This window comes from Zootoca vivipara, chromosome 3 (assembly GCF_963506605.1).
Source record: "Zootoca vivipara chromosome 3, rZooViv1.1, whole genome shotgun sequence".
Classification (NCBI taxonomy): Eukaryota; Metazoa; Chordata; class Lepidosauria; order Squamata; family Lacertidae; genus Zootoca; species Zootoca vivipara.
The window spans coordinates 27,058,560-27,198,420 of NC_083278.1; the positions used below are offsets into that span (position 1 = coordinate 27,058,560).

At 44.5% G+C, this 139,861-nt stretch overlaps 4 protein-coding genes across 6 annotated transcripts; 3 read left to right on the forward strand and 1 right to left on the reverse strand.

Annotated features, from left to right (window-relative positions):
• The first annotated feature begins 9,451 nt into the window (after positions 1–9,451).
• Positions 9,452–67,202, forward strand: GRHL1 (grainyhead like transcription factor 1). Of its 3 annotated transcripts, none has more exons than XM_035109865.2 (16): positions 9,452–9,630; positions 23,666–23,852; positions 28,954–29,024; positions 33,011–33,401; positions 34,933–35,009; positions 35,884–36,040; positions 37,598–37,709; positions 39,217–39,311; positions 52,858–53,016; positions 54,880–54,967; positions 56,628–56,767; positions 57,288–57,325; positions 58,703–58,791; positions 60,272–60,357; positions 65,302–65,366; positions 66,783–67,202. In XM_035109865.2, the coding sequence occupies exons 1-16, from the start codon at positions 9,611–9,613 to the stop codon at positions 66,895–66,897; spliced, it is 1,890 nt and encodes a 629-aa protein (XP_034965756.2). In that variant the 5' UTR covers positions 9,452–9,610; the 3' UTR covers positions 66,898–67,202. The 3 variants fall into 3 exon arrangements, with proteins under 3 accessions (XP_034965756.2, XP_060128461.1, XP_060128462.1); XM_060272478.1 differs by having other exon boundaries at positions 54,880–54,931; XM_060272479.1 differs by having other exon boundaries at positions 9,624–9,673.
• Positions 67,203–78,763: 11,561 nt separating this feature from the next.
• Positions 78,764–89,434, forward strand: KLF11 (KLF transcription factor 11). Its single transcript, XM_035109863.2, has 4 exons — positions 78,764–78,990; positions 82,141–82,401; positions 83,798–84,791; positions 85,623–89,434. Exons 1-4 carry the CDS (start codon positions 78,946–78,948, stop codon positions 85,916–85,918), a joined length of 1,596 nt encoding a protein of 531 aa, XP_034965754.1. The 5' UTR covers positions 78,764–78,945; the 3' UTR covers positions 85,919–89,434.
• A 61-nt stretch (positions 89,435–89,495) lies between these two features.
• On the reverse strand, positions 89,496–97,242 carry CYS1 (cystin 1). The gene is made up of 4 exons (XM_035110607.2): positions 97,207–97,242; positions 94,671–95,081; positions 92,478–92,530; positions 89,496–91,087 (listed from the first exon to the last, which is right to left on the reverse strand). Exons 1-4 carry the CDS (start codon positions 97,240–97,242, stop codon positions 90,991–90,993), a joined length of 597 nt encoding a protein of 198 aa, XP_034966498.1. The 3' UTR covers positions 89,496–90,990.
• Positions 97,243–106,924: 9,682 nt separating this feature from the next.
• Positions 106,925–117,005, forward strand: RRM2 (ribonucleotide reductase regulatory subunit M2). Its single transcript, XM_035109861.2, has 10 exons — positions 106,925–107,213; positions 107,706–107,783; positions 109,459–109,617; positions 109,759–109,875; positions 113,140–113,273; positions 113,712–113,806; positions 113,907–114,040; positions 114,751–114,855; positions 114,993–115,106; positions 116,196–117,005. Exons 1-10 carry the CDS (start codon positions 107,103–107,105, stop codon positions 116,346–116,348), a joined length of 1,200 nt encoding a protein of 399 aa, XP_034965752.1. The 5' UTR covers positions 106,925–107,102; the 3' UTR covers positions 116,349–117,005.
• The last annotated feature ends 22,856 nt before the right edge of the window (positions 117,006–139,861 follow it).

The window sequence follows — 139,861 nt, forward strand, 5'->3', positions numbered from 1 at the left end:
TGATTGGGCTTGCCCCTTTGTGGAATTCCTTTAGTTCTTTGGAGATTTGTAATGGCATAGGAATGTAGCCTAATAGTAGTGAATAAAACAAATTATTGCGTAAATCTCCAATCCTATTACAGTGAGCATCTTACTTTAATCCAGCCCAATCTTAAGGCCAGCGAAGTATAGTTACAGCTTTGAAAGCCAATGTTCTTTGCCTGTCTGCATCAACAGTGTTTTGTCTCTAATGCTTCAAATAAGTAAGGTTCAGCGCACCATTCCTGTTGACATTTTGGCTTCAGTGGATGGTTGAAACAGAATGCTTTGGGTTGTTTTTTTTGTCTTTTTCACAGTAAAAAAAAATGTGATTGACTTGAATGAATTAATAATACAAGTAAATGAGTTTTTGTGTAGCGATACTACCTCTGCATAGATTAGGAACCTACTACTAATCTAAGACGCAATTCACCCCTTGGATCTCTTGCCCCTTGCCGTTGCTTGACTTTCATAATATGTGCGAAGATTGACAGTTGGCAATCAGGTTCCACCTTCCAGAATGTTTAAGTTGGGCAGAGAGAAGAAACGCTGTGGCACACTGGACACCTTCATCTGCCCCACCTGCAATAAAACATGTGTCTCCCATATCGGCCTCTACAGCCGCAGCAGGCACTGTAAGTCTCCAATGGTTTGACTTTACCCCGGAAGACGCACTTTTCCATTGTCTCCCGAGAAAGACGGATGCCAACACTCCTCTATGCCTACTTCATTTAGGTGCTATACCTTTAAAGGTGCTATACCTTTAAAACAGCATTACGCCTAGATGGATCAGTCGGCACTTAGTCACTGTAATCATAGCTAACAGGCTTGTGAAGCATGGCAGCACCTGATCTTTACTGAAATGAAGTTGTGCTGAGCCTGGGACACAAATGCTTTGGGTCCACTCACCATTATGGCAAGGTGCAATTGCATTTCTCAAGCAGACAAATGGGGTTGGATAGCCCAAGGGTAGGGTGTGTGTCTCTAAAACAACAGCTTTAACTACCTCGTCTGCTTGTATTTAAGTTGCATCTCCTCTTCTCTTCAGCAAAAATAAATAAATCAGCATTTTATCTGTAGTCCTTTTTTTATAAAAGAAGGGATGTTTTTTCTTTTATTATGCTCCTTTGCCTAAGGACTTCTCAGCTCTACAAAAAATACTAGATCTTCTTTTGAAAGGGATGATATTCTCCTTTATTATGCTCCCAAGCCCAAGGATTTCTAAGCTCTACAGAAAATACTGGACCGCCTTTTGTTTCATCTGAGTTTCACACAGGGCTAAATAACCAGTGATATGTGATCGCATTACCGTAGTAGGAATAGACAAATAGAGAACAATTTTGGTTGCCTTAATTTTTAGTTTTTGGGTATTTCTGATTCTATTTTATTCTTGATTTGCACTCCTGTGGTACATATCTAAAGCAACAGCCGTCAAGGATAATATTAATAACTACTTTTTTCTACCAAATGTAACATTGATGCTCAACAAAGTATTAATCTTAAACATTACACACCACCGTTCCATTGCAGTTACAATGCTGTGAGTGGCGTGCTACCACTTAGAAGAATCCACCAAAAAGTGTTAAGCATTCATACAGCACCACAAAAAGAAATGCTACCATAAAACCTTAAAAGACAAAAACAAGAGCATGGATAAAAACCTAAAAAGCAGGACGTCAGTCTACTAAAACAATCCAACAGGGCAACCTCCAGCAATAAATCCACCATTAAAAACAACATGCAGTATCCATCGTAACTTGTTGCATCGATGCAAAGATTTCTGCTTGTGCAACTGAACTCCCTCCACCCCCAGAGAACAGATAATATGACATCAGATGCGGAATAGGAGCCAAGGAATAAATAGGAACTAAAAGTTTTGCCGAAGTTGTTCTTATCCCAAGAGTTTTTGCCCAACCGTGTTTGAATGACAGCATCCTGAACAGGAGGGAGCTACAGGGAGAGGGAGGTCATGTAGATTGGGTGAAGACCCCCCCTCTATGATGTGTACAACACCATGCAAATGTGACTTGAAGCACGGGGGTTGTGAGGAGTAGGGAGGACCACCTTGCTGCGTATTAAGCCACAAACCTGAACATACCCATAGTCTGGCAATATCTGAAAGGCCACACATTCCCCATTCTTGCCTAGGTGCGGCAGGCAAAGGGGCCTATGCAAAGAGGAATAAAATAATCAGTGGGCTGAGAAAACAGCAATTTGAAGGAAAGGAGGGGGTGGGATAGGAAAGAATGACTGCGGTATGTTGGTCCAGAGAAGTGAGTGGAAACTTTGAAAAAGGAGAAGGCTAGAGGGAGGAAGCTGAATTAAGAAAGGAAAACAGTAGAAGAATGTACTTCAGCTGTATTGGTAAAAGGTTGCGTTCAGTGTGCCCGAGATCAAAGGATCTGAAACTGTCACCCAGTTTGATTAGTTGGAATAAAGTCATAAATTAACTACCCAATCTTTAAGAAAAAGAAACCTTGATTGCTGCTTCTCTAAACTTTGCATGAACCATTGCCCATTTCAAATGATTTGGACCAGCCAGCCAAATCTATCACTGCAGGTCCCACTCTAGACATTTATATGTCTAAAACAGGCGTGTAGGTCTTCAGTTCCAGGAGTGTAATGGTGTGAACTGATTTTCTCAAGTGCAGTACAGCCAGAGCAGTTTTGAACTGGCTCCTTAGTCAGTAGTGTCAAAATCACACTCTAGATCAGGGGTCCCCCAAACTAAGGCCCGGGGGCCGGATGCGGCCCAATCACCTTCTAAATCCGGCCTGCGGACGGTCCGGGAATCAGTATGTTTTTACATGAGTATAATGTGTCCTTTTATTTAAAATGCATCTCTGGGTTATTTGTGGGGCATAGGAATTCGTTCATATTTTTTTTTTCAAAATATAGTCCAGCTCCCCAAAAGGTCTGAGGGACAGTAGACCGGCCCTCTGCTGAAAAAGTTTGCTGACCCCTGATCTAGATGCAATGCCAGAGTGTTTCTTCCGTGGAAGCAACTGTGTGAACTCTGTCATTGATGGTCAGAACGCTAGTAATAGGAGCAGCAACTTACTCGGCAATTTAAAAAAAACCACTTAAGAAGAATACTTATGAAATTATAGGGTTTTAATTTTTGAAGGCCAGTCTAAAATTTGCACCCAAGTAGAAACAGCCTCTCTGCCTTGTTCTTGCTTCATTCAATCTTCCTTTCGCCCCAGGAAAAGGTTCTCTCCAACTCTGCACAGCCTTTAAATTACCTGAAAAATACCTCTGCGTAGATAAGCTCCTGTTGATTTCGTTTCTGCATTTGAAATGTGAAAAAGTCTTGCATCCCTTTTAATGGAGAGGCATGGAAATAGGCCTGTGTCGAATAGGTATCAAAGTTGGTAATTAGCTGAAATGGGAAGCAGATATGGATATAGATAATAGTATCAAAGGAGAGCTTCAGGGAGATTTCTTTAGGAACCTCCCATATGTAATGACCCGAATCTTTAGAAAAGGGCTAGCTAAACCTTTGAGTGCCCCAATGATCCATGTAAAAAGTGACCATAGGCAAAGTATAAAAGTGAGTGTGAATATTTTCTAAATGGACAAGACATGAAGGGATGGATTGAGGGTCACAAAAAACGCTTTTGGCATCTATTTTGTCCTAAATTTAACCCCTTGAATTTAATAATGAATCATAAATGATAATGGGCTGTACATAATCCTAGTCCTACTCATAACAGAATGATTACCATTAATGAACCCAGTTAGTCATCTCTTAATTTCAACGGTTGTACTAGTCGGACTAGCACTGGATACAACCCAATGATTTTAAAATTGCATAGAATAGTTGATGGGAAAGTCTTTTGGAAGGGTGCCCTAAGGACTGTAGTTCTTGCCACTCTCATTTTTAAATGTTGGCCTGCAACCCCGGAAGACTGACCATGTGTGAATGCAGCCCTCAGCCCCAAAAAGGTTAGCCACTCCTGGTATCTATCTATCTACTGTATCGATCTACTGTATCTATCGATCTACTGTATCTATCGATCTATCGATCTATCGATCTATCTATCATCTCTCTCTCTCTCTCTCTCTCTCTCTCTCTCTCTCTCTCTCTCTCTCTCTCTCTCTCTCTCTCTAGCTATCTATCTAGTGACGGTCTGTTATACATGAAAGTCTCACCTGTCCATACACATTTTTTACTACTGTATCATCATTTCATTTCCATGCTGCTTTATATTTTTAAGGGGAAAGAATCCCAAAGCAGTTTACAGCCTACATCAGAACATTAAATGAAGCGATCGAGAGTAAAACATTAATGAGCCTTTGCTCATTAATGAGTCAAGTATACATTCAAAGCAACATAATGAACAGGAAACTGAAATATTAACTTAAAAGTTTTCAAAATAAAACATCAGCAAAGGAATATAAATGCACATATGAAACAGCATAATTAGGAAGAGAATAAAACATTGTAAGTATAGAATGTATCTGTTGCTGCCAATCCTGCCAATCGTGGTTCATGGCAGGCGGCAGCTATGGAAGCTCAGGCTCAATGGCCTGGGTTCTGTACTAAGAGACAGCCATTTCTTGTACAGATGTGCTTTTGGTGTGGAGATTTCCAGGGGGGCTGGTTTGCGCATCACAATAATACCTAATTTTAAGCAGCGAACAAAACCACAGCCACCCCAACAATGAAAACCATGTAGAAAAATGATTTATGAGGTAGCAAGACAAATGTACGTCCATCTGTAATAAAGATATATGCAGAGATACGTGGTAGCCAATGCAGTGCTGTAACTACCGGGTATAATAATTTCTCCAGACATTTAAATTGGTTAGACATGCCAGAAACAATCCAGACTTCAGCTTATTTCTCCTTACCACTTACAGTTTGTTTGAAACAAACTACAATCTGGGTTCTGATTCTGCCATCTGTATCCCACAGGGGGGTGAAGTATATTTGCAGCTAAGCCATAGTTTAAAGCAAAAAACCACGCTTTAGCTTGCCATGCAAACAGGACCAAAGCTCTTAAGTGGAGAGCTTAGGTTCTTCATGATCTTCCACAGCAATATTTTTGGTGACTGTTACCTGAACGTTCCCCAAACTGCTGTCGAAAGAGATGATATACCAGCTGTGGATGACCCTGAAGTGACCCTGAAGACACAGCTGCAGGAAATCACATCATTGCCAGGAGTGACTATCTTTGAGACAGATTCTGCCAGCCTGGCCAACACAACCAACCTAGTGTCCACATTCTTGAAGAGTTCACCTGTTGACTTTGAGCTCTCCTTGCCAGTGGTGTAGCGTGGGTTGCCAGTGCCTGGGGAAAGACAAGTATTGCGCCACCCAATCTGTGACAGCATCGGCATGGCAATTGTAGCCTGCCCACCTTCTCAATCGGCCTCTGCCACCCATTTCTCCCTTTCCACATTCAATTCAATGTGCCAAATAAGAAAAATAATAATAACATTTTTAAAAAAACCAAAATAATATAAAGAGCGCAACAAAATATGTGCCTTTCACCTGATGGAAGAAGCAGAGGCTTTGGGAGTGGAAAGAGCATGGGAACGCAATCATGGAACCAGGATGGGTGGGATTTGATGTGCTCCCTACCTCTTGAGAAAGGCGGGGGGGGGAGTGTGTGCTATTTTTTCTTTCAGAATTTTGTGCCCCTGATAATTTTGCCCCTGTGGCCCCCTCACGCTATGCCACTGCCCCTTGCACCCCTGCAAGCAGGCGGAGCTGTTGTCTCATCCATTATAAGCCAATAAACAAAATGCAAAAAATAAAATGCAAAAAAACAATAAACAATCCATTATAAGCCAATAAACAAAATGCTTTTTACTGCCTCCTCCAAAATATAAGAAGTGTGTTTGATGTGTCAGCTGCTCCAAGCTGCTCCTGGGGAAGATTGTGAAGCAAGGCATTCTGTGTATGGCAATTGCCAAAGAGCAGCCTATTAGCTTAACTTCTTCTCCTTCCAAATTATGAAACTTGTAACTGGATCTTATCCATGTTTATTTGAAAGAAAGTCCCACTGATCTCAACGGGGCCTATTCCCATGCCAGCATGCGGAGGACGGAGCACATCCCACATTCACCAGTTTATTGGTATAATCATCTGGAAGCAAATAGAGCTGTTGTTAGCAATCATTGTGAATTTCCCAAGAGCAAATCCATGTCTGACTCGGTAATGTGTTCCGTACATTCCCTATCCCCTCCCACCGACATCTATCTGTCAATTACCTTTTGTCAGAGGGGGTCTTAATGAAAAAGCTCTGATGTGTTGGATCCAAGCTAAATTCACCCTTTGGGCGTGTTGAAGTCAGTGGGATGCAGCTCATCATGGAAACTTTTCACATCAATTTCAATGGGATCTACGTGAGATGGCAATCCTGTCTCTGATTTGGGCAAGGTTGAGCTCTGTTGAAGTCAACAGGACTTCTGATTATATATGTGCATAGCATTGCACAGTGAGTCTAGATACAATCCTGCAATTTAAAAGTGATAAAGGATTAGATACCTAGTTGTACTCCATATGTATTCTCGAATCAACTTCCTCCCCCTCTTGGCAGTAGACCAGGCACTTTATTCCAGAAGTGGGACCCTGTGGTCACCCAGAGGTTGTTGGACTCCAATTCCCAGCATGGGCAATGGGCAGGGGATGATGGGAGTTGTAGTCAGCAACCTCCGGAGAGTTGGGATTACAACAATGTCTGAATTGCCACAGGTCACCTAGCCCTGGCATGAGGGCCAGCTCAAGACATTTTGGCACCTGAGGCAAACCACAAAATGGTCTCCCCACCCCACCCACCCCACCCCCACCAAGAAAGGAGTGAGTGAAGATCTACATCAGGAACAAGGCAAGGGGGAATAAAGCTCCACATCAGGATATGCTGCCCCTGTGGATCCTGCCACCTGAGGCAATTGCCTCACCTTGTCTCATGGGTGGGCAGGCCCTGCGTGGCATACTGGTCTTGGCATCCTAGCCTCAAATACAGCGAGACATAAAACCAAGGGAAGGTGTTTGTTTTTAAAGCCTTGCTAACTTACTCCTAAGGGACGCGGGTGGCGCTGTGGGTTAAACCACAGAGCCTAGGACTTGCCGATCAGAAGGTCGGCGGTTCAAATCCCCACCACGGGTGAGCTCCCATTGCTCGGTCCCAGCTCCTGCCAACCTAGCAGTTCGAAAGTATGTGAAAGCGAAAGTAGATAAATAGCTATCGCTCCGGTGGGAAGGTAAACAGTGTTTCCGTGCGCTGCTCTGGTTCACCAGAAGCAGCTTAGTCATGCTGGCCACATGACCTGGAAGCTGTACGCCAGCTCGTTCAGCCAATAAAGCGAGATGAGCGCCACAACCCCAGAGTCGTCCGCGACTGGACCTAATGGTTAGGGGTCCCTTTACCTTTACCTTTTAACTTACTCCTAGTAATTTTGTTTTCAGCTGCGCTATTGCTTAAGAACCCTGAGAGAGAAATATATTTTAGTTACATAAATAGCTATATATCAATTCCAGGCAGGCTTTTGAGGTGACTCACGCCTCATTATGAGTTGGAAAGATGAGGATTGGTTGGTACTATATCATAAGGAAGATATGTGATAGGTTAGAAAACTGCTGGAATTAATGGATTTGGGTCAGGCCAAGGAGAAGGTAGCAAACGATGTTCCAAAGGGGTCACCCTGTCCAGAATTAACTGCTTTTCCACTTCTTCATGAGATGACTGGCTTCCAAGATCAGGGAATGTGAAAGCTGGGGCAAAAGCTACTTTGCACAAGACTATTTCACCCACAGATATAACTTAAAAAACAAACAAACACAGTAATGCACAATTAATGCACACATACCTGTTTCATCATGTGTGCACGGTAGGAAATTGTGATTAAATAGCATGTCCACTTGGCTCAAGGATTTGTTTGAAGTGAGCATTACAGCAAGTGGTTGATCACACCACACTTTTCTACTCTTACTGTATCCAATACTAAGCACCTTCCAATTTTGCCAATGGTGCCAGTAAGATAGATAATACAAATAGGGAGTGATTGTTCCCCCAATTCATATTCATTGCAAAGCTTGGACCACGAAGTTTACTTTTTATTTTGTTTCACAAAATTTATATACTGCTTGATTGTAGCAAAAGAAACGCTACATCACATTGCATATTTGTTTGTTTTTGAACTCCTGCAATATTCAACCTTTAAAATAAAAAACCTTTAAAAATAAAATAGGTTTGATGTTGTAGAGCAGTGGTTCTCGAAGGGTGTTGCAAGAGGAGATGGCAACTGTGGCAGTAAGATTCAATAAAACATTTAAACGTTTCAGTATAGTGTAGTATAGTATCAAAATATTTTTTCTAATTTGCAGAATATGGATAGATATATTTTCCAAATGAGAGCAAGAACATCAAGTGATACGGAGGACAATCCTAGTTGTATTTTCCAATATATTTCTTATCTATTAAAAATTTGGTGTGGTGCAAGCACATTTTTCTTCTGAAAGCATGACCCAGAGAAAAAAGTTTGAGACCCACTGTTGTAATTATTATTATTATTATTAATTTATTTATACCCTGTCCATCTGGCTGGCTTTCCCTAGCCACTCTGGGAGACTTCCAGTACATATAAAAACATAATAAAATGTCAGACGTTAAAAACTACTCAAAATAATAATTTTGTGGGGTTTGGGTACACTTGTCTGAGAGATGTGAGCTACCTTGGGGAATTTACAAAGTGGAAAGGCCAATATGTTAAACAAAACGTATCAAGGTACACCATGAAGCAAAGAAAAGGGTTCAGTATCGATTCAACAAAATGACGTTTTGGGTTGGGGCAGTGGGTGGAGAAACCCATTATGGAATAAACAACTTCATACCTATACCTGCCCAGAACTGCAAGGGACAAAATTATTATTACCATTTTTTATTAAATTTGTATCCGTAGATCTCAGGGTGGTGGTTCACAACATAAAAATACAATATAAAAACACGAAATATATGATCAAAGCAAGAACAAGAAATATAATCCATTAAACCTCCACCCCCCAAAAATAAAATAAAATTGAAAACTTTATTGTCCCATCCTTTAAGTGGAACTTGGGTGTAGCCTAGGGGGGAAGCTGCCCCCTGAATCAATCAAAATCAATACAACAAAAGCCTGCTCCCCGCTAACAAAAATCCTGGCTACGCCCATGGGGGCCACCCAACCTCTCCGCTTGACACTTCTGGGACTAAAAGCGCAGTGATACTCACGGCTGCCGAGGGTGAAGACACCCAACGTTCCATTTGGAACGCTGCGACACCGCTGGCTCCGCCCCCTCCCCTGCCTCCTCCAATCCGGCGGTCCGCTGGGGCGTTTCTCCGCGGGGTTCCGCCCCGCCCCGCTCCAGCCTGCTCCGGGCAGCCAATGGGAGGCTGGGCAGGTCCGCGATTTCACCTGCGACTCCCGGGAGCCACCTGAGCGAGCGAGAAAAGCCGACAAAACCCGTTTGTGCGGCGGGCTGTGCGCTCCGTGTCCCCTCTCTCTCCCTCGCGCGCGCTTCCCATCCCCAAGTTGCCCGCGTCGCCGCCAGGATCCCGTCCTAACCAGCCGGGCCAGTTCTGCCACCCGCTGCCTGCCAGACATGACGCAAGAGTACGACAAGTAAGTGATCCAGCTGGGCAGACGGGAAGGCGAGGGAAAGGGGGTGAGTCCGGGCAGGTCCGACCGGTGCTTCTGCCCCCAACCCTCCACGCCCCCCGCCCAGACCTCCTCGACGAGATTCCGCCCCCCCCCTCGGCCACGGTTCCTGCTGCTGCTGCTGCTGCTCATGTACAATTGCTAATAATGGGGATCAGGGGCGGAATGGGGGGATCCAAAATCTGGACCCCTGTCGGAGGAGTTGGCGGCACTGCCAGCCCCACACACCCCCACCCCACCCCCAGTGACAGGAGGGAAGAGGTGCAAGAGGTGGGTGGCTGGGCATTGGGGGGTCTCTTTTGGTGCTGGTAAGCTGGGTAGAGAGGAAAGGATGACAGCTTTGCTTCTTTCCCTGTGGTTGTTTTTATTTTTTTTAAGGGGGAAGCAGTCGATTGAATAATAGGATTAAGTTAATTCGGAGTGACTCGCTTTTCTTCAGCTGCAGCAAGTTTACACATACACACAAAAAGGAAAACTTCGCGAGCGCCATGTGTGGGGGGGGGATCGAGACTGGTCAAAAACGGCCCGTGTTAAATGTCCTAGGTGTGCGTTTTGTTTTGCTTTCAAGAGAATACTCTTCGATCAGGTACTCCTTGCTCCAAAACAAAAGCAACAACCTGATCGCTTGTGTCCCCTGAGTGTGTTGGCGAGTTGGATTTCCCCACCGGCTCCCCAAATGCCTCCAGGCTCCAGCCTACTTGCTCTCGCCGGGCGGGGTGCCGCTCCGTAGCCGATACTGATCGTGTGCGGGTTCGTATCTACTGCTGGGGTGGCTTCTTACAGCTCAGTCGGTAGAGCCTGAGACTCTTGACCTCGGGGTCGTGGGTTGGAGCCCCACACTGAGCAAAAGGTTCCTGTATGGCAGGGGGTTGGACTAGATGAAGCCTGGGGGTCCCTTCCGATTCAAGATTCTTGACTGATAAACAGGCAAGAATAAAAAATCGAAGCTTGCTTCACTTTCTCGGGCGCGGGGGAATTGAGATCTTGGTGGGAATCTGCATCGGGAGATCCCTGCGCAGGGATACGCGGCACGGGAAGCGAGTTCTAAAGGGAATCTTCCAAGTAGGATTCCTTCGTGAAGCCTAACTCCCTTTGATTTCAGCTGGAAAGGGATCTCCCGTTGAAAACACAGCAGTGGGGAGTTATAGGCTGAGTCCATCCGGCACAAAAGTTCTCCAACCATTTAGCATGCTACATTTCATTCTGTTGCCCATCATTTCGACAAGCTAGGCGGCAGGTGTATAGGGAGGAAGCCGTGGAAAGTTTTGGATTCCCTGACTCACTCACATCCTTCTGCTTATGTTCTGCATACGACTTGGCAACCAATACCTCACCTGACCCCTGTTCTGTGTGTTGCCAATGTGGTGCCCCACATCCCATGGCATCCCCCAGGGTCTTGTTCTGCTCTGCCCACTGAAACCAGGACTTCAAAGGTGCTCTTCTGGCCAATAGATGGCCTTTTCCAAGCCTACCGGTAATTGTGGCATGGGGGCAATTTATTAGCTGGCTGGCGAGGGAAGAAGAGTTGTGGCATGTGCATGGTGCTTTGCCAGTCAAAAACTTGGCAACTCTTGTCCTAACCAGCCTGGCGCTTTTGTTGGTTTTGTCCTCTTTCCCCTTGAAGCCACAGCTGAGAAGAATTTTGGCTTTGAAACTGGACTCCTCTGCTGGTCACACTCATCTCCTCCATCTCCTTTAGTGCTGTGTGGGGAAGACTCACTTGTCTGTCAGGAGGAGCCTCACGTCCGCACCTCTCAACAACAACAGCAACAAAAACCTAGCCAATAACACAGAGGTGGTTCCAGACCCTCACTTTGCCCAAGGCTCTTGTGTCATGGCAGGAGGTTCGCGATGTGCTCTGCTGCCGCAGCTGCTTTTCTTATGTGTGCTTCTCCCCACCTCTTTTGAAGATGAGGGCTGGGCTCTGAAACTCAGGCATCATTACCTGAGTCACACACCTAAGCTCTTTCTTTTCTTTAATGGCTTGAGCAAGGCTGCTCTTAATTTGAATAAGATTTTGCTGAGCATTCAGAGAGACTGAATGCATTCAGAGAGACTCTGCAATTAGATCCTGATGTGCAGATTTATTCTGCACGCATCACAAGGGCTCCTTTTAATGTCCTCTTGGAAAAGGACAGATGGATTTTTATGAAACTCATCCCCCAGGGAAAGCAGATTTGTCCAGGTAACACAATGTATTATTTTAAAGTGGTGGTGGGTGGTGGGTTTTTGTTTTTTTTAGAGTTGGGTGGGGTTGAAAAAGTGATAGATGACATTTAGCAATGCCTTTGCTCTGGATTGTGTGTTGCGAAAGGGTTCCTACCTTCAATCTGTGATCGCTAGTCAGGTTAGAAAGTTTATGCGAGTTGTTGCATTGTTTTTCTGTAAGTTGTGCTCAAGGCAAATTTGCAGCTGCCTCAGTGGTTCTTTGCTTTGTTTCAAGCTTATGCTGGGTGACATAACCTTTGCCATGTTCCCTCCCAGGACCAATTGTTCATTTTGCATCAGTCCCCTTGCAAACCATACCTGGTGCAGTTTTACATGGAAACGTATCGGGTCTTGGTGGCGGTTATAACTACAATTCTTGCTTATTAAGGGTGCTTCCTTTTGGCGATGGATCACTTGTGCCCTTGGGGAAAGTGTCTTTTTGAATTGGAAGTTCTCAGTCAAATGTGATGCTTCATTTAACTTAATGCTTAATGGAAGGCACTTGAGGGCAGCAATGTTGATCAGTCAACTGCTGAGTATATAAGGACAACTGGCATATTGTCATCTTCCTGTTTGGCAGCGTAGCCACTCGTTGCCAGTGCGGTCTGCAAATAGAATAAACGTGTTCCTTCATAAGGGGGCATTTGGCTGTACTCAGGTGTACAGGAGGCTGTGTCTCGCTGTATATTCTAGCTGGGAACCAGGGAACAGCCATTGTATAGAAGGCTCTTTTCATAATGTGTTGATGTTTGATGGCAGGGCTAAGACTTGCAACGGGAACCGCAAATGTTACTTTTAGAACAGAAGTGTGGTTATCATCGGGAGTCAGGATTTCATACGTTCTGTGGTAGCTATTGACTTTATTCAAAGTTGTTGGACTCTGGCCAGATTTGTGTGCAAGACCAATGGCATGCTAAGCACAAATCTTTTTATGAGAGGAAAAAATGGTAGAGCCATGTGGCTATGTCTGTGACCTTGGCAAATGTTTACTCAGAAAAGTAAGTCCTGTCTGAGATGGATGTGACTTTCGAGCAGTGGGAATAGGATCGGGATGTCAGACTGCAATCTGGAAGATGCTTTCTTCTAAAGAAAGTAGCATTGCTCTTAGCTGAACTTTTTTTTTACGGTGGACACAAATGCTCGATTCCAGTTGCAATTTACAGCGGGGCATTTTATTAAACAAGTTTGTATAATAAGTCGTTATGCATCAGTTTACATTATTCTGAAAGCTCAGTAGTTTAGAGCATGGTGCTGAGAACACCAAGGTTGCAGGTTCGATCCCCTTATGGGACAGCTGCATATTCCTGCACTGTAGGGGGTTGGACTAGATGATCCTCAGGGACCCATGATTCTATGATTAAATTGTGCTCCCATGGGGTACACCATCTTGCTTTTGTTTTTTGCGTACTAAACATTCTGTCCTTGTGCCATTTCCTCCTTTCTTGCAAGTGCACACTAAGACATGGATGAAGAACCTCTAACCTTCTAGATGTTACAAAATAAAAAAATTGCTTCAGTAGCACCTTAAAGACCAACTAAGTTTTTATTTTGGTATGAGCTTTCGTGTGCATGCACACTTCATCAGATACAATGATTGTCAAGCCCTAAAACTGTACGGCATTTTTTTGAATGGCAGTTCAGCATTAAATAAATTGAGATGGTAAGAAATTGAGAAGATCCCTTTCTCCCAACTACTACGGTAGCTCTTTAACATTTTAAAACCATTTGGCGTGGTGGCTAAAAGTTTTATCGCAGTCATTCCTATCCCAGAGATTCATATTACTGAGAGAAAGCTACTTGCAATATTCTGTAGTCCCAAAATGTGATGAATAGCTTAGGAAACAGCTTGACAATCATACAGTTATTCTGCATCAGATAAAAGTCAGTGATTGTTTCTGAAGTTGGTTACACTCCAGTGCTTGTTTACACTCATGTTTGAACACCACCGCCAGTGTCGTGTAGTGGTTAAGAGTGGTAGACGCGTAATCTGGTGAACCGGGTTTGTGTCTCCGTTCCTCCATATGCAGCTGCTGGGTGACCTTGGGCTAGTCACACTTATTTGAAGTCTCTCAGCCCCACTTACCTCACAGAGTGTTTGTTGTTGGGGAGGAAGGGAAAGGAGAATGTTAGCCGCTTTGAGACTCCTTCGGGTAGTGATAAAGCAGGATATCAAATCCAAACTCCTCTTCCTCCTCCTCCTCCTCCTCCTCCTCCTCCTCCTCCTCCTCCTCCTCCTCCTCTTCCTCTTCTCTATGAAGTTCTTCAGCTTGGATTGTAAAATGTAAAATGAAGGTTTGTGCATGAATGGCCATAGATCAGCTACCTAGAGCTAGTTGCTTTATATTATATTTCATTTATTTCATATAATTTATACACCTATTGATTGTCAAAACAAAAAACCTCAAAGAAGTTTACAAAAGGAAAAACAAAAAAGCCACAACCATACAAAAGTTAAAATAATGCTCTCTCCTAGGAGACTTGCCTGGTGTCTTCATTAGCCATCTTTAGGCACCAGGTGGAAACATTCCTCTTCAACCATGCCTTGGGCTGATTAATATTTTAATAACCCTGTTTAATGTGTTTGTGGGAGGGGGGGGTAGGGTTGCCATATTTCAAAAAGTGAAAACCCGGACAGAAAAGGGGTTTTTTGGAGCTAGTTTTGAGGGAAATCAGCAAAAAATGACACTACTGACATTTGTTGCTATACGCCTGGGACATTTAGCCGATTTCCAGCTGGATACTGCTTTCGATGGAGGTATTCCGGGTATGTCTGGGAAATTCCGGACGTATGGCAACCCGGGGGTGGTGGTATTGATTTGTGGGTTTTTTTGGTTACTGTTTTCGTTATGCGTTTTTTATTTTTATGTTGTAAAAACCGCCCTGAGATCTACGGATGAAGGGCGGTATGCAAATTTAATAAATATAAATGAATGGAATGGAATGAAATGAAATACTAAAATGGATTAAAATTAGCTCAACTTTCTAAGCATCTGGGTAGGCTTGCCTAAACAAGAATTGTTTTAGCAGGATGGTGCTGCTCCATCTCCCAGCCCATTCCTTCGCTGCTACCTTAAACTGAAATACCGGTAGATTGGGTGGTCAGAGTTCTGTTCTGTAGCAGGGTAAGGAAACCGGGGAACCAGCAGGTGGATTGGCGGTCTGTGGGTTGGTCCTAATATAGTGGGAGGAAGATAGTGACTGCAGAGAGATGAAAGTTGAAATGAAAGCAATGAATGGGTTGAGCAAGTGAGTCCAAGATTAGTGAATCATCACTTTGTAGGAAAGCCACTGTTGGCTATTTTGCTTTTTCTATCTTAAATTGTTTTGATCATTAATTTGCTGTGTTTATTGTACTTTTATTTTACCTCTTTAAAAAATAATGTGCTGTTCTCCATTTTTGGAGTGTTCGGGTGCGGGTGCTGTGCGTCAAAAGTGGTATATAAACAACCCAGAAAAATAAAGACTTAACAATCTTTGCCATGGAAGACTAACTCTGGACTACAGTATATAACCACATTATCCCAGAAAGGCACAGAGCTCTTACGGCTGTCATGTTTTCCTATCTCTTCTCTCTCTCTCTCTTTTTGCAAATTATTCAAGCAGAAAACAAGGCAGTGGTTATGAAGTAATTACGCACACAATGGAAGACTTATTTTCAGCTCTTGCTAAATGCCTTTTAGCATTGTGTGTGCATAGTTCACTGTGCCAATAGACCCTTCAGATTCTAAAACTTGACACAGGGCAGCTGTCAGAAATATACACATTTCACTGTCTTTTGAGAAAATACGGTCTCGTTTTTCCTCAAAGAACCTGCAGCTCAGGGGAGAGATTGAGTTACTGCCAAATCCTGTGCTTTGTTGATAGCTCTGAAGATAATTCTTTCTACGTTCTTTTTTTTTTAATGGAGCATTTGTGCATTTTATTTGGGGTGGATGGTTGCAACGAGAGAGGATGCTTACAAAAGCTTGGATTTTTTAACAGATTTTAATGTAATCAGCTGTTCCACTTATAATCTGAATGGTGGTGGTATTTGCCTGTGTGTGCATTTTCATTTTAGGTTGAATTCTTCCATGTCTTCTTCCTCACCGCTCCTAACCATTTACAGCAGAGGGAACACCACCCAATATGATTTTTATTTTGCCCTAATACTGCTCCCACTGCATGTATAGTCTGTCATGTGATGAGTATGCACTTGTCACGTGATGTATGCATTGGAGTCTGATTGGCCTGTTGATGGGGCAGGTGTGTGAAGTGTGTGATTGGTGCAAATGACCTGAGAGGACACAAAGCCATTTCCCACATGGGAAGTTTTTCTCTGAACATCAAATGTACAGTCTAGTAGGCCCAGTTTCGTCTCTAGGAATTCAGCATAACTAGTTTGGTCAGGGCTGAGCCTTCAGTGCCAGCCTGAGGGGAGACGAGGTACTGTGCCAATGGAACAGAAACACACCAGAGCAAGGGGGAATTGCTGTCGCTCAGAGAAAGTCTCAGAGGAAGCCTTAGGACGAGACTCCCTGAGCAACAGGCTTATATGCATTACGATGTATTTAAATTTGATTGGTTGGCAACTGAATTCTAGAGAGTTCTCTAGTAGCTCAATTGTGATTAGTAACGTTGGTCACGCGGAAGGTAATCTAGCGAAGGAGAGACTCGATTTTATGTGAAGCAAGATGAATGTGTTTTAGAATCCAGTTCCCAGGATACTTGAGGATGAGGTAATATGTGATTTTAATGTATGGTGTGTACAAAGCCTTTGCGGAGAGGGGTCATGTTGGTTGTCATAGGCCAGGCATCCCCAACCTTCGTCCCTCCAGATGTTTTTGACTACAGTTCCCATCATCCCTGACCACTGGCCCTGTTAGCTAGGGATCATGTGAGTTGTAGGCCAAAACATCTGGAGGGCCGCAGGTTGGGGATGCCTGTCGTAGGCCAACCAAGAATTTTATTTTTTTTTGCAGTTGCTTTGCAAAATATAATGAAGGCTTGCCCTCTAGATGTTGCTGGGCTTACAGCTCCATTGCCATTGATGATGGACCGTGCGGACTGTGGCTGATGCAAGTTGCAAGTCCAACAGCATCCGGTGGGCACCAGGTTGGGGAATGCTAACACAGAACGAGGTGTTGCTGCAGGGCAGGGGAGAGGACAGTGGTTCCCCTTCCATATTACTAAATATGCATTTTGTGAGGGAACAAATAGTACAGCATTGCACCGATCTTGCACAAATTTTGGGAAGCCCTGGTGACTGTGTGGGCAGAGCTGCCAGATTTCAAATTAAGGGTTCTGCCTGTATTCCTCAGCACGGATGCTGCGCCTCTCTTGCTTGCTGGTACAAGGCAGCCTCTAGTTTTGCAACATAGCAGCCTAGGGAGGAGAATGGGTCGGCTAAGTGAGTAGTGATGGCATGGGTCGCGAGGTGGAGCACCCTGATCCCTGGTGATCTTCTGCTTGCAAATCCTATTTCAAGGGGAAATCTCTCTGATCTGGATCCACAGAACCTGATGACAACAGGCTGAGAAAGGACATTTGTATAAGACTGTCTTTCCGTACTAGGTATTTTGCCAGCTTGTGGCTCAGGCATGCTACGGAAGGGGAAACAGCATTTATTTATTTATTATAGATTTATGTCCCACATTTTTTCTCCAAGGAGTTCTAGGTGGTGGACATTGTTCTTCCCTCATCTCATTTAATGTCCCCAACAACCCTGTGAGGTAGGATTAGGCTGAGAAGCAGTGACTGGCCCAAGGTCATTCAGAGAGCTTCATGGCCAAGCCACGGTTTAAACCTGGTCTCTTAGGTCCTACTCTAACCACTACACCACACTGGCTTTCGTTGTCACTCATAGAGTGACAACAGCAGAATGAAATGTGGACGGCACGTAAGCTTTGTCACATGTGATTAAAAACGCTCCTTAAAAGCTTATTTCTTTCTATTCTATTTTTTCCTGGTGCCAGCACAGAAAAGGCTATGGTCTCATTACTAGAAAATATTCATATAGCACTTTCCCAAAAGGTTTTTAACTAGTCCATGTTATAAAGGAACCAAGTGCCTTAACCAACTGCGGCCTGTAATTTGCTGGTCCCAACCAACGTTGCAATGTTTTGGGTGGTTTGCCCTGCGTTTCTTTACCTCTCTCTCCTTTAATGAGGCAGGGAAAGTCCCTTGTTTCATCACTAAAGTGAGCAGATTTTCACAGCATTCCAGGAGGATTAGGGATGGAGCTTTTCCCTCATTCGTCTTGTCACTGGAACCATCATTGTTGCAGGAGGCTGGACTAGGCCCATTTCTGGGTAGCAATAGCCTGTCCTTAGACTGGAAATTGCAAAATGCTGTGGTACAAATCCTGATAGGGGCAACGGGCTGCGAGCATAACACTCCCCTATTGAAGCAACTTCATTGTGTTGCCAAGCTGTGTTCCAGGTCTAATCCCAGGTTCCCGTTTCAATGTTTAATGCTCTAAATGGCCTGAGACCCAAATATCTGCAACAACACCTTTTCCCTTATCAATCTGCCCATGCTTTAGGTTTGCAGATGAAGCCCTCTTGGTGGCCCCTGTGTAGTGTTGGGAGCCTGAGGAATGGCATTTTGAGTGGCAGCTCCTTGTATGTGGAACTCCCCCCCCCCAACTGAGGTGCACCCAGCACCATATCTTCAGGTGTTTGGTTAAGGCTGAGGGGATGCCTCCAGTGCAGACTTTGTATTCAATGGGGCATCTAGTTTGGAATGAACACAAACCATTTTATCTGCCCTTTGCTTGGAATAGTTCTTGGTGGTGTCCAAGGGTGTCCATTTGACTAAGTTTTACTTGGGAGTCGGCCCACTGAAATCTGTGACTGGGTTAGGCCCATTTATTTCAGCATACCTACTTTGAGTGATAGGGACCCAGGTGGCGCTGTGGTTAAACCACTGAGCCTAGGGCTTGCTGATCAGATGGTCGGCGGTTCGAATCCCTGTGACGGGGTGAGCTCCCGTTGCTTGGTCCCAGCTCCTGCCAACCTAGCAGTTTGAAAGCACGTCAAAATGCAAGTAGATAAATAGGAACCGCTACAGCGGGAAGGTAAACGGCGTTTCCATGTGCTGCTCTGGTTCGCCAGAAGTGGCTTTGTCATGCTGGCCACATGACCTGGAAGCTATACGCCGGCTCCCTCGGCCAATAATGCGAGATGAGCGCGCAACCCCAGAGTCGGTCACGACTGGACCTAATGGTCAGGGGTCCCTTTACCTTTACCTACTTTGAGTAAAAAACTTGATCGTGGTTGGAGGATGGATGGCGGCTAACAGACTGAGGTTGAATCCTGACAAGACAGAAGTACTGTTTTTGGGGGACAGGAGGCAGGCAGGTGTGGAGGACTCCCTGGTCCTGAATGGGGTAACTGTGCCTCTGAAGGACCAGGTGTGTAGCCTGGGAGTCACTTTGGAGTAGCAGCTGTCCATGGAGGCGCAGGTCAATTCTGTGTCCAGGGCAGCTGTTTATCAGCTCCATCTGGTACGCAGGCTGAGGCCCTACCTGCCCGCAGACTGTGTCGACAGAGTGGTGCATGCTCTGGTTATCTCCCGCTTGGACTACTGCAATGCGCTCTGTCTGGGGCTACCTTTGAAGGTGACCCGGAAACTACAGCTAATCCAGAATGCGGCAGCTAGACTGGTGACTGGGAGTGGCCGCCGAGACCACATTGGCTCCCAGTATGCTTCCAAGCACAATTCAAAGTGTTGGTGCTGACCTTTAAAGCCCTAAATGGCCTGGGTCCAGTATTCCTGAAGTAGTGTCTCCACTCCCATTGTTCTTCCCGGACACTGAGGTCCAGTGCCGAGGCCCTTCTGGTGGTTCCCTCGCTGCGAGAAGCCAAGTTACAGGGAACCAGGCAGAGGGCCTTTTTGGTAGTGGCACCCACCCTGTGGAATGCCCTCTCATCAGATGTCAAAGAGAGAAACAACTACCAGAGTTTTAGAAGACATCTGAAGGCAGCCCTGTTTAGGGAAGCTTTTAACGTTTAATAGTTGTAGTTACAGGTAGGTAGCTGTGTTGATCTGCCGTAGTTGAAAAAAATATATTAAAAAATCCTTCCAGTAGCACCTTAGAGACCAACTAAGTTTGTCATTGGTATGAGCTTTTGTGTGCATGCACACTTCTTCAGATACACTGAAATAAAAGTCACCAGACCCTTATATATAGTGAAAGGGTGGTGGGAATGGGTGATTGGCTGATAGGTGTGGTAAACCTGTTGATGACTGCAATTGGTCTTACAGGAAAAAGCAAGGGGTGAGATGGCTTTATTACGTATAATGAGATAAGAATCCAATGTCTCTATTCAGACCAGGTCTCTCCATGATTTTAAGTTTGGTGATAAGTTGCAATTCAGCAACTTCTCTTTCCAGTCTACAGTATTTCTGAAATTCTTTTGTAATAAGACAGCTACTTTGAGATCTTGTATAGAATGTCCTGGGAGATTGAAGTGTTCTCCTACTGGTTTCTCTGTCTTGTGATTCCTGATGTCAGATTTATGTCCATTTATCCTTTGGCGTAGGGTTTGCCCTGTTTGTCCAATATAGAGATTAATACATTATTGTATTTTAATATTCTGTTGGAAGCTGCCCAGAGTGGCTGGAGAAACCCAGCCAGATGGGTGGGGTATAAATAATAAATTATTACTATTATAATTATTATCGAATTCCACCCCATATATGTCTTACCGGAGTTGCCGATCAGCAGAAAGTTGCTTTTTGTTTAAGACCTGCTTTTTGGTTTAAATTCCCGTTCTGTGTAAGTGTGTAGGTGTGGAGGAGAGAAATCCGAATTACCTGTGCTTTGTGACCCATCCACAAGGTTCCTTGGGCTCCACAGGCTGGTTTCGATTCCTCAGTGGCAAAATACAAAACAGCATGAGCTGTTACAAGCAACATTGTTCTTTGTCAAATGCATGAAGCGAACTGAGAATGTGGTTTGTGTGTATAGAGTAAAAATACAGATATAGGTTTCCATAAGACTTTTGCTTCAAGGACTGATGGTATCTTGTGTTTCATGCAGGTTTCATTCCTCCCCTACCCGTTTTTCAGCCCCTGGCAATATTTTAAGCAAAACTTAAATTTTGTCCTAAATACTAACTAACCTTTGTGTTTGCTGAAGGAGAAACAGTGTTTTAAATGGGTGAGAACCCAGATCTGGCAGTATTGATTCAACAGCAGACCCTCCAAGTGTCCCTATTTCCCAGGGGCAGCCCTGGATTCACAGAAGCAGTCCCAGTTTCTGATTGGATCCCGGAATGTCCCGCTTTTCTCTAGGACGTCCCTATTTTCACTGGAGAAATGTTGGAAGGTATGGAGTTATGCAACCTCTGAGCCAAGGAGATAAGTAACTACACAACCTTTAGAAGATATCTGAAGGCAGCCCTGTATAGGGGAGTTTTGTAATGTTTTTATGTGATTGGAAGCTGCCCAGGGTGGCTGGGGCAGCCCTGTCATATGGGTGGGGTATAAATAATGAAGTTGTTGTTATGGAATAGGACATTCCTGTTTTCATCGGAGAAATGTTGGAGGGTATGCATCAGCTGTGACAAAGTAGAAAGTGGACATCTTTTTGCAAAAAGTACCCCCAAAGAATTACCTTTTGTCTAAAAATAACTCTTCTTTTTGAATGCTCTGAGATGTCCTCACATCAGACTAAGGCTAGTTTCCAACCAGCTCTAAGCCAAAAGTAAGCTCTTTGGATACTACTTTGCTAGTGGACATAACCCAGCACATGCTTGCTTATGGGCACATTAAGACCTCAGAGTAAGTGGATTTAGGGAACTAAGTAAACAAGCCGCTTTTATGAGTTTATTCAGCAGTGAGTCACAGCTAATGAAAAGCTTCACTTGAAACTGGTGCTTTGCAGTTATTGGCCTGGGTCCTTTCTGGACTGCGAGTAAGTCCAGGAAGGTTATCATTTTGGTACTACTTTTACACAAAAATTGTGCAAAGAATGAATGAATGCGATACTGGAGATCTACATGCCTTGGGGTAGCTCTGGGTCATTCATGTTCCAGAGCCCAAGGATGACCAAAAGCCATTGGTATTGCATTGTCAACCTCTAGCATTCAGAAATCAAGATTATAGTTTTAAACACAGTTTGAAATGTTTCGTTTATGCCATTGGCTTTTCAAATATAGAAGCCTCAAATACAGTAAAGACTTCTTCTGAAGCTTCCCACCCCCACCCCCCTAGAAACATAGGTGATTTATTTTTATTTTTTCTTTAAATATTATAAGCTCGGGACAAAATAACTGGGAGGTCTTCATTCACTGTTGAAGCATGTGTCTTAGACTGCAGTCCTGTATGCATTTACTTGGGAGTAAAGCTCACTCAACTCAGTGGAACTTGGTTCTGAATGCATAAGATGGCATTGTTAGACATACAAAGTCCTCGGTTAGACCTGTTGTCTGGTTCCCAGGAGTTTCAGGCATTCAAATCAGACATCCCTGAGTTAGATAGGCCAATCATCTGACTAGTTACAAGGCAGATAGTTTAATGTATAATTAAGCTCTAAGCACAATGCCTCTTGGAAAAACTATCAAGATAAAAGTTTAATTAAAATTCAGTTCATCCTCTCCCAGATCTCTTTAGAGCTTGGTCAACAAAAAGCTAGTCTAAGTTGGAGGTTGTGCAATTCTTTGTTTCTTCTTTTCTTTCTTTCTTTCTTTCTTTCTTTCTTTCTTTCTTTCTTTCTTTCTTTCTTTCTTTCTTTCTTTCTTTCTGAAAAGGAGAATGGAATGTTTATTAAAATACTGTATATTCCTGCGTATAAGACTACTTTTTAACACAGGAAAATCTTCTAAAAAGTCGGGGGCCGTCTTATATGCCGGGTCGTATTTCTTATATGGCGAGTATATCCCAAACTCTATATTTTAACTGGAAAAGTTGGGGGTTGTCTTATATGGCCAGTCGTCTTATACGCCGGAATATACGGTGTATGTTCTGAAAGCGACGGTAAGTTCCATCATGGCTGGAGGGCAGCCAATGAGAGGGCCTCTCTGTTCCCTTCCTGCATAATGATATGTCCCTAGCAGTAAACAGTGATTGGGCAAGAGGGTGGAAGCAGTTAGTTTGAGTGTGCAAGCCTTTTGCATTGCTTAAAATGTTCCAGATAAAACAATGAAGTATTTCTGAAGAATTCAAAGACTGTGATTCTTCTTCTTGCTTTTAGTTATATGAAGTCGGAACATGATAAGCTAGCAAGCCTTTCCACCAGAGCAAATAACAGCAACAAAACTGCATGTTCAAAACATAGCCTTCAACAAGCACACCAGAGCTTTTGAGAAACTGCTTTTCTGTCTCTGCTGTTGTGTGCAGTGGGGACTAGGAGACCCTCCAGAACATTGTCTCAACGTACCCAGGGCTCGTCCACCCACTCACTTGGCCTGTACTCTGACTGTATCCCGTACTGATTAATCCCCCATGGTTCAAGAGTTTTTCTCTTCATTTTGTGGGTGTGCCTTGCAAAAATCCAATCTTGCCTGCTGAATCAGAATCTTACCAGATGTGCAGAAAATCTGAAGAGGGGTTTGAGCCTCAACTCAGCAGGTAAGGTTGGATTTTTGCAAGGCACAACTGCGGAACAATGAGAAAAGTTCTTGGACTTGCGTGGGGCAATTAATTGGTACATAATGCAAACAAAATTTGGATGAGCCCTTAGTTGGGTTCCTTGCACAACCTCACATGCGTGGTGGAAGTGCTTAGACATGTGCACGGACCTCTTTGGGTCCCAGCCCAAAGTGTGTTTTGTAATTGTGTGTTTTGTTTCATCTCCTTCTTTATGAAGCAAAAGGCCAGTTTTGGTTCTTCAGAATGAAACGCTCTACTCCCAGAGGCGACCCTACACCACCGAGGATGAAGCTTGGAAGTCCTTTCTCGAAAACCCTCTTACAGCAGCTACCAAAGCCATGATGAGCATCAATGGGGATGAGGACAGCGCTGCTGCCTTGGGACTGTTGTATGACTATTACAAGGTAACAACACTGGCCCTTGGCTAGGACTCGTAAAACAGGCCAGCAGAGTGTGCTTTGTTGTTTCAGGTGCCTTCCTTAAAGGGGAGAAAGGCCATGCCTTTTACCACTTAGCTGGGAACATGATACCGCTGCTTTTGTAGTGGCTACAAATAATAAAATAGCAACTTCTGGATATATGACTCAAAAAGGAAAAAACAAGTACTGCATGGGATAAGTAACTTTTCCAGTTATCTAAGCAACCTGTTCTGGAATCTCTCTTTAACAGGGCAAGGCGTTGGTAAAAGTAAAGGTAAAGGTAAAGGGACCCCTGAACATTAGGTCCAGTTGTGACCGACCGGGGTTGTGGCACTCATCTCGCATTATTGGCCGAGGGAGCCGGCGTGCAGCTTCCAGCTCATGTGGACAGCATGACAAAGCCGCTTCTGGCGAACCAGAGCAGCGCACGAAAACGCAGTTGGTAGTAGTTGGCATACTTCGCTTTGGGGTTCTCTCTCTCTCTCTGTCCCTCCCTCTCCCTCTCCCCCTCTCCCCTTTTCAATGAAGTCCAGTGAAACAGATTGACAGGGAAATGCTCCTTCACACAGCATGTGATTGATTTATGGAATTCCCACAGCCACACAATAACATTGAAAGCTGAACTCCCCCCTTTAAAGCTCTTAGACATATTCATAAAGGACATGCCTATCAATGGCTCCATGCATAGCACCATATTTCAGAGGCAGCAGGCCAGTTACTAGGGGGCAGAGGCAGAAGAGGGCTCTTGCCTCCATCCTGCCCTGCTTGTGGGCTCTCAAAGAGGCATCTGATTGGCCAGTGTGGAGAAGCAGGCTGTTGGGGTAGATGGTCTGTTTGACTCATCCATTAAAGCTGATCTTACATTTTGACTTGTCCGTGCCCAAATTGCAGTATATCTCCTGGAAAATGAGCACCTAATTCTTTATCTTTTCAACCAACCTTCCTTAGAAACAACTGCATTGATGTAGCTCTGGAAGGTTCCCTCATTCTGGGTATTCCTTTAGTGGATTAAATGGAAGAGGTGCTAACCTATTAGAAATGTAATATATCACTTGGTTAAAGCTAAGCTGATGTGCAGAGTTCTCTTCTATCAGATGCAGCTGCAGATGTGGTGAAGGCCCTTTTGAATTAAAGTTGCCGTCAGGGACAGCCTTGTGAGGAGCAAAGCAGTACCCTATGTTTGCTCACTTCTTCCTTTTCCTCTTCATTGAGTCAGGAGAGATTCTCCAAGCGTAATCCTTCTTTGCCTTGCTCTGGTAGCTTTGCACTGTCTTGTGCTTTATACTAGAGATGAGTAGGACTCCAATTCCCATCAAACCCACCACCACCAGTCATTGGTCAGGAGTGATATGGGTTGCATTGCCAACAACATCTGGAGGGCTACAGGTTCCCCACACCTGATTTATGTAGAATTGCAGCAGTTATTGATATTGTGCACCCAGTGCCATGTGAGATGTGCCTTTTGACTTGACCAGAGCATGTCCCATTTGGAATGTCCTATTCTGTTCCTCTTTCCAAGCATCTGAATGCTTCCCAGTTCCAAACCTGGGGGTGGGAGAGCGTGGCCCCTCACCCTTGGTTGGCCAGGTGAAAAATAAAAGTTATAATAATATAATAATAATTGATTATTTATGGCCCCGCCCATCTGGTTGGGTTCCCCCAGCCATTCTGGGCGGCTTCCAACAAAATATTAAAAATTCAATAAAACATCAAACATTAAAAAATTTCCCTAAACAGGGCTGCCTTCAGATGTCTTCTAAAAGTCAGATAGTTGTTTATTTCCTTGGCATCTGATGGGAGGGCGTTCCACAGGATGGGTGCCACTGCTGAGAAGGCCCTCTGCCTTCAAAAAGAGCTCCTTCAGCTCTTAATAGCTGTGTAAGCACCCAAATTCATAGAACTGATGGGACATGGAAAGACTGTTAATTATGAGCTCCAGGGCAACAGAGCCTCATGTTAACAGTGGTCCCTAAAACTAGTGTCACCCACTACAACATAGAATAAGAATAGAATTTCAGAGTTGGAAGGGACCCTGAGCACCATCTAGTTCCACCCCCTGCAATGCAGGACTGTGTAGCCATCACATACAGGGATTGAGCCTGCAACCTTGGTGTTATCCAGGCTCAGTTCTATGCTTTAATATACGCTTGCTCTGAATACTCAAAAACCAGTCAGACTGGCTATAGGACTCGAGGGGCTACTGGTCTGATCCATCAGTGCTGTTGTCCAAGCGCCACCAGCTCTTAGCTTGTAAATAATAATACAGTAAAAAAGCTTTCACAAGCCTTTCATAAGAAGAGTTGTATTGGGCAACAAAAGAAACTTAGCTTTGCAGCTGTGGGCCTTGGAAGCCTCCTTAACAAGCACACACTCATCTCTGTGCAAGAAAACGTATCACCCTCAAGATTTTCTACAGACAAATCATTGTGTTAAGGTTGAGCTACTACCTACGGCAGTAACTGGGTGTGTTTGCATTAAGTGTTTTCTTTTTGCGCTTCGTGTGGGTGTAAAGAAAAACAAAGCCAAGCAGACAGATTAAGTTGTAATAAGTTAGTAACCACATTTTAGCTTGGCACATCTTCCATACCTCCTTGCTCCATTTGGGTTGATGGCACGGGGGAGAATCAGTGGGTTAAGGAATCCTGCCCTTTCTCTGCTTGCCCTACTTTCTTGTAAATGCCACCCTGATGCTAATTAGCATTACAAGCCAAACACAGGTTTTGGAAATGTGATCCCCCCTTTTAATGTGCATGCCCACTCCCTAATGTGTGGGCCAATGTGATGTAGTGATTCAAGTGTTCATGAATGAACCTCACTTGGGTGCCCATGATGCAGTCACTGCCTCTCAGCCTAACCTACCTCACAGGGTCATTGTGGGAATTACATGAGACAGTGGAGGACCAGGTACACTGCCTTGAGCACCTTTGGAGAGAGAGAAAAAGGCGGAATATAATTGAAATAAATAAATAAATGCAAATGAGGGTTTAGCTTGGATGCGTAACATGAGAATTTCTGAAATGTGTAAATTAACAATGAAAGATCCGCATTCTGAAAATTGCAGCCCTTACTTAGAATCCTAGAATTGTATAGATCAGGCACGTCCAACAAGTAGATCATGATCTACCGGTAGATCGCTGGACGTCTGTGGTAGATCACTGGCTCCCACCAAAGAAGCTCAACAACTTTGGGTCCCCTAAAAAAAGCCATTAGCCCACCATAATAGGGCCTTCCTTCCTAAAAAAAAACTCAATAATTTTGACCTGAACCCCAAAAAGGGGGTAGATCACTGCCAGTTTTTAACTCTGTGAGTAGATCGCAGTCTCTTGGGAGTTGGCCACCCTTCTTATAGATGATCCTCAGGATCCCTTCCAACGAGTCCAACCCCCTGCAGTGCAGGGATATGCAGCTGTCCCATACGGGGATCGAACCTGCAGCCTTGGCATAGTTGCCAAGTCTCCCGTTTTCACGGGAAACCCCCATATTTTGTTACCGTTCCCCCGCTGTTATCCCGAATTGATTATATCCCGTAAATATCCCATAAAGTTCCTGCCGGTGGCCATGTCCCAGCTGCTGGCTGTCTGCGCAAGTCTAGACATGTGCAGAAGCGATTTCTGGTACCCAGACATGCAGACATGGGCAGAGCGGCACCGGAAGTTGCTTCTACGCGTGTCCGGACATGCGTAGAAGTGATTTCTGGTGCCGCTCTGCCCATGTATGGGCACCGAAAATCGGGCGGCGCTGGCACTGGAAGTTGCTTCTACGCATGTCTGCGCAGAAGCGACTTCAAGTGCCGCGCCGCCACTGATCCCGGATTTTTCAATCCGGGAGTTGGAGGGTATGAGACTTGGTGTTATTAGTTATTAGCTCTAACCAACTGAGCTATCCAGGCTGAGTTCACGGTTGACTTGCAAGGGAACTTACACTTTTGGTTCTGCCCACCACCCTAAACATATGCAGCATTTTAACCTCTGTCTCACTCAGATTTGCTAAGCTTGTGCCAGAAGCCATTTAAGAAGTTGTCATCAGCTACACTGTCATTTACGTGGTGCGCCTTTGCCAGGCAAGGGTGCATTTGTTTAAATGCAGTGGTGCTGCTGACGCAGCATATTTTAGGGCTGGAGGGTGTCGAGCTAATTCCACCTCATGTGAAAATTAGTTTGTGAATCTAGTCTTCAAAGTAGAAACTGGCAACTGTTGAAATCATGGTTTCTGCTTATATACTTCACGCTTTATTTGTTTCAACCAGCCTTTAAGCCAGTGTTTCTTAAGAGGGGGGAAGACATGTTAATGTTTGCATTATTCGGAAGCATTTAAGCAACTTACAGACACAGGAATGAGAACCTCGTGCTTCACGAGCAGGATTTGAAATACGAGCAGTGGTAGAAAATTGATAATATATTAAACAGAAGAATGTCTTAGGTGAAATGTTTATTAGAATACAGTATGTAAATGGGATGGGATTAAGAACAGCGTGGAGAGAAAGATGGGAAGTCAAAGTTTAAAGAGAAATGCATTAAAGATTTGGAATCTGGAATTTATGTGTAAAGATTTAGAAATTTAATTAAACAATGTCTCCCCCATCCAAAAAAAGGGGGGGAGGAATGAGATGAGACCTTGTGCTTGAAAAGAGAAGGGTTGTACCCAGAAATGTTTATCACTAACCCATTGCAGTTAGTGGAGAATTACTTTCAATGGGACTACTTTGATCCTGACTTAATCAAATGCAACCCAGGCTTCAGAATAGAGGCATGGAGGAAATAGTTAGAATTTTGGAAGTTTACATGATGCTTTGCCATGATGATCCCAAACATGTTTGGTAAGCAGTTCTGCGGCTTCAAACTCATCTTTTCTGTTAAGCTTGGGACACAAGGTAGAGGAGATGATGAATCAAATTATTCTCCGCAGACAGTTGCAAAGCCAGAATCAAAAAGCCTGTGCCTTTAAATAATAGCAGTAGGTACCTATCACTTGTCTTTCCCATTGCTGCTTTGTGATAATGCTTTGAATTCAAAGCAAACTTGCTTACATAATGTTCTCTTACTAGGTTTCAGTTCATTATTTTGTGTGTTGTTTTTTGTACTTGAAGGTTCCCCGGGAAAGGAGAACGTCAGCAGTGAAACCAGATGTAGATCATTCTGACCAAGACCATGGCAAAAGGTTCAGTATTCAAACTTGAAATGCTTTTTAAAAAAAAGAAAGTAAGAAAGAAAGATAGTTGGAGGCAAGTCGAAGGCCAGAGGTTTAACCATCCCTGCTCCTCAGGTATCACATGAATGAAGTTTGGCCAACGGTATCCACTTTTGTCCTTGCCTAGTGGCAGGCAGAGCAAAGTGAATAGAGATGAGTAGGTCCATGTTGGCAGGCCTGACCATTCACAAGAGAAGCACTAGAATGCCTAGAGACCTAGGAGTTATCTTTGTGCCCAGGAACCCTGTCAGTCAAGGTAAAAAGATCATAGAGCTGCTGTGAAAGATGCAACATAACTTGGAAAGTTGGAGGTGCATGATTAGTTTCAACTGCCTCTTTTTTTTTAATAGCTCCAGGTTGCCATGAACTTAATAATAATACTCCTATGATGGAAACACATCTATTGGAAAGATGTAACGGTAGTTCTGCCTGTCCTATGTGGAATGTACCTATTGATGGGGATGTCTTCAGCCTAGGCTTCGAAAGCCATGGCTGCACATCAACGGCATGGTTGTTTTTAAGGTAGCTTGTGAATGGATTCAAGGCATTGGAAGACGTTTCCCTTTAATTTCCCTTTACTCTGTCTGGTCCACACCCACTCACCCAAAATGGGTTGGCCCACATCATTCAAATTGTAGTGAGGTAACGGCAGGGAGCAGGCAGGTATGTGCTAGAAACAGAGTTGGTGAAGGATGAGGGGAAAACCCGACACCTTTACAGGTAATGATTTCTCCAGTACTGGGTGTATCAGAATTATTGCATCGTTATGTTGATGCATAAAATGCACTCCATGTGAGTTTTAAAGCTATTTGTGTGAAAGGTATTTGGTTGCACACATTTTATTCTGAAATCAATGGAGACCGAGTACTTGCTTTTTCTGCATGGTCCACACACAATCTACTTTTGTTGCATTGGAAGTTTTTTTGCCCATCCTGAGAAACTGGAAATAAAATTTCATTGCAGATTTATTCTGAGTTACCCTTCAGTGTGTCCATTTGAAAAGAGATGCAGGTGGTCCTGGTAATTGGGGTGGGGGTTGTATCCATGCATGTCCAGCGATGTTGTGGGTCATAACAAGATGGCAATCACCACTTCCTTTGTTCACCTGGGACATGTGCCTGGAGGAAAAGGCACAAATAATTTAATCAACGGGAGGGTTTTCAAATGTGCATCAAGTAATTACACATGGCTTTGTGGATGGCAGGATCTAGACCAGGCATCCCCAAACTGCGGCCCTCCAGATGTTTTGGCCTACAACTCCCATGATCCCTAGCTAACAGGACCAGTGGTCAGGGATGATGGGAATTGTAGTCCAAAACATCTGGAGGGCCGAAGTTTGGGGATGCCTGATCTAGACTAAATCGAGATTGAAAGCAGCATGTTGAAGATGAGCATTAAAGATTGTGGATTGAGAAAAGCTACAGTTTTTGTGCTACAAATGCGTTGGTGTGTATGCAGCTGTTCTCTCACCAGAGTACAATATAACCGGAACAAGAAAGCTGAGTGGAGGAAAACTCAAATGCAGTTGAACACTGGTGAGGGCTCATCATCAAGTCTACCTAGTGGCAGTGAAGGCAGCAAAGAAGGCAGACTTTGCTGCTCCATTGAATCCACATGGTGCTGTCCGGCAGAGCTTTTCCGGGTAGTGCAGGACTATTTATATTCTGGCCGAAAAGAGGTGGCAGAACCAACAGTAGTTTGCTGTGACTTGTTTGCAAAGCATTTTGAGGATAAAATTGCTTGCATCCGCCAGGACTTGGACTCTACTGTTGAATCTCAAGAGGTTATCCAGAGCACTGTCTAGTCCTGTTATGTTGGATGAGCTTCAGTTAGTAAGGCTCAAGGATGTGGATATGGTGCTTGGATCAATCAGGGCACTTGCTCTATGGACCCTTGCCTCTCTTGGCTCATAAAAAAAAACTAGCAGGGATGGGGCAGCTGGCTGGGTCAGGGAGGAGAAGGTGGTCCCTCCTGCCAGCTTGAAGGAGGGAGTAGTAGAATCATTCCTCAAGAAACCCTCATTGGATTTGGAAAATCTAAGTAATTGGCCAGTTGCCAGTATCTCCTTCTTGGGCAAGATTCTTGGGTGGGTGGCTGCAGACCAGATCCAGGCGCTCTCGGAGGAAACTGATTTTCTAGATCCAGTTCCATTGGGGTTTAGGCAAAGAAACTGCTTTGGTCCCCCTGTATGATGACCTCTGTCGGAAGAGAGACAGTGGAAATGTGTGCTTGTTAGTTCTACTTGTCCTCTCAGTGGCTTTTGATACCACTGGCTATAGCCTTCTGGAGTGGCCATCTGAGTTGTGGGTGGGTGGCACTGCTTTACAGTGGTTCCAATCCTACTTGTTTCCAGAGAGTGATGCTTGGGGAGTGCTCTTTGGCCCTGTTAAGCCTCCAACATGGGGTTCTTCAGGCTTTGATTTTATCCCCTATGCTGCTTAATATCTATACGAAACCGCTGAGTGGGGTCAACTGAAGTTCTGGAGTATGTTGCCAGCAATATACTGATGGCACACACCTCTACTTCTTTGTATCTGCAGGTGTGGCAGTAGATGTGCTGGACTGTCGTCTTGCCTTTGTAATGGACTGGATCAAAGCCAGTAAACTGAAACTCAGTCCAGATAAGGCGGAGGCACTGTTAGTAGGTGGTTCCTTAGACCGGATGGGTGGAAGGTGGCTTGCTCTTGATGGGGTTACATTCCCTCTGAAGTAGCAGGTATACAGCTTGGGGGTACTTCTGGATCCCTTGCTGTCTCTTGAGGCTCAGGTGGCCTTGGTGGCATGGAGTGCCTCCCTTCAGCTTCAGTTGGTGGCACAGCTGTGCCCCTATGTGGACAGGTATAGCCTAACCTCTGTCATCTGTGCTCTGGTAGCCTCTAGGTTAGAGTACCGCGATGCGTTATACGTAGGGCTGCCTCTGAAGATGGTTTGGAAACTGGACCTGGCACAGAATTCAGCAGCCAGGTTGCTCAATGAGGCAGGACAATTGAGCATATAACACCAATTCTGACCCGACTGCACTGTCTGCCAATTAGTTTCCGGGCCCAATTCAAAGTGCTGGTTTTGACCTATAAGGCCTTGAGACGGTTTAGGACCGCAAAACCTCTAGGACCGCATCTCACCATACGAACTGACCTGGATCCTGCAACCTGCTAACTGACCTGAGGCTCTTCTTTGTATGCCTCCTCTGCATGAGAACAGGCATTTTCTGCAGTAGCTCCTTACTTGTGAAATGCTCTCCCCAGGGAGGGTCGCCTGGCGCCTTCATTACATATCCTTAGGCGCCAGGCAAGAACATTCCTCTTCTCCCAGACCTTTGACTAAGGCTATAGCCTTTTAAACTGGGGTTTGTGTGTTACTGCTTTTGTTTGTTACTATGGTGTGTCTTTTTGTGTTTTTATATTGTAAACTGCCCTGTGATCTTCGGATGAAGGGCAGTATAGAAAGTTAAATAATAATAATAATAATAATAATAATAATAATAATAATAATAATAATAATACATTGGGGAAACCCCAATGTATGATCTGAAGGCACATGAGGCCGCCATCTTGCTGAAGTTAAGCAAATCCAGTGCTTGGACTGGGTACCTGGCAACCTCATGTATGCTGCCTCGGGTTCTACGATGGAAAATATATGGTGTATAAATGCAGGGCCAGGCCAAGACATTTTGGCACCTGAGGTGGGCCCCAAAATGGCACCTGGCTCCTTGCCAGGGAAGAAGCTGTGAAGGGAGAGCTACACCAGGAACAAGGAAGGAAGGAAGATTAACATTGGGATCTGCTGCCCTGGTGGATTCTGCCGCCTGAGGCAGTCACCTCACCTTGCCTCATGGGACGGCCGGCCCTGTATAAATGTAAGACAGGGGAAAATCCTTCCCAGAGAAGGGAGCATTTTAGAAATTTATCCTGCCTCCCACTCCCAAGTGCTTAATCTGTCACCTCTCGTTTGTTTAGGAACTGTATACCGAACATGGCGGAACAGTCGCTCATTTCTGCTGGGGAAAACCGAGTGCAAGTCTTGAAAAACATGCCTTTGAATATCGTTCTTCCGCACACTTCCCAGATGGGTGTCGACAAGAGGGGCCACCTGACTACTCCGGACACGACTGTCACGGTCTCCATCGCATCCATGCCCACCCATTCGATCAAGACGGAAACTCAGCCGCACAGCTTTACAGTGGGCATCCCTCCAGCTGTCTATCACCCAGAGGCACCTGAGCGGGTGGTGGTTTTAGACAGGAGCCTGAGTGCTGACCAGTTTAGCTCCAGTGCCCAGCCTCAGAATTCCCAGCGCCGTACTCCGGATTCCACCTTCTCAGAGTCTTTCAAAGAAGGCGTGCAAGAGGTACATAAACAACCTGCCTCTTTTGCTGAGCATGCTCTGTCCAGCACTTGGCACACTTGCCACGGGAGTGCAGAAAAGCCACAGGCTGCAGTGTTGGGCTGCAGAAATGTGGTTTCTGGAGCATCTTGAAAGTAAATTGTTAATGCTGTGATCCTGTTGAATTCCATAGAACTTCTAAATAGGCATGCATAGGGTTGCACTGCAATTTTACATATACAGTGGAACCTTGGTTCTCGAACTTAATCCATTCTGGGAGTTCATTCAACTCCTGAAACTGTTTGAAAACCAATGCGCGGCTTCTGATTGGCTGCAGGGGCTTTCTGCACTCAAGCGGAAGCCGCGCCGGACGTTCGGCTTCCGGAAAAATGCTCGCAAACCAGAACACTTCCGGGTTTGTGGCGTTTAGCTTGAGCCAATTTGTTCGTCAACTAAGCCGTTTGAGAACCAAGGTACCACTATATAAATAAGAGATGCCTGAAAGGCTGCATTTGCCCCCTGGGCCAGAGGTTCCCCACCCAGTTTGCAGATAGATGCAGAGCAGTTTGATAGACCTTGGCTGGCAAACCTCCGAAGCCAGAGCAGTTGATGAGTAATATATCCCCCCCCCCCCCGTGACCTGCTCAGTTACTAGCAAAAGCAGAGTAAATTGTGTCAGGTAGTAAAAACTGCGAAACAAATTTATGCTGAATAAGGCACCATGCAGATTTGATTTAGTTTATAAAAACTAAATAAATACAGGCGGCTCACAGAATCTCAGAAAGTTTGGCCTTTTTCTTAAAAGTCCAGAATGCCTGCAAGTCCTGTCGATAAAGAACCATTGCTTCCCTTCTTCCCCTTGCCCCTCTGTTTTAGCACACTGCTCCCTAATCTGTGCATGGTATCAGGTTCTCTTTAATTCTTATGTAAACCTGAAATATCAATCCGGTGGATTAGAAATAGAAGATTTTCTCAAAGGCCTGTGGGTGTAATGTACTAAATTTAAAACAAAAGCAACCACCATAGAATGCAAAACCATTAGCAAAAGCACATGGCTCATTTTACAGGGTAGAGAGAGAGTTCCTTTAGCTTGAATGTATGGTAATAATATCAGCATGGCAGGAATACGTACATGATATCTCTCTCTCTCTCTCTCTCTCTCTGTGTGTGTGTGTGTGTGTGTAAAAAAAGTGTGCTAAACGCAGCATCACAGAAAGAAACCGCTGTGAAACCCTCTAAAACGCAGAATACCTTGTTCAAATGTCAGAACTGGAGCTAAGCTTTTCTTCTTCTTTAGGGCTCTTGAAAGATATTGGAAAGTCCACACTTTGAAAAGTGTGCAAATCAACTTTGTCCACAGTGCCCTGCCTTGTGCTGGCCTAATTTTTTCTTTCCCCCACCCCTGGTGCACATATTAAGTGGACAGCAGTAAACATGTCAAGTTTAGGGGGCATGTTAAGCACTTCATTAATGATAAATTTAGGACTGGACCACTGTTATTATTATTTTTTTAAACTGCCACCTATGCCTGAAACAATTATTAATACACTTCCAGGTTTTCTTTCCTGCCGAACTGAACCTCCGGATGGCCGGCATGAATTCTGAAGACTACGTGTTTGAAAGCATTGCTGGGTAATCTCCTATCCTTTAGATCCAACTATTGTGAAATTCTCTCCCTCCCTCCCTCTCTCTCTCTCTCTGGCGCACAGTAGGGCTTGACTTGGCACGCCCTCAGTAAGCCGCCTTGCTTACGCTCCCTGCTCATGCTTGTGGAATGGAAGATGTGAACCCCGGTGGGTGGCAAGCTGTGCGGATGATCACCTGGACTTGCCTAGGTTTAGTGTTATTCCCTGACATGTTGCACTGACTGCTGGGCTGAATACACAGCCATACGTTTAAAGCACATGACTTCTCTCAGGAGTCTTTGGGAGAAGTCATGTGCTTTAATTGTATGGTGCGTGCAATGGTGCGTGCAGCCTAGGTTTCTGCTGTTTGAAGCTCGAACTCAGGAGAACTAGCATACCCACCACCATTTCCCCAATGAAAAGACAGGCATTCTCTTCCATCATTGTCATTTTATTATGCATACGCCGCTGAGATGAGCTTGGGCAAGTCACCGTCTTGTCCTATCCTACTGCATGGGTGTGTTGTGATTGGTGATGATAACAGGATATTGCCCCATGTACACCAGCTTGAGCTCTTAGAGCATAATGCAAACGTGACTGATAGACAGTCGTATGCCTGCTCAGAAGAGATTTATAGGGTGTAAAAGCATAACTCATAAAGTGTCTATAAAGAGAGAGCTTTCTAACTTACCCTTTGTTCCCCCTGCCCAATATCTTTCTTATCCTAACTTGGTTTGCTAGTCCTAAATAAAGAGATGTCATGACTTAGAACACCATGACACTAAAAAATACCATTTGTGTACACTTTTGTTTCTCTGTTATGTGCCAGATTCTTTCCAGATATTATTGGCTCCTAAGTCTTCCCCCTTCTGGTTTTTCAGGAACAACTTCGAATACACGCTGGAAGCTTCTAAATCACTTCGGCAGAAGCCTGGAGATAATACAATGACGTATTTAAACAAGGGCCAGTTCTATCCCATTACACTGAAGGAGATGAGTGGTGGTGAAGGAATCCATCAGCCCATCAGTAAAGTTCGAGTGAGTTAACACACTAGGAACTATGTGAGAGGAGAAGCTGGCAGCAGTGGTGGGCTTTGGGCTCTCAAATTTCGACACTAAAATTCACCCCCAGGACTCTCACATTCCATTCTGCAGCATTGCTGTGGCACCCCTGCAGTGTGGCGTCTAGTGCAGCCGGAGCAGTCACACTGCCCTAAAACCACCTCTGCTGTAAGTGCGGTGAAAATTTTTAGGAGTCAGGGGAGGGAGTCAGCGATGTTCCCAAGAGGGTGTGCAGTGATTCTGACAGTAAGCTAGGCACAATGTTCTGCATCAGCTGTACTTTCCAGTCATTTTCAAGGGTGAAGAGCATATTGCAGTAACCTAATCTTGATATCACGAATATGCAGAATGGGTTGCAATCAGTTAGGTCAAATATTTGGAGTAGACTTGAAATCAATGGGCTAAAAGTAGGAATGGAGGAGAAATTATATTCAGTTCATACTGAAAGAAGAAAACCTACCTAATTTGCAGTTTCCGAAACAACTTGAGAACTAGCGATCCTTCGAAATTTACTCTTCTTTGGATTTTGCAATATAGTTCTCCAGCCAAGTAATGTGTACATATACCGTACTTGGGGGAAGTTTACATTAAAAATGCACATGTTAGTGAAAATAATGTACCCCAAAAATGCATTTTACTTGAGGACATTTCTTTGGGGAAAAAATTATATTGGACAAAACTGCATACGGATGTGTGCATTAGGAGAAATCTGCGTGAATATGCTGGTGAATTTTCATGAAGACTTAAAAAAAATTTTTTTTTTGCGAAGTGATGTGGAAATGTGAAAAACTTAACTCAAAGATGGGAAAAATGAGAAACCGCAATTGGCTGAAAGTCACGATGAAAGTCCACTGATTTCAAGTGGTTTACATTATGTATGACTTAGCTGAATGCAACCCATTTAATTGAATGGGTTATTGGGATTCTAGTTTGCTTGGTTTTTTGTTTTGTTTTTAAAGAAAAGATACCACACAGGAATGGAGTCACCAAGTCAGCTTACTCCTATAGGCTCCTCCCCCCCGGCTCATTTTTTGTTGTTGCAAATTTTAATTATTTGTTCACTGGCCAAATAAATCAACCAGGTCCCTGGTTTCTCTCCCTATTTTTGTTGTTGCTTTGAATGCCATCGGATCAAGGGGTAGCTCTGGCACTTTTCTGACTCTTGCTCCCACCCTGTTAATGGTCAGGGAAATTCTCTTCACAAGCCCACCCATGTAGGCAGATTTTGTGAAGCTAAATAGCAAGTTGTTGAGCAAGGATGGGGAGCCTGTGGTCCTTGATGTTGGGCTACAGTTCCCATAATCCTTCACCACTTCTGAAAGGCCACTGGTTCCTCACCCCTAGGAATTCAGAGGCATCTACGTATATCTTTAAAATGCCGGCAGAATTGCCTAGATTAAGCTACCAGGGTAATAAACACTTTGCTTCCTTCCCTGTGAAGTGTCTTTGCCAAAAACCCTCTGGCCTTTATGTCAATTAAGCTCTGCTCTCTCTCTCTCTCCTCCTGTCCCTCTTTTTCCTCCACTTTTGAAGAGTGTCATCATGGTTGTATTTGCCGAAGACAAAACCAGAGAGGATCAACTCCGGCACTGGAAGTACTGGCACTCTCGGCAGCACACAGCCAAACAAAGGTGCATTGACATAGGTAAGAAGTCATCCAAGCTGCAGGTGCCAGAACAGCGCTTGGCAGGTTTCAGTTCTCTGCTCACGTGCTTTCTTTCCTTTTTACTGCACATGCCCAAGGCTATCTTTTGGCCACTGTTCAACAGGGCTTCAGTTCTTGTTTGTTACAGTTTTTTGGTTGCGTGAGAAATATTGTAAGCCATCCTAATATTTTGGGTGAGGGGGCGGCTATACATCTCTGAACATATAATGGGGTACTTGGTTTGGTTTGGTGTTGTCTGGGCACTAATCACCCAAATGGGTGGGTCAGGACTTATAAATCAAGATGTTCCTGGACTACAACTCCCATCCTCCTTGACCACTGGCCATGTGAATTAGGGCTGGCTGATGGGAATTGGAGTCCAAGAACACATGGAGGCCCCCACAGGTTAGCCCACTCCTGGTCTATAGCATGTAGTGGGGGTTGTAAGGTTGCATAATCTTCCGTGACTGGTACAAATTGGTTGCTTTTAACCCCGTTTTGGTGTCAGATGATGCTATTTCTGTGTTGAGTTGCCTTTGGGCTGCTGAAATCTATTATGCTTGTTTTCTGTCTTCTGTGGGAACCACAGACTTTCTGAATAGCTATTTTCTGAACTTTGATCATTCCCCCCCCCACCTCCAAAAGAGAAAACAAAACCAACCGTCTGATTATATTCCTCTGTTTCTACCACCACCCTCCCGAGAAAGTACAGTTCAGTTTTTAATTCCTAGATTGTTCGGGCCTAGTAGAGGCTGCTTGTAGGTCATGCCCTGTGCTCCAGTGTCCCTTGGCCCTTAGTCCTGAATGTTGTAGATGAGTTGCGGTGACTCAAGGTAGAAGGGAAAGGCACTCTGCACATGGGCAAATCTCCTGTCGCTTATTACTCAGGTAATTTGGAGGTGAGCTGCTGGTGTTGTTAAACAGGTTCCAGGAATGAGTTGAGTCCCTGGCACAACTCAAGCTCCAGGTAGAGTTGGGGCAGGGAGATGAAAGATGGCATTGCAGATACCTGCTTGCCTACAGCTAAGCTGTGATTGGCCAGATTCCAGGTTTCCTTTGGTTCAAGGTTGGGTTGCACTCCCAGCCCTTTCCTCCTGTGAATAAAAGGAGGGATTAATCACTTGGCACTTAAAGGCAGACGCACACGCAAATCTTCCTTTCTTATTAAAGGGTGTTTTTTTTCCATCAAGAGTATATATCCTTGTTATGCTGGGGTGACATTGCTCGTACAAAACCACAGGGCATGGCAAGGATAGCGGGTGCCACCTCGTTCCTTTTAGAACTTTATGTTTCATTTCCTGGTTTTTTTTCTTTTTAAAAATAAAAATAAAACTTATTGCAGAGATGCCCACAGGCAACAACTCTTGGTTGCTTTTTATTGCTCTCCAATACATCAATATTCTTCCAAGATGGAAGAAAATAAATGACGCTATACTAGGCCTGTATGTAGCATCAATAGATTAACATACTACCGGTATATTGTGTGTGTGTTTTCTCGTATCAACAGCTGACTACAAGGAAAGCTTCAACACAATCAGTAATATTGAAGAGATAGCCTATAATGCCATTTCCTTTACTTGGGACATCAATGACGAAGCAAAGGTAAGCATTCAGGCTTTTTTTTCCTGGCCCCTTTTTTGCGTAAAAGGGAAGAAAAGAGGTGGTTCTTAGGATGGCATATCGTTAGATTTTTATTTGCTTTCTGCTTTTAAGAAATAGTTGCTGGAGCATTGCCAAAGTGTGTTTGAATACAAATAAAGTGTTTGTTTGTTTGTTTGTTTGTTTGTTTTAAGTGGAGGGACAATCAGTGTTGGAGATTGACGTGGCTATTTTTCAAGCTCTTCCCCTCTTCTGCCTTGCTGCTCCCAGGCCCCCCCCCCCCAATCAGTTTAACAGAAGTACAGTGGAACCTCGGTTTATGAACACCTCGGTTTATGAATTTTCGGTTTATGAACACCGTGGACCCATCTGGAATGGATTAATTCACTTTCCATTACTTTCAATGGGAAAGTTCGCTTCAGTTTATGAACGCTTCAGTTTAAGTACTCCGTGGACCGTCTAGAACGGATTAATTCACTTTCCATTACTTTCAATGGGAAAGTTTGCTTCAGTTTATGAACGCTTCAGTTTATGAACAGACTTCCGGAACCAATTGTTTTCATAAACCGAGGTACCACTGTACTGTGAGCAGGTTTAGGAGAGTGGAACAGGCTCCTTCAAAAAGCAGAAATTACTTCAGCATGTTGGTGAATTATTACATAGAGGCCTACAAGCTACCAGGTGCTTTCAGTGCTGGTTCTCACTGAGGAGACTGCCTGGCAAGATCTCAGACTGCTACACCTATTCAAACAGATGTCTTTCAGCCACCTAAGTTTAAACAGAGGTGTGTTTGCAGGCTGCAACTTGCAATCCTCTGCAAACGGCCCATCTCTTCTGTCAAAGTGTCATTTTTTTGTCAGATTTACTAGTCGCCTTCTTAGTCCCCCTTTGCAGAGGTCACTAAACAGCACAATGCAGCCTTCGGCACCCTTGTCATCCTCCGGGTGCCTGGTACTACAACTCCCATCAGCTCCAACCAGCACTGGGGCATGAAGCCTTGTATAATGGACGTACCACACTGGGAAAGTTTTCAGGTTCATACTGTGGTGTGATGCTGTTAAGTCTGGTGGGCAACCTCCTCAATTTCATTGCTAAGCCTTCGAAGAGTAAGCAAAGCCACTGTAGGCTGAGCTGACAAGCTTGCTTTTGCCCTGACACGAGGCAGCTTTCATGCCATGGTCTTAGAATTATTTGAAATAATTTTTGAAGAATTGTCACGTCGTTCTGAAATGATGGTAATTTGAGGCCCATTTCGAATTGAAGCTCCAATGAAGACAATGAACAGATGGACTCCCTTCCCTTTTGCAAACTTAGCCAGTGGTACCAGTTTAAAGTTTAAATATGCTCACAAGACTAATTTTAAAAAGTTTTTTTAAAAATCAGAATAAGCACGGAAAATTGGGAAACACTGGCCTGCGAGCGCTCCAATTGGAAAATAGCCTTTACCAAAGGTGTCTTGAACTTTGAAGAAACACAAACTCAGGATGAAAGGTAGAAACGAGCTAAGAGGAAGGGAAGTTTTGCAAACCCTCACCATGATCAGCTCCTGCCCGGAAACCCATGTCCCCACTGTGGAAGGGCGTGTGGATCCAGAATTTGACTCCACAGTCATAGACACACCATTACAACTGGGTTCATGACCAGGAAAGGGTCAAAGGCGGGGCCTCTGCTAGGTCAGAAACACCCAGAGATGTTGGATAGCATGGACTACATTTTCCGCATTTACTGATGGCTCTGGTGGCAGCATCTAGGGCAGCCTTCCTCAGCTTTGGGCTGACTGCATCCCCTAACCATCTTTGACCACTGGCCATACCGGCCAAACAATATATGGGGATGCAAGGTTGGGGACTGACACATCAAAGCGGTTTACAACGTTAAAAAGACTATACAAAAACATGTATTTAAAGATTTGACAACAATTTAAAAGCAAAAAGGGTCATTCAGAAATAAGCTGTGCTGAGTTCAATGGGAGTTCTTCTCTAGTAAGAGTGTCGGGATGGTTTAGCCATAACCTGGAAGTCCCCGTTTGAAATCTCTGTGTCCCCTTGAATTCCCCAGGGGGATCTGAGCCTCATCTCCCCTCCCTTCCACCTGTAATGTAAGAATAATGATACTGGCCTACTTTACAGGGCTTGTCGTAAGGGTTATTGAGATAATGCAAGCAAAACACTTGGAACATGCAGGGGAAAGTGTCACATCAAGTTATTACATCCTGTTTATCCTCTCTCTTGCCCCTCCCTGCAAGTGTGTGTGGAAACTAGGGCTGTGTTTAACCGTGGCCATTTGCAGTCACGACATCATAACAGCCTCACGTTGACCAAAGAGAACTCCACATGGGACTCTGATAGTAATAGTTTAGATGAATCCATTGTGGGTCATGCTGAAGAATGTGGAGAGTTTTGGTCTTTACTGGCACCTAAGAGCATCTAGGAACCCCTCTTCTCAACCTCTCTATTCCCTGTCCCCCCTCTCCAACCTAGGCTGGCTCTGCCATTAAGCGGCGTGAGGTGATCTCGCCTCAGGCAGTGGAGTTTCGTGTATGTGCAGCGCTGGCAAAATATTGGACAGAGCTGTGGGCTTCATATACACCATAAATTTAAAGCAGATTGGATGTGGCTTCTTCCAAATAATCCTGGGAACTGTAGTTTACCCTCTCACAGAGCTGTAGTTCCCAGCACCTTGTAACGAACTACAGTTCCCAGTATTCTTTTGGGGAAGTCATGTGTTTTAAATGTGTACAACACAGCCTTGTAAGCCAGCCAGCCAGCCTCCTCTTAGGAGAACACTCTTCTGTCCCTAATGTGGGAATAAGATTCAGCTGCCAATCTGGTCTGTTTATGGAATGCGAGCGTGTCATGTTGTCCTTCACATGAGGCTACAACATTGCCTTGGTCCGGCCCAGCTGTCTCGCATTTTGCCCCCCCCCCAAAAAAACACATCAGAGAGATGAAGTCGTTTGTCCTTTCTCTAGCACAGGCATCCCCAAACTCGGCCCTCCAGATGTTTTGGGACTACAACTCCCATCATCCCTAGCTGACAGGACCAGTGGTCAGGGATGATGGGAGTTGTAGTCCCAAAACATCTGGAGGGCCGAGTTTGGGGATGCCTGATCTAGCAAGTCTGGGTGATCTAGGCAACCATTCAGAAAGGAGGAAATGGGACAGGCTTTCACGGTTGAATTGGGCAGTGGACTCTTTAAGGAAGGATTTGTGAGCAAGAGGAGGCAGTGATTAGGGGATGGGCAGTAGAATTTGTTCCAAACCTTTTATTGCAAAATAAATATTCCCCTTTCACCATGTAACCCTGATGTGTTTATCCTTCCAACCCAAGGCACCTGATGCCTAAAACGGCATTACTTTGTGAAGTTGGTATCGGTTACCAACCTGAGAATCTAAAACACTATAATCCTTTGGCGAACTAGCTCTTTGGGGCACTGGCAGCCATAGAAGCACATTTCCACAGGTGACAATAGCTCCATTCAGTATGCTGCTTCATCTCTGCATCTTGCAAAGCAACCCAGTCATTCAAGTGTATCCTCGTGGTCCTCGTGCTAAAGTGGGTGGTATTCTCCACAATCCCCTGCCCCCTAAAAGGACAAGCAAACAGACATCATGGCCAAGTCACTCACCTTGAGATCATCCAAGTCATTTGGCAGATTCTGAAAGCGAAGCTACATTTTGAATCAGCAACATCAAAATTATGCATCACACAACTTCTGAATTCTTGTTTGCATGTTGGTTGCATATGTGCGGATGTTTTACCCGAACCTGCTCAAGTTGCATTGATGTCTTCGGTTTTTTTTGCAAACCACTGGGGAAGTAGGGAGACATCTAGGAGTAAGGACAGGTAGCTGGTAGGTGATGTTTGTCAGCTCCTGAACATGGTCAGTATTTGTAATCAGATTTAGGGTGTGGGAAGTGAGTGACCAAGGACTACTATATCTTATATGTGTTCTGTGTGACTTTCCCCCAAGTAAGCGGATATAGGATGGTTGTATTGGAATGGCTTTACTTTAGTTTTCCCATGCAGCTTGCAGGCTTGACAGGGTAGAATCATTAGTTCCCTGTTTTCTTTTGGGCTTTCTTTTTAAGTGCAGTCGCATATTTCAGAAAATCATTATCCTGTAAGTTTTTTTTTTTAAACCCCCCCCCCACTTTTTATTTATTTATACTGACCTAGTACAGGTAAAACCAACAATGATTGAGATGCAAAAATGACCTATATACATTCTGGATTGCTATGCTTCCTAATTTATTTATTTATTCCCTTTTCTGTGTGAATGTATTTGATGGTGGTTCTTGATCAGATTACTTGTAGACAGAGCAGCAATTCTTTCCCACTGCTCTGATCTTATCGGGAGGAGGCTTAGCCAATTTCAACAATTTTTATTGCATGGTTCATTTGACTTGCTTTTTCTTTTTCTTTCTTGACAAAGGCCTTGTGTGGTGCAGTACTGTATGGAACCCCTACTATATTTATTGCCATGTTGATATCGAGGGTGACCTTTTTTTGCATTAAGTGTTTTTATGAACTAGCAGTACAAATCAGGGTTATATAATTATGATAAACTTCCTTCAGTTTACTCAGAACTGCATGAATGTCTGATGATTCGATTCCCCCCACCAAGAAACAGAAAGTGTGGGGACTAGTTTGGGAACAGAAAGATGGAGTATGATGTGAATCAGTGAGCCACCCCAACCCCAGAAAGTTTGGGGTGGCTCAAGGAAGGATAAGTGAGCTAGGGCGACATGAGAGTGTGTTTTCCTGTGTCCAAAGCTTGTACTGAGGCAAACCAGGTATAAATAGACATGGAAACCAGTCAGCATTGCGACTCTTTCCCCTTCCCATATGACACCCTTTGGGCTCACAGTAGAGGAAACCTAGCAGTGTCAACATCAATGGCAACTGCTAAGTGTCAAGAAGGGGAAGAGCCTGCGCATAATCAGCCACAAACTCAATCCCTTTTTATTTCACCCTTAGCAAGCCAGTGATGTCCCCTTTCTAGGCCACCTCTGCAGTCAACCAAGTTAGAAGTTGAGGGCAAGGAGGAGGGTTCTATGAGTCGGTTTTGCATATTCCTTGTTGGCTGGGCCATGTGTGCAATGAAGCTTCATTTCTTCATTTTCTTCCATTCAGTCTGAGAATGAGCTGTTAGGGCTCTGTTTCCTGTTGGATATTGCCACTCACCGTATAGGGAGGAGAGGCCGTGCTAACTTTGCACAGACTCCCTTTCAGTTGTTTCTGGCGAAAATATAAAGGGCAAGCAGATAAGACAGCAAAAGGCACAATGACACAGCAACTCCACTGTCAGTTACCGATCATACTTTTATTCAAAGTCTGTGGAGGGGCACCAGGCCATTGCAATCTGATAAACTCACAAAGTCAAGCAGCACAGTGAAGTGCTAGAAATGAGGTCTGTTAAACCTTTTGCATATCCCACTTAGTATGCTTGCAAAGTGCTCCTCTCCTTCTACCCTCTTGCAACGAACAGACCACACACACTGTTAAGTAAGTTTAAAATGCTTTACTTACAAAACATTCCAAATGTCAGATTTCATGCATTTATCCAAGCGGCAGCAGGGAGAGCATAAGCTGAATACTCTGAGGTAGAAAATACAGAATGATGGCTTCAAACATGTGCTCTAACCTCGGGTCTTGTTTAGGTACATCTTCCTCGGTCATGGAAGTAGAGGGAACAGGAAGAGAAGGCGTCACTTCCTCCCTCACTGGAGAAGAGGGGGCATGAGCTAGTTGTGTCTAGGAACACAGCTCTATGATCTTAACCCCTTCATGCACTAACTAGCACTCATGGATAATTATGTTTGACTGCAATTTCCCACAAGATGTGAGACAGGATCTTCCCTGGTTTGTGTCTTTCCTGCTTATAAACTTTGTCATGTGGCATTCGGCAAGCCTCTTTTCCCTCTGCTTCAGCCCCACCCCCAAATAAATCTGTATATGGAATAATAATGCTTGCCTACCTTCCAGAGGTGGGAACCTGTTTCCCTCCAGATGTTGTTGGAATTCAACTCCCATCAGATCCCCAGAAAGCATGGTGAATAGTCAGGGATAACGGAAGTTGTATTCCACATCGTTACAAGTTCCTGATTCCTGGTGTAAGCATTACTAGGAGAATTTGTGGTGAAGAATTTTGAAAATCTTAAAATGCCATGTAAATAAAATACTAATGTTGTTATTCTGCTCAGTGTGCAACCAGAAGATGTTTGCGCCTGTTCTTGAAGTAAAAGTCTATTTAAAGGAACCCCTCTCCCCTAAGGACTTCCCAAAGATAAACCAGACAAAAGTAGCTTTATGCTGAAATGAAATCTATGGGCTCCCTTTGTTCTAGTTGTGGGATTTTATGTTTTTGTTTAACTTGTTCCCTCAAGAAGGTGTGTTGCTTCCTGCAATTTGACCCCCAGGTGTTTTTTGTGTTGTGCATGATGTTAGTTTATTAGGTTAATAAGAGTAGTAGGTCATTTCTCATTTTCCTGGGCTGCGAGTGTTGCATGTAGCCACAGCGATGCCTTCTTAATGAAGCTTTTAGTCATGTGGCACTTTAAAGGAAGGTGTTGCCACAGGTTTTGCCTGTCTTGAGATACCAGTTTGGTGAGGATGAAACTAAATGGGAGGCATGTGGATGAGTCAATCAAGCTTTAATGGCATTTGTAATGAGAGGGAGTGTAGCATTGACACCAGCAGTGCAACCCTCTCTGTTTCTGGGGCTCATTCCAGGTAAGAGTGAGTAAGATTGCAGCCTCAGCTTTCCCCCCCTCCTTTGACTGTAGCTTCAAATCCTGCCTTGCATTATTAATTACTTCGACTGCAGCTGCTGTCTTAACCTCACTTACCTGAGAGTAAGCCTCGCTGGATTCAACAGGACTTGCTTCTGATTGGATGTGGTTCGGATTGCGGTGTAACATCTGATTCTTCCTCACAGTGTTTTAGGAACGCCACTTTCGCTGCTTATCCACAGTGCGTTTACTCCATTCTTTAGTCAAATAAGCTTCATAAAATCAAGACATCTCTTGCCACTCAGGCTTACAATCTTAAATTCACGAAAACCAAGGGAGAAATGAACGAGGAGGAAAAAGGAAACATTATTACATGCAGTGTATAATTTTCAGCAGGCATAGGAGCCAGCTCCTAGGGGCTGAGGTCTCCATAAATTTTTTGAGGGGGCTGCCCCCGTTCCAGTTGGTGGGCATTGCCATTCAAATGGTATGCGTGCACCACCTCTTGTGGTCGATTATGGGGGCAGGGCTTACCTGCGCCCCTCCCCCCAAATATTTTAGCCAAGTTGGCACCCCTGCCAGCTGGAATGGAAAGAGTTCAAGGAGGGGAGGAGCTCGATGGAACTGGTCTCCCCAAAGAGCCAATGATGTGGTTGCTGCTGGGTGACACTTGAGGGAAGGAATGGCCTGATGGAGCTGGCCTCTCGGGGGAACCAATGAAGCGGTCCTCTAGCACAGGCATCCCCAAACTTGGGCCCTCCAGATGTTTTGGACTACAATTCCCATCTTCCCTGACCACTGGTCCTGTATTGCAGGGAGTTGGACTAGATTATCCTTGGGATCCCTTCCAACTCTCCAAATCTACGATTCTATGATTTGGGCAGCTGATTGCCAGTCACTGCAACCGCCACTTGTTCTGGACAATTGTGTCTTTGTAAGCCATACTATGGTTGGTTCATTTGCCTTGCCTGGAAACTGCCTGCCTGCCATTTTGTTTTTGCCAGCCTTTCCCACAGGTTGGTTTGCACCACCTGGTTCGGGGTCACCTGATCTTGCATTGTAAAAGATGTGCCCCAGTATGACGTGGTGTGAATTTTACAAATCAAGCCTTTCCTAATGTTATCAATTAATTAATAAATCACCCAGGGTGGGTCATAACAATTTAAAATGCCACGTTAAGAACAATTTTGAACAAATTATATAAATTGTACATGATGAGATGACAAATCTATTCTCGACTTGTCAGTTCATTCAAACTTACAGGCTATTGATCCTTAGCATCAGGGTGTGGGGGAAGAAAATATCTCTAAGGGAATGCACCCATTAATCAGCTGGGATAAGGACTCTTATCCGAGATTAAGGACTCTTAATCTCGGGGTTGTGGGTTTGAGCCCCATGTTGGGCAAAAGGTTCATGCCTTGCAGGGGTTTGTCCCCTTGTTGTCCCTTCCAATTCTATGATTCGGTGATCTATAGCCAAATATGTGGCACACTAATCTAGCGCTATGAATGGTTGAGTGCACTGAAATTTGGTCTGTGTGGCGGTTGCTATTCTCCCCCCGTGATGCGCAGAGAACAACAATCCCCAATTTTTGGTTCCTGTGTCTGCAAGGTCCCTTTTGTACCTATTTTTGCCTTGCTAAAATGTTGTCAGTGTGAGTTACTGGAGTTTTTATTCTTCAGCTTTTTCTCCAGAGTGTTTACATCAGGGAAGGAGAAGCTGTGGCTCTCCAAATGTTTTTGGACTGCAATTCCCATCATCCTTGACCACTGACCATTCTGGCTGGGGTTTAGGTGAACTGGATCCAATAGCCTGTCGAGGGTTGCACATTCCCCGCTCTAGAGATTTAATCTTAGTTGGACATGTATGCTTGAATTTACTGCAAATCTATATTTAGCCCACACTTGTGTTATAAATGCATATGCATAAACATCATGGCAGCAATGCACAATTTGCTGAGGTAATATTTTGAAGTCTTAATACTGGAGGGTGGTGTCTTTGATAGCCAATAATGCTATGAGACCTAAGAATGAGAAGCCTTGCACATGCAGGGACTTCTGTTTCTTCCTTCTGTGGAGGACAATGCTCTATATGCACATAGGAATGCTACATTGTGCACCAAGCATTTCTTTGTTCATGTAAGAGTCACTTTGTGCACAATGAAACAGGTACCCAATACTTCTCTGCTATGCCTGTATTGTAAGGGCTCAAATCATGTAGGTGCACGCTCTAATGGAAGCCCATCTGTAAGTCGCTGCTGCCTCCTTAAAATTTACATAGAGAACCCTGCTCAAAAACAACACGCAAACTAAACTCTAATGTAGCCAAGAATGCAGAAGTGCCCTCCGAAAAAGGAGAACGGCTGTCAGAAGAGGAATCTTGTTCTACAGGCTGAAGATGTCCAACAACTTTTGCGGCTGTATATTTCTTTTTTTCTGGCAGTTCTTGGGTGGGGAAGTACCTGGTGTAGTCACTTGCCCTCCTTTTCCTTTAAGACACAGATTCAGAGAACAATATGTCATTTTGGCAGCTTACGATCCCAGCCAAATATTGTATTTAGTTTTTGCAGAAGCAGAAAAGCAGCAATGTTAAACAATATCTGAGATGATGTGCTTTTAATAAGAAGGTTCTTACTCATTTATCTTCATGCAAGCATAAAAAGGGCTAGCTGTACTTTGAGTTAGACCCATTGAAATGACAAATGTGGGTCCAGTTATTTCAATGAGGCTTGCTTCATAATAATATACCCAGCCCATCTGGCTGAATTTCCCCAGCCACTCTGGGAGGCTTACAGAATATATAAAACATAATAAAGCATCAAACTTCCCGATGCAGGGCTGCCTCCAGATGTCTTCTACAAGTTTTATAGTCCGAATCTCCGTGATGGGTTGAGCTCCTGTTGCTCGGTTCCAGCTCCTGCCCACCTAGCAGTTTGAAAGCACGTCAAAGTGCAAGCAGATAAATACTGTAGGTCTACTTCCTCTGGTGGGAAGGTAAACGACGTTTCCATGCACTGCTCTGGTTCGCCAGAAGTGGCTTAGTCAAGCTGGCCACATGACCCAGAAGCTGTACGCTGGCTCCCTCGGCCAGTAAAGCAAGATGAGTGCCGCAACCCCAGAGTCGTCCGCGACTGGATCTAACGGTCAGGGGTCCCTTTACCTTTACATTTAGCTCCTTGACATCTGAAGGGAGGGCACCACTACCAAGAAGGCCCTCTGCCTGATTCCCTGTAACTTTGCTTCCCCCAGTGAGGGAACCGCCAGAAGACCCTCGGAGGAGGACCTCAGTGTCCAGCCTGAGCGATGGGGGTGATGCTGAGACAATTTAGGGATTTAAAGATCAGGACCAACACTTTGAATTGTGCTCGGAAACGTACTGGGAGCCAGTGAAGATCCTTTAGGTGTTATATGGTCTCGGCGGCCACTCCCAGTCACCAGTCTAGCTGCCGCATTCTGGGTTAGTTGTAGTTTCCGAGTCACCTTCAAAGGTAGCCCCACGTAGAGCGCATTGCAGTAGTCTAAGCAGGAGATAACCAAAGCATGCACCACTCTGGCGAGAGACAGTCTGCGGTCAGGTACGTCTAGGCTGACGTACTGGGTGGAGCTGGTAGACAGCTGCCCTGGACACAGAATTGACCTGCACCTCCATGGACAATTGTGAGTCCAAAATGACTCCCAGGCTGTGCTCCTGGTCCTTCAGGGGCACAGTTACCCCATTCAGGACCAGGGAGTCCCCCACACCTGCCCGCCCCCATCTCCCCAAAACAGTACTTCTGTCTTGTCAGGATTCAACCTCAATCTGTTAGCCGCCATCCATCCTCCAACCGCCTCCAGACACAGGACCTTCACTGCCGTCACTGGTTCCAATTTAAAGGAGAGGTAGAGCTGGGTATCATCCACATACTGGTGAACACCCAGCCCAACACTAATGACCGACATTGGATTGTATAATCCAAACAGATGTTAAAAAAGAGAGAGCTGCTTTTTTCTCTAGGCCCCTTCCTTACCTTCTGCACTTGTCTCCTTAGTTCATGCTTTTAGGGAGAGCCTGGCTGAGCTAAAATTTGGGGAGGTTGGGGATAAGCTTGTGGATTTCATTAATCTGCCTCCATCCCACCTCAGTTCAAGCACTACGTCAGGGAACAGCCATGGCAGCTAGGCTGCTTTCCCATAGCAGTTCTTCCCTGTTCTCACATCAGGAAACAGAATGTAATTGGGTTAAGAGTTCTAATTAAACACACAAAACTTCCTCATCAGAAGGATGGTACTTTTCCAGAGCATGGATGTAAGGTGTCCTGTTATGACACATGCAAGCTGGCTAAGTCCAGAGTTTCAAGTACCGAGAACAACAACTCCCTTTGTGTTGCAAAGATGACAGCTTGTCAAATAAGTCCAGGAAGCCCCTATAAGCAGGGCATCGAAGCATCAGCCTAGTTGTCCTCAGCATCTGGTATTCAAAGGTATACTGCTTTACAAGATGGAGGTTCTCTTTTGCTATTGTAGTTACTAAGTGCTGGTAAGCCAAATTCATGGGAAAGTAGGTCTAAATCAGGCATCCCCAAACTTCGGCCCTCCAGATGTTTTGGACTACAATTCCCATCTTCCCCGACCATTGGTCCTGTTAGCTAGGGATCATGGGAGTTGTAGGCCAAAACATCTGGAGGGCTGCAGTTTGGGGATGTCTGGTCTAAATCCTCTTTGAATTTGACCCACATAAGAGACCCTTAAATTTGACCCACATAAGAGAGACTTCAATTTGTCTCTCCTGAATCTACAGCTGATTCATTTTCTTGGATGTTTGCTGACATCTAACTGCTTCAATTAAAAACAAAACAAAACTGTCAGCACATTGTCACTGCCAGCTGCAAAAATTTCTAAACTATTGTTGAAAGAAATATTACCTAGCTGTACATTTGACTTCCTCTTGAGCGTGAGCATGGTAAAAGCTTTGATTAGCAAAACCAGCTTTTCAAAAAAAAGCTTGCATGAAAGCTAGCGAGCTCATTAGACAGTAAGGTATCATGTTCATTAAAGATGTTAGATAGATAGCAATTGCTAATTAAAATGAAACCTGCATGTAGATCAGGTCTGATTAGAGTTGTCAAAGATAACTGGTTAGAAATCCAGTTGGGGTGGGAACTACCTCTGGAAACAAGGGGGAAACTTCTGGCTCTCTCTCTCTGTTGTTCCCATCCATTGGTCATGCTGGCTGGGACTGATGGGAGGTGGAGTCCCCCATCGTTGATCTAGAAAATTACCTCAAATAATGTACTTAGGCCACAGGCAGGCACATTTGCCTTCTGGAAGCCCTGACGTCAAATCTATCTGGTGCTTTTGTGGGGTGCAAGTTATAAGTGAGTTCTTTCCACTCTAACACAGGGATGAGCTCAGCTGAGGATGTGCCTCAAAACTTAGCTTTTGAAGAAATGACACATGGCTTTTTTCCCCAGCAGGATGCACCATTGTCATTCTAAGAGAACAAGGGGGAATTTCATGGTGAGCTCTGGCACCTCTTTTTCTAGAAAAACAGCACTGCATGTACTGGAGGCCTGCTCCTTTTGGGGTTCCCTAGCATTTTTGTGGGTTAGTACTTAGTAGACCCACTGAAATGGATGGAATTATAATTATCATCACCCATTGTTAGGAAGAGAACGCCTTTTAGAATTGCAGCAGCTATTGTTATTTCCGCTAGGGGTCAGTCATTCACCGCTGATCAGTTTTGATTTTCTCCTTGCTTTGAAGAAAATCAGCCTTTAGGTAAGAGGTGCAGCAAATAAAATTGTTTTATCGCTTATCATTGGAACAGTGTCACTTCTTCGACTCTGTGCTTGGTTGGGCAAGGGCATTCCAGGCGCAGAAGCAGTTGTAATGCTGGGCTATTAAGTTCACGTTATATCAACCCGCAGTTAATGTGTGAAAGTTGTGGGTCTCAAATGGTGGTTCTAAACCCCTCAAGGGTGCAGAGTGAATTAACATTTGGCAACCAGCAGAACAGGTATTTTAGGTTGCCTTTTCTTCTCTCCAACAAATATACATAAATGTGCCTTTTTTTTTTAAAGGAAAGACATACTGAAATTCTGCAGAACGTTTCTTCTGAGCAAAAGAACTGACTGGCGTTTCTTTTTTACACATGTATTCCTTGCTCAGTTGTAGTTGTGTGTAACAGATAATGGTTCCAGATAGAGATACGGATGTCCATCCGCGTTAAGGAACTAATCCTGGCAATGGGTTCACATTTACCACTGTTGAAGTTAAAATGTGTTGACCACATCTGGAACTCAGGAGCGAAATCACTGGCGTAGCGTTCAATCATGCGGCTTCCATCATATATAAAAACATAGTAAAACATTAAATATTAAAAAACTTCCCTATACAGGGCTGCCTTTAGTTGTCTGCTAAAGGTTGTCTAGTTACTCATCTCCTTCACTTTGGGGTCCCATAGCTCCATACACTCTGATGAAAACCACCCTAAGGAAAAGTAGGACATTCCGGGATCAAATCAGACACCCAGACGGCTTCTGTAAATCCAGGACTGTCCCTGGAAAATAGGGACACTTGGAGGTTCTGCAATTTTGGATGCACGTAACTGGCAGTCATGCCAATAGATTTCACATCCCAATAGACATGCATAGGATTACTCTGTTAGACTTTGTTGGACTTCACACTAGTGGGCCATCTGCACGATATATCCTGTGGTTTGTGGCTGAATACAGTACTGTACTGATGAATTTTCTTGCTGCAGCAGAAAAAAAAAAGACGATAAAAGTTCATTGGGGCTGCTTTTGATGAGAATGGGTTTTCCTGGTTTGTTTTCAGGTCTTCATTGCCGTAAACTGCCTCAGCACAGACTTCTCATCTCAGAAAGGTGTCAAAGGGCTTCCTCTGAATCTTCAGATTGACACCTACAGCTACAACAACAGGAGCAACAAGCCAGTCCACAGAGCTTACTGCCAGATTAAAGTCTTCTGTGACAAGGTAAAGCTGATGGAGTCTGTAAAATGAGAGCTTTAGGAATGTTGTGCCTCTTTAGTTTAGTCCGTCAGTCTCATTTCTTACAAGGAAAGCAGAAAAATAAAACAATTCAAATTGTTTATTTTTTTCTGCTTGTCTTGTAAGAAATGAGATTGACTGGCTAAACTAAACTGCAATTCAGAACAACAACACTCTTCACCATTTGGAAGTTCAGATGACCTGTTACTTTTTGAGGCTCGTTTAGTGTTGTGTTACCATATTTACAGATTTGGTGAGGGAGCAATCACTTGGAAAGGATGTCAAGTGAAAAGTCTCTCACACACACTGGTGCTATGAACCTTCCATTTATACAGAAAAATACGAGCACATGCTGGGTTTTCTTATTTATAACTCTGAGGTGTTTAATGAAATTGCTAACCAACCAAAATGAAGAACTCTGCCAGCTATCTCACAGATTACACCAACCACAGTGTCTGAAATAAGGATGGAGCTCTGTAGAGGCATTGGCTGGCTGGCTTCATGGTTTCCCCCTCATTGTGATTTTTGCATAACACACACACACCATGATTTGCAATATATTGCCAGGCCAGAAATTATGAAACCAATATATCGATGTGGACTTCAAACCGGTTTTGGACAATATATCAATATATCACCCAGCCCTAATGCAGAGAGAGTATATCCACTATACAGTAGAACAGAGCTTTCCAAACTGTGTGTCGGCTGCAGTGTGAAGGTGTGTGTTGTGCGAACGCTCCCTTCACTCCTCCCAGGTCTGGAAAGGAGCTAGTTTAACTTCTGGTTTGCTAGGAAAACTGAATTGCTGTGTTGCAAAATGATGCATGTCTAAAAAGTGTGTCACCAACATGAAAAGTTTGGAAAGCTCTGCAGTAGTAGAGCACAGCCTCGATAAAATTTATTTTAAAGGATGACAAACGAAGAACTAGCAACCACAACAAGTCTAACAGAAACCTTAACAAAATTGGCACCTGCTCAGTAATAACAATATTAGCCGCCTCAAGAAAAATCCCCAAGAAGGTCTCTAAAGATTGACTTGGAAACAGTCTCAGGAGGGGATAGATTATATGCTTTCTAACCCCCTGATTAGAACTGCAGTTAAATAACATGTGTTTGACCGCATCCACCTTGGTATTGTTATGGGATCATTTGTCTTTAGAGGAAACTTGAGCAAATGTGACATCTGAAAGCTTTGAAAGCAATATTTTAAAACAATAAAATAAGTCTGCTCTGCTTTAGGTATTGATCAATAAAAATTTAATAGGGCACATAATAAGGTCCACTATTTGACTGCTGATTCAGGACCCTAAACTGTGTTTTATATAATCAAATTTTACTTTGTTCTGTGTATATCGCAATGGCAAGGGACATAAACAATGCTTACAACTATTTTCTGGCTTGAACCCCGCCCGCTGAAGGCAGGTGCAATAATTGATAATTCATACTTGGTTGCAATCTACATTTCTTATGTATTGTCCATAATACTTCAACCCTTGCTCTGACATAAGAAAAATTATCTTTATTGATTGTAAAACAGAGACACCAGTTATACTGGCTGAGAGATGCAGCAACAATTTTCTTGCCTACCACCCTTTAAAACAGTCGTGAAGATTACATGTAATAACTATCACCATAACACTCAATCTTCAAAGAGTTAGACTTACTATCTCTTTGATGATTTGAACTGTGTATGGGTTTGGTTTCAAGGTCAGTGATTTCTAGAAGAGGAAGAAGTTCCAAGCGTGACTGACTTCCACAATGCCTGATTTGGGAGGGACCAGGGATGCTGACCTCAATGGGGAGGAAGCCAAGCCTCTGTAAATATCCTTTCTTCTTTCTATCTGACAGGGGGCAGAGAGGAAGATCAGGGATGAGGAACGAAAACAAAGCAAAAGAAAAGGCAAGTGTACTGACCCCAGCTCCCAGCTGAATGCCTGTAAGTAGAAAACATTAAAGTGCCATTTAATTTAGAGGAAAATTTCAACTAAATCTAAATTTGAAATGCAAGCAATGGTATAAAGCATAGGGGTTTGTATTGTTTTTCTTAAAGGGGAGGTGTGCTGATGTGGGGCAGACAATAATGGTGTTGGTGGAATTGAACCTTTATTTAGCCCTTGCTAAGATAGGCGTGTTCAGCTTAAGAAGAGGCCGTCAAGCAAGAAAATCCAACTTTCATGTAATTACACCAAGGCATGAATGTACCGTAGGGTCACCTCACAAACTATAACTATTATTAACAGCATTTTCTGAGGCGAAAGTAGAGATAGATGCATTTGAATACATTCATTTTTTGAAATGGTATCTTGGTGGAATATCTGATTGTTCCTTGGGGCATCCAAAACTTGATGTTATAAATTTGGGGGTGTTAAACTGGGTGCCAGACCTCTCTAATCCCTGGATCCAGTAAGTGTTAGAGTTTAATCAAGGCTTCAAATTTCTGGAATAGCTAGACAAGCTTCCTGGTGAGGTGATAGCCTGGGTGATGAGGGGGATTAAGCGGCTCAGTGCACGATGGCATATGAGTGCAGGGTCCCCACATCTCAAGAGATAAAGCCAGAGTTTAGAGAAGAGAGTTTGGAGCAGTGACCTAGAAGTAGAGCAGAAAGCTGGAGAGAGAATCGGAGCAATGCAGAGAGCAGTGGTTGATTTCTGTTTGAATCCAATCACTCCACTCTGGATCACAGCCGATTTGTTTTTGTGATGTTTTTGGGCTCAGTCAGCCCTTTCCATGTTCAGCACTTCCTCAGTGCTTTCACACACACACCCCAGCTGTACTAGTAGCTATTTCCAGGGCTCTCCTGAATGGATTTTTTTCCTTTTTGATCCCTTGGATTTGCACAAAACCAGAAAATTGCACAAGCAGATATAAACTGTGTGCTTTTGCATACTACTTGGGCGGGGAATTCTTTTAGAAAAACAAGGTCTGTGCACAGCTATCTGCACCACAGGCCCTGCTGGTACTTAATTGACAGAATCCACGGCGTAGAAGGCAGGGACGAACACAAAAGGGATCACCTCCTGGTATGAATGGGAAAGACCAAAGTTGCTCCTGGATACAGACTGTTCCAGTCTACTTTGAATGGAGACAAAGTGGATTTGCAGCTAACAAACACTCAAATATGGACAAGCCCTAATAAATGGAGTCAAGGGCAGGGCTGCCCAGATAGAGATGGGCGTTCCATGGGGCAGGTTAAGGACGAAAAAAGAGTCTTGCTGGATCAGACCAAAGCCCCATGTAGGTCCAGTATCATGTTCTCACCATGACCAATCAGATGTCTGTGGGGAGCCTGCAAGCAAGACAGGAGTGCAGCAGGGTTCTCCCCACTTGTGGCCCTTTGTCTCTGAGCTCATAATATAACAGGCCTGCCCATTTTTGCAGCAGAATGGTAGTATAGGGAAGAGTCTCAAATCCACTCCCAGGATCTCCATTCTACTTTGTTCTACTTGGCAAGAAGTCGTAAAACAGGCTCTTCTTCAGAAAGAAGATGCTAAAGGAGGTTCTCTCTGTGTGTGTGTGTGTGTGTGTGTGCGCGTGTGTGTGTGTGTGAGAGAGAGAGAGAAATGTATTATTATTATTTTCTTTTTCTTTCCAACAGTTTCTGACGTCAAAGTGCCGCTGCTTCCGTCCCACAAGCGTACAGATATCACTATCTTCAAGCCGTTCATGGACCTTGATACTCAGCCGGTTCTCTTCATACCTGATGTTCACTATTCCAATCTTCAGCGGGGAGCTCATGTACGATTCCTCTTTTGCTTTATATCTGGGAGGGAGGGTGATAGTAAAGAAGTATGAAAGGTTATTTCTCAAAGCATAAAAAGTCTTTGTGGCAGGAGGAGACAAAGGGGGTGGGGAGTGAAAGAGGGTTGAGTAGCAAGTATATGGGGGTGAACAGGAGAGCAAGAGTAGGTGAGAATTCTTGAAAAGCCAAGGTGGTATGCATCCAGCAAGCACTTTGAAAGGACTGGGTTTGGGGGATTTGGAAAACAGAGAAAAGGTGAGGAAGGGAGCAGTGGGCAGGAGCCTCTCCAAGCTTAGGCGAACAGTGAGATGGGAGATATATAGGTTGATGATGGATAAAGGAAGAAAGCAAAGCAGTAGCAGACAATGCCTAGTTCTGAATGGTTTCCAAAGCACTTTTCTACCAGTTGTCAAGGTTGCTGGGTACATGCAATGCAATTGTACTGATTGGCTATTAGGTTTTCTCCAGAACATGTAAAAATAACTGGACTCCCCCCCCCCCCGGTACCCTTTCTAGGTCTTTCCTGTTGCATCTGAAGAACTGGAGGGCGAAGGGTAAGATTTGTTACCACTTCCATACTCCAGAGCTGCTAAATATTTTTGAATGAGGAACACACTGTTTTGTTCTAGTTAACTCAGGGATGGGGAACTCATGGGCCTCTAGGTGTTACTGAGTTACAAACCCATCACCCCTGATCATTGGCCAATGTCTGCTGGGATGGATGGGAATTAAACAACATCTAAAGCAGGGGTGCGGGTGGCACTGCGGGTTAAACCACAGAGCCTAGAGCTTGCCGATCAGAAGGTCAGCAATTCGAATCCCCGTGACGGGGTGAGCTCCCATTGCTCAGTCCCAGCTCCTGCCAACCTAGCAGTTCGAAAGCACATCAAAGTGCAAGTAGATAAATAGGTACCGCTACAGCGGGAAGGTAAACACCATTTCCGTGTGCTGCTCTGGTTTGCCAGAAGCAGCTTAGTCATGCTGGCCACATGACCTGGAAGCTGTACGGCGGCTCCCTCGGCCAATAACGCGAGATGAGCGCTGCAACCCCAGAGTCGGTCACGGCTGAACCTAATGGTCAGGGGTCCCTTTACCTTTAAAGCAGGGGTGGGGAACCTTTTTGCCTCCATGGGCCAAATCCTTATCAGGATCTGCCTCGTGGGCCAAATGTGACAGGTGGGTGGGTCCACCACTTGACAAGATCGCTGGATTGGCAGGGTAGCGGGGACGCCCACCTGTCAAAATCCCTTGCCCTTTGCAAGTCTCTCTACACTTAAGCCTCTGACAGTGGGGACTTAAAGGGGGAAGCCTTGCAAAAGCCTGGGAGCCAGTGTGGTGTAATCGTTAAGAGCGGTGAACCCGTAATCTGGTTAACCAGGTTCGCTTTCCTGCTACTCCACATGCAGCTGCTGGGTGACCTTGGGCTAGTAACACTTCCCTGAAGTCTCTCAGCCTCACTCATCTCACAGAGTGTTTGTTGTGGGGGAGGAAGGGAAAGGAGATTGTTAGCTGTTTTGAGACTCCTTAAGGGGAGTGAAAGGTGGGATATCAAGTCCAAACTCCTCCTCCTCCTCCTCCTCCTCCTCCTCCTCCTCCTCCTCCTCCTCCTCCTCTTCTTCTTTAAGAGAGAGCCCCCATATTCCCTTTCAAGTGGAGGAGATGTCTTTGCAAAAGCTTGCACACGAGCTGCTCCAAAGAGCACTTTTGCAGAGGACTTTTAATACCTGTTTTGCAGATGAACAGGAATTAAAATTCCTCTTTCTTGTTCCCTGCTGGGAACAGGACTGCGCAGACATTGCATGATTAAACACTGTCCTTTTGCCCATCGGCTGATGTCACCAGTGAAGCCAGCTGATAGGTGCAGTTTGGGGCAAGTGGTCTTGCAAGCTTTTGGATTGAGTGATCTGATGGCCTGGCTGGTTTCCTTGTAGCTCTGCCATGAAGAGGGGGCCTTATATCAATGAAGATGATTTTGCTGCCACCCCGGTTAAGCTGTCTCGAATAGAAGAACCAAAGAGAGGTAAATAATGCTACTAACCAGGAGGAAAAGAAAGCACTGTTTGGGTTGTACTTTGTAATAGTCCAGTATGGATTCTAAAAGGCAGGCTTGTGTTAGCTAATTTTGCCAGCGCGTGAGCCAGGTCCCCTTGACGTATTACAGGAGCAGGAAATTGAATCTGGCCCGTGGGCTGGATCCAAAAGGAAGCTGTGCATATTACAGTTTTAATCCACTTCAGCCTTCCATTTTAGCTCTTCAATTCACGGAAGTCATTCAGACTGGCAGTGCTGCCCTAAATTCACCCCTATCAACCGGTATCTTAATATAATATAAACTGAAACTGTAGGTGTGGTACTATTATCGCCTATAGCAAATAGAACTTGGATAGAGTTCATTCAGAGGGGTGAATTAAGGGCAGCCAATATACTGTGCTCAGTTTCCTTGCTTTGTGTGATCTTGAGCCTCAGCACAGCTTTCCTCAGCGGTGACACATCGCAAGCACTTGAGGCTCCCTGTTGCAATGTGAAATGGTCTTCAATATCTTGATTTGAAGGCGCAAGGTCTTCACAGATGGGACAAAAATACCTAGCAAACAGAATTTCATGATTGATCAGTCTCTCATGCCACCAGAACATCACAAATCCAGCTTGCTGAATAACAGAGTCCCTCACCCAGTCTAGGTACACTTGACCCTGGCCCAAGTCATTGTGCTATTCCTAGAATGTTAGGGTGAGGGAGGTTAGTTGCTTGAATTCACATCTTTTCCCAAAAGCAAACTTTACCGTAATCGCTGAAAGCAACTCCTTCAACAAAGGTCCCATATGCACTATATATCTAAAGCAGTATTGTATCACTTTAACAGTCTTGGGTTTTCTCAAGAAATCCTGGGAACCACAGGTATGTTAAGGGTTCTGAGAGTTGTTAGGAGACAGAGCTACAGCTTCCTGAGTGATTTAACAATCAATCCCCTCTTCCCAAAGAATTCCGAGTGCGACTGATTTCTCGTGAATCAGTACATTTTGGGAGACCTGCTGTTAGTGCACTGAGTTGATGGGCCCAGTTTAACTTTGTTCACGTAATTTAGAATATATGTGGACATTCTGTGACATCATAGCAGTCCAGTCAACGTCCAGCCGAATGTCACCCTAGTTTGACTTTTGGAATTCTAAGATTAGAAGAACCACCTCATTCTCAAGGTGCGGGATGGATTGCTCTCAATGAAAGCATTTATTGTGACAAGTCCCTGGAGTGTCCATTATGAGGAGTTATGTAAGTGCAGAATTTTCTCCAGTCCTGTTTCCTCCTAGGCAGGCCCACACTCTCAAGCGTCTACCTGGTTTCAGAGAATGGATTTAAAGTACTGCTTTTGATTGTTCTGGCCTAAAATACTTATGTGCCACATTATAGCATCTCACTTATTGTTTGACTAGTAAATACCTAATGTTTGTTTTCTATCTGATTTTTTTAAAAATCCTCATTGGCTTTGTTGTTGTTGTTCTAGTGTTGCTGTATGTTCGAAAGGAATCGGAAGAAGTCTTTGATGCACTTATGCTCAAGTGTCCATCTCTGAAGGGTCTAATGGAAGCTGTAAGTTTGCAAGCTTCTGTAGCACCAAATTTTAGTAAAAGCTGGATAAACATGATGCCCAGCTTTCTGTACTTCAGGGATATAACCTTGCTAATTGGTGTGGTTGTCCTATTGGTTTCAGCCATAGAAATGCTTAGTGAATTGTTCTCCCTAAGCCTAAAATTGCAGCTGTGCTTGAATCACTGCACCAACTCTGGACCCTGTTGGACCTGTGCAAATATTTTCTTTGATGGAAGAGAGAGGGGGGAATGTTAAAACCAATTTCACTGCCAAAATGACCCTTTGGATGAAAAAGAAAGAACACAGCGTAACATTAACATTAGATTTTCCACTGGTATGTTTTATGAACTGAGAAGGCAAGAGCTTTGGTTACTTGTGTGTCCTCTTTGCATGCATCTCATGTACTTTGCTAATAGGAAGGGGAAGTACCGTAGAGAACAGAAAGGACAGCCACCAATCATAGCACAGAGGGGTGGAGCTAGGCAAAGGGCCAGTAAAGCTATTGCCCAGGATGACAATGGGAGCTCCAGGAACCAGACACCAGTCTAGCTCTCAGGAAACCCATAGATAAGCCCAGTTTGTGCCATCAAATCCTTACTTAAATATGCCAGGATATGCATGATCTTCACGCCCTCACACAAAACTTCTTTGGTCCTTCCAAAGGCTCTCACATCCTGGCTTGTTTTGAAGCCATTCATCATACCGGTAGCTCCAGGTTTGCACGCAACATGAGACCCTTGGTGAACTGTGACTTCCTGGTTTGTTTCCCCACTTGTGTAAATGACTGCATGTGAGTGCATGGCATTGATGCATATCCTGACTTATTAAATCAGGATTAGATCATGCAGTCCACCCCATCATCCTCTGGAGAACAGCATGTGCCTTAGTTTTCTGTTGGCACTGAAAATGATCCTTGTTTTGTGGCTACAGGGCCAGCTCTAGGAGCAGTCTGGGTGATGTGGGGCGCCAGGGCGCTGGCCCGGTAGGGGGGCGCCATGCAGCGGAGCCGTGCAGAAACCGTGCTGCCTGCTGCGCCCGCCCACCAGCCGTGGCAAAAAACGGAGCGGGGCGGGGGTGCCGGAGCGATCTCCGCACCACGGCGTCAGGGCGCCCGACGTGCTTGAGAGGGCCCTGTGTGGCTGACCTCTTTAACTGCAAGTTCCTACAATTTGACTTTTTTTCCTATTGCCAAAATTAGCATGTAATCTCCTGTAATGAGGCAGAGAGTAGTGTTGATCTCATGTGAATGACCTTTCTTGCTCAGGTCTTCCCAGTGTACCAGGTTCTTTAAAAATGCTTTGTCTGTCTCCCTCTCTTTCTCTCTTCCCACCCCATGCTGCATAATGGATGAAGATATTCTTTGTGTATGCTTCTTCACACTCATAGGTATATAAAAAAATCTACTTCATTGCAAAGCTTAACCAAGAAACTATCAAGCCTATAATATATTTTGAGAATGTGGGCTGAAAACAGCCACATCTGAAGTCTTATTTTCACAGGGTAATCCTATTTGTGTTGCAAGTAGAGGTGTAGAGCAGAAAAGCACTAAGACCTGTGCTTTCTAGGTGTGGAACATGTAAAATAACTATTATTATTATTATTATTATTATTATTATTATTATTATTATTATGCCACCCATCCGACTGGGCTGCCCCAGCCACTCTGGGCAGCTCCCAACAAAATATTAAAAATACAATAGTTTTGTGGACGAGTCCTCAGTTCTGTGGTAAGAATTTGGCTTCTACACCAAATTCGTTACCGCAGTGAGGGAACAGCTTTTAAATAAAACACGGAACCAAGAAAATTACAGGAAGCCCCAGCAGATACAGTTAGGGACCCAGTTTATTTACTATTGCAGTCAGACAGTCTTGCCAACCGGAACCAGTTAGAAAAGACTGCCCAGACACACATACTGTACATAGTAGTCATAAATCATCAACGGTTCTTCTACATACATCAAGAAAGGTTACAGGTAAAAGGATATAAAGATACATGACTCCACACTGGTATCAACCTCCTCGGGGGTCTTCCAAAACCTGTGGCCTCAGCTTTTAACTTATCGGGCAGTTGTCTAGGCAACCAGACCTTCAGTAAGGGTTGCTGACATTCCTTTCCCATATCTCTCCCTGCAACCTCTCAAGGAGATGCCAGTGCCAACTCACAGCAGACGCAGGAAAACATCCTGCCATCTGTGCCACTTTCAGGGTCAGATAGGAGTGGTGGAACGCAGCATAGGAGGGAGGCATGAGTCACAAAATGCAGGCACACAGGAATCATTCATGGATTCATTCTAGCCCAAGGCTGAATACAATTAATATTGAAACATTTTGAAAAATCAACACCCTGGGTCTCTTAATTTTTATATCGGTTCCACTGCAGCTCAGTGGAGTGGTGTAGTGGTTAAGAGCGGTAGACTCGTAATCTGGAGAACTGGGTTCGCGTCTCCGCTCCTCCACATGCAGCTGCTGGGTGACCTTGGGCTAGTCACACGTCTCTGAAGTCTCTCAGCCCCACCCACCTCACAGGGTGTCTGTTGTGGGGGAGGAGGGGAAAGGAGATTGTTAGCCGCTTTGAGACTCCTTCGGGTAGTGATAAAGCGGGATATCAAATCCAAACTCTTCTTCTCTTCTTCTTCTTCTTCTTCTTCTTCTTCTTCTTCTTCTTCTTCTTCTTCTTCATTTCACCCCCAGTCAATTTCCCAAAAGGAATCTAGCGCCAAAACAATTGCTAGGGTGTTGCTTCAAAGCTTCAGATTCCATGACATAAATTTGCACAAAACCTGCAGATGCTAATTTGCAAATGTAGGTCTCCTAGTAAAATTACATTGGTGGGAGGCTCTGTGTGTGTGCTTCTCATTGATACTGCATTTTGTGGCCCATCACACACAAAAATGGGCCTTGGTCTCCCTGGGCCCACCCCATAACAACATCTCTGCTATCCAGTAACCCTGATCACCCCCGTTACTACATCCCCTGAATTCAGGTTTGCAACTACGTTTTTCTCAGAGCAGAGAGCTAGACTATATATATAGACTATAACTGGAATATCTCAACACATGCTCAGCCTGGGAATTTATTTTTAACCAGAACTGACCTCACAGCTCATACAGAAAACCCTACTCCTGGTTTTCCTATATTTTTCCTTTTTTAAAAGAAGAAGAAGATGGGAATCAGAAACTCTTGCTGATCCACCCAGAGGCCTACCCTCTGCCCACCCTGACTTAGGCTGTTTGCCTTTGCTTGTCTGCCTTATGTATTCCTCCAGCTAGGATTATGGAGTTGAACCAAGCCTTTGGGAAGGCACAGAAGCTTTTGCCCTTGGGTTTCAGATTCCACCCTCTGATCTGAGATTCCTTCACAGCAGCTTGAAATGTCTTGCATGCAAGAGGTGCCCCTAAACTTGTGCCTTGTGTAAACTTGGCTGTTAAGGAGAAAGTGTGTGGGGTGGGTGGTGGGAAGTGATTGACATAACTCGATGGCTGCAACATAAGCTCCCCTCAATTGGAAACCAAACAAAAGTACGGAGATGCTGCTACAAAATACCCTGCCATCGAATGAACATTAGCATTTGGTGCTGAGGTTAGAACAAACCCAGAAATAATCATCTAACCAGGGCTGTTGATGGCTATTAGCCACAATGGCTATGCTCTGCCTCCACAGTTTGGTGGCAGCAATGCTTCTGGAAACCACAGGAGGGGAAGAGTGGTCTTGTGCTTGAATCTTGCCTGCTGGTTTCCCATGAGCATCTGTTTGGCCACTGAGAACAGAATGCTGGACTAGATGGGCCATTGACATGATCCAGCAGGCTCTTCTTTTGTGAACTGCTGTGTTGTGCCTTTCATGGCCTTGTATATTGGGGGGGGATCCTTTCTCCAGTTCCCAGGGTCTTCAGGTATGTTCTCCTGTTACCGTTGAGCACTCGGTTGGGTGAGACTGTAGAATGATCTTCCACAAGCTGCTCAGTCTTCTTTGTGGCTCTGACTTTCTGAGGGGGTCTGTGGACAGGATGGCTAGAGCATTCTACTCTCCTTTTATGGCATTCCCCCAGAATAACACCAGTGTCTTTCTTGCTTGCTCGATTTTTGGTTTGCTTAGAACACAGCACGTAATTAAAACACGGAGCTCACTGCATTGATGGCCACCAACTTGGATGACTTGGAAAGAGGTTTAGGCAAATTTATGGTGGGTGGGGATATCAATGGCTACCATCAGAAGTTACACACCTCTGAATACCAGTAGCTGTGGAGCAGAAGTGGAGAGAGTCCACTTCTGGCTTCCTATAGGCATCTAGTTGGCCTCTGTGAGAACAGGCTGTTGAGCTGGATGGAAGGTGTACATATGTTTTTACAACTATTTCAGATGTTTGTGGAGAGTCAGGTGGAGTCTCTGACATATACTGACTGAGGTCATACTGTTCTCTCACGAGCCTGCACACAGTAGGAATCTCTTGCTTAAAAACCACTATGAACTCTTGTGCTCTTTTGTAAAGCTTACTATCTTGAATAGAAGGTTTGGATACTATGAAAGCAAAAGGTGTTCATTATTGCCAATAATTAAAATATTTGACCAATTTTTGGTTTTTGTAGGGTAGGAATGCTCAACCTGTGGACCTCCAGATTATTGTTGGACTGCACATCCCATAATCTCTGATCACTGAATGTACAGCAAGTGAGCCAGCCATAGTTGACCAAGCTATAGTTACATATGGCTATGCTCTGCCATAGAATGAACTTATAAATCTGACAGGATAGACTGTGAGAGAAGGCAATCTGCTCTGCATCTTGGTTTCACCGCTGTGTGTTTGGAAGTTCAAACCATGGTTTCAGTCCTGTACAGTTAGAACATAGCTTGAATATTAGTGCAAACTCTAAATGCAATTTCTGAGGACTCTTTCATGTCTTATTACTTCATTTTTGCGATTGTTTTGCTTTTTGCTTTGTTTAGATATCTGACAAATACGATGTCCCTTTGGATAAAATTGGGAAAGTCTTCAAGAAATGTAAAAAAGGGTGAGTATGTTGAAAATAGTATCCCTCTGCAGCTTTGCAGGCAATATATGGCGTCTTACACGTTGCTTTTCAAACTCTCTGTACACAGATCTGCCTTCTCCCCACACTGAACCTGTTTTGAACAGGAGCAATACTGTTTCCCCAAGATACTGAGCTCTGAGAGTACAGCTGCCACACAGAATTAGAATGCAAAACTGAGCTAATCCAAGTGAACCTACCCTCACTGCAAGATTCCTCAGATGCTGGAGAGAGAGAGAGAGAGAGGGAGAGAGAGGGAGAGAGAGAACGAGAACAACCCTGGGTTGTGTGCTAAGTCTTTACTCTTCACTAATAAATAGTTTTGCTAAGGGAAAAGAAATCACCACTTAGTTCTCAAGGCAGCAACAACACATCCCTTTCTTGTACTCGTTGCATGTTCTCAGAATACCCAGAAATAATCTCTCAGCAAGATGAAGTGGTATCTCTGGGACAATGGTTCCCAATTAGATAAGTACTGTGAACCCCCTGTTTTATGTTGTGGTTGTGACACCCTGCGGCGCTCCCTAGGCTCAGCACCCAGTGCGGCGGAACCGGCCGTGCTGCCGTAAACTTGCCTCTGTTCTTATCACATGTTTGGTCCTTAAACTGTTTCTTTTGATAAACAAGTAACTGCAAATTTGAAATTGTAGGTAGCTTTCCTCATTAGGTAGCAAGGACCTAAGGGTATCATGGCAACAAGCACTTTGAGTATGTTAGTGTTTGCCAGATTTTGTCTGGCAGGCTGAACCTTTGTCTGGCAGGCTGAACCTCTAACTGTTTTTAAGTCGCATTTTAATCAATGTTTTATATTTGCTGTTAGCCGCCCTGAGCCCGGTTTTTAAACCGGGAAGGGCAGGGTATAAATAAAAAAAATTATTTTATTTTTTATTATTATAACTCAGGGTTTCCCAAACTCTAGCTCTCTCTCTCTCTCTCTCTCTCTCTCTCTGTGTGTGTGTGTGTGTGTTGGACTACAACTCCCATCATCCCTGACCACTGACCACTTGTTCTGTTGGCTAGGGATGATGGGAGTTGTAGTCCAAAAACAGCTGGAGAGCCAAGTTTGGGAAACCCTGCTCTAACTGGTCTCAATCTGCTCTCTGGTTTGCTAGAAAGCAGCCCCTATTTGAAAAAATAAAATAAAATCCATAAATTTCCCCAATACTCCCTCCATCAGTTGGCAAGAGAACAAAGGGAACCTTGAGACCTAATGTAACTTTCCCCGTGAGACTTGGGTCCTGTTTTGTTCATCACAGAAGTGTTCAGTATTTTGTTAGGTTGACCTAGAAGATGATGATGATGATGCCCGTGGGTTCGTCTAGCTTTGTGCTGCCCCACTGGGTGTGTTTCCACTAGGCTTTAAAGCGTCCCATTTTTAATACTCTCTTATTTCCTTAGCATCTTGGTGAATATGGACGATAACATTGTGAAGCACTATTCCAACGAGGATACTTTCCAGTTACAGATTGAAGAGGCGGCTGGATCTTACAAGCTCACTCTCACCGAGATCTAAAACCAAGCTTGTTGGGGCCTCTTGCAGGGCTTTTAAATGAAGGTGGTGAACGCAAAACCTCTCATTACTTTTGTCCTCAGGATTTAAATGTGTCTCTAGGGAAGAAGCCATTTGTTCTTCCAGGGAAGAGTGCTTCCAACATTTCTGTCCTCTTGGGAGCAACACTGCACTTGGAATAGATAAACAAAAGACAATGAATTGGAATTCCAAGCCCCCCACACCCCAAATAAGAAAAAAAACACCCCCAGAATATTTTTACTAAAGCACTATACAATTGCCTGCATATCCCCCTTTGCTTATTAAATGTGCATCAGCTGGTAGTCTCTTACCAGGCTTCTCCCCCCCCCCACTGAAAACTCCAATTGATGCTTACAGGAGTTCCAGACAGGTGGGGCACTGGACTCGTATGATGTTTACGACCGAATAGGGCATATTGCTATCATTTACTTCTTCAACATCTTTGGGATGTGAAACTGCCTTGCTTTATGAAGAACTTCCTTTAAATTACCGTATGAATCCCCTTGGTGAGCTGTATTTGTATATAAATGCAGTGCATTTTGAAGGGTTGTAAAAATGTACATATAAGTCATATAATATATACATATATATATATATGTAAGACAAGATGCATAAGATATCCGTGTGTGTATAATAAAGATTGATTAAATGTGGTGAAGCCCATTGGGAAGGACTGTATTTATATAAATAATACACTGAGAAAAGCAGCCTCAGTTCTAAATTAAATTTATGCTGCATGTGTTCAGTCCCCTGTAAGGGGGAATTGCCGGGGGGAGGGAATTTTTAGCATAGCATACTTAATATTTATCATCAAGTGATAAGGTGGGTCTGTCTCCATGTAAATTAATAAAGTTCAAGGTTAGAAGTAATGTATCAGTCCGGTAGTAAGCAGTAGTAAGGATGAGTCTATATTTTCTCCAAAGGTGCAAATGTGAAGAGATATAGGCCAAGTGTACCCTCCTTGAAGTTAAGATTTGATGCCTTGAACCTCAGGACCATAAAAACCAGTTTACCTCTCACCAATTTCCCCCTCTTTTTTCACTATAACCACCTTGTGTTTGGCACAGTGTTTATTTGGGGAACTCAGGCCGGACCTACACTGACCTGCTAAGCATTTTTTTAAAACAACAACAACAACAACACATTCTATAACACTGAATAGCAGTTTTCCACTGTCGGTCGCTCACTGCTCTGCAGTGCCATCTGATGTTGCATTTTAATAACGCATTTTTAACGTTGTAAACAACAAGTGTAGATCCATCCTCTAGTCTGCCTAAGGGCAGCATATCTAGGCCTACAAGATACTGTACAAGCAAACCTCGTGGCTACTTCATACCTCCTTTCACATGAGTGAATGAACAAGTTAGGACGTCTTTGGTCAACTACAGTTTCCTATTATGTCTGAATCAGGAAACTGTGGTTAGTGGCTTCAGAACAAGCCATGATACAAAACCATAGTTTAAAGTTTTGTGATGGCTTTTGCCAAGGAAGGAACAAAGTGGTTATGTGCAAGACCCACGAGGCTCATTCACACCATGACTTAAAAGAAAGAAGATAGTCTACATGCATTCGTTGCCTTTTATCATGCAGTTTCATCATTTCAGTGATGTACCATTATGCCTATGTGGCCTCCTGTTAGCTTCACAGTTAGTTAATGGATATATGGTGCTGTTTGTGATTTACAGTGACCATGATTGTGGATGGAAAGTGTTTTACTCATCTTGTTTTTGATGCCAAATGTTATTAAGCCATGTTTTCAAGAGAAGTCTTATTTACTAGTAGAACTGCAGATAACTGTTGAACTTGGATGTAAAGAATCCCAAGTGCCTGACTGAATATAGTAGTAGTAGTAGTAGTAGTAGTAGTAGTAGTAGTAATTAATAATTTTATTATTTGTACCCCGCCCATCTGACTGGGTTGCCCCAGCCACTCTAGGCGGCTTTGATATACAGTGGTACCTCAGGTTAAGAACTTAATTCGTTCTGGAGGTCCGTTCTTAACCTGAAACTGTTCTTAACCTGAGGTACCACTTTAGCTAATGGGGCCTCCTGCTGCCACTACACGATTGCTGTTCTCATCCTGAAGCAAAGTTCTTAATCTGAGGTACTATTTCTGGGTTAGCAGAGTCTGTAACCTGAAGTGTCTGTAACCTGAGGTACCACTGTATTGGCAAGCTTTGATATACTTCAGATATTAAAAAGAAGCAGCATAGATGAGGCCCAAACAGGAAACTTTATGGGGGCCTAAATTGCGTGGTGTATTTTTCATCTGAACAGCTTCCCACATGATTGCATGTCTTAGTTTTGACACCCACGCCACAGACGGCCTATGTAGACCTACCAAGCATGAAATATCAAAATAGCTGCTGCCCATTACAGTATTGGGGTTTTTCAGCAGCAATAGTTAAAGTGCTCTGAAAATTATTGCTCTGTGAGGGGGAATAGGGGTCACTTAACAACTCTCAGCATCCTTAGCAAACTACAGCTCCCATGAGTCTTTGGGGGGAAGTCATGACTGTTTAAGGTGGTATGATCCTGCTTTAAATGTGTAGTGTGGATGGGGCTCGTGATTTCTCAATGCTAGTACAGAGTTTTGCCTGTAATACCGCACATTATGCTCTTTGCGGTATGTTGAGCATCATTCAGGTCAATGAACAGTAGATATCCTTCTCTGTTGTGAGCATTGTTTGTTCTGCATGCGAGTTGCCTAGCAGCGGAACCCTGAAGAAAGAAATGTGCAAAAACCAACTGTATAGTTGGAAATGAACACCCAAAAGCACCTTTCCTACAGGGAAAACTTACACAGGTTTTTGAACAGCCAAACAGCTATTGGTTTTAAAAAAAGAAGAAGCAAATATTGTTATCAAAAACAGCAACCTTTGAATATGCTGCAGTTTACACTTCATAGTTAGAGAAAAGGTACTTTGACAAGGTAATTTTTATACGCACACACACGTTAAGAGCATAATTTTATGTCTTTCGAAAACTGAAGTTTTCCTACAGTAATTGGAATGGACTAAGGAGGGGAGGGAATCAAGTCTTTTTTGTGTTAAAAGGTTGAATTGATGCTTATTTATATACAATGCCTAAACTACTGATTGGTTTTCTGGGACATGGGGCTTAACTATAGCCATATTTGTAATGTTCTATGAAGTTGATTTTGGTCCTGTCTGCTATTTTGTGTCTAATTGAAAAATTCCTGTAAAAGCAAGAACTATTAAATTTTATATGTCAATTTGTAACCATTCTGTTACCTTTACCCAGTGTTTACAATTATTATTTAAATGGTTCCTTGAAGGGTGGGAAGCCGATACAATGCCTGCAGATATCTCAAACTGTGTTACCGTTCACCTTCACAGCTTCAATCAATGTGGAAAATCCTTAACTAGAATGGTGAAAACTAGGGATTGGTGAAGAGCACACAAAAAATGCTCTTTGTAGCTTTGTCCTAATACCCACCAGTTATTTTGCACGTATTGATGTATGAAGAGACCTTTCTAAAACTTGGCAAGCCACTATTTCCATTATTAGGATGATGAGATGGGGCCAATGGACGATTATCAGATGAAGGCAAAAAAAATTTTGGTTGGTTGCCCCCAGGACGCTTTTTTCAGCCGGAACTCAGTTCCGGCACCTCTCAGGTGGGTGCCATTGCCATTACAAGGGAGGTGTTCATGGTGAGTTCCTTCCGGCACCTCTTTTTCCAGAAAAATATCACTGGGATGCACAATTGTCCAGTTGAGGGGTCCAAGAACCCTCCTTCCCCAAGTCTGCTCGGCTTCGGGAAGGAGGCAGGAGGCCTTCAGCATCCTGTAAGCGGCTTGGCGCCTCCTTCCTAAAGCCTGGGAAGCTTATACCCGGCTTAGGGAGGGAAGCACGATGCTTGCATGTATGACATTGGGATGTAGCGACCCATCCACCCACCCCCATATCGCCCTTGCAACCTCTGGCCCTAACTGTTCCCCTACAAAAAAATTCACCACACGCCACTGCTTGAAAACATTTGACTTTACTTATCTTAAGCCCTCCAGAAGCTGCTGGACTCCAACTCCCATCAGTCCCAGCCAGCATGACCAATGGTTGGAGATGTTGGAAGGTGTCATCTGGTGGACTTAGAGGTTCCCTTCCCTGCTCTTAAGTCGTAGGCACCAGAAAGCACTCAGTTGCCAGAGCTCTGTCCCTTTATTATTAAGTGTACCCTTATAGAATATCTGCAGCTGTTCTTGTTCAGCGAAAGGCACAGTGTAATGTCCCTATGTGTTTTCAACAAATGCTTCTTAAGTCCCCTCATCCATAAATGAAAAATCATTGAAAAATCCAATCTTGCTAAGGAGCTAAGGGAGGCATATATCACCTTCCCTTTCCAGGACGATCTTGTTCGCCTTTGCACACAGGCTGCAAATGAGCAGCACACCATGCCATCTGCTTGTTTTGCAATGTATATAATGTATATAATTGCTCTGGGCGCATGTACACATATCCTCTGAGAAAGCGATGAAGAGCAGTGCCAACTAGATTGACCTGGCTGCTCTTATCATTATCATTGGCCTGCTTGGGCAATTGCCTAAATAAATGCACATGCCTTGCTCTGGCCTGTAGGACAGTGCACTTGGCCTTTGGTGGAGTAAACAAATTCTAGAGCAGAGGGCAGCAAATAGAACGGGGGTGGACTTTGGTAATACGGCACCCTGAGCGAGAGCAAAATTTAATGCCCCCTTTTGCTCTGCACTATGTCATAGTTTTGTACCCCCTTGGCTAGGTGCCCTGTGGGGGGTTAACTGCCACAAGGCCCTAAATCCAAGGGTAAGTACCTCCCCATGTACTGTATGATGTAGTGCAGGGACTAGGAAGGGGAGCTTGGCATCTTGGGATCAACTCTTTTCAACCTTTATATATATATATATATTATTTTATTTATTCAGAATATTTATATTCCTCTTTATACTCCCAGTAGCCTTTCAAAGCAGCTTACAAAAGCTTCTCAAAATTCAATCACATAACTGACAGATTCTGCTTGCACAATTCCAGTTGCTTGACAAAAGCAGCTCCCCCAAAATATAGGACTTCCTGTGATAAGGAAAGTGTGGGGTGACTTCTGCCGTAACACAATACCATTTCACTGCTGCACAAACAAATCAAAGGATGAATGTCCATAATGTTTAATAAGTGGTTTGTCTGGAAGCACCCCCTAGTAAAGCCATTTGAAATAAATGAACCTGCTTAAAACTGGAATGCCAGATTCAGCTTAGCTTTACTTCATCAACCTTGAGTACAGCCTTTTTATCCACTATTTCATTCCTTTTAGATAGGGTTTTTATTCTCCTAGGAATCCTTTCAGATTGGATTTCGCCATCACCTTGTCTTTATCGGGAGTTTTCTCTGGGATGAAGCTGCCGTGTATTGCGGAGTTACAAAAACTTATATCCTGCATCCATAACCGTTTACAATTTACAAAGACATGAAAATAATAAAAATTGAAGCCAGCAAAAAAACAGTGCAATTAACCTCCGACTGAAGAGCTTATACTGTGTAAGTCAGAGATGGTTTGGGATAACAGCTGCCTTGTTGAGTGTTTCAAAGCAGGCATCATGAGGTAGACATAACTTGCAGGAAAGGTCTAAAATTTATTCAAGATAATAAGCTACGAAGAACACAACAATGTGGCTTCCCATAGCAAGAGGCGCTGGTATCTTGTCTGGAGCGCAGAACAGCCAAGTCTGTTGCTAGTTTCTCACTACTGCCACCCTGAAAAGTTCCTAGAATAGCCAGACTATAAATAAAATAGTGAATAAACATGTTCTTGGTCCCATATTGCCCAATTCACTTGCTTAAAAAACACACACAACCAAGTTCCAGTTTCCTGGGTTTCCAGGAAAACCCTCTGGCTTGCAACAGGACACAGATTTGTTGACTAAAGTTGAAACACAGCAACATCCTAGAAGTATCCAAACCTGAAGCCTATGGCTGTTTACTTGGAAATCAGTGTCCTGCTTCTAAGTTCAATGGGACTCGGTCCCAAGGAAGTCTCTGTAGGATTGCAGCCTTAGAAAGAAAAGTGAAACACGAGTCCATTAGGGCAAATGCGGCGCTCCCATCTGCCCGCCGCCTTTTAATAATAATTTATTACTTATACCCCACGGGGACATCTGGTAACCCTAGATTAACCCCACCTGAACATAGTGACAGTCTGGAACTGCCCTCAATGGAACCAGGAGTGCCATCCCTAGGGAACCAGAATTTTTGGGGAGGGGGCTGCCCCCTGTGTTCAAAGTCCTGGCTCCTCCTCCTGCTGCTGCTGCTGTGGAGAGGAAGGAGTGGTGGCAGAAGGAAGAGGAACTGCCAGCCATTGAAGCTGGTCTGCCACCCCCTGGCTCCTCCAATGTCCTTCAACACCCCCCCCCAAAAAAAACCTATTTGAAGTTGGTGCCTCTGAGTAAAACAAAAGACCATGTTTGAACATGTTTGGCTAATTTTCCAGCCAGATGTTTTGTTCTATTTCATTAGTAATGATTTTTTAAAGTGACCTGAATTTCCCTTCCACAGGCCTACCAAAATAATGAAGAAGTATCTACTCTATACCACACAGGAAGGAGTCTATTTATTCTTTCCTTTCTTCAAAGCCCAATTCTTCACCAAAGCTTTTCCTGAACCATTGTTAACTGATCTGCATTTTATCAGCCAACTCCACCCTTGCTGGTTTGTGTTTGTTCGTTTGTTTTAAATAATAATCACAAGGCTTCTGCATCAGGCGTAATTGGATAATCCAGTCATTGCCCATGATAAAGCAGAATTCACCATCCTTGCAAAGGAAATGGCCTGCCCTGTTGCAAGACTCCAAGCCCCAGAGCAATGACTCATTACACAGAAATGCAAGGATAGGAATCCTCGGAGAACAGATAATGCTTCGTGATAATTATCAGTATTATTTTACTGAGGGTGGATCATTCTTATTTTTTGAGGGGAGGGAATGGGCATCAGCTATGATAAATTTGGGGCAAATTTTGTGTCAGAATGTTGAATTATTGGGGCTGGGGGAGACCCAGATTCAAATCCTGATTCAACTGTGGCTCTCTACATCACGCTAGGCCCTATAAAGTGTTGGGTTTTTTGTGTGTGGTAAAAATAAAATAAAAATGTGTATGTTTCCATAACATAGAATGTGATAGCTGGCTTAGTCCCAAATCCTAAATAAGATTTCCAGAATGATAAAGAGCAGAATGCATCTCACACATTTATGTATAAAACAAAAATCTTGCTTTTTTTAAAAATAACAATAATCACAAGGCTTCTGCATTAGACATAATTGGATAATCCAGTCATTGCCCATGGGTAAAGCAGAATTCACCATCCCTGCAGGCCACTTCCTCCTCTGGGTGGAGGAAACAGTTCTAAGAAGGTGGGGGATCACTATGTTGCAGGGGTTGGCCGATTTTTTCAGCAGGGAGGCTAGATGTGTAGTTCCCTCAACCTCTATGGACCACTTGGATTAGGTAGGAATGGCTGCATACCTGTTGGTCACCTGACATCACCATAATATCAGTTGAAAGGTTTTCCTTTGCCCTGCCAGAACTAATGAGGTCCATATGATGTAAGAATTGGAGGACCAGGGTGTAGATTTTATTAATTTTAAAAAAGTTCCAACATTAATTGTATTGAACCTTTCTAGTCTCGATTTTGTGTGCCTGCCTATCACGACTCCAACGCTGCATTCCTTTTCTATCTAACCCTGAAAGTGGCACAAATGGTCATTTAAGGATGTTGTTCTAGTTAATATCAGAGTGAAAAATCCAAACCTTGAAGTTTCCTGGGAAATAGGAGAGGCAAGGGAAAGTGAGATAAAGAAAGGAATCTCAACAGCACCACAAAGGCCTGGGTGCCAGGGGAATGGTGATAGAGGTGTGACATTTGAGACCAATTGTTTTGGGGCGGACACCCCAAGGAAGTTGATATCAGTATGTAGAAGGGTGTTTAGAGATGTTTTGATGACTCTTTATGCACTGTGTGTTAGTAGCATATATATATAAGCTTTGTTCTGCAGTTGAGCAGCTGGTTGGCAAGGCTGTCCTATTGCAATAAACCAGGTTCCTACCGAACAGAGAGATTGTTATTATTCTTTTGGTTCCTTGTTTTTTAAAAAAAGGTGCTCCCTCACCTGGGTAAGAACAAGGTGGCACAAAAGTAAATTTTTACCTCACACAGACCTGAGGTTTCCCACCACTGCTATCTTCCAAATGTGTGATGAATACAATGAAATGGGTCTGTCATTGATTGATTGATTGATTGATTGAATTTATATGCCTCCCTATACCCGGAGGTCTCAGGGCGGTTCACAGAAAAGATATCACTGTCAACCTATCTCACAGTATGCTGCTTTAGAAATAAGACATGCTTCTCTTCCTCAGTTAAAACCTAGAATACCCTCTGCCTGTCATACTTTAAAAACATGTCCTCAATCTATTTCTTTGTCTTTTTTTCTTTTTAAAGAAAGAGTGTTTTTGGGGGGGAGTGAAGGGCCAGGCTGTTCTCTTACTCTCAGGTAGTGCTGAATCAGTGCCCTCCCTCTCTCTCTCTCTCTCTCCCCCCTCTCCCCCCCCCCCGCACCGCCCAGGTCTCAGGGGAAGAGTTCCTGCTATGTTTGGATTAGGTGCTGAAATGTAGTACAAGGCACCCTGACACAGATTTGACCCCTTGTTTCAGGACAACGCTGTGTGGAACGTGGCTCATGTCACTGCCAACTCCCAAATGCCAAGCCTGGTGGGGGTTTTCTTTTGCACTTCCACAGCATGCCAGCAACCATTCAAGAATCCTTCTCATTTGTAAAAGGGACAGCTGTCGCCCCATTCCCAAGTTCACTTCTATTTGAGAACTGCTGCGGAGGCAAGCTGTTCCTCTCTGTGCTTTGACCTCTCCCCTAGTTTCGGGCTGCCAGGCTGGCATTGCTGGCGTTTTCAGGACTTGCCTTGGCCTCTGACCCCCTTTTGCTTGGAGCAAAGGTGGGGAGAAGTGGCTGAGGGGCAGGAGGAGTGATTTGGAACAAAAAAAGATAGGCAGGGGGAAAGCTGCATCCCCCCCCCACTCCATCATTCGCAATTGCTCCTTTGCAGAACTGCTTCTTCCCCAGGAAAAATAGCAGCAGCCGTTGGGGGCCTTTGTTGCTTTGCAGAACTGGGTGATGTTGTATATCCTGCATTGTGTCTCTCTGTATCTTGAAAACTGCTCTTCTTCTTCTTCTTCTTCTTCTTCTTCTTCTTCTTCTTCTTCTTCTTCTTCTTCTTCTTCTTCTTCTTCTTCTTCTTCTTCTTCTTCTTCTTCTTCTCCTCCTCCTCCTCCTCCTCCTCCTCCTCCTCCTCCTCCTCCTCCTCCTCCTCCTCCTCCTCCTCCTCCTCCTTCTTCTTCTTCGGAACTGAGCTTTTTCTAATGCAGCTGGATTGGCTAACCACCTTTTGAAGGAAAATGTGGCCCTGATTCAGTTACCCAGCATGCTAGCAGAAGCCAGTGCAAGGGCTCCTGATAGCACAATGGGGCTCTACTCCTCTAAATCTGCTTGGGGTGTATGTGCCAGGAGACCTCCAAGAACAAGGAGGGAGAGGGGGGGGAATTGTTGCACCAGGCAAGCAGAAAAGCATGATCAGAAGAGTATGACATTGAATTCCTCCCCTAGAGTTGAAAGTGACTTAGGCCAGCGTCTGCCAATGCAGATAACACACCTTACCATCTAGAGAGGAGTCCTGAAAAATCATCAAGTCCAGAGTTTAACATTACCTAACTGCACCTGAGCCTCCCTTCTCAAGCATACTCAGAGGATGGGATCCCCATCCTATTTTATCTGCTGTGCCTGCCTTTGTTGTGTTTTTGCCTTATAGTACTGTGATCCTTGTGACTTTTAAGCATGGTAAGCTCGTACCCTTCAACATTTATCCGAGGAAAATAGGGGCATCGTAAGGAAAACTGGGACATTCCAGGGTCAAAACAGAAACCAGGATGGCTTCTGCAAATCTGGGTCTGTTTCTGGAAAATAGGGACACTTGGAGGGTGTGTAAGCAACCCAAATTAATGCACGAAGCATTAGAAAGGCAGGGTGACCACAGATCTCCGCAACTGTGCTCCACACACAGAACTAGGATCTATTCCATCTGCAATCATACTGACCCACTTACAGTATATCCTTTCAGCTAGGCTCTGGTTACTGCGGAAAAGTCAAGCAGGTGCAATTCCCTTCAAATCAGCTCCAATTTCTGCCAACCTTGCATAAATAGCATGTAGTCATAGGAGTTTTTGTCCCAATGTACAACATTTTTCAAACATTTATGCAGTTTAGAGAGACCGTTCTGAGGGTTTTCACTGGGATTTCACTATCCTCATTAATTTGACAGAATTGGGAAACATTTATTCTTGATCAATATGATGAGTTCTGTTTGGCTGCGGTACCTCGAAGTCAGCGTAAGTAGGAGGTATCGTAGCAGATGCAATTGTGAGAATTGACCTCTAGTATCAGAAACAACAGAGGATATAATCTTGGAATTGGGGGCTTTGTGTTACAGTGGTCCTGGCCCTACTTGCAGAACCAAGTCCAGAAAGCAGCACTGGGAAAGTGCTTTTCAGCTCCCTGTCAGTTGTGTGCTATTGGCTACTCACACACTCTTTTCGGCACCTGCTAAAAACATTTCATTCATGCAAGCCTATCCATCTAATATCTGTGGCCTTTTAAACTGTGTGGGGGAAGAAGTATTTTGTCTGTTCGTTACAATGGCCATCTGTCATGGATGCTTTAGTTGAAATTCCTGCATTATAGAACTAGTTGACCTTTAGGATCCCTTCCAATTCTACAATTCTGAGTTATTTTTTGTTTTGTTTTTTTGTATTATAACCTGCCCTGCAGGGCAGTATAGAAATTTAATAAATAAGAATACTCAAGACATGCAGAAGTTGGCATCTCATTTGCTTTTAGCTTCGATTTTAATTATAACTTGAATTAAGAGGGGCGGGGGGAGAAATGTTTCAAAGTGGTCTTTTATTCTAATGTTTTATTTTTATGTAGACAAGCTATATATATCTATACACACACACACACACACACACACACACACTGTATAAGTTTTGTCAAATAAAAGCTTTGTGTATGTGCTTTTTTGTGTGGTTATTAAAAAAAAATCAATAAAACCGGAAAAGACAGGGCCTATTCGAAAAGAAGGTGTAACGGGGCTTTTCCTCAGGGCAAGATGGTTCCGCATAGGAGCCACGCCCTTTAACGGCCACTCTGCGTGGCCAAAACCCAACATCTGGCAATAATAGCGTGTGTGGCGAGAAAGGACACCGCGTCACGCTCGGCTGCACGATCTCGAGCCGCGGGCGGGGCTGCGAGAAGCGCGCGGCGCTGTTGCTGGGGAGGGGGCGGCGACGTCGACACTCTCAGCCCGGTCTCTTCGGCGCGCGCGCCCTGCCTCGCAGACACACCCCCTCGCTCTCCTCCCCGCCCCCGCCCCTTCCCGCTCTCACGTCCGGGCATTCCCTGGCTGGCTTGTCGCCTCCCCGCTTACTGACAGCCAACCGGCCCCGCCCTTCCTCTGGCCCAGTCAGGCTCCTCCCTCCCTCCCTCCTTCTCCTCGCGCCGACCTTTCCCCTAGTTTCCAGAGGGTGGTTCGGCTACTCGGCTCGCCGCCGCGGAACGTGCCCACGAGGGGCCTTTCCTGCTATCAGCATAGCTGCACGAGGCAATCACGCCGCCCGGCGGAGCCCATTGGCCAGCCCGGAGGAAGCTCGTGCTGCGATTGGCGAGCAGCCTCTCCCCCCCTCTTCTCCTTTCGTTCTCTCCTCCTCCCTCCGCCCGCCTCCCAGCTGCTTTTGCTGTATGGAGTGTTTTGGTGTGTTTCCCTCTGTGTTTTGGCTGCTCGCCTCCCTTGGAGGAGGGAGGGAGGAGGTAGGTGGGAGGCAGGCAGGCAAGCAAGCAAGCAAGCAGGAGGAGGAGGAGGCGGTTCTGGCTGCAGCTCTTGCTGGCTTTGTCACATCGCTGCTGCCTGCGGGAGCTTCCACCATGCATACCTCGCCCTGCGCCGAGGCAATGGGAGATGCCCCCGCGGTGAGTACCACTTGCTGCACGGGGCGACGCGCGGGTGGGGGCGCGGATGCAGGGCCACGGCAGCGATCCCACCGCCCGAGGGCAAAAAAAGCCCAGGCTGCTTCGATCTTACTCCCCACTTCTGATCCTCCTCGCTTTCCAAAAGGTGCAAACGACTTGAGGTGCATGCGGGGTGTGAGGGGGAGGCGTGCGGGGAGTAGAAAGGAGAACAACTATCTTTGCTAGCTTGCCTTATTTATTGCTTTATTTAATCTCGTAACCGCAATCCATGGGTTGCCAAGACGCCAAGGTGATGGGAGCGAGAGATGCGCTGCTTGCGCGCGTGGCGCTGGGGGGGGGGGAAGCAGCCTTCCTCTCTTCTTATTTTTATTTTATTTCTATGGACTAAACTTATATACCGCTTTTCGCCCGTAGATCGCCGGGCGATCGTGCCAACAAAGCCCATTAATGCTAGCATTTCCTCCGGGCCAGGTCCTGCTAACTTACTTGGACTTGGTGAGGCTTATGATGGTGCATAATAGGTTAATGCTGCTCTTTTCCTCCCTCCCTCGCTTCTGGTGACTGGGAGCTATGCAAGCATAAGCGTGTGGGATGCCCTGTACGTTTGTCCTTCTTGCGCCACCCCCACCCCACCCCACCCCCGATCCTGCCCCGTGTTTATTGGGAAGGAAGTTCCGCTTAGTTTCCACGGTGTAAGGCAGACTTGCCAGTCAGTCCAGCCTGCACGAAACTGCTGGTTTGCTGGATCTAGGGTGGTGGTGGTGATGTCTTTACACTGACGCACATCGAATAATGTGCATCAGCATGAGTAATCCCAGTGATCCCGCAGTTGCCCGGTTGTTGCATGAGTACACACACCCCAGAGATTACAGTAAATGCAGGGAGGAGTGGTCTCGCGGCTTAGGGGAGGTGAGAGCCTCAACCTTTGGGGAGGGTTTCTTTCTTTGTTAACTTGTGGATCATTGCAGAGAGAGTGCTGGGTCCCGTCCCCCCCGCAGGCAGCCTTTACTTTTGGACCTTGTGGGCAGAGCTACCCCGCCTTACAGGGCTTCCCAGCAGTGGCTCAGCCAGAGACCACCACCCACTTGCTCACATGGCTATTTTGATGCATGACGTCGCTCCACTCCCCCCCCCCCCTGAGCTATATTTGGAGTGGGTGGTTGCTCTGGATCCCATGAGGGGGGAAAGAGAGCCTTCCGCCTTATTCCCTCCCTTTTGGAAGGTGGCGCTTCGCAGCCTTCCATCCAATCCACGTGGACATCGTCATTTTGCTGATCAGCCTGCCGTTCCCTCCCCCCTCCCCAGTTTTTTTTAATTGTTATTAAAGCAAAGGCAGTGCAAGGAAGGGGGAAGGTCGGTTGGGCAATTGGACCTGCCGTTTGGTAGTGCTCCTTGGTACAGTGAATTGGTGAGATATTTCCTGCCGTCTTTGTGATGGCTCTGACTCTGCTTTTGCAGCCCGCTTCTGTTGTGCTGTGTGCCACCTCATCCAGCTAGCCTCTGCAGTGTCTGGGTGAAAGGAGGTGATTTAAGGACAAGCCGCCAGGCTGAGTTATGGAGCCTCACGTGCCTGCTTGGAAAGCAGACCAAGGCGCCTTAAACTTATTTCCTCCTTCCTTCCAAAGCTTATCAAGCGATTGTGGATTAATAATTGTCACGAACTGCAAGCGAACCTAAAATTCTTCTTCTTAGATCTTATTAATTTGACGCAGATATAATTTTAGCACCCAAGGAAAATAATGTTTATCAGTTGCAAGCAAATGGAGAATTCCTGCTGGTTTTTAAGCATTTCTCCTCATATTCTGGAATCTTTTACCTCTTTATCATTAAATGTATCAGTTTCAAGATTTCCCATCTTGCTCCTCTTTATCCCCAGATTCTTTGAGTTCATTTGAGTATCAGATTTGTGATACCATCTGTTAAGTTAGCTTCGCATTTCATATTGGCTTAACAACGTGAATAGGTGCTTTCTGTTGGGTTCATTCATTATTATTATTAATAGTAGTAGTAGTACGGTAGTAGTAGTAGTAAATATATGCACACGGCAGTTTTGCGGCACCTAAGGGAGCATAATAATTATCTTTAGGCACTATGTGGCTTACTGTCCAGCTGGCTGATTCCACTTTCCTTTTTATTCTGGGCTTCTAATTGCCAGTTTTGAGTGTGAATTGAATAGGGAGTAGAATCCTGTGCACGTGGGATTCTAGACTAGTGAAAGGGATTTGCATTGCACTTATCTGCTATAGGGAGATGCTCATGACTAACAAAATATGGTGGCTTTGACCGATATATGAATCAACCATGCTGGGCATTTATTTCAGCGGCCTGTTGTGTTACCTGTATTTATTACTCTTTCTAAGAAACCATCACTGAACAAAACTGGAGATAAAACGATCCCCCCCTCCATGTCTCGTCTTCCCTGCAGTTTTGGAATATTAACATTAAATACTGTGTCATTCTGGGAAGTCACTTTAGAAAGTTGAAGCAATGCTGCATATGTTACATCTTCTTGGACCTTTCCCAACACACGCACACATGCGTGTGTACACCCACCCACCCATACCCACCCTCTCTCTATGTTGTTGCCATGGTGGTGCAGTCTGTGCTAACTGAAGAAAGGAATAGCTTTCCTGTGGAAGAGCGAAGTTGGCAGCCAGACTTTGCTTTTTAAATATATCTGGGGCCCTGATCCAATTTGACCTGGACATAAAAAAAAAGGTATTACTGTGCAACTTAGTTGTACCAGAAGATGAACAGGATATGTATTTGAATATGCATCAGACTCAAAGCAGTGCAGTGCAGGAAAGCAACAGAATTCACCTGTGAATTACCTAGCAATTGATATGCATGCATGCTGAGTCAGCTCATTGGTCAGGCCAGCCTAGTACTGCTTTCACTGACTGGCAGCAGCACTCCCTTGGCTGCCAGCCATTGCTACCTGTTATTATTTTAGCAGGTGATAGATAGAACATGCAGGGGATGTACTGTACTACCGGTAAGTACTAAGCTTTAGCCTTTCTTATGCTCATGTGTGCAGACTTAGATACTGGATTGGGACTCTGGCATGTATGTTGCCTTTTTAAAAAGTGGAAAATAGGGCATATGCTTGTTTTCCGTGTGGCTTACAAACAATGGCTCACTTATCTTTAGGTTGACATTGTGGACATCTATGAATCTATACGTGAACGGCAGCGTCACGACAGTGAAAGGTCTACTTGTAGCACCTTGGAACAGAACGACATAGAAGCAGTAGAGGCACTTGTTTGTATGAGCTCCTGGGGTCAAAGATCACAGAAAGGCGACCTGTTGAAGATAAGGCCTCTTACACCTGTCTCAGATTCAGGCGATTTCTCAATGCACACTGAACCCACGTCTGAGTTGCCTAAGGATTACAACTTTTTATCCACACTGGTAAGGAAAAACGAAACAAACCCTGAAACAAAATGAATTTGCATGGAATCGATATGAATATTTTAAAGAGGAAAGACATGAATATGTCCCCATTTAATCTGTTAGAAGTAATTTCTTGGTTTGGCTTGAGGGCATTTATTATGCAGTAAGCTCTAAAGAGCAGCATGTTCTTTCTGATATTGGCCATACATTTCCACTCACAAGTACAGTTGCTTCAGTTTAGTTAACAATGTGTTTGAGGTTAGTTTGGAATAATGCAGTCTTCCCTATCCTGGGATCCTCCAGATGATGATGATTATAATAATAATTATTTATACATACATACATACCCCGCCCATATGGCTGGGTATCCCCAGCCAACAGAATATGTTTGTGAACCTTTTTCAGACCATGGTCCCCTTCCGACCTTGTTTCCTTCCTGTGCCCCTCCCATGCATGTAGCCGGTGGGGGCGGTTGCCCCCCCCCAATAAGTTACAGTCAATACAAATCTGAGGTTCTGCTCCGCCAACAAAAGCCTGCCCCCTAACAAAAATCTTGGCTATGCCCCTGCCTCCCCCCCCGTCCTACCAGTAGAAAGATAGCTATTTAAACGCTTTGTTTTCAAATAGAACATATTTTGGAATTACACAAAATGATAGTAACATAATGAAATTTTGTGGAAACCAAAAAACAGAATAATGAAGCTGGAAGGGACCCCCAGGGGTCATTTTTCTAGTGCAACCCCCTGCAACGTAGGGAGTCCAGAACCTCCCGAGGGAGATCCATCTTCCATGTATTATTAAAAAGTAAACAACATTTATTTGACCCAAGTTATTTGACACAGAGGAGGAAACCTACAGATGCAGTCCAAAAAGCACATGGAGTATATATGGGAGAATTCTAAAAAGCAAGTGGTCCTCACTGACCTGCTGCAAAAAGATATTGTCATCCAGAGGAGCCCCGGCTGCCTAGATAAAAACACTATAGCCCCCCCCCCTTACCTGGGATTAAGGCCCACTGAACTCATTGCAGCTTTCTTCTGAGTAGACACTTGGTTATTTACTACATGCAAGTCAGCAGCACTAGATGACCACACTCATCAAAGTGCTGGAGTGGATTTCACCCCATGCCTTGCAGAACCAGGCCGACAGCAGAAAAGACTGTAAGATGAGCCCCTCCTAGCTAAGCTAATCCTTAATTATCTCTCTGGGGGAAAAACCAAACCAGGGTCTTTGAATATCATTATGGTTGTCTAAAACGTTTGTGGGGGGGAAAGTAATAATAATAATAATGAATAATAATGTGTCTGACTTACATTTAAATGTTAGAAATATGAAAGATAGGAATGAACATACCTAAAGTAGTATTTTGGTATATGTATACTACCTCTGCTTCTCTCCCCCCCTTTAAATATAGTGTATGACACCACCCTACAGTCCAGATTTTGTTGAGCCTTCCACAACAGCACCGCTTTCGTCCCAAGCCACTTACTCAAAACCGAGGACAATCAAGACAAACATGTCTGCCTGCCTGATCACTCCTCCAGGTTGTGCTCTTCCTGCATCCAAGCCAGCTGTCCTGAATTTGGGGAGGGAGTCCAGCCAGAAGCCAGCGGGAGGAGAGCAAGTTGCTCCTCAGTGTTGCAGAGCAAGGGCAACCAGCGTGATCCGTCACACCGGAGACAGTCCCGGTTACTCCCACCTCCCTCCTGTGCAAACAAAAGCGGAAGCTGCGTTGGGCGCCAGTGCTTCTGCAGACGGGCACGAGGCGCAAGAGGAGAGACACCCCGCAGCCTTGCAGGACTGCGACATTGCGGACAGCATAGCTTGTGACACTTCGCAAGGACGTGAACCGCATTTTCACGGCTCAGGTTGTTCCAGAGGCACCAGCAAAGGACGTGAACCTGTGAGGCTTGCTTCGCAGCAGAGCCCTTTCCCGAACGCTTGCGAAAGTGACCCGCAGCAGAAGTCCCCCTCGCTGCTAACCTCCCCACTATCCAACCCCCAGGTGATCTGCCAAATGATCCCGTTGGACGGACAAAGAGGTATGGTCCCAGGCTTCCTAAAGCCCACTGCTCAGATGGCAGCGACGGTCAAACCCATCCTACCCCACACAGCCCCCGTTTCTCAGCCTGTGCTGATGGGGCCTTCCATGCCTCAGGGGACTGTTATGTTGGTTCTTCCGCAGGCTGCTGTTGCCCAGGCGCCTCCTTGCCAACAAACTGTGATGTCTGTTGGGAATACCAAGTTGTTGCCCCTGGCCCCTGCTCCGGTTTTCATTGCCTCCGGCCAAAGCAGCGCACCTCTAATTGACTTTTCCCGGAGGAGAAATTACGTTTGCAACTTCCCGGGCTGCAGGAAGACGTACTTCAAAAGCTCTCACCTCAAAGCCCACCTGCGTACTCATACCGGTATGTATAGAAGAGATGTGGATGTGATCTGCCTCTTCTAATCCCTCTGTTGCAGATACTCAGGTGGGAATGTTGTTGCTTACGTAGCCAAAAGGACACCACACAAACCCAAGAGGGGAAGAGCTGTAGCTCAGTGGTGGAGGAGAGAGAGAAAAAAGCCTATTGGGGAGGCAGTGAGGGTAGACTAAAAGCCCAGAGAGGGCTTACATGTGCTCAATGTTCCCCTCCTTGTGGTCTGGAGCCCTATATTGGCTCAGGATACAGAAAGTCTGAAAAGAGCCCTAATTGCTTTGAGTAGGTCTGAGCAGGTCTACAGGCTTAACTTCTAAGTAAGAACAATAGCACTGTGCAGTAAGTAGACTTAAGACCTGGTGTAACTTTAGGGAAATTTAAAGAGAAGGGTTATTTCATAACATGGGCTGTCACGGGTGTCATATTCTTTTATCTTGGGGGCGAAAAATACTGACCTTTATTGTTTTAATTGTAAAGACTGTAATGTAATCCCTTGACAAAAGAGTATGTCCTGGGATGTGTTGGGAACAAAGGTCTTCTTTTTCTATAAAACTTCTTGCTCTATTTATTCTTTAGAGGAGAAGCCCCCTGACTTCTGTAGAACTACTCCTTAGTAAGTGCAGATTCAAGAGCCGTTCCTGCAGTTGCATGAATTGCCTCTTGTCTACCTTGGTCCTTTATTCACGCAATCTGCTATAGAAAAAAAGCCATTCCTAAACTTAGAGAGGCAATGTATGACCTCTTTGGTAAAACCAGCTGTCTTGTTCTTGGGTTCCCTTTGATTCCCCCACCTACCTGCCCATGCTTCCTTCTTTCCAGGAGAGAAACCTTTCACCTGTAGCTGGGAAGGTTGTGACAAGAAGTTCGCCCGCTCCGATGAACTCTCTCGCCACCGCAGAACTCACACAGGGGAGAAGAAGTTTGCCTGTCCGGTCTGTGACCGCCGATTCATGCGCAGCGATCACCTGACAAAACACGCTCGCCGCCACATGACGACAAAGAAAGTTCCCAGCTGGCAGACAGAAGTTGGCAAACTGAACAGAATTGCAACCATGGAGAAGCCTAAGAGTGATACTTCTTTGAGCATGCTTCTGCCTATGCTGTCTTCTGGCTAGCAGGCCTGCTTTGGAAGATGAACATTTCAAGAGGAACTTGGGTGGTTTTCAGAAAACCAGCTTTGACTGTTTTTTTTAAGTATCCAAGAGTGGTTGCATTTATATTGTGGAGGAGGAGGAAAATCCTGTAGTCTACTGCCCTCTCTTCTTCCTCCCCACCCCTTTGTATTAAGCCCTATTTAAATGTTAATGTTTTATTTCTGTCATCCTTTTGTTTTCTCCAATGCTTTTAGGGCATTCACCAGCACCTGGGGGGGGGCATTTTTGGTGAAAATGTTGGCAATGGGCTTTTCAAACCTTTTTTCTCTCTATCTTACGGGTTCAGCTTTAGTCTGATCTTGCAAAATCACCCTGTGAGGAGAGTGATAAGCAACATCGGAGGTACCATTTGGAGATTTTATTTTTTCCCCTGAACGGAATCCAAACTAATTTGTAATTTCAGAGTGTCTGAACTCCAGTCTAGCAACTGAATCCACTTTAGGATAACCTGCTGTGCCACGTTTTAAAGCAGTGTCGTTCTTTCCCAAATGTCTGAATATTGAGGCCTAGGTGTTGATGGCTATAACTAGCTCAGGACAAATTTAGGTGCAGCACTGACCATGTGCGCCCCTACTGGGAAGTCCTAACCTGTGCAGTAACTCCACATGGTCAACTGCACGCACAAAAGGTTTTAGCCCTAGACACCATTCCATAATGCACACCCTCTGTTAGTCAGTTGTTGGTGTGTAAACACATATGGATTAGTGGATGTGGTACATCGGCTATCTGAAGCTCCTGTATGTTTATGATTGTGCAGTGGCAGGGCTTCATATATTCACTGCTGCGTTCAAATTTGCTTGTGTGAACAAAATCCCACTTGTTGCTTCCCTGCTTGCAGTCTCCTGGTCTGACTTGAGTTGGGTAAGTGCGGTGGACCTCCTTCATGTGTATTTTGTGGCAAAAGAGTGACCCCTACATTTATTAATTGCAACGTGAGAAGTGCCCTTTTAATTTGAGTGCTGGTAACTTTAGGAAGGCTTGGGGGCAGCTTGTCTGTCCGTTGGGACGGTCCTGCCAAAATGCAAGGACTTCTGTATATCCCATCTTCAGAATGGAAGAACTTTCGGATCCCATTCCCTTCAAAGTGAAAGTTAAGCATGTCCATCAATATATCCCTTATGACTTCGGTGGGAAAAATAAGTGCCTAGCTTTGGATTATGCCCTTGATCTCTTAATAGTAATGAGTATAAGGACCCCTTAAGGGAAATGCCCAAACCACATTGAGCTATTGTTTGATCTAAATAAAGTCGGGGGAGGATTTATGATTTGAAGTAATGGCTGAAAATGCAGCGCCTGCATAACCATTTTTATAATCATCCAAGCAGACATTTGAAAATCTGCTCAATGACACAACCACAACAGACAGCACCTTAAATAATTCTCACTTGAGTAGTTCTTGGTAAAGAGGATAAACAAGGCAACAGAAGCAATTGGACATTCAGGGTTCAGCACTCAAATCAGCTCCTGCCTTGCCATTTTCAAAATGAGCTGGATTTATAATGGGAAATTGCTGACTGGCAACGGATTGTTCCAGATCAACAATTTGTTTCTCACAAAAGTGACCCAAATATTCTTAGCTTTGGAGCAAAAGTGCTTTGTGGATATGGTAACTGCTGTTGTGGTGGTCTCCTTTTCCACAGCACATTGGATGAATGAGTGAAATGAAAGGACGGCTGATGGAAGAGAACTAAAATTAAGAGTGGATCATTCAGCTGCCATTTCACATGATTTGCTCGATTCTGTATACATAATATTTAATCAAGCTGAGATAATTGTTCTAATGATGATGAGAAAGCATGAACAGATGTGTATGTATATATATGTGTGCGTGTGGAATAAGTAATATCTGACACTTAATTGGTATCTGAAACTAGGTAGACCTCTCACAGTTGGAATCTCAACCTGATTTCTTTATTATTCAACCAAGATTGCAGTGCATTTGCCAATTTACGTTGGAGCCATTGGAGAATATTTCCACAAATGGTGGGAGTTTACTTGGCAACACATCTGGAGTAAGTGGCTTGAGAAATGCAGTTCTAAAACACCTGCGCCAATGTACCCTCAGTTTCAGCACAATGCCTAGGGCAGGGATATGGTATATGCGGCCCTCATGATGTTGTTGGACTCTAGCTCCCATCATCCCCAAACAGCATGCCCAATGGCCAGAGATTATAGGAGTTGCAGTCCAACAACATCTGCATGGCTGGCTTGGGCAGTACTGTTGTATAGGGTTGCCAGTATCTGCTTTTGTACCTCAGGCAGCAGCCTGATCTGCAGAAATCGAGAAAGTGACACTCACCCTAGCACTTTGCATGCTACGAAGAGCTTCAGCTGCTAAATTTCTGCAAGTCAGGGGCAGGATCTCTGCCAGGAAAAAAAGAGACTGGCTGGCAGCTCTATCAGCATCACATCATATGTTGGGAGCCTGCAGAGCCACTGCAATCAGTTTGCCCATTTTAACCATTTATCTACCTCCCTGTCCATTATTGTCAACTAACGTTCATGAAGTTGACCATAACAGAAGCATCCCAATTCTTTCTCTTTTTTTAAAAAAATTGTCATGGTCATGAATATGGGAATAAAGCATTGAAAGATTCTCATCTGTTTAAACCAATCTGGCCTATATTCCCAATTCAAGTATATTGGAAGCAGACTTCTTTTGAAATTGATGTTGAACCAATGCTGTCGCATGGTGTGAGCTACCAAGCCTATTGCAGGTTCCAACAGTATATTAGGGCTGGGCAGGTGATTAAGCAGATGGCAAGAATAGGAAGTTTCCTGAAAGTTGTCCTAGGTGAGTAGACTGCATTTTATGGGTCACTAGCTCCGCACGCATGGAATGTTACCCATACTGCACCTTACTGTATTTGTGTGTTTGATTTACTATAAATAAACTTTATTTCATGAGCCAGCAAATCTGTGGCTCCTCTGAAACATGTTAGAAGGTGCAAGATGAGTATAAGTTTCCCCCCCTTCACTTTACGGTCACCCAATTGAACAAAAATGAATACTATGCACGTTCAATGTTAAAAAAGGAGCTGGTGAGAAGGCAAGCTACATGGCAGAAATGCAGTGTATATAAAGCCAAATTGCAACAACTTGATTAGTCTGGAACCACTGTCTCTGCCCCTTTCTGTACAATATGCAGACACAATAGTCCACTTTTCTCTGGTATAATTCCATTGAAGTTCATCAAAAGTTGCCTGAAGTCAAAAGATTTCCCTTGTGCAATTGAGAGGCTTTTCAAAAAGTTTCCTAATCCCCCCCCCAAAAATGCTGATTATTACCTGACAAGATTATGGGGATTTATGTTTGGTGTAGTAAAATATTGTGCCTAATATTTTATAAACCTTGTTTTGTCTTTCTGTTCATTTTATTGTGGGATTCCTGTATTTGTGTGTATATGCAAATATTGTTTGTATTCCTTCAAGGGCTGCATTGTAATCCCTCTTCTAGTAAAGTGAATATTTGCATAGATGGTTTTGCCGTTTTCCTCCCCTCTGACAGCTCTCATCTTACCGCAAAACAGTAGGGAAAGAGGAGAAAGCAACATTTTTCTTGGTTGATGCAAATGCTTTGCATTTGCACCACACTTTGAAACATCTGCAGAATATTGCAGTCAACCCTGATGCAACCAAACAAGGGTTGGGCATAACCAACCGATAGCATCTTGTGCACAAATCATCACAAATGCACAATAGAAAGGGTGTCTGGAAGGGAGCCCTTTGAGAGATTAATGGGACCATTAAGATGATGAAAGGGTGTGTGTTTTGGCAAGGGAAGCTGGCTGCCATCTGGAACAAGTGGCTTTCATTCTAAAGGAAAAGGTTCCTGGGGAAATCCGCCAACCACTTGACTTGAGCGGGCATGTTTTCAAAGCAGTGTACGTGGTTCTATCAGCGTCAGCTGATTTTTGCAGGGGATTTCCTGTTTCAAAAAACAGACTGACAAAAGAATGGCATGTGCATCCCAGAAGGTTTCCATAGTGAGATGGCCCTTGGTTTTAGGTACATCTGTCTCTATTCCCAAGTAATTTCCTGTATAGCGCAGGCCAATTGTTGAATTGCTTTGCAATCCTAAACTGTCCCCAAGAATGACGCATAAACACCAAACACTTAACTTGTAAGAAAATATCGAAGCTGCATGCTGTGCACGTATTTGCAAAATAAATAAATAAAAGAACAGGAAGTACAGGTACCACCCAAAGTTAAAATCTAGCCTCTGGCATTTGCTGTATGAGCCCTGGATTACATTATGAATACACATTGTTTAAGCTTTATGCCAACGTTCCATTAGCATTTGTGTTTTAATCTTGCCTAATCCCACAAGTCTGGAACCAGCAAAAGGCAGAGGCAGGAGAAAATCAGAAGCAGAGAGCATCTTATGGTGTCAGTTAAACTGTTCACAGAAAAGGAGAGGAAATAGTGCCTGCTTTAATATTGTTAAGAGCTTGGACGCATGGCTGATAAATTTCCTTCCGATTCATTCCACTGACCACAGAGAATCTTATAACTACAAGAGGCTGGTACAGTTTCCTGGGAATATATGCTTTAATAATGTACAGGTTAGCGCTTGGGGTCTGACAGGGTCAAAGCTGGCCCACGGGAAAGGCAAAAGTGCAGACGGTCGAAAACAAGCATTCAAGTCCCTTGCTGCATGTCTCCCAAGACTTTGAGGACGAAGGCGACGGTGCCTCCACAAGTCATAATTTGAAGATATCAGGAAAACTTGACAGCCTGCCTGTAGGTGCGCCAGCTTTGGAGATGTATTTTCCCAAATGGACACAACAGAGTCCCTATAAGGCCACGTCCTGACATAATGGCAGAGAGAACTCTGCACAAGCTTCTCCAGCCTGTTTAAGGATTCTTCCAGCCTTCTTGGATGGTGACATGCCGCCTTCTCTGCTCTTGCTTTCCCAACCCCTCCCCACCCCATAGAAAACAACTTTCTGAGAAACACCGCTGCAGCTTCAACTATCTCGCTCCATAGTGAGCTTGTTCACAAGTCACTGTTGGCACAGTCCACAACCACCTTCAGCGACAGTATTCCTGCTCAATCGTTGCCATCAGCTCCTCTTCGGAGTAATCGTAGGATATCTTGGCCTGCCTCTCAAGCTTCTTGAGTGGCAGCCTGCAGAAATAATAATTATAAAAAATAAACCATAGTTAAAATGCAAAACTAAATGAAGGAGAGGCCCATTTTTTCTGCACCCCAATAGCAAAATGTTATTTCCACACGGACCCCATTTTTTACTTTGAATAGCTTTTGCCTCCTATCCACGCAACGCTTTTCAAAATAAATATTCAGAATATTTACGCTCCACCTTGAAATGCTAAATAAAATTGAGCTTGGAACAAAAGGAGAAACTTTTTGAAAGGGAAATGTATCTATGTGTGGAAGAGGTGGAAATATATCCTCTGGGACCTGGGCATATTTACGGTAATTTAACTGAGGGGAGAAGTCATGCAAATTGTAAGGAGAGCAATACAGTACTAGCGAGGGAAGGGAAAGAATTGTTCTGGAATAATAAATTAAATATCAAGCTAAAACAAAATTGTAGTAAAGGAACCTCTTCAATTAAAGGTCAGTAAGCCTATAAATAAAAGACAGGTGCTTTCCTCCTTTAGCAAGAGGTGCAGAACTGTAGTGAGAATGAAAGGCAATTCTAGACCTTTCCCCATCCTGTTCTAGAAGCAAATAGAAGGCTGCATCACACAGCAGAGTGATTTTTTAAAAAAGGCAAAGACATTGAGTGCTATGAATAATTATTTTCAAATTTCCCAACACTTCTTGAGAAAATGGCTGTCCCTACTTAGGGGAACTCACTCAACATCTAAATTAAGGCAACCAAATTCTGATGACGTTTGGTCTCCTCCAGTTTGCCTCAGGGTGAGTGGACAAGGATAAAAATAACAGCATTCCAATCGGGCTTCGTGGCCATTAAAATGCTGAAACTTTCCTATGTGCCTGTAATACGCCGGGTGTGGGTGGGTGAGTGGGTGTTGGTTTCCAGACTGTTAAGCAAGAGATGAACTCTAAAGGTGGAAACGATGCCATTTTCTGCAAAGGAGAATAATGATGCTCTACTGGCAAACGCCAGCAAGGGTACACTCGCCTCTATCATGGGCTGAAAGCCAATTCCTCACAGCAGGACTCCTTTGCCTCAGAGGTCCTCAGTGGGAGCTGCTGCTTGGCAAGGAAAGGCTTGCCTTCATCATGGGATGGAGTGAATTCCAGCTCCTCAGACCCACTCCGTTGCTCCAGAGGACCTCAGTGGGCAGTTCCAGGAAAGACTGAAGGATGAGCACACGGAAATGCCACCTGAGTAATCCTGCTGCCACCAGAGGGACATTTCTGTTCTTGGTACCAGATTTAAATGCCCCCCCCTTTTTAATTGAGAGAATCGTTTGTAAGCTGCTCTGATAGCTTCCTGGGGCTCTGAGGTGGGATAGAAGTTTTCTGTAAAAAGAAAACAATGCCCACGGCGGAAAGGATTGTCATTTGAATTCAGTAGACTTACTGGTTAGCATTGTTGTTGCTCTCTAGGTCTGGAGTGGATCTTCCTGAAAAGACCTGGAAACAAATCAACAGGACATCATGGGTGACACAATGAATTGTGTGCATACAACTGCAGCATCCAGACTCCTCTCTTTTGTCTGTTGACTTAGCAGATATCCTGCTGCAGGATTCTGTTTTAGAGCCCTGCCAGGGAAAGATCCCTGTAACATTACCAAAACCTGGAAAGGAGTTTCAATTACTGTACAACACAATCTCAACAGTGTGTCATTATTTTCCTGTAATACCTGTCCTCCCTTTTTCTGCCACTATGTACTCTTAATGATAGTGAAGAGACCCAACATTACCGGTACATCCGTGACAGCCTCACCCCCACCCCCACCCCCCAAAATGCCAGTCATAGCACAGAGCCTGTTAGGTACACTGATGCTGTTGCATAATTTCTGTTCGTTTCAGCGGGTCTTGTGCAGGAGAGATCCCTGTGGCACCGTGCTTTTAAAAAGTTTTCATATGAAACCACAGAATGGCTGTGTTTGTCACGCACCAAATCAGGGCACAGCCAGAAATGGTTAAGAAGGTAAGCCACAAGATGGCATTGTTTCACTTAACACTATAGCAAACAGAGTATTTTTCATAAAACTAGAATTTAAAGGAGCGCTGAGGCTTTGTGCACAGTACAAACACAAAACAGCTAGGTTCTTCTTTTTCTCAATTTGAATCAAAGCTGGTCAAAATGCACTATTTCGTAAAAATGACATGATAAACGTGCGTACACTGTTGCCACCCTCCAGACGTCCCATGGAGGGGGCACACGGAGAAGGACGATCACAGGTGATGATCACAGGCTCTGGGTCAGTTCATGTGGGTTGAGAGGGTTCTTACTAACTAGCTCATTCTTACGCATTTAGCTCTGTCATATTTTTGAACACAGGGCCCCTGTGGACGCCAATCCTTCTGAGTTCAAGCCATGCAGAACGCCTTTCTGAAAGCGATTCCTAGGTCACCTCCAGACTGAGCCAGACGGCCTGCTTATTGAACATTCAACCCAAAGATTGCGGGAAAGTTCAACAATGTGGGTGCTTCTTCAGCATCTGTCCTTGTTTGTTTGAGGGGACGGTATTATGATGGGGAATAACTTTCTGACAGAGCTGTTTTGACAGTGGTTGGCCTCCCTTGGAAGGCGGTGCACTCTCCTTCCTGGGAGGTTTTAAAGCAGAGATTAGGTCAGGCACCCCCAAACTTCGGCCCTCCAGATGTTTTGGACTACAACTCCCATCTTCCTCGACCACTGGTCCTGTTAGCTAGGGATCATGGGAGTTGTAGGCCAAAACATCTGGAGGGTCGCAGTTTGGGGATGCCTGGATTAGGTGCTTCAGTTGAGATTTCTGCTTCGCAGCAGTGTGCCAACTTGAATAAAATATTGGGGGGGGGGAAGCCCCACCCCGCATAATCAATCACATGACGCAGTGCACATACAATATTTGAATGGCAATGCCCATCAAATTTGAAGGTGTCCGACCCTCGGGCTCCCTCACAATTCTATCATTCCATGCGGCGCCAGGCAATTTGTTATCCCGCTTCCCAGCGCAAGCGGCCCAAACCAACCGGAATTGCGCGTCTCGGCTTTGCGCCCGCGGGACAGACTCCCGCCCCCCCCCAAAAGCAGCTGCCTGGAAGCCCCTTAAAGACAGTGCATATGCCAATAAGGCGCGCGCTTTCTTCCAGGACCTTGCTCCCTCTGCCGGACCTTCCAAGTGTCTCTATTTTCCAGGGTACAGCCCCAGATTTACAGAAGCCATCCCGGTTTCTGATGTGATCCTGGGAATGTCCGGCTTTTGGACGTCCCTATTTCCACTGCAGAAATGCTGGAAGATATGGAGTCCTACGACACCCCCCGCCCCGCCCCGCCCCGCCAAGGAGATGATGAGTAACTAGACAACCTTTAGAAGACATCCGAAGGCAGCTCTGTACACGGAAGTTTTTTTTTAAAAAAAAAACGTTGGGAAGCCGCCCAGAGTGGCTGGGGCAATATAAATATGAATAATAAAACGATCATTATTATTGTGGAATAGGACGTCCCTGTTTGCATCGGAGAAATGTTGCCCGCCCCGTCTACTAGTTGCTCAGCTCCCTTTTTCCAAAAAACGCATGAATGGAAACCCTGGTCTCGCCTCCCCACCGACCAGCACCGCCTTACCTCTTCGCCGCTGCCCTCTGCCGGGCGGGAGCAGCAATCGCCGGCGGCCTCGAGGAGGAGGAGGGGGTGGCGGCGGCGGCGTCCCCCCGTCGGCTGCCCGAACCCTTCGTCGCCGCACTCCTCCAGCACCCGGTCCAGAAGCTCCGAGTCCGAGTCGGACTCCCCAGCCGACGGCGAGGTGGTGGCGCGCGCCGGAGTTTGGCTGTAACACCTGGCCTCCGCCGCCGCGCCCTGCTCCTCCTCTGCTCGGCCCTGCCTGGCGGGGGCGCTGATGCTCCTGCTGCCCCGGCCGGGGCCACGCCAGGGCTTCACCGAGCTGCGCCCTTTCCCCGGCCTGCTGCTGCCCGTGCCCATCGCGGGGTCGCCTCGCCGCCGCCGCAGCCCGGCTGTGTGGCTCGCGGCCGCCCCTGCCTAGCGCTGCTCCTCCGGCAGACCCATCGTTCGGGTTCCAGAGCTCAACTGTTGCTGGGGCTTGGCGGGCGGAGGCAGAGGCAGAGGGCGGGTGGGATCCTGGCTCCTCGCCTCGTCCTTGGAAATATATATACTGTACAGTATACAGTATATCTTTCCCTGGATCACAAAGTTAAGCGTTTTTGTTTCTAACTTAAGGACGAAAAGAAAACGGTAGCAAGCAAAGGAGCTGGGGATCCAGTTCAGGCTTAAAGGGAGAAAAGCGAAGTTGGAATTATTTTCAGCCCTCCCTTCCCTTCCTCTCCCCCGCTTTTTTTTTTAATTCCAAGAATTTGGCCTTGAAAGAAACCAAATGGGTGTAACCTCCTTCCTCAGAATGAGGTTGGTTTCAAAAATAGTCTCTGGGCAAATATTCTTAAACGAGTATTTTTCAACACATGCTTATATGTGTACAGTATAGTCTTCATGATATATAGATATACGGTAAGGCAATCCTCACAAATCGTATATGCGGTGGATTCTTGGTGACTTGAAAACCGCTTCAAAATAAACAGATTCCTGGGATCTGGAGCAAATGCTGTGGAAAGTATTCAGAGGGTCCAAACCGCAGCTCAGCCTCTCTCTCTCTCTCTCTCTCTCTCTCTCTCTCTCTCTCTCTCTCTCTCTCTCTCTCTCTCTCTCTCTCTCTCTCTCTCTCTCTCTCTCTCTCTCTCTCTTGTACCGTATTCCCAAGTCCTCAAAAATACATTTCCTTTTAAAAGCAACATAGCAACTCAGCTGTTTAACATGTTTAAAATACTGCCAACCTATCTGTTAATCATATCTCTACTAGGGTGAATTGCAGAATGATTCAGTTAGACGTGCTGTTCCATTTGGACCACTGGAATGACTGCTCCCATCTCGATAAGACTGCAGCTCTAAGCCAAGATGGGGGACCTTCAAGGGGCAGGGGCCGCACACGGCCCTTCAGACCTCTCTGTGTGGCCCTTGGGACAACAAAATCCCCTCCCCTGCCACACCCTCTCTCCCCAGGCCACATTCCTCAGCAACACTTCATTGCACTTCCCCAAAGTTTTTTCTTGGTTGATAACATCCTTGAACTCTGGCAGGCTAAACCGAGTGAGGGTCGGCAATGGGTCTCAAACCCTCAGTGGGTTAGGGTTTAGGGGCCTCCCCTGCATGTGAAGACGAGTTCCGGCAGATTGAGTGGACGAGACCAATAGTGAGTCCACTGGTCAAGAAGGCGGTTTCTGCATGTGCTGTAGAGAGAAGTGAGGGGCAGGTGGGGCTCGCCAACCTGGGAAGGTAGCCCATCTAGAAGAAGGAAAACTCCGGTCCTAAGCTTCCGCTGCCTTGCAGGATATCTTCAGGAGAATAAATGGTAAGGAGTAAGCCCTACACAAATCCAGAGTGGAGTCCCTAAGGCAGTTAGATGGCGGCTAGTACGCCTCCTTCTGGGAATTCAGGCAGCCAAGTTGGTGCCAAATGTATTGCTTTGATTTCCTTTGGACCACATCAGTGAGGCCAAGAGAGGGGTCTTGCCATCTGGGCAGTTCAGGAGCAAGCAAATAGGAAATGCATCAACCTCTCCCCCCAAAAAACTGGGATTTGCATAAAATTTGCACATGATTTGTATGTACAGCTGCAACTTTAGAAATATAAACAAAAATGTGTTTTGCTATAGCAGGAAAGGCTATGACCGTATGAACTCTGTGCGCTGCTATGATGGGCAACTTCAACCATCCTGCTATGCCAGGGGTGGCCAACTCCCAAGAGACTGCAATCTACTCACAGAGTTAAAAACTGGCAGTGATCTACCCCCTTTTTTGGGGGGTTCGGGTCAAAGTTGTTGAGCTTTTCTTAGGAAGAAGGAAGGCCCATTTTTTTGGGGGGGGGTTTCGGATCAAAGTTGTTGAGTTTTTTTCAGGGAGGAGGTAAAATGTTGAGCTTTTTCCAGGGGATCTACCTGTTGGACATGCCTGCGCTATGCCTCCATTCTCATAATTCTTAATCTTGAAAATGGACCTGGGTAGAGCAGAGCAGCCCTTCAAACAAAGGACTCCTTCAACTAGAAGGCTGTTCTCTATAAAGCAGGGCACATGGCCACTCTAGAAGTAAACCTCACTTGCTCCTTAGTAACCCTGCTTCGGGTTCCAGCCATGTCTAATTGTGTGTTAGATGATGGCCATGTCTGTTCATAACCCCCATGCATTGTTGCTTAGCGTTGTTGCTAAGATTGGTTTTAGATGATGAGAGCTTTCCTTTTCTGAGTGATTTGAAGTATGTTAAGATGTTCATAGAAAGAGGATTTGCTGTGCTCTGGAAGTCTTGCTGCATTTACTTCATCCTTTACAGGTAGAACATGTTCTCCTGGACTGCTGCAGCGCCTTTTCTGCACAGGGTTGATTGGCTAGCAACTGTGACATCCCAAAAGGAAGATTCGTGGCAGTTTAAAAAGCTATTCTTTTGAAAATAATAGCAAGTAGGGCATAGAACAAAATGTTCCAGTATATCTTCCTCACTTCCTACTAGGATCAGTCCAGGGCACTGGTGCTCTCCTCCAGGATACTACGGTTACGTACCAGGCCCGACCCACTGATGAGACAAGGTGAGGCGCCTGCCTCAAGCAACAGAAGCCCAAGAAGCAGTGCTTGGCTCATAAACCCACCCACCTCTGTCAACAGCAGACAAGTGGGACCAGCAGCAAGATCTCACTGACTGTGAGGTTTTTAAGCAGAGGATGGGTGGCCATCTGTCATGGATACCCTAGCTGAGACTCCTGCATTGCAGGCGGTTGGACTAGATGACCCTTGGAGTCTATTCCAACTCTACAATTCTGTGAAGATATGCCAGCCCTAGGAAAACACAACAGTTCAACTGCCAATTTGGTGAAACCATCCTGATTAAAATCTCCATAACCACCTCAGAATTTGACCCAAGGTCAGTGGAAGTTGGTGTGCATATTGTAAACTTGTCCCTATATAAATTGCCATCTATGCGTTCCCACCCCCCACCCATTCAGCACACATTGTACCCCTTTCTGGGGTACAATGATCTCTCAATCTAATTTATTGTTGGCCTGTAAACAAAATCTCCTTTTTCTTCCCCAGTGCTATGGTTGCTTAGGCAACTTGGGGGCTTCAGATGGCAATTCCTTTTGTGCCGCATATTCCTCTCCAAATAGCGCAGCCCCCACAGATTAGCAATTTCCTTGCCTTTTTAGCCATGAAGAGTGAGCAAAGTCTGCCCCATCTTTTCTATCAGAGGCATTGACCATGTGCCAAGCTGAGGTTAATGTTTGCTGAATCTCTCCCGCTGGAATGTAAACAAGAGGATCAAAAAACAGGATTTGACTAACCTCTCTCTTCTGAGATTGCTAGAGGTGGCAATGTTGCCTCCTAGAGCACTGGCAAAAACAAGAACAGGCCCTTCTAGTCATTCTTATTATTCTTCAGAAAACAAAAGGAATTAAAATGCAACATAGAAGAGAGACTTTCCTGGCCTCTTCCAAATACTTTCAGCCAGTGCTCCTCTGGAAATAACATCCCCTAATTCTGAGGCAAGCTTCCCAGTTCGGAAGGAAGCGTCCCAAACTCTGTTTTCTGAGACTCATATGGAAGCGGCCTATTTGAATTACTTCACATTTTGACACAAGGGAAACTTTTCTGATATAAAATAACTTTTCAATCCTCCCCAGTTTTTTGTGCAAAATAAACGGCAGCTTCTGATATCGCCCAGTTTTGGACTATTACTGTAGCGTAGGCTGGTTCAGCAGGAAAAAATTCCTCCATGCCGTGTGACACCCTCCCCCCCCCCAATGAATGCTGTAGTATGCTGAAAAAAGGACCAGCATGACATGAGTTTTGAGTTGCCCTTCACAGTGGCTATTCACATGGGCACATTTTCTACAGTTGCCCTGCTCTTGCTAATTGCCACTGGAAAGTGTGTCTGAGGGCACTTCCAGACTGTCACTGTCCTTTTACACAGGATTCAGTTGCATAGCGGCAAATTCAGTTATGCAGAATTTAAGTTAATTTGGCTCTCGTGCACAACAAACCCGCGCCCTCCGCTCAAACTTTTTGCAATGGGCACTGTGGAGGTAACGTTTGCTTGCTGCAATATTTTCTAACTTCTCCGCAAATGAATCAGGATGAATGCCCAATAAACAGGTCATACGGAAAGCAATATTTGCCAGGAATGTTTCTCTCCTCCATGCAGCTGCATTCCTGACAGCTCACCATATGGAGGAATTTCTAGCCCGGTAAAACTGTTCTGCTAGCGGAAAGTTCTCTTTCAGCTCCAATTCTGACTTACCTCTCTTTGCAAATAACATCTTAAGAATTGCACATTTGAAGTTAGGAAAGGCTTGAGTATCACCATGACCAAGCCCTTCAACAACATTATCAGGGCAGTTTGCAAAAAAATAGTTTACCTAAGGCATTTCCAGGCAATTGTTTGCTGTTTTGGGGTGGGATTCAATCACATACCAGAAAATTAAGGTTGCACAGTCATGTTTGAATGGGAGCTCTTGTGCAACAAGCTCCTTCCCTCCTCAAAAAAACAAACAAACAAAAAAAAACCCAACCAGACATTTTGCAATACTGAAAATGACAGGTAAATGAGCTGAAAATTGTGGGACAGCCCTTGCTTGGTGCAGCATTGTATAACCTGCAAACAAACCTGAATTGATGCTCAATAAATAGCTGGCATGATCTAACCTCCCTGCAAACTCTGAGCAAACAAGCCAGGATCAATGTGCAATAACAGACCACCTGGGAACAATCTTACTTACATAATTTGTATCCCACATCTTCAATATAAATCATTGGGTGGACAAATTTCACTGATATGTAGTCGAGGAGGACCTTTTTCATAACAAAGGCCACACACGCCTCTCTCATTTATGCAAGCAAGGGTCCTTATCAGTATTCAATGACCTATTCCAGCCAGGCAAAAACACTCCAGGAGGATATGAAGCAAGGCTGGCGAAGCAAGGCTGGGAAAGAGGGTGCAGCTGGTGGTGAGGCCCTTTGGGGAGTCCCAAGGTCAGACAGATGCCTGAAGAGCTGGATATGGCCCCCAGGCCTTCCTCCCCCCCTCCATTTTTCCTTTTGTGTCATATATTTTAGATTGTACTCCTGAGGGTGGCAACTGTCTTGTACTTATCTATCTGTAAGCTGCTCTGAGAGCCTCTGCAGCTGAAAACCTGGGTTTTTTTAAAAATCCTTAAATGTAGCAAAACAGAACGACAAATTCCACAAAACTCATGCACTGCAGTTCGTATCTACTCAGAAGCAAGTCCCACTGAGTTCAACAAGGCTTATTCCCAGGGAAGTGCATATAGGACTGCAGCCTTAAGGGTTGAGCCCTTTTCCTTGACTTCAACAATCTGCGGATTGGTAGCATTTTGAACGTAAAAGAAGAAAACAGCCACACATTTGGTTTTTCAGACTGGTAACAAAACAGTGGATTAGCTAACAGAAGAACAGCTTTCCTGTTACTGAGTACCTTGAGCACTGTCATTCTTCACTGAACACAGTTTATTTATTAATCCACCCTCCTAACTTGTGATGTCTGCGCAAGGAAAGCCACTTTTGCCGTTATTTAAATATGAGTGGAAAACCAAGAGGTGTCTGGCATTTGCAGCTGAATGGACTTCATCCAGATTTTTAGGTGCACACCATGCCTAAAAACCAATCAAACTCTTTCCAAAGATGATATTAACAAACACTGATTTACTTTATGGGGGGGCAGCTGCCCCCCTGCCCCTCCTTGGCTACGCCCATGGCTTGGTGAATGGGTACAGCAGAAAGGGCCTTGTTGACGATCACTCCCATATTTTGGAATTATTTGCCTTCTGAGTCTCTGTTGGCCCCCATTCTTGCTGTGTTTCATTCTTCGCTTATCTGCAGAACCAGCCCAATATATAATGCAGCGGTGGCTAATGCGTGGCACGTGGGCCGGATCCTGCATGCAAAGCCCCAGAAAGCACCCTCCAGGCCATACACCCCCAGGCTTCCCCCAGATTTATCTCCCAAGTGCTCTACCTGATCTTTAGGGATCAGTCTCCAAAGATCAGGCAGAGTGCTTTATTTCCTGATTTCAGATAATCTCTCAAGAGTAACAGAAAGGCTATTTTATTTCACAACTTAGCACTAAGCACCACATTATAATGTGGGCATGCAAACCAATGTGCCTTTAAAAATGACTCTGGAGGTTGTGTATCCATGTGTAAAAGAGGGGACAAACCTTTGAAAGGTTTTGTTTCTCTCCTGCTGGGGGCAGCGTTGTCATGAATACAGTAAATACTTAACTATTCCATGCTTTTATGCAGGTGGGTGGCAGTGGGAAGCTAAGTTAAGTACGTTTGATGTACTTAACACCTTTACCATGACCAGGCAACACCAAGCCACTAAAACAAGGTCCTGTTTCTATTAATACCTAGCAGGGTCCCCTACAAGTGAGAGGCAGTATGATCAGTTGCAGAAGCAGAGAATCCTCAAGGCCATGCCTCTCATTCCTGTTCAACAGTCTAAAGGTAAAGGTAAAGGTAAAGGTAAAGGGACCCCTGACCATTAGGTCCAGTCATGACCGACTCTGGGGTTGCGCGCTCATCTCGCATTATTGGCCGAGGGAGCCGGCGTATAGCTTCCAGGTCATGTGGCCAGCATGACAAAGCCGCTTCTGGCAAACCAGAGCAGCACATGGAAACGCTGTTTACCTTCCCGCTTGGAGCGGTTCCTATTTATCTACTTGCATTTTGACATGCATTCGAACTGCTAGGTTGGCAGGAGCTGGGACCAAGCAACGGGAGCTCACCCCGTCACAGGGATTCGAACCGCTGACCTTCTGATCAGCAAGCCCTAGGCTCAGTGGTTTAACCACAGCGCCACAACAGTCTAGCAGCCTCTATTTGCAGTTCTTACCCCACTCAACACTCTGAATTTCTTCTGCAAGTTCAGAACCACCTTTCTGAGCTTCATTGTTTTCTTTGCAAAGCTTGATTATCCTCTTTCTAGATTGCCCATGCTATGCAAACAAGTGGGTCAGCTGGAGGCGTAGGCAGGTTTGATGCGGGGGGGGGGAGGGAGGGGGCAATTACCCTTTCAACCGCTTTCTGTACAGCATTGGGCATTTTTTTTCTTTCCAGTGTGAAGTCAAATTACGAAGGAAGGTGAAATGCTTAATGTGCTCGCTGAAGCACTACGGCATACATTACACGATCTGGTCAGAGGTTCAACCAGGGAAATGCTTACCTGGCTTGTGTTATAAGCAAAATACTTGTGAACTGCGTCTTGAATTACATGAACACGTGCAGCCGTATATCTGTGCCCATTTTAAGACAAGAGCAGAGGTTTATACATGTTCATGTGTTATAATGTGAACATGTGGAGAGCATGTGTGATGAATTAACTTGGACCTCAAATGTAACTCTTTAATGCAGCTGGCATTTTGAATCTGGCTAATATGGAACCCTTTTTAAAAGAGCAAAATGGATGAAGTTAAGAGAATACAGTAAAACAACAACAACAACAACACTATTGTGTTGAGTTGAACTTATTTCATTTTGTTGTTATTGTTGGCTTTTCTCTTTTTCTGTATTGCGTGTTTTTGTTTAATAATTACACACCCACCCACCATGCTATTGTTTTTAGGGTTCTGTAAAGAGTATGTTTCTGTCATTGCAGTGGGATCATAAAGTTATGAGTTTACCTGAGCTGAGACCTTTGTCTGATAGTGCAAAACCCATCCACACATCCACACCAAACATTTAAAGCAGAGAGCTTCCCCCTAAAATCCTGGGAACTGTAGTAGTTTACCCCTCACCGAACTACAATTCCCATCACTTTTAACAAACTGCAGTTCTCTGGATTCTTGTGGTGGGAGGAGGGGAGCCATATGCTTCAAATGCACGGTGTAGATGTGAAAATATATTATTAAACTATGATCCCTTCATCTCCCCCCCCCATAACCAGTATCAGTCTTTCCCCAATCCGTTTGATGAATAGAAAACTGAGATTAGCAACATGTACTAAGCGCTAATCCCCACAGAAAAACAATGCTAATTTCTGAATAAACACGCATAGAAACTGTGCTGCAAATTACATTTGTGGTCTAAGGCTTGGGGCAGCAGGGGAGAGGTAGGTTCCAGATGTAAAACATTGGGAGCAGGATAAGCCATTTCCATCCAAATACTTACTGTCTTTAGAAATGGGCTCCTTGCTGATAGAAATTAACCTTGCTTTGCAATTGGATTCTTTCCAGCTCTGCCAAGGCAGCAGATGACAGCAAGAGAGGCCTTTCTGAAGCTGGAGTTTACTTTTAATCACAGCCTGCACATATGTTGAATGTTGGCAGGCTTCCTCGTGGAGCAGCCTGCTTGTGACAGGCAAAGCTGAATAGCAGGAGGTGATCAGAACACACAAGAAGCTTCTTGTCTGTTCCCGGGAGGCGCACAGAAATAGCTTCCTGTTAACTGAACCAAGGAATCACAGGTGGGGGCGAGTGCGGGTGGGGAAAGCCTATTAGAGGGATGTGCCAACATGCAGCACAGTCCTGGGCGATCGAGATCTGCAATTCATTGACCACTGTGTTGTACTATGGGCTCCAGGATTGTGGCAGACAATCTCAAGATTCTCCTGCTGAGCTCAAGGGTGGGGAAGCTGTGGCCCTGCAGATGTTGTTGGACTACAACTCCCACCACCCCTGACCTTTGGCCATGCTGGCCGGGGCTGATGGGAGCTGGGGACTGAGAACATGTAGAGGAGCAACAGCTCTGCACCCCCAGCTATAGGCAACATACAAAATGGAGGTGGGTTGAGCGTCCTGGCCAAATTTGAACTTGAAATATATATTGTTGAAGACAAAGGGAGAGAGACCCTTCTTGTTTTTTTCCTTTAGGATACCTGGTTTTGCACCGGAACTAAGCCAACTGTGCAATACCTATCCCCATTATGTCCCTATGGCAGTGTTTGAAATTGACCAGGTGCATTTTGCAACTGGCTATTGGCCACTTGTGACCAAGTGAAGATGCCCAGGCACCAGGATGGCATCTGATGTCTCAACCATCTGGAGCTGCATGCCTGGGGACCCTTGGATCTTGACTGTTTTCACACACTATCAGCACATCCTGTAGAATTCTATCCATCTGCACAATCAGAATGAATTTCAGGAACCAAAAAAGTTGTATTGAAAAACATGACTTTTGAGCCTTCTTGCCCCAAAATGGCAACTCGACATTCTGTTTTGGCGACTATAACCCTGGTTTAAGGAGCAATTTGGTGCCAAGCTTATATATCTGAGTTTCTAACACTGCCCAAGGGTGGGGAGAGATGTTGAGGTGCAGGGCCAACCAAAAACATTTTGTTTTCTGATGTAATGGACCATCCTACCATTCTGTGTGCAGAAGCCAACCAGAGTAGTAACAGATGGTTACTTCAGCTTCGGCAGCTGTAGCCACAGGGCATCTTCTACTGCACCAGAGGACAGGAAGCTAGCTTAAGGGGGTGCAGGACATGTTCATAGGAGGGGACCAATGGGGCACTGCTCTGGGCAAGCTCCCACCTTGCCTACCTTGCTTCATACAACCAGCCCGAGAGGTTGGCCTTGGCAGTCAGCTCCCTCAACCTTAGTCCAAGTTTTACCCTTCTAGAACTAGCGAGAGGATGGGGACAAAGCTAGAACGGGTTGGTTCTGCCTGCCATTGGCTCTGGCTCCATCTACTGTTGGCCTCCATGCATTGCATCCGCTGCCAGCCATGACCGTGTGGCACCAACCACTCTGCCCTCCATCACCTTGCTTCCCAACCCCCTCAAGCATTTGCCCCTGAGGCAGCTACCTCCTTCTACCTCATGGGATTGCCAATCCCATAAAGCAAACGTTTCCTGGAGAAAAACTCCTTCAATCCTGCCAAGCACGTGAGCAACAATTACCAATTTCTCACATGCCAGAAATGGATTGTTTTGGAGAGGCCCCCAAACCGCCACCATTTCAAGGTTGAGGTTTCGTGGAGGTTTTGAACTGACAGACAGCCCAGCTCCAAACCAGAAAAGGGAAAAGCTGACGCTATATCCCAATAGAAATAAGCACTGGGTTACACAAGGGTTTTGTGCTATATTTCCGATGACTGCAGTGCGCCATGTGCCAATGGCAGAAGCCTATGATTCTCAGAGGCTAACTATGGACAAATGGTGAATACATTGGCACAGAAAGCAGAATGAATTGCAGTGACTGAATATCCAAATTCTTAAAAAAGCCTCATTAGGATGTGGATAAAACTTTAGCTAAGCTGTTTGTCTCTGATGCTAACTGAATGCATGACCTAGAACAGGGAGAAGGCTGAGGGCCATATGGCCCAGTGGGCAGAAGATGCATCCTCAAAACTGTGGCAACTTCTTCATTCCTCCTGAGAACACTACAGTAGTAGATAATAAAACACCTGATCCAAGAGACATCTGTTGCCTGTCACTGAGAAGCCAAGTATTATTTCTCTATGTGTTTTACATTGCCCTCATCATATCTCATCTTGACCACTTCATTTTTCAAAGAATCATAAAACTGTAGAGACATCTAGTCCAACCCCTTGCAGTGCAGGAATCCTACCTACAGCCATCCCTGGGTGGGCTCAAACCATTAACCTTCTGCCTAACTGGCAGAAGCAACGCCCCCTTATGGCCTTTTGCTGTCTCACCTTTGTCTACTCACATCCATCCAGTACTTTGAGTGCCAAGTCATTCTCTTGTCATTCTGACAATGCGACTCTCTGCCTTAAATCTCTTTGTTAGTTTCCCATCCGCTCCTGGATTCTTGTCCTCCCCTTCGAAAGCTACCATGGCCTTGCTCCTGTTTATGTCTCTACACTTACTTAATGACAGCATAATCCACTCCTTTCTCCCAGAACTTAGTAAGAATAGGACATTGCAAAAACATGTTTGTTAAAAAAGCATTAGCTTTCCTACATCTCTAACAAAATGCTGTCTTAGAAAATCCTTTTCTTTACAAACGTAGTGGAGTCCAATGAATGCTAAATATTATTTTCTGTTGTGTAAACTGTAATTTAAGGTACACAGACACCATTGCTATGGACGTTAAAACACCCACTCTCCCATTGTCTAGGCAGTACTGTATAGGAAACTCCAATTATTTATTTCATTCAGTTCTTAAAAGCGGCATATCAAATTGATTTATTTATAACAAATATCTATATAGAATAATCAGGGCTTCTTTTTTAGTTTTTAAGAAATTTATTCAGAAGCTGAAGATCTATCTTCCAAACATACCTGCAAACGTACCCTAAGAGCATTTACTCAAAGGTAATAACACTGAGCCACAGAACAGTAAGTATTTGAGAGGCTGCAGCTGGCCATATGAAATAATAGTAATAATAATAATAATAATAATAACAACCAATAATAGTAAAGATTAATTATTAATAAATATATATAGTAGTAGTACTAGTAGTAACAACAACAACAATAACAACAACAACAATAATTTACTGTGCTTCCAATATTAGGAAATCATTTACTAACGGAGAGGAAGAAAGAGGAACAAAAAAAATGAAAGAGAAAAGCTCCACGTGATCAGTTTTCTCTAGCCAATTGGAAACGCCGCAGGTTGACAGGCAGTTCCGGCAGGGTCAGACGAACAACTGTTTAAAGGGCGCGGCCCTTTCAGCCAATGGGAGGAAAAGGAGGGAGTAGAGGAAAAGGAACGGCATCGCTACTGGTTCCCGCGTTCGGCAGCTCTTTGGAAGGGCAGCCAATGGAAGGGCAGAGCGGGCGGAACGCCGCAGCAGCTTCCCGCGGTTTCTTGGCCACAGTTTAATTCGATTGCAGGCGCCAGAAGCGGGGGAGGGCGAAGGTTCCGTCCTGTGATTGGGCGGCCGGGCGTTCTGGCGCCAAGTTCGAAGCGCATATAAAGCAGCAACCGGGCCGGGGCCTCCTTCCCACTGCCATCCGCACCCAGCGTCGTGAAGGGTTCCTGCCGCCGCCTCGCTCGCTTTTCTCTCTCGCCGTGGCCATGATCTCCTCCGCCCCCCGTAGCCCGCTCTCGGCTCGCAACGAGCAGCAGCGCCTCAATTCGCGACTGCCGCCGCTGAAGGATTTGGCGCTGAAGGACAAGGAGAATACGGTGGGTTGAGAAGGGGGAACCAGGAGCCCGTCGGCGGGGCAGGGGAAGGGAGCAGCTGGGGAAGAAGGGCTTATTTCCCTTCCCGCGCAGTCCAAGCACCTTCCCTTAACTTGATTAATGCGCCCAGGACAACCAAGGCCCTTTTTGGGGTGGAGTGGGGGAGGGTGAGCCGATCCCCCTCGTTATCCTTATGCCTCTTAATTAGTCCTCGGAGCTGCCTTGCAGCATAAAAGTCCATGACGAGTTGTCAAAACGCAAGGTACCCCCCCCCCCCCAACATAAAATCAGAAGTGTAATGCAGGAATCTCAACTACCGGGTAGATCACCCTGACAGATAGATGGCAGAAGTCTTGGAGGTCTTCTTCATCCTGGCGCTTCCTTTAGTTACTTCATTAAAATAAAATAGAAAGCGACCTCCCTCTGCTCCGCCTTCCCACCCCAAAAAGTGCGCTGTTTTAATCGGTCTTTTGTGTCCTTCTTGGGGTCTTGCAGCCTCCGTCCCTCAGCGCTACCCGGGTCCTGGCGTCCAAAACGGCGCGGAAGATATTTCAAGAGCCCGGCGGTGAAGCGGTGAGTTCCATCTTGGGGGTCAAGGCGGAGGAGGAAAGCTGACTGGTGGAGGAGGGGGGGAGCCTTTTATGGGGGGAGGTGTTAAAATCAGGGGGGCGCTTGATCTCGGGGGTCGTTTTGTGGCGAGGAGGCTTCTGTTCCCGCCGTCGTGAGAGTTGAAAGGGGGCGCTGCTTAGCCTCCCCGACTGAGCATTTGGCGCCAAATGCTCGAATTATACAAAGGAGCAGGAAGCCCCGACCCCCCCCCCAAGGAAAGGGTGGGGCAGGGTTATGGGGCGGGGGTTGACGCATTAGTAGCCTCTGGTTGCTATAACCGACATCTTCTCCTAGGTGAAGTCCTCTGCCCAAGGATTCAGCCGTTAGCTTTAAGACTTAGATTATCTGACTTTCTACTTTCTTGTTATTAATTAGGTTTGCCTGCTTACCTTCTGTGACTGCTTCTAAGTGCTTCATAAACGTAAAACAAATGCATGATTAAGACACAGCAAAGGAAGCAATTCTAACATTTGCTAAAGCAAGCCCGCTGTAAACAATAATTAAAAAGGGAATTTTAAAAGTTGGATCAAGAAGATCAAGTTCAGGGGAATGCATGGCTGAATGAACCTGTCTTTAAGCACGGACAGAATGCCAGTGTGGGTGGGTTATGTCCTTAAGTCTCAGAGAGATCTGAGCACACAAAGTATAAGGGCATCCAAATTACCATTATATATTGGCTGTCCAATTATAATTTTCACTCTTAAATAATTAAGTCTAGTCTGTTCTCCCTCCAGCCCCTCTGCTTTGCCCATTGCTTTTGTTTCTATTTTTTTTGTCAAAATTTTACCTGGGTTTAAATCAAATGTCTCTCTTTGTGTCTCACTCCTTGGTAATAATCCAGCCCACACTTAACTGTGTTATACATTTTACCTCATATCTGTAAAGTTCCTAATGTAAATCAAGTTCCACTCCAGAGCTCCCTTGTCATTGTTTTAATTCAGTCTTATTTCATTCATTTTAAAGCCCATGGCCTAACAACAACAACAACATTCTTTGCATGCTGCCCATCTTGACTGGGTTGCCCCAGCCACTATGGACAGCTCCTAACAGAATATTAAAAGCATGATAAAACATTAAAAAATTCGCTAAGCAGGGCTGCCTCCAGATGTCTTCTAAAAGCCAAATAGTTGACATCTGACAATAGTTTTAAGCTTTCCATCACTTACCCTGCCCATGTGGTAAGTCAGCTTTTCTGTGTCTACATTTTTGTGTGGAACCCTAGACCAAGGTGAGGGGAGCACCTGCAAAGCCCTTTTTTCCAGATCATCCACCTACCTTAATATACAATATCAGATGTGGAGCAGGGAGAGAAGCGGCTTCCGATGAATCATTGGGAACCTTGCAGTGTGTTCTAAGTTGTTCCTTGGCAAGTGAAGTTTGCTGTTGGCAGCAATCAGATGATTGGCAGTGAAAGCAAGCCCATTGGGACCAACCACACTATGGAGATCCTGCTGGGGAACTCTAGTGCCCCTGGTTCTTGGGCTCAGTGGTTACAGTGAGCCCCAAAACAACTTGTTGCAAACACAAAGTCGAGGTGGAATTTCCTTGTTACTCCTTTTTCAATTCCAGAAAGGAGAGATTTGGTGCTTGCATTCATGTATTCTAGGAATGGGGTGATTTATTACATTTGTGACTTTAGGATGCACCTAAAGGAGTGACACAGCTGCCTTCAAACAGTGTACAAGATGAACCTCTGCTTCGGGAAAATCCCAACCGGTTCGTCATCTTTCCCATTCAGTACCATGACATTTGGAGAATGTACAAGAAAGCAGAAGCATCCTTTTGGACGGCTGAAGAGGTGAGAGGCTTGTGTTTCCTCCTAGGTTTGAGTGGATGCAGGCATGATAGCAGACAGAGGTACATTGCAGTCATCCTCTAGGCATACTTCAGATTCTCCCTTAACATTACTGCATTTTCATTGGCTGCTTTGTATATTTAGGTGGACCTCTCCAAAGATCTCCGGCACTGGGAATCCTTGAAGCCTGAAGAGAAATATTTCATTTCACACATCTTGGCGTTCTTTGCTGCAAGTGATGGCATTGTCAATGAAAATTTGGTAAGTATTTGGGTTCCATAGTAACTTAAATGTACCATCTTCATGTTTCCTCTTATCCAGTGGTTCCCAACAGGTGGTCCGGGGACCCCCAGGGGTCTGCGAGCTATGCCAGAGGGGTCCGCAAGATGCTATTAGAATAAAAAATATATTAAATATATTTCGCATGGTAACAATTTTTTTGTTTTGGCCGCTTCCTGCATGAGCATAGTCTAGCGCAAAACTAGAATTAGATAGAGGCAGTAGTTCTGCTGTATGCCGTTAGGTGGCGCTTTACAAACACTACTGTTTTGCAAAGAGGCAGCGCACGCATTCTACTAATGCTTACCTCCCCAAGATGCTTTGCGCGCGTCGGCTTCATTTGTGCGCTACTGCGCAGGTACCCTGTCTTCTCCATTCCCCTCCCTCCTCCCTGGCGCGCGCTGCCTCTTTGCAAAACAGTAGTGTTTGTAAACAAAGCGTTGTTTTTCGCGGAAGCTACAGTTCGCATAGTTAAAAATGGACCGTTGGTTAAAAAGTGGTTCATCTCATTAAGAACTGAAAATTAAAACTAACTGTATACTGATGGAGTACTCTGTTGTAACTGTAAAAAACATATAAATATAAAATATAAAAAGACTCTTAATTTGGCTCTCACTTTTTAATTTTAGGATTAGGAATTAATGGGGGTCCTTGTCACAATAGCGGCTCGATGAGGGGTCCTCGAGAAAATTTTGTTGGGAACCCCTGCTCTTATCCAAGCTACATATAGAGCAGGGGTGGACAACTCCCATGAGTCTGTGATCTACTCACCACAGTGATCTACCCCTGTTTTTTAGGGATTCAGGTCAAAGTTGAGCTTGTTTTAGGGAGGAAAAAGGCCTGTTTTTTAGGGGTACAGGACAAAAATGTTGAGCTCGTTTTTAAGGGAGCCAAAGTTGTTCAGCTTCTTTGGAGGGAAGCCACTGATCTACCTGTGATCTACCACAGAAAACCAGCGATCTACCGGTAGATCACGATCTATCTGTTGGACGTGCCTGATATACTGGTAGAAACTACCCATATATTATCCATAACATCCACATTGGAGAAGTGAGCATGTCATTGAGTCTGGTTTAAATAATAGTTTAGAATAGCAATTAGCATTGCAACACCAAAAAGTGTCTTAACTTCTAAGGCTAATAATTTTATTTAGATTGCAAGCACATCTTAAATTATAGTCTCACTTACCTCTAAATGTGATCTTTGGAGTCAATCCTCAAGTCATAGCCATGTGTGCACCCCCTTTCACAACTGCACATTAAGCAAGTGATGTGGAACAACACCCATGGGTTCAAGTTGACTTTCTCCTGCACCAGCACAGTGTTTCATTCTGTCACAAGATTTTTCTTGGGCTTTTAGGTGTCCATTCTTAAATTCAAACACTTTCTTAGAACGAGGATTGAGAAATTATCAAGTTAATGTCATCTTTAGCAATCAGGAAGATACCTTCACAAGGTGAAGCATGAAACTAAAGAAAAATTCTATCCAGCGCTTCCAAATCTGGAAATGAAGCTCATCTAAATCTCTGGAAATCAATGATTAATAACAGTGAATTATAAGGGGATGCAATTTAGAAAGTTCTAATCTTTTTCTGGCACACAAAGAAGCTTTCAATAACGTGTTCTAATGCAAATAAAGCATTTGTTATGAATTAATTTCTTTCCTACACCGAGTAACAAAGAGATTATTTGCTTAGCATGTTACTTCTACTGAATCTGCTTCAAGCTTTATTTGCTGCTGTTTCTGTGCCTTCAGAGAGGAACATATTAAGTAGTAGTAGTAGTAGTAGTACCCCACCCATCTAACTGGGCTGCCCTATCCTCTTGCCAATTTCATCTGAATATTTTATAGCTTATCTGGACTTAGAAATAACATGGAACTTCAGCTCTCGCTAAGAGATCTGGGATAACTGAAGTGGATGAAAATTTCCCATAAATATTCAAACTGTCAGGAGGTAGCTGCCCACAGAATACCTGCTTAAGACAGAGTTCTGCTTTGTTTAGAAATATGGGCAGAATTTGGGTACATTTGTCTCTGGCAGATAGGCACCCCTTTTCTCTAATTACCAGGCTCTAGCCGCTATGACTCACCTTTGCTTTTTGGGAATTGGTCCAAATGCATGTGGAATCTTTGTGCCGTCATACACTTGTCATAGCCGTGTAAGAAAATGTGGTAGAGAGCTTAAGCTGACCATTAGATATCTGCAACATCAAATGATAGCTTGCATGTGTGAATGAGCCTTCATGGATATAGCACTAGATAAATCCTTCTGATGCAGTGCTTTTCAATGGAGTTGGCTGATATATTAAGTTGTCAGACATCAAGTATAGAAAAGCAAAGTGATCACATTGTGAATAAATCCCAGAATGGCATATATACACACACATTCATTTCTTGAATCAAACCTGGTTAAAACTCTCGTAGAGTTAGTGCGGACAGAAATGTGGTAAAGAAGTTGTTTGGTACATTAAGCAAGAAAACTGGTGAGAGTACCTTTCTATTGAATGAGTTTAGGGCTTCTCAGAAGTCTTCATTAGGCAAATGGAATATGTTTTTCATATTTCATGTTTCAAAACTTGAGGTGGCATGGCTATTGGGGCGGATCTACACACAAAAACCCACTATAAATAAGTCAGAAATTAGATCATTATAACAAAAGAAAAAACCCTATGGAAAATTGTGTAGAAAAGTTCTTTGCTCTCTGGCGCCATCTGGTGCTGCACTTTTATAACGCATTCAAATCATTGTTTCTTTTACTAATGTAGCTGAGTACCAGGTTTCTTCTTGTCCAAAGGGAAATAGTTATGGAAAGAGTATTGAAAATCCAAGTCAAACAATATGTAATAGTGTCCTTCTCACACTATTTTTCAACAAGGGTATGTCAATTGCCTTTCAGTAGGTCAGAATTTGGGTGCATTGAGTTTTTGCTGTTTTAAAAGCTTGAATGAAAATAGTTTCCTGATACTCCTAATACCTCTGCTAGATCTTGAAAAATCTTAAGACTAGGTAATACCCTAAATTTCCATTCCCAAAAAAGTTATACTACCTTATATCCTATCTGGGCTCCCCCCCCCCCCGCTGTAATATTCCACTTGCAGAGATGTTTTTGAATCATGCTATCTCATTACTTGACTTGCATAATCTGGCAGCTGTCAGACATACCTTGCCATCAGCTTTTGCTGGTGGAGTGTCTTTTTTCCAAAAGAAGTAACATTTATAACTTAAATGATATGTTGTATCCTCTAGGTGGAGCGATTCAGCCAAGAAGTGCAGATCACAGAAGCTCGCTGTTTCTATGGCTTCCAGATTGCCATGGAAAACATCCATTCAGAAATGTATAGTTTACTTATTGATACTTATATCAAAGACCCCAAAGAGAGGTTAGTGCTGTTTTGAGACAAATATTTTCTTATTCTATAGCGATTTTTAAAAAATTAATGAATATGCATAAATATTTTAAATATTAAAATGCTTCAAAGCCTAGGTCGGGTTTCTTTTTATAAAAAAAGTTCAAGCTTTTAAAACTTACTAGCATTGTAGGAGGACACTTGATTCTCTTATAAAACGTGCAAAAAAAAAAAAAAAGTCCTACCTATTCAACATAGGTATTTTTCACTGCAGTAGAGACTGTAAAACAGCATGAGCTTTTGCGGTATAGTTTGTATTGATTTCTTTTAGTTAGGACGCTTTCTCTTAATTCATGCGTTCTAATCCTTGCTAATTTCTGGTCTCTTCATTTATCAGCCTAAGGGAGGGTGGGATACAAATTTCTCGTTACAACAGATTGTACACTTAGTTGTGTTATTGTATCATTTTAGGGAATTTCTGTTCAATGCAGTTGAAACCTTGCCTTGTGTTAAAAAGAAAGCCGATTGGGCCATGCGCTGGATTGGGGACAAACAGGCAGCATTCGGTGAGTGTAGCACGCAGTTCTCCCTTCTGGCACATCGGTCCTTTTCCAGCGCTGGACAAGTTTCATTACCCAAATCAACAATGGGCTTTTCTCCCAACAGGAGAACGAGTTGTAGCCTTTGCTGCGGTGGAAGGCATATTCTTCTCTGGCTCTTTTGCATCTATATTTTGGCTGAAGAAACGAGGGTTGATGCCTGGGCTCACTTTCTCTAATGAACTGATCAGCAGAGACGAGGTAAGGCTTCGCACTTCCTGTTTAACTAATCAAACTATTTTGTTCCTGCTCTCTCAGATGCTTAAAAGGCATAACACAAAAGGAAAGGGGATTGGGAGGGAGGAGGAAAAAGAAAGCAAATGTGGCAACTAGTTCTTAGTTTAAGAATTGTTAAATGTTTTCTGTATGGCAGGCAGAGAGGGAAGAATGCTCCCTGCAGCTGCTGCTCCTTTGGCTGATGGACAGAACCGGGGAGGGGGGGGTCTTCCTGGGAGTCTTAACTTCCCAGCGGCCCTTGGACCCCTGGTATGGCAAAAGCTGGGATGTTAACCCTTCAGCTCTGTAGCCCCAGGGCAAATTGTAGGCACTGTGCCTGTTCTTTCTGGCAGCCCCCTCCCCAGGAAATTCATTTAAATGTTTCACAGTATCTAATGATTATTGATGACTTGAGCACATAACTTCTACCTAAAGGTTAATTCTGCTGGATGGAGGAATGTTTGAGAGGAAAGCTCACTGAGAATGAAAATGAATTTAATTTGCATTGCTGGTAGCCAAGGAAAACTGAAGATCGACCAAAGTATTGTTCATATGGAATCTATGAAGAAATCTTATTACCTGTTGTTACAGCCACTCTACTGTTTCAGGCTTTTCAGGTTTGCTGATCATACAGAGGAAAACTGCACCCCCCCAAGCAGTTCTCTGAAATATCTCAATTATATTTTCCCCCCCAGGGCTTGCACTGCGATTTTGCTTGCCTAATGTTCAAGCACTTGGTACACAAACCATCTGAGGAAAGAGTGAAAGAGATCATCACTAATGCTGTCAGGATAGAACAGGTAATTGGAAAGTCTTTCTGGTGGTGGCAAAAAGTGCCTGCAGAAAAGGGTACGGAAAGCTTAAAAGTTAGCAGGGCATTAAATTGTCTAGATGGTGTAGGATTTGCATACTTACATACTTGTTCACTTAAATGCAGGAATTCTTGACGGAAGCACTGCCTGTGAAGCTAATTGGCATGAATTGCACTTTAATGAAGCAGTATATTGAATTCGTAGCAGACAGACTGATACTGGAACTAGGTTTTAACAAGGTAAGTTCTGTGCTATTTGCCTCTTAAGGAATGCACATTAAGCAACTGCTCTCTGGCTCATTAGTGAAAATTTGTGATTAAGAAACAGACTAATTCAGGGGTGCAGTTTATTTATTTCAATTTATATTCTGCCAAAATGCACTCAAGGTGAACATGCATTATAATGCTTTTTTTGTACACAAGTCATTTTGATTAACATTTTGAGGGGATGTTCCCTTTTACATATAACTGAACCTTCCATCCGTAACTTGTGGATTTCATGTTCTTAATGCTAAATCTGCTGGGTTCTTTTTGCAGTAACCCATTGTTATACTTGCACAGTCTTGCTTAATTTTTCTAGAGGCCCTGGGTATATTGATTTTTATATTTACAAAGCAAGGGTTCGTACTGGTAGAGGAGGTCCCTAAATGGTTAAGGCATAAATTTGCACTTGTTGAATAAAAAAAATCTTGGTCCAGAACTTCTTGCAGTGATTCCAGAAATCTACAGGTCCTAGGAGATCCACAAGACATTAGCCAGTTAAGCAATGATGGACTTGCCTTGCCCTGCTCTGCAGAGTAACTAACAGGCAGGTGAACATGTACCATTAAGGGTAAGATACAGGCAAATAAAAAATGGATACTTCCGTCAGAGAAAGCAGGAGAGAGCAGATGGGTCTTAAGAAATCACTTTAATTTTATAGAACTGAAATTCAGGTGGAAGACTTAAGATACAAGCTGTAGGATCTAAAGATGGTACAGAATGAACAGAAACCAGGATGCTATGGCCCAGGAGATAGGTGTAAAAGTACTGTATTTACTTGAGTCAAATGTGCCATCGAACCAATGCACACCTCAATTTTCAGAACCTTGAAACAAAACAAAAAAAGTATTTGCTGGCGAACGTAAATGTGCCATCGAGTCTATTGTGCACCTCAATTTTTGCAACGTAATTTGGCCAAAAAAAGGTGAGCATTAAATTCAAGTATATACAGTAGCTTGTTGGGGACTAGATGTTAACAAGGTTATTTGTATGATGTCCAGAATTTCCTGTCAGATTGTGTATCCTAGATAATAAGACCCATAAGCTGTCAATTTTATTTGTCTTCAGATATTTCAAGCTGAGAATCCATTTGACTTCATGGAGAATATCTCACTGGAGGGTAAAACTAACTTCTTTGAAAAGCGTGTGGGAGAATATCAGAGGATGGGGGTGATGTCGAAACCTACAGACAACTCTTTCACTCTGGATGCAGACTTCTAAATTGAACCCAAGACTGTTTTGGGGTTTGCTTGAAATAGCAGTCTGTCCAGCTGTCCTCAAAATTCTTGCTCTTGTAATGTGTGGTGGTACTTTAGAAAAGTTTGGGGATTTTGTTAGTTTGTTTCTGGTGCTGATAAATGTATTTGTACAATACATGGATCGCCTGATCATCAGAAATATCGGTGCTTGCTGGTCTGTTCCGTTATCTGGTCATAGGTCGCCAGTAGTTCCTCCATAGAAAAGCAAGTTATACGGGGTGCTGTATAGAAAATGGCAGTTTCATGGCCTCTTCTATGGGCTGTAGACAAGCTGCAGAAGCTACGTAACCACATTGCCTCTTAGCAGGTTTTAAGTCTTTATTTACTATTTTAATAATTTGTACATAAATCTGGCACTTTAATAATAAAGGTCTGGCCTAGCCAATTCCTTGAAAAGGCTGTGGTAACGTGTGAGTTTAGAATGAACTCTTTTTAGACTGCTTTTTATCTTCATTTCTGATTTACTTGCATGTAAATTAAATACCTGAAGTGCTGAAATGGAAATCTCTCGGATGTGTACGGCCTCCGATAAAAGTAGACTATGTATAGAAGTAAAAACTTGAATAAAGCTCCAGTTTTCAAACTGCTGGATCAAATACCGTTGAGTTGCCTTCTGAATGTGCACCTTTTTCTCTCTTCCACCCCCAGCTTTCCTTGCGGGCCTTCTAAAACCTGCTTTTGGTTGAGCCGCAATTGCTTCTAGCCCTGTTCTGAATGACCAGTGTTTTGGGATATAACTACAGTGGTACCTCGGGTTACAGACGCTTCAGGTTAAGACTCCGCTAAGCCAGAAATAGTACCTCGGGTTAAGAACTTTGCTTCAGGATGAGAACAGAAATCATGCGGTGGCAGCGGGAGGCCCCATTAGCTAAAGTACTTCAGGTTAAGAACGGACCTCCACAATGAATTAAGTTCTTAACCCGAGGTGCCATTGTAAAGGCCTACACTTCCTTCCCATTCAGGAGGGGGGATGGTGAGGTATTTCTGGCAATGACCTCAAATGTTTGTGAATGGCTGAATATGAACAACCGTTGAAGGCAAATGTGGGGGTGGGAAGAGTGGGCAGATAAGTAAATTGAGTTTGCTTTATTGAAGGGGAAAACCTTTATTACAGACTTATACAGACTGCTTCAGAATAAAGCCATTGAAGTGCTGTACAAGTCTAAAAGCAATGAAACACTCTAAAAACCTTAAAATCAGTCCAGCGAAATAAAAACCATCTGTATGCACCAAGAACGGAACAATATCCTCATATAAAGCTGATATTCCATAAATGTCTAGGATACGCCTCGGGGGGAGCCTTCCTTTAAAAAAAATTGAGTTCAGTAGGTGTTTGTTATTGTGGGAGGAGTGAAACACTGGGCACAAAATGAAGATTGCAAATAAACTCCATGTGCTCTTCATGTATGTAGGGTCCCTGCACTAGTCTGATGGAGTGGCTATGGGGAGCTTGCCATCTTGCCTGTACTGTCACCAGGTGAGTGGGTCCTATGTGCATCAATCACATCTGCTCCTCCCCATAGCCACTCTTCATCAGACTAGTACAGGGACCCTACATACATGTAGAGCACATGGAGCTTATTTGCAACCTTCGTTTTGTGCCCAATGGTTCAACATTTCCTGATATAAGCTGTGTTCCTAGCAGGGTGACCAGATGTGATGGGAAAAGTAGAAGAGGGGCTACTTGCTGTTGAAGGACAAGCTTCATCTGCAGAAACATTGTTCCTCTTCTACAAAGTTACTGAAGTCAGTTATTATTTGCATCCAGTCTACCTAGCTAAGCTGAGCAGCATTATGGATGGCACAGGCTGTTTGGTAGGGAAGTAGTTCCTAGCCAGCCTTCCTAGGCTAATAGACTTCTGGAACACGAGAGAGAGAGGGGGGGGGGCTATGTCTAGGGCTGCCCCATAGCCTGGTGGAGGACCTTCACAAACCTGGCGATGGCTCTCACCTTTGTTCCCATAGGACATCTACAGAGGTGGTCTGTGTATAAAGGAAAATGAGTGAGCCTTGAGAATCTATTCACCACCAATATATTGAAAGCTACAAACTACATATAAGATTAAGCAGCGGTTCAAAGGAATTTGGATTCAGTTCTTTATCAGGCTTCAACTCCAGTTCTACAAATACTCCAGGCTTAAGAAGCTGATTGTCTGAACTGTAATAATGCATCCTATTAGCATTGCTCAGTTATGGCTAACATCTGGCTCCCCACATGTTGCTGGACTCAAAACTCCCTCTTGCTCATGGTGGCCTGGGCTGATTGGATTATCAAACTACATCTCTCAACCACATCAGTAGGGAAGGCCTGATGAAGAATCTTACCCAAGTGTTTTTAAAGGTTTGGGGTTGCTTTTGATGCCCATTCTTCCAGCACAGGGAGGGGTGCATAAATGTGTAACTGTAGTATATTAATAGTTACAGGTTATATTAAATTTGCCAACCAAGAGGGGATTCCTCCATATAGGTGCATTTTAACCTATAATCTGAAGCTGCTGAGGAAGTGCAATACTAAAGATACCATCTAGAGTAGCCACTCAGAAATGTGCGATTTCTAAGAGATGGGTTTATGTTTGATTCCCCCCCCCCCACAACAATCAGATGGCAAAGAGCCAAATGGCAGAAATCTCCATTATGCCCAGCAGACCTCTACTAAAAGGGGGGGAAGAACCACGACATCTTGCATGCATCAAGGAGATTCACAGGTTTGTCTGAAGTCTTAACAATTTCCCTGTTTGATTTGCACAGGGAAAAGCTTTCCTTATGCTGCTTGTACCAGATTTCCATAAACCACAGCTATGGGTGCCTTTCCAAAATAGTAATGTTGTATAGCAGGTCATTGAGATTCTTTGTTCATGTACTAGTGGAGCTGGCAAGCATTCAAGCCACCTGCCTAACAATATTTCTTTAAAAAAAATAATCTTTATAGAAATGCTTTCCCTTGTCAAAATGAAAACTTGCATGATGGATAGGCAAGTCGTGTTCCATTTCTAGGGTAGGTTTTTAATCTTTACACATTTCGTATCTGATTTAGATATGCATTAGATCAGGCTTCCTCAAACTCTGCCCTCCAGATGTTTTTGGCCTACAACTCCCATGATCCCTAGCTAGCAGGACCCAGTGGTCAGGGATGATGGGAATTGTAGTCTCAAAACATCTGGAGGGCCGAGTTTGAGGAAGCCTGCATTAGATTGGCCTAGCTGTTCCAAACAGCTGCAAATGAAACATTTTAAGTGTGTTGCAAAGTGATATACAAATGTGACATTAGATGCCGGCAGTGAGCTATGGCAAATTCAATGTACCGTATTTTTCAAAACATTTTTTTAAAAAAGCATTTTCACAAGTGTGTAGATTCCACCCATGTATCTCCTCAGTGATAGATTCTGTATAACTGTACAGTATACAGGCAAGATTCCTTCTACGCCAGCAGAGCATTGCCCAAGGCTATGTTTGTTACAGTGCTACCTGTTTAAACGCATTGCGTTGGATCCGGACTTAGCTATACATCAAACAAATGAGATGCAAACATGAGTAACCCAAGTCCCATTTATTTCAATGGGCCTACTCTAAGCAAATGGGCAATTCCCATTTGGTTCTTCCTGCTGGGGCTTTTTGGACTGGGTAGAGGTGGTCCCTTGGCCCACCTCTTCCAGCTAAACCTGCCCCCCCCGGCACCTCTGCAACCGGAGTAAAGCGAGTCTCACTTTGTAGGTGTGGCTTCCCCCTGCACAGACAGTAAGAGTACCCTTCATGGCATGCCCACCAAGAGTGGACACCGATATACAAACATTTCCCAGTAGAGTCGTACCTTGGAAGTCGAATAGAATCCGTTCTGGAAGTTCATTTGACTTCCGAAACGTTCAGAAACCAAAGCGTGGCTTCCGATTGGCTGCAGGAAGCTCCTGCAGCCAATCGGAAGCCCTGTCGGACGTTCAGGTTCCAAAGAATGTTTGCAAAATGGAACACACACTTCCGCTTTTGTGGCGTTCGGGAGCCAAAACGTCTGAGTACCAAGGCGTTCGGGATCCAAGGTACGAGTGTACAAACAAAACCTTGGCAATGCAATAATTTTAATACCAGCAACATCTCTCAACCAGGAAAGCTTACAACCAGACTACCTGGTTAACTCTTCCCTCACACCGCTCTTTTTTTGGTAGTGTCGCACCTCATGTGAGGGAGCTTCTCCAACCCATTGTCCAGCTCTGAGGGCCTTCTGGCGGTTCCCTCATTGAGAGAAGTGAGGTTACAGGGAACCAGGCAGAGGGGCCTTTTCGGTAGTGGCGCCCACCCTGTGGGCATGCCCTCCTGTCAGATGTCAAGGAAATAAGTAACTATCTGACACCTGAAGGCAGCCCTCTTGTGTTGACCCCAAAAGGCTTGCTGGTCTGGAAGCGCAGCTAGCAGCATATTAATGTCAAGACCCCTGCCTAATTGGTAGCAGCTGTAGCGCTGGGCCCATGTGTATTTCACATGCTTTGATTTGTATCCACAGGCCCAGGCATAGCTAAAGGGGGAGGTAATGGCTGATATCAGCCACCTGTGTTCTCTTGTGATGTAGCCTGCCTGTATCTTTAGTTAGGTGTGGACAAGTTTTCTTCTTGTTATGGAGTCTGTCTCACGGAATACTGTGAGCAGGAGTGAGCCGGGAGCCACTGGACTTTTGCTGTAAGTTTGTACCCTTCTTTAATAAATTGTTAAAGGTTTGGGAGTCTTTCTTTGGAGTTCCTACATATCCGAACTCTTGTGAGCTCTCCTCAGGCTCTGGAGCAGGGGTCCCCAAACTAAGGCCCAGGGGCCAGATGCGGCCCAATCGCCTTCTAAATCTGGCCCGCGGATGGTACAGGAATCAACATGTTTTATGAGTAAAATGTGTCCTTTTACTTAAAATGCGTCTCTGAGTTATTTGTGGGGCACCGGAATTCGTTCATTTTTTTTTTCAAAATATAGTCCGGCCCCCCCACAAGGTCTGAGGGACAGTGGACCGGCCCCCTGCTGAAAAAGTTTGCTGACTCCTGCTCTGGAGCATGTTTCACCTGCATATGGAAGGTTTTTGTTTTTAATTTATTTTTATTACAGATTTTATTAGTTTACAAAAGTGCATACCTTGTCACAGATTCATAGAAACCGCCCCGGTTTTTTATTTGATTCTGGAATGTCCCGCTTTTCCTCAGGATGTCGCTATTTGCATCAGATAAATGTTGGAGGGTATGGAGTTATGCGGTCCCTGAGCTAAGGAGAGAAGTAACGGTACAACCTTTAGAAGACACCCTGTATAGGGAAGTGTTTTTTTATGTTCAGTGTTTTACTATATTTTTTATATATGTAGGAAGCTGCCTAGCATGGCTGAGGCTGCCCAGTCAGATGGCTGGGATATAAACGATAAAATTATCGTTATCATTGTTATTACTATGGAGCAGATCTTCCTATTTTCATCAGAAATGTTGGAGGGCAGGCATCCCCAAACTTCAGCCCTCCAGATGTTTTGGACTACAGTTCCCATCTTCCCCGACCACTGGTCCTGTTAGCTAGGGATCATGGGAGTTGTAGGCCAAAACATCTGGAGGGCCGCAGTTTGGGAATGCCTGTTGGAGGTTGTGGATAAAGCAGCTGGAGCTCTCTTATAATCCTGCAATGTGTTGTGTTGCAGAGGCTGTAGTTAGGTAAGGACACGGGTCATTAGAATGAAGGAATCCTACACATTTAGAAAACGATGCACATTTCCCTTAGACAAAGGAGTAGGTCAGCCATAGACAAACTCCGGCCCTCCATATGTTTTGCGACTACAATTCCCATCATCCCTAGCTAACAGGACCAGTGGTCAGGGATGATGGGAATTGTAGTCTCAAAAACATATGGAGGGCCGGAGTTTGCCTATGCCTGGAGTAGTTGATCCTCCTGCTGAGGCAATGTAATTCTGGTTTCCACCCCACCCCACCCCCAGTGCTCCTAATCTTGGAATTATATACATAGTTCTCTGTTGTTTTTTTAAGATGAGGGTTGAACAGAAGACAAGTTTTACAGTGCTACTGGCGGAACATCTTGAAATCTGAAACCTCAAACGGCTTTAGTCTAACATGTATAGTGTAGGTTAGCTTCAGGGTCTCGTCTAAAAGATGTTTTTAATTCATTAACCACACACCGTTACGTAGAATTGCAGGTCTTGAATTACGATGTGTGGTGCAAGCATTTGTCACCAGAGGGCAGCATGATGATCCCGATTATTTCTTTTACTCGGCTTGGGGAATTATGCTTGTGGAGATGTACACATCTATATTTCTATGTGCGCATAGATATAGACATTTTAAAGTCATTTAATGCTTTTTCAAAAATCTAACCATATATGCACGTTCTCGTATTTGTGTGAATGTGCTCCTAGCAAAATTTACTCAAAACCTTAAAAGCGCAACTCCTCCCTCCCCCCGCTATGTTTTTTTAATAAAAAACCCCCAAATGATAAGCTCATACAGTTGTGTGTGTAAACAATGACACCAAACTTTAGTCACCCCCACCCTCCCTGGAAAGCAGGAAGCAACAGAGAGAGGATGAGATACCAGGAAATGAAAGCCCTTCCCTGTCTTGCTGTTGAGGTCCATTTTGTCCTTTCCTATCTCTCCCAAAGCAGTGGGGGCACCCCATGGTTGGACAACCACTGAGCTCTTAAGGATCTGCCTTTATCGCTTGCAGATATTCATGGGCAAAATGTGCAGCAACAAGCAAGCAAATGAAATAATATTTTATGCAGTTTTTGTTTTTTTTAAGGAAAGCAATCCTTTTGGACAGGGTACCGGAGCCTGTCTGCACTATAATTTTAATATCCTGTGTTGAATAACGGTAGGCCATCTCTTACAGTGCTGTATAATTGCATTCTAACACAAATACTGGGCCGCATTATACGACAGTCAGGATGAGGTCAAATTGAAACAGACTAAATTTTTAATGCTACTTGTGAGATTTACAAAAAAGTAAGCGTATTCTGAAAGTGTTTCCAAAAACCACATTCAAAACCTCTGTTAGTAGGTGTCTCTCTGTCTCTCTGTGTGGTGTTTTAAAACTGGTTATAAGCAGCAATTTCAGACATAATCCATACTCAAGATCAACTGACTGAGGGCCCTTTAGCAGAAGTGGGGAAGTGGATCATAGTGGAGGACCGGCCTGAAAAATGGCCAACCCTCTATGGGCCACTTTCATAGAATCGTAGAACTGTAGAGTTGGAAGGGACCATGAGAGTCATTTAGTACAACCCCCTGCAATGCAGGAATCATGCTCACAGCCATCCCTGTGTGGGCTCAAACGACCAACCTTCTAGTTAACAGCAGACACACTGAACCACTGTGCCATTGCAGGTATGTGGGGTCAGAGGAAGATTCTCCTCTTTGAATATGGGGCCATTGTTTCCCTCTCCTGCACCTTATGTCTTATGTTGGGATGGACAAGTGGATGCACCCAAACCACATAGTGGATCAAATGGGGCGATCTAGTGGACCTAGTTTGGCCTCCTACTACAGGTCTATAAGATTAAGTGGGAACCCTGCTATGCCAGGGGAATATTCTGTTAGCAGGGTTGTTCTGCCAGCAGAACAGCCAAAATGGGATGGATATATGGGCAGACTATGGGTATTATGGAAGAACAGTATACATGATCCCTTCAGTCTATAACCATGTGTTTCTTCCTCCCTCCCATGCCCCTGGGAGGGAAGAGAGAGACTTGTGTCAATTATGAAATGGGTCAGGTGAGTATTCCAGGCAGAATGTCCTAATCACTGAAAGGGGGCGAACCCTATTCCCAGTCAAAAATGGGGAAAGCCGGGTTTCTGCATGCCTGCATGTGAAGGAGCAGCAGAAACACACATATTCCCCATTGTGAGGTTTTTAATAAAATAATATCTGATGTGGATAAGAGCCTGCCTGTCTAGCTGGCTGGTCCAAAAACGTCTGAAGGACCATAGGTTGTCCATCTGATTTATACGCTACCAGTTTCCTGAGTGGCCTGTAATAACAGTCAAAACATTTAAAGAACTTCTACATGCAAGAATATACAGGACAGTTGAGTCCATTGTGCCAGGCAAATTGAAATAACAGCCTGGATTCAACAGATTCTACTAGTCACTTTTTGTCTTTCCATTAATTAGAGTAATATTATTATTTATCCACAGAACAACCTTGTTATAACTGGCAATTCACATGAGGGACAATTAGTATTGACATTGGGGCCGATAAATAGAGTGTTAAACTGTTAAGAGCTCAACAACAGCCACAGCACAAACCCCTAAATCCCAAAACAGCACTAAACCAGCGGTTAACTTGCGAAAGAGAGGTGTTGAACTTCACAGCCTATCTGGAAGTTGTGCCCTTGTAACTTGAAAATGCTTTCTTTGCAATTCCAGCTGTGTTTGGGTTTGTTGTTTGCACAGCAATGCAAAAGAAAAGAAAAAAAAGGCTATTGTGTCTTGTCGTCTTCTGTTTATATTTGAACAGGCCATGAGCTGAGTTAATGGTAAATTACAACATTCACGTGAAGTGTACTTCCTGTAACTTCAGCCCATTAGATCTAGTCCTGCCCCTCTAGGGCAGCACCAAACAAGTCTTTGCCCTCTTTTATATGGCAGCCCTTCTGCCATATCTGACGAATTCTGTTATGTTTCTGCCCACTTGGTTTTTTTTGCTGCCTGCCTCTGAATTCATTCAACACAAATGGGATTCTAGCTTAAATCCAGAGCTAGAATAATACATCCTACAATGAAGAACCTCTTCATTACTTACTGTAAATATTTCTAGTAAACATTTCCTTGTGCGTGGAAAGTTAGTAAGCAGAGTCATAATCTAAAGGTTGGGTCCTTTAACTCAGAACACCTGACTCCTACAAGTCCCACAGGCACTGTGCTGAGGTCTATGTACACCAAGGACTGGCCGAAGCAGTGAAGATTGCCCAATTCCAAAAAGCAACTGCAAGAATCCCATGGGGTGTGGGACCAGGGTACCTTAAACTATAGCCTTGCCCCATCTATGCCCTCCTGAAGAGGTCATGCCATCAGGAGGTCTGCTCCACACAATATAAGAACCGGGCCTTTAGTGTGGTGGCTCCTAGCCTTTGGAACTCTTTCCTGTAGCATATCAGGTTGGTGCTGCCTCTTATCTTCCTTTTTTCAGGATGCATTTTTTGTGGAGATATTTTTCCAGTAACAGACAGCGTGGCGAGGCAGTGGTGCTCACCTAACTGCCCAACAGCTGCTACCTTGGAAGAAAAGTGGGGAAGCGGCAAGACCTTCCTGCCGCTTCACCCCCACCCCCATAACCAGCAGCAACACAGCTGTCACTGAGGCCCAGTGAACACAGCTAGCCCACCACGTTGTCCTCTGCTGTCTTTATTTTTTTTAAAATGATTTTTATTGATTTTACAAACAAAACTAAACAACTACACAAACATACAATATAATACTGTCCCTTCGTTCTCCCTCCACCCACTGGTTCACCTCTGCCACCAGTGAAACCAGTGTGCTTTGAGCAACAAAGGGGTCCATTGTGAGCTGGGTTTAGCCTCCCCCCTCCCTCCTCCCCCCTCTCCCCCCCCCTGCCACTGAGAGGACAGGAGTGGAGGAGTTCTGAGGATTGGATTCCCCCAACTCTTTCATAAGTATATCTTAACACAATACAAACAAAATACAGACATAATAGGGGAGAGTTTTAACTCCCCAATTCTTATTACCTTAACCTTATACTTGTGACTTCCTCGATGGTCTTCCTCTTGGTTTTCTTTAAAACAAAATCTAAAATTGATGGCGGGTTTCTATTTCAGATTAAAATCCTTTTCTTATAATATTAACTCAACCCTCCTCCTTTTCCATGCTGCCCTCCCACAGACCCCCTCCTGCCACAAGGGAAATCCGTGAGGCACAGCATTTCCAAGGTTCCATTATATCCCCTCCTTACCCCTCCGAGCACCCCCTGCCACTGAGTATCTCAGAGTAAGGAAAGAAGAGTAGACAGCTTTCTGCCTAAATCTAACTTATCTTACACAAATTTACATTCACTTAGATTCTTTCCTAAGCTGCTCTTATAATTCCCTCCAGAAAGCACAACTTTTTCCATTCATTTTTGAGCTCCATCTCCTCTCCCTAAGTCTTTTCCCCCAATTGGATCAGCATTTCCATTAAACAAGCCAAAATTTCGAAAAACCGTCTTTCAATACCAAAAACAAAGTCTTTTAACTAAAATATTCACCCCACACCCATTCTTTCCCATGTCCATCTCCAGGCCCTTGTCCCCCCCTGCCCCTGTCTTTTCCATTCCTCCTTAACATCATCCCACATTTCACCCCCTCCAGGATCTTCAAGTCCATCAATCCTCAAATTCCTTTGCTTCTCAATGTCTTGATCTGCTTGGTTTTCTTCCTTTTGATGTCCATACTTTGCTTCATCCCAAACATGTTTTTTAAAGTCCAAGTCCTCTTTAAAATTTTGATCCAGTTGTTCTTCCTGACATCCAGATTCAATCTCCACAGTCTCTAAAATCAAATTTTCCTCTATGTCCTGGGCTTGGACTTCATCCTCGTCTGCTGGTGGATTGGGATGCTGCCGTTCCTTGTAAATATCCTCCCATATTTGCAGATAGTTCAGCACAGCCTCCTGGAAGGCTCAAGAGTACTTTGTTTTCATATTTCTTCTGACCGCAGACAAACAGGAGGTGGAGAACAAAGAAGTACTGGAAAATTCCTCTCTCAGACGGTCGACTCCATTTTGGCTGGTCTTTTCCTTTGTCTTTTAAACTCAATCACAACTCCAATCTTAAGTCCAAAATTAAATAATTCTAGCACATTTTCATCCAATTTTTTCCGATTTTAACAGTACAATCAGTCCACTCAATCTTTTGACAGCTTGACAGCTTTTTGACAGCTGTCAAAGCGCTCTCCCCCTTAATGATGCTGTACCTCAAGGGGAGCCGGACTCGGGAGTTGAGAGGGTTCGAAAAGGTCTTCTTTCTCTCGGGTCCACAATCTCAAAAGATCTTTATCGTTCAGCTTAAGGTTATTTAAAGCGCCTCCCAGTTTTCCATTAGGAAGAGACCGACTTCCGTTTCTTTAAAGTCTCTCCTATTTTTCCAATTAACGAATTTAAAGTCCGTAATCACAATTCCACTTACTTTTTTGGAAGTTCAAATTTATTTCGGAAGAATCTGCCGCTTGCCGGGTCGGGACTCGGAGCTTCACTTCTCGGAGGTAAGATCAAGCCCAAAATGGCTCCCGCGGTTCCACCCCACCGGCTCTCGATCGCTCTATTGAGCTCTCGGGCAGCGGGGGATCCGCAAAAAAAACGGAGCAGCCGCTGGGCGCATAAGTCACCGGGACTCTCTACCCGGTGTTTTTACGGGGAATCCGCTCGCTCTGCGGACCTCCCCCCCCTCCGCGAAGCCAGGGACATCGGCGCGCGAGGTCCCTGCGTCCTTCTCTCCGCCGCGACAGACCGGAAGTCGTCCTCTGCTGTCTTTATCCCCATTGTCATCTGTACTGGATTTGAAATTGTTCTTATACAGTGGTACCTTGGTTCTCAAACTTAATCCGTTCCGGATTTCCGTTCCAAAACCAAGGCGCGCTTTCCCATAGAAAATAATGCAAAATGAATTAATCCATTCCAGACTTTTAAAAACAACCCCTAAAACAGCAATTTAACATGAATTTTACTATCTAACAAGACCATTGATCCATAAAATGAAAGCAATAAACAATGTACTGCAATCACACAATCCATCAATCAGTAGCTGAACTGGGTTCCACACAGTCACAAAAACAAAACGAAAAAGAGCCGCAAAAACTCAAAATAAATAGCAAAAACAGACAGACCGCAGCAAAACACTCAAAATGGAAGTGTGGCACTCAAATCGGAAGCGTAACACTAGAAACGGAGCATGTTTGTCTTTCGAAAAACGTTCTCGAAGCGGAACACTTCTGGGTTTGCAGTGTTTGGGTTCTAAGTTGTTTGAGTACCAAGGCGTTTGAGAACCAAGGTACCACTGTATATGGAACTGTTTTTCATTGTTGATCTTTATACTGAAATTGCTTTGCAGTATTCTGTGGGAAGCGATTCATATATGGAATGCGATGGAACAACAACAAGCCCTGCATTATTAGCTCATTGCCTATCACTTGTTTCAATGCCTGTTCAACATCACTGGAAGATGGGTGAGCTATTTTTTGTCCCCTGACCAAATTCCACTCTGGCTTTCAGCAGTCTGCCAGGTTACTGGCCACACAGCTTAAAACAGAGCCATAGGAAAAAAGGTAAAAGGACGCCAGTGGTTTCCCCAGATGCTGGCCTATAGAATCATAGTTGGCGGGGCTTTACAAGAAATGGAGCTAGGAACATGTCCAACAGGTAGATGTCCAGTTGCTGTTTTGTTGTTGTCGTTTAGTCATGTCCGGCTCTTCGTGACCCCATGGACCAGAGCACGCCAGGCACTCCTGTCTTCCACTGCCTCCCGCAGTTTGGTCAGACTCATGTTCGTAGCTTCGAGAACACTGTCCAACCATCTTGTCCTCTGTCGTCCCCTTCTCCTTGTGCCCTCCATCATTCCCAACATCAGGGTCTTTTCCAGGGAGTCAAAACTCTCCACTATGACCTGTCCATCTTGGGTGGCCCTGCATGGCATAGCTCATAGCTTCTCTGAGTTATTCAAGCCCCTTCGCCACGACAAGGCAGTGATCCGTGAAAGGGAGTTGCTGTTTGAAGACCACCTAATTATTACTGTTGTAGAATTATAAGTTCATTGTATAATCTTTGAAGGGGCGTGGCTGTGTTGTGCCTATCACAAGGGGACCCTGCATGTCTGAATTTGCCACTATATCACTGCTAATCTCTAGGGTTGCCAGACTCAGTAGAGGACAGGACTTCTGTGCCTTTAATTGCCCCGCTCTCTTTTGAGTCTGGAAACCTCAAAGAGAAACCAGCAGGGCCTTTGTTTAATTTCCAAGCAAAGGGTCTGCTGGTTTCTCTTTAAGGTTTCCAGACTCAAAAGAGAGCAGGGCAATTAAAGGCACAGAAGTCCTGTCCTCTATTGAGTCTGGCAACCCTACTAATCTCCCTCCAAGGAAATCAGGATGAATGCTCAATAAACAGGGTGTCTGGAAGTGCCCTAATTCTCTTATTAAATAATGATTAAATAATAATTAAATAAGGTGATGGACTACTAAATCACAACAGTAGAGCTTAATAATTTGATAGTGCCTTCCCCTTCACGGAGCGTGGAGAACAAAAAGAGTCCCATTCAACCACACAGCTGACTCAGCCGTCATCCACTGTTGCTCCTGGCTTTCGTTCCCTTGAAGCACAGATCTGAGCAAACGAAGGCTTAAAGCATAATAAAAAAATTGCATTATTGTGTCAAGAGTATTTAACTGCTTGGAGAAGCTATGTGCTCATCTTGTTTTGACGTGCGCTAAATGATGGCAGATATTCCAGTGGGACAAAAGCCTGATTAGGAAGTAAGATGCAGATGAGTAATTAACAGGAGCTTGTCAATATCTGCTCCTTATACAGTTCTGCACATGGGACAACAAATGGAAATTATCCTTACGCACATATTCAAAGTGATGTTGCTTTCTCTTGCTTGAGGAATAATCAGAAGAGGCCTCACATTTCAATTGCTTTTATGAGATGCTTTATCACCCCGTATTAGACACTCTCTAGAAGTTTTGATGAGACTGGGGGTGCTTCTGCGCTGGTGGAATTAATGTGGAATAGCTATGTTTTATTTACTCCGCTTTTATGGGATATCTGCAGTTTGTGCACAAAACGCCTCCCTCTCATGTCAACTTCCATTTCATGTTCAGAGCTCAGAAAATACTGTATGCATTCCCCCCCCCTCAACTGAATGGAATAGCTGCACATTTTCTCCATGCTTTAAAATGGACTATCATGATGCTATTCTGGTCAGCAATGGTTTATATTGGAGCCTTTTCTTTCTTTCTTTCCGGTTGGTCAACTCTACCATTTTAACCATTCCCTTTCCAAATAGCATTGATTTTATATTTTCTTCTTCTTCCTAACTGTAAATTGCAGTGCACAGGGTGGGGACGGGATTTATGAGGGGATATTTGACCCATTTTCCCCACCCAATGAAAATTAGTGCACACTTCAACATTTGGAACTGGGGAATGGGGCCCTGTCTACTTGGTAGCGGGGAAAACCCAGCCAGATGGGCGGGGTATTAATAATAATAATAATAATAATAATAATAGGTTACAGAGTATTTGATATCTGGTAGCAGATTTGCTACCGGTATTTCAGTTGCAGCATAAAGCAGAACAGCAAGGATTGGGTTCTGCTAAATTGCCAAAAGGAGCACTCCATGTTTTCAGATTAATTTAGCTACTGTTTGTCTCTCCACATTCCCAATTTCCCCCTTCTCACTGGAACATGGGTGCTAACTGCAGTGGCAGACCTTGGGCTTTAAAATTTCAGGACACCAAAATCCCCCCCCCCGTCTTCCATTGTTTGTTATTGTTGCAGTGCCCCCTGCACAATCTTGGGGCCCAATGTGGGCAAACAGGTCACACTCTCCTAAATCCGCCTCTGGGAAGTGCAGAGAAAACCTCAACTTGTTCATATCTTAGTATGCATGGGGGACAGATCTGAAAATCTGCCTCTGATTGTGAGTTCTTGGAGCTTTGAAGATTTCACCCTAATCTAATAAGAATTTTAGAGCAACCTTACAGATCTTGATACCATCCAGATGTTGTAGGCTACAACTCCCATCACCCACGGCCTTTGTGTTGACTAGGGCTGATAGGAACTGTAGTCCAAAACCTATGGAAGGTACCAGGCAGAGGCGGAGCTTGCTGCTCCGGCACCCGGAGTGACGCACATGCTATGCACCTGGGGGCGGGGCTAGCCGACCGCGGGGGCAGGGCAAGCGTCCGAGGGGGCGCCACCCACGGTGAGCATCCCAGGGGGGTGGGGCAGCGATGTCACCCCCTCAGGGATGACACCCGGGGCGGACCACACCCACCGCACCCCCTTCCTCTGCTAGTGGTACCAGGTTGGCGGGGGGCTGATTTAGATGTCCAGTTTCCTGGCATGTTTAACTAGTCAACTAGTGTTGCTGTTACCTTTTTTTAAAAAAAGCAATCCCTTTATTGAAAAATCTTAGAATACTGCTAGGCTGGGGAAGAGAGGGGGCAGTCGTTGTTACTGCCACATGCATGAGTCTTGTATCAACACTCTTGGATCAACTACAGGAGAAAGGGAGGCAGATTTGTAATTGATAAAAGGTTCAGCCAATCAGCACAGGTAACTTCTGATGGCAATGTAAACTAAGTTCAGTTTAAGTACTCCGTGGACGTGTCTGAACGGATTAATCCACTTTCCCTTACTTTCAATGGGAAAGTTCACTTCAGGTTAAGTACGCTTCAGGTTGAGTACTCCGCGGACCCGTTTGGAACAGATTAATTCACTTTCCATTACTTTCAGTGGGAAGGTTCGCTTCAGGTTAAGTACAGAACCAATTGGGTTTGTAAGCTGAGATACCACTGTATATAGCTCCTTGGTGCTGGAGGAGACTCTTGAGAGTCCCATGGACTGCTAGAAGATCAAACCTATCCATTCTTAAGGAAATCAGCCCTGAGTGCTCCCTGGAAGGACAGATCGTGAAGCTGAGGCTCCAATACTTTGGCCACCTCATGAGAAGAGAAGAATCCCTGGAAAAGACCCTGATGTTGGGAAAGATTGAGGGCACTAGGAGAAGGGGACGTCAGAGGACAAGATGGTTGGACAGTGTTCTCGAAGCTACCAACATGAGTTTGACCAAACTGCGGGAGGCAGTGGAAGACAGGAGTGCCTGGCGTGCTATGGTCCATGGGGTCACGAAGAGTCGGACACGACTAAACGACTAAACAACAACAACAACATAGCTCCTTAGTTCAACCCTCTAAGAAAGCTCATAATCTGACCAGGAATGGTTAAATGCAGATCCACCATGCAAACTCTGTATGCAGGTTGGGAATACCTTTGTGAAAACTGCAGCAAGTGTACAGGGTGAAAGATAAGGACAAGATATGTATCTCAATGTGTTTTATTTTACTGTCATGTTTTCTTCTGTTTCTGTATAGAAAACTGAAACCTCTGTGGGTGGACATTTTGGGTTCACATGAGACTCATTTTCTTTATCACGTTTCCTGACGCACACTGGTAGTTCTCTTGTAATACAAAGTTTGAGAATTGCTGGCTTAGTTGATTGATTGATGAAAACCTGCAGCTCTGCTTACTGCTACGCAAGTTATCCACCAAATCGGCTTCTCTCTAGAAGCCCATCAAAACAATTAAGCAGCGTCTGAAGCATCACTTTTCCATCTAACAGGAGAATACAATAAGCAAAGATGAAGAGATTTTGAGTTTTAGGTCATCATCTGTCAATATATATTAATAAAATTCACAGAGAGGACATGACCTCAATTGAACAGCCGCTGAAATGATGCATGCGGCTAAGGTTTTGCAAGCTGAACAAATCAAGCAGTTCAGACTAAGCCCAAACAACATCAGCTGGGAAATAAATAAATATAAAATCACCAGCAAGTGAAGCCAGAATTGGATTTGAACTCGGAGACAGCAGCCTGATCTTTATTGATCATCTACTCATTTTTAATTCCATTACTCACAAGGGAGACTAGGTATCTAAATTTATGAGGTATTTATAGAATCCTATTCCTCCATCATCTCCAGACAGTCTCCCTGTCTTTAAAAACAAAACAAAAGTCAGTCTCTTATTTTTAATTTGGGTGGCTGAGATGATAGTTTCTTTGGAAAGTCTCACAGGAGTTAAACTTTGAGAATATATGCCAAATATGTGAATCTTTGCTGCAAATTATTGAAATATCTGCTATGCAGGAGAGTAGCAAGTTCTTCCTCAATAAAAGCACCCAAATGTCACGGAATATTATCTTTGTGTGAATGTCTTTTAATGCAGTTAATCTTCCTACCTAAATTTGTTCAGTGGGCAGAGGTCAGGAATTCATTGAATACCAAATCTAGGCATTTAATAAAGCTGAAGGAAAAAGCTTAGTGGCAAGAATTTTCTCTGCCCAGCATCTATGGGGTTCTCGTGGAAAAATACTATTTAGTTGCAAATGTCTTCACTGATTGATTTAAGACTAAAATTGGCATTTCCCAGCTACCTGCTCTGATAGCTTCATTCTTGCTTCCTACCATTTGGTCCTTTAATCCTGTCACAACAACTTCGTAAGGAGGCAGATTGATAAATTCCTCCCTCCCCCTTAAAATAAATGCTTATCTGAGAGGGGGAGAGTTGCAGATTAGATTTGATGGCACATTTACATTCGCCAGCAAATACTTTTTTTGTTTCAAGGTTAGGAACGTTGAGGTGTGCATTAGACTTGATGGTGCATTAGACTCTAGTAAATAAGGTATGTCAAACACGTCATAAACAATGTGTGTGCCAGCAATGAGTGACTGAAGAACCTCCTCTTTCATTCAGGGCAACAGGGCCGGTGCTAGGGTTTCTTGCACCCTAGGCGAGATCACCTTCTGGCACCCCCCCGGCCAATCATATTTCAAACACAGGCCGCCGGCCCTGCCAGCAACCTCCCCCCTCCCTGCACACCGCCAGATGGCCGGTGGGGGGCAACCAGCCGCCACCCCCACGGCGCACGCCCCCTCCCCCTCCCTCCTTGACCTGCCCCCCCATGGGGGGGGCAGGCATGTCGGCGGTGGCGCTGCTGCTGCCCCCAGGCAGGCCGCAAGCCGCCCACCTCGCCTCCCATCCCACGTGGGGAGTCCCGAAGCTGCGGGGGGCGGGCGGGGGCGGGCAGACGCAAGGGTCTACAACCGGAGTGTTGGAAGGGCGCGCAGAGTCCTGCGCCGCTCCAGTGCCGCGCCCCTCATCCCCCGCTCGCATTCCCGCCGGCCAGCGCGGGAGGTAGGTGGCCCCAGAGGCGGAGAGGTGTGAAGGTGGCCCGGCCTGCCAGGTCCCTTCCCCAGCCTCGGGTGGGGTGGCACGGGTGGTGGGGCGTGGCGCTCCCAGCCTTGGTGAGTGCCTGTTGCAGCCCAGAGCTTCCAGGCGCCACGGCTGGCGCTCTCCTGCCTGCCTGCAGCCCTGGCGGTGCGTTGTCGCACTCTTGCTCGCCGTGCTGGCGGAGAGGGAAGGCGCTGCTGGAGCCCTCGCTCTCCCTTCTGGGCACGGCGGGCGAGCGGTGGGTGGTGGTGGGGAGGCCAGCCAGCGCCCCCTCCATTTTGGCGCCCTAGGCAACTGCCTAGTTTGCCTTAATGGACGTGCCGGTCCTGCAGGGCAAGCATATAATCTCCAGCCTTTGGTTGGTTCTTCACATCATGTGTCATTCAGGGGGACCCACACAGTCAAATTCAAATTTCAAAACACAGTTATCTTCCTATGGATCTGTTTGTTTGTCTGGGTCTTAAACAATGACTCAGCAGGCCCACTCAGAAAACCACAGATTTCAACACCTTAATTATATCCACCAAACACATTGACACATTCTATACAGTAAGATGCATTTTGCGTTTGGATGGCATACAGAAAACTTGTCAGAAGTGGCTTAGTTAATTTGGCAGTTTTCCTTCAGTCAAACAAAACCTACAGTAATAACAGGTGTAGTTCTTTATGTGGTGACGTCTGCCAATAGATTTATAATCTTTTATTTTTTTTTAAAGTTAAGAAAATATAAATCAAGACAACCCAATTTAATATTATGAAAAATCTTAATTCTTCATCTTAATTCTTTCCAGCCCATTTTTGCTAAGCTACCAAATTTAAATCTACCTTGATATGATAATCACTTTTGTTGTAGATTAAAAATGAAGTTCAGTAAGTAAATGCAGAAGTAAAATGCTTGGGTGTGCCAGCAAGTGCCTTATTAGCTTCTGTGTAAAGTACAAATGGCATCTGCATTCTTTAGGATTAACATGGCCTATTCCCCCCGCCCCCTGAATTTAATGTGAGAGCTTATCTGTGGCATGAACTTCCCATAGTTTGTGCAACCACTGGTGACATTTTTATCATACTTTCTTTTCCATTTCCTTTCCCCACCCCAACTTCTATTTTTGCTGCTGTGAGAAGGAATGAGAGTAAATCCCTGTATCTTGTGAGCATATTATAGTCGTTAATTCCATTAAGACCTTCAAGCCGAACCAATGTCTCTCGAACGGCAAGATATTAAAATAAACATATTTTCTCTTTTCTTGTTATTGCAATTGCTCTTTCAAGCACAATGCCGATTATGGGACAATATTCCATAAAAATCACGGGCTGGTTTCCACATTATTATCTGAAACCAAAATGCAGATGAATGAAAACATGCAATACTAATACAGTATAAAATCCAATATAAAACAATTACAGGTAAACAGCAGCAGATCAGAAATACCTTAAGCACTAGTTGAAACCAAAATATCTTAAATATCTCTAAAGGCAATGAGAGAACACATATGATCTAGTGAGCTGGCAGATGCTTAATAATGTTGTCGTCATCCAAGTCCCTAGGAGGTGTAAATTCCAAGCCTGGGCACCACAAAGTGTGCTGTTCCTGCCATCAAGACAGCAAGCAGCCGCCTTCCTCCACCAATCCCAAGGCCTGGGCCATTCAATATATGGAAAGATGCTTAGACAGGTTGCTTGGGTCCCAAGTCGTTTGGTGCTTTGTAAACCCAAACTAACGCCTTGAATTGGGTTTGGTAACAGATGGGCAACCAGTGCCCAGCTTGTAGAATAGATGTTACACAACTACGTGCAGAAGTAGCAGAATATCTTTAAGGGTAGGCCCACTAGAGTCCATTTACAGTAAGCAAGATGTGAGTTTAACAGAGAATGCAGTGCTGTTAAAAGTGCCATTGCAGTTCGAAAGCACGTCAAAGTGCAAGTAGATAAATAGGTAGCGCGCCAGCTGGAAGGTAAACAGCATTTCCATGTGCTGCTCTGGTTTGCCAGAAGCGGGTTAGTCATGCTGGCCACATGACCTGGAAGCTGTACGCCGGCTCCCTCGGCCAATAACACGAGATGAGCGCTGCAACCCCAGAGTCGGTCACGACTGGACCTAATGGTCGGGGGTCCCTTTGCGTGTGGAGGTCCCCAAAACCACCCCTCAAATAACTCACCACATAGACAGAATTTTGTTTAATGGTTTTTTGGCATGAATTTGGCCACAACTTTTATTTAATACAAAACATGTGAGTGGTTGCGTAGGCATTGGTTCTCAACTGTCACCTAAGGACAGAAATAATAATAACTTGCCTTGTCAACACGGGGAAATCCTACAGGGAGAGACAGGGACCCAGGTGCAATGAAATCTCCCCTCTCCCTTCAGGCTCCCAGGGGCCTCAATATGCCGTCCTGGTCCCCTACCTTGGGGTTACGGACACAGCATAGAGCCCCTGTATTCCTGACCGGGATTTCCCCCACCACGCAGGCATTAACTTGGGGCCAACAGAATCAATAAGACCCCTTAATACAACCAAAATAACCAATGCCTAACCGCCAACCTTACAAGTTGTGACTATTTGCTATGCAGTAGGCAAAAAACCAGATGGCACCAGCCAATCAGCCAAATGGAAAAAATTCCTACCAGGCCCCTGAATACAGGCGACCCCTTGAGAGGCACAGCAGTGTCAACACAGAGGCCTAAAAACAGCGGAGGGAGGGTGGGGATCAGAAATGCAGCCAAAGAGAAAAAAGAAACCAAGCATTTAGCCATTTATACCCCAGGGGCTGGACTTGCCACTTGCAACATGCTATTTTGCCCAACAACAGCCCAGGTCCAACCGGACGGTGGCCACTCATGGCCCCCACCTTTGACTCAGGAGTGGTTTGCTAGCCCCCACCGCAAAGCGTGCTCTCTATGATAGAGAACCCGCATTACCTTTATGGTTACCCTACAAGTGATTAACACAACATGCATGCATGGTTGGTAAAGCAGAACATTCATCTGCAGGCTTCCACGGGAGAATGTGTGTCTGTATCAGGCTCACCTCTGCCCTTACCCCACTGCAGATCTTGTTGTGGTTTAGAAATAGTAGCTGCAGCTGTATGGTTACAATGCCTTCCATAAAATCATTGACCCAAGGACACCCTCCCCCCCTTTTCTTTCTAAACTTCCTTTGCCTGCTTGCTCCTTACACTGTACTTTTAATGCTTGAATCCAGCAGGTTGTTTTGATTATTTTGTTTCTGTGTGGTTGTTTTCCCTAAAACTTAGAGAGTGAAGCAACATCTAAATGACGAGGTAGAGGCACATTTCAATCTGAATGTTATTGGAAGTGTAAAAGGAGGATAATAAGAGCTTTGGGCATGTTTGTGCAGGCACTAATGCGTCTAAAAATGCTAATGGATTGTGCGCCATCCATTTATAAGATTGTAGATGCTGCTGCCATGCTGAACAAAATGTGATAAGCCAGTTTTTAAGCAGCAGGGGGGGGTCGGCTGGTATCATTCAATAGATACAATTAAACAAGGCGAATGATTGCTTGCCTGCAGTGTGAGAAATTGTGGCATTGCAGTATCAGATTTAACTGTATGGGCATGAGTGAAAAGGACAGCTCCAAGAAGCACTTGTTAAACGTCTCACTCAAAGTCCTCTAAGTCCTTGCCACTTGGAATCATAGGTATGAATCCAATGTCTTCATCTCAAGGACTATTGTAAAGATGCCACCAAACAATTGCTTCCCCTTGGAATGGTAGCATGTGGGGAGGGAGTCAGCCAGAGCTTCTGAGGTGATGCAGAGATGGGCGAATGGGGCACTGCCCCCTTTCCCACCCAGTCTGGCCTCAAACACCACCATTTTTCACCTGAATGCCTCCTTAGAACCAGATCAGGTGGTGACTGCTTGTGGCAGATTTCTCTGGAAACGATGCCTTATGAGGAACGGCTTAGGGAGCTGGGTATGTTTAGCCTGGAGAAGAGAAGGTTAAGGGGTGATATGATAGCCATGTTCAAATATATAAAAGGATGTCATATAGAGGAGGTAGAAAGGTTGTTTTCTGCTGCTCCAGAGAAGCGTACATGGTGCAATGGATTCAAACTAAAGTGGTACCTCTACTTACGAATGTTTCTACTTACGAATGGAGCTCCGTCCGCCATCTTGGATGCGGTTTAGATAGGATTTTTTCTACTTACGAATTTTTAGATAGGGTTGCTTCTACTTACAATTTTTTTCTCCCAATGCATTCCTATGGGATTCGACTTACAATTTTTTTCAACTTACAAATGTGCGTTCAGAACGCATTAAATTCGTAAGTAGAGGTAACCACTGTACAAGAAAGAAGATTCCACCTAAACATTAGGAAGAACTTCCTGACAGTAAGAGCTGTTCGACAGTGGAATTTGCTGCCAAGGAGTGTGGTGGAGTCTCCTTCTTTGGAGGTCTTTAAGCAGAAGCTTGACAGCCATCTGTCAGGAATGCTTTGATAGTGTTTCCTGCTTGGCAGGGGGTTGGACTGGATGGCCCTTGTGGTCTCTTCCAACTCTATGATTCTATGATTCTTCTGTAATCTCAGTGTTGCCCTTGTAGGACTCCAAAACGAGCAGGAAAATGGGGTTTAATCTAGCATTAGATGGCATTTGCCTGTCACTGACTCTGGCTCTACTTACTGCTAGTCTCCCTGCCTCCCACCCTACCATTCCCCATGGGCACCACCAGTCGCCACTAGAGAGAGGGATGATTCCAGGAAGGAGTGGATAAAAGAATACAAAGCTTCATGCTAAGGATAGGGATGGATGAATCTTTCATTGTTGACTTCTTGGTTTCTAATTTTTCCAATCACATTTCTGCATCAGTTTCCTTTTTTTTAAAAAAAGCATTTTAGTGCTCACTTCTCCCAATGAACACACATTTGCAAGCAATTACCCCTGATGTAATGCATTTTACATGTTATTTTCACTTGTATTTCAATTTTTATGCACACCTCCCTCTAATATATGCATTTCCGTAAACATTCTAAGGGTCGAGAACTGCATTGCAGAATTTGGAGAAGTGCTAGTTTCTAAAGAGAGTTGTGCTTTAGTTCACGTATTTGCTTGGGAAATGCAAATTCAGTAGGGTTACATTGAAATTATGGGTGCTAATATTCATTTTTGTGTAGCCAAAGCTGCTACAAAGCAAAATACATGAAACAGAAAAAAAATGCACTGAGATGAGAACCAGACCGAATTTGTCTCCCAACCCTAGTGAGTGGCACAACTGGCAATGTGCCTTGCCTTATCCCCAGCAAGACATAAGGGCAGAGTTGATGGGGACTGAAACAAAGACCATTGCAATAGTATCTCAGCTGGAAGCTAAGCTGAAACAGAAGCCAGGTGAAGGGGGCAACAAATCTAGTTCTGTATATCCAAGGATATACAGGGAAGGGAGAATTCATGAGAGACAGATAGGCTGCATTATTTCCCTTTTATCTTTTGCCTTAGGAAGAAACCTCTGCTGGGTTGGAACCACAAACTTTGTCCTGTGCTTCACATCGCTGGATGCTA

Excerpts from the sequence above, each read along its gene's own strand:
- GRHL1 (XM_035109865.2), top strand. The coding sequence starts at position 9,611 with ATGACGCAAGAGTACGACAA. Across the intron at positions 33,402-34,932 it reads TCAAAGAAGGCGTGCAAGAG|GTTTTCTTTCCTGCCGAACT; the intron begins GTACATAAACAA and ends ATACACTTCCAG. Across the intron at positions 35,010-35,883 it reads GTGTTTGAAAGCATTGCTGG|GAACAACTTCGAATACACGC; the intron begins GTAATCTCCTAT and ends CTGGTTTTTCAG.
- CYS1 (XM_035110607.2), bottom strand. The coding sequence starts at position 97,242 with ATGGCTGGAACCCGAAGCAGGGTTACTAAGGAGCAA. Across the intron at positions 95,082-97,206 it reads GCAGGGTTACTAAGGAGCAA|GCAGGGGCGGCCGCGAGCCA; the intron begins GTGAGGTTTACT and ends GAGCAGCGCTAG. Across the intron at positions 92,531-94,670 it reads CAGAGGGCAGCGGCGAAGAG|GTCTTTTCAGGAAGATCCAC; the intron begins GTAAGGCGGTGC and ends ATTTGTTTCCAG.
- RRM2 (XM_035109861.2), top strand. The coding sequence starts at position 107,103 with ATGATCTCCTCCGCCCCCCGTAGCCCGCTCTCGGCTCGCAACGAGCAG. Across the intron at positions 109,618-109,758 it reads CCTTTTGGACGGCTGAAGAG|GTGGACCTCTCCAAAGATCT; the intron begins GTGAGAGGCTTG and ends TTGTATATTTAG. Across the intron at positions 113,274-113,711 it reads ATCAAAGACCCCAAAGAGAG|GGAATTTCTGTTCAATGCAG; the intron begins GTTAGTGCTGTT and ends GTATCATTTTAG.
- KLF11 (XM_035109863.2), top strand. The coding sequence starts at position 78,946 with ATGCATACCTCGCCCTGCGCCGAGGCAATGGGAGATGCCCCCGCG. Across the intron at positions 82,402-83,797 it reads ACAACTTTTTATCCACACTG|TGTATGACACCACCCTACAG; the intron begins GTAAGGAAAAAC and ends CTTTAAATATAG. Across the intron at positions 84,792-85,622 it reads CCACCTGCGTACTCATACCG|GAGAGAAACCTTTCACCTGT; the intron begins GTATGTATAGAA and ends CCTTCTTTCCAG.